The sequence below is a fragment of the Lissotriton vulgaris genome, chromosome 6 (genome assembly GCF_964263255.1).
Source record: "Lissotriton vulgaris chromosome 6, aLisVul1.2, whole genome shotgun sequence".
NCBI classification, from domain to species: domain Eukaryota; kingdom Metazoa; phylum Chordata; class Amphibia; order Caudata; family Salamandridae; genus Lissotriton; species Lissotriton vulgaris.
Genome location: NC_141694.1, coordinates 1260952181 through 1261096359, shown reverse-complemented (window position 1 = coordinate 1261096359; position 144179 = coordinate 1260952181). Strand labels below are relative to the sequence as shown.

The window sequence follows — 144179 nt, the reverse complement described above, 5'->3', positions numbered from 1 at the left end:
CGCTTTGGCCTCTCTGCCGCACACGTTGTGGGCGACATCAGATACGGATGTGGGAGAGATGCGCATTCCACCAATACACATTACTGTTAAGGAGGGGGCCCCTCTACCACGAGTGCCACAGTATAAGATCTCGAAGGAAGGTGAAATTGCACTGACGCATATTGTTCAGGATTTGATTTCTGCAGGGGTGGTGGAGGAGGTCCCTTATAATGTTTGTAACAGCCCTATTCTACCGATTCTTAAGAGAGACTCAGATGGCAAGATCTATCGATTTATTATTGATTTGCGTGAAATAAATAAAATTGTCATTCCCCAATACCCAGTGGTGTCTGATATCACGACTTTGCTTACTTTGGTTCCACCGACAGCCACCACTTTTAGCGTTATTGACCTAAAGAATGCGTTCTTTTCTATCCCTGTTCACCCAGATAGCAGATATCTGTTTGGTTTTACGCTCAATAATAAATCGTATAGATTTTGTCGTGTTCCCCAAGGATATACTGAGAGCCCTAGCATCTACAGCCAGGCTTTGAAACGTCAACTAGATTCCTTTAAATTGCAGTCTGGTGTGGCGCTCATCCAGTACGTGGATGACCTTCTGCTCGCCGCCGACTCCTATGCACAATGTGAACAGAGTACGCTTGCGTTGCTTTCCTTTTTGGCACAAAACAATCACAAGGTTTCCAAGAAAAAGCTTCAATACTGTAGACCCCAGGTGACCTACCTCGGTCATCTGTTGTCTAAGGAGGGGCGGGCATTAACATCTGATCGAATTCAGGCAATTTTAGACACACCAGTCCCCCGCACGCAGAGAGATGTGCGCGCCTTCATAGGGTTGACATCTTTTTGTAGACAATGGATCATGGGTTTTTCACATATCATAAAACCTCTGCTAGCATTATTGTCCAAAACTACACCGATGCCTCTTGAGTGGACAGACGAATGTCAGAAAGCCTTTGAGCAGTTGAGACAGGCCCTTTGTTCTGCACCCGTGCTAGGAACACCAGATTACACGAAACTTTTCACATTGTACGTGCACGAGAATGATGGGTGCGCGTTGTCAGTGTTAGTGCAGTTACACGGGGATAAGCAGAGACCATGTGCATACTTCTCTGCCATTTTGGATCCTGTAGCACGAGGGTTGCCTGGGTGTTTTCGAGCGGTAGCGGCAACGGCAGTAGCCATACGACAGAGTGAGGGCATAGTGTTATCACACAAACTGTTGGTGTTAGTTCCTCACGCAGTAGATGCCCTGTTAAACCAAACAAAGACCCAATACCTCACGAGTGCACGACTTACAGGATATGAGCTGACACTTTTAGCGCCACACATAACATTGAAAAGATGCGCTACTTTGAACCCCGCGACTTTATTGCCCTATCCGGCCGAGGAGGGTCAGGAAGAAAAACATCATGACTGTGTTTTCCTGACTGAGGAACAGACAAAGGGTCGTGTTGACTTACAGGATGTGCCACTTCCTGATGTGGATGGGGAACTGTGGGTTGATGGATCGTGTTTGAGGCTACCAGATGGTACGACTTCCGCAGCATATGCGATCACGACTCTTAAGACGGTGGTTGAAACAGCTAGGATACCACAAAAATCGGCTCAGGCAGCAGAGCTGATAGCTTTAACAAGAGCCTGCGAATTGAGTGCTGGCCTATGTGTGAACATATACACAGACAGCCGGTATGCCTTTGGAGTGGCCCATGACTTCGGACTTCTCTGGAGGGAACGCGGGTTCTTGACGTCACACGGGGAGCACATTATGCACGGAGAGCTAGTGCGTGATCTCCTGAATGCGTTGCTTAGTCCTAAAAAAGTAGCGATAGTGAAGTGTAGTGCCCATAAGAAGATTACGGATAAAGTGGGTCAAGGAAATGCCTTTGCAGACAGCATAGCAAGGCAGACGGCTATGTCCCGAACTAGCTCCCCTATGTACGTGGTACAATCACAGGCTGAGAGATGGAGTGATGCTAGAGCAGAGATACGGGATATTCAAAAATCAGCTACAGAATCTGAGCTTGCGGCTTGGGCAGCAGATGGGGTACTAGATAATGAGGGTTGTTGGAGAAGTAAAGACATGGAGAAGTGGAAACTGCCTGCGGCTTACTTACAGGCGATGGTCCAGATGACACATGGACTGGCCCATGTCGGGGCTCTTGCAATAACTCGGCTTTTAACACGAGTTTGGGAACACCCTGAGATTGCGAATACTGCAAAGAGAGTAGTGCAGACCTGCCTGGTATGTTTGCAACACAATCCTGGGAAGGGGACCTATACTCCGAAAGGAGGGTTCGTTCCACCTTCTGCACCGTTTGAAGTGCTTCAAATGGATTACATCCAACTCGAGCGCTGCAATAACCTGAAGTATGTCCTAGTGGTGGTGTGTGCTTTTAGCAAATGGGTTGAGGCCTACCCCACGAAAGACAATACGGCTTTGACAACAGCTAAGGTGTTGCTTAAGGAATTCTTTCCTCGCTTTGGAGTTTGCAGATTTTTGTGGAGCGATAATGGGCCCCATTTTGTTGGAAAGATTGTGGAATATGTACTGAAGGGGTTAGGGATTCAGCAAAAGTTCCACGCTGTATTCCACCCTCAGTCAGCAGGTTTGGTCGAGCGGTACAATGCCACGTTGAAGCTTAAGCTGGCCAAAATTGTGGCGTCTACATCTTTGAAGTGGCCAGACGCTTTGCCGCTAGCGCTGCTCTCTCTTAGATCAGTACCCCACTCACGAACTGGCCTTACGCCCTATGAGGTGGTGTTTGGCCGCCCTATGAATATCTGGGGGGTGCCCAAGCCGCGATTAATACATGATGTGCCTTGTGTTATGATGAATGATTATTTGGCACGATTAACAAATGATTTGCTCTCTATTCATCAACAGGTTCGAGAAGCGCTCCCTGATAACTCCACTGGAGAAGGCCACGATCTTCGTCCTGGGGACCACGTGATGATCCGCTCGTTTGAGAGAGCAAGCAGTTTGGAGCCCAGGTGGAAAGGCCCCGAGCAGGTCCTCTTGGCGACCCGCACCGCAGTACGAGTAACGAACAGGAAGCGGTGGGTGCATTCGACCCATTGTCGCCGTGTCTCTCCGGACCTGGTGACTCCTGCTGTGCTGACTGACTATAAGGAGATCTTGGAGAAAGAAAAGAGCCCAGCTGTGACGTCGGCCGAAGTGGAGGGAGCCTTCCCGGACCAATCTGCTACCGGAAGAGAGCGCTACAATCTACGCCCGCGATAAGAAGATTTTTGTTCCTTTTTTTTATGACTGGTTGGTTACCGCTCCAGGTTTGTGAAACGGAAACCGGGAATTCCAAGGGGGGGGGATCAGTTCTGCCAGAGTAGCGACACCCGTCTTGGCCCGGAGAAAAAAACAACGGCTACCTCGGAGTTCAGCACCGCATTTTTTCCTTTTTTTTAGGTATATACGCACGTGTATCTGGGACAATTTGTGAACAGTTTGTGAACAATTCGTGCTACTTGAGACTCTGTACAAACTTTCTTGAACTATGGCATCAACGGCATCTCGTGACAAGAAAATATTGGGTGCCTTTCTCTTTGTTCTAACCATTGTGGTGATAGCTGTTATAGCCTGGGTAGTCGAACTTGTGGTGCCTGTACGAGAACATTTGTTGCCGACTACCCCGGCACCGTCTGAACATTTCCATTTTACATTGCCATTCCATGAAGAACGCCATCGCCAAACGTACTTAAATAACAGCTTCATTCAGATTCTTCACCACACGCATAATATGACCAATACCTCTAACTGCTGGGTGTGTGGAATGTTGCCTGGGCACCAGAAGAGAGGGGGCACCCCACTTATTCCACTCCCGTTTTCGCACAATGGGTCATGCAATGCCTGGTACACCCTCCTCTTTACTTTGAGATGGCCAACCAAAGGGGGAGTGCTTTTCCGTTTGAATAAAGTATGTTCCCATGATAAGGATGGGTTTCCCCGGGCTGAGGGTACACGTTTTGAGTGGGAAGAATACAGGCCTGATAATGTATCTGCTCCACGAATATATAGCAATCAGCGAAATGTGAATGTATCCAGTGCTCATGTCATAAATGTCATTGCCACAAAAGCCGATTTATGTATCCGAAACAAGGGCACGATTGCAGTGGGGAAAAGCGAATGTAATATTACTCTCACGTTTGATAGCCCGAATGGCATTTCATTTGTTGCATCTCGAAACACCTACTTCATCTGTGGAACGAAGGGATACCATCAGCTTCCAGTGGGGTGGTTGGGCACATGTTATGTATCGTTTGTGCTACCTCCTGTATTCATTGCCCCTCCGATGTACCACAACGACTACACTCTGTACCACGATTTTGTTTTGAACAGAGTTAAGCGAACTGTTGCTCTAGAGGACATTGATCAAACGGACACTGCATTACAACAGTATGTGGATTTCAATCTGGGACTATTCTCCTTTGTGGGGGCTGCATTGAACAGCCGGAAAATCAGACGGCTGACTCACGTTGTCGAGGCTGTTGCGAATGACACTGCTATTGCCCTGGGGAATATTACCGAAGAACTGCAGATTTCCAGAATTGTCACCCTCCAAAACCGGATGGTGCTGGACGTTGTTTTGGCTGATCGTGGGGGGGCATGTAGAATCATCGGAAGCAGCTGTTGTGTTTATGTCCCTGATAATTCTCCATCTGTGTATGATGCGATTTCCAAGCTGCATAAAATAGCTGCCGAAATACACCCGGACAATGGAACTTGGACACTTTCTGGATGGTTTTGGTCCATGATTGTAACTTGGGGCTGGAAACTGTTGACAATTCTCTGTATACTTGTGGGAGCAATGTTCTTTATATGCTTGTGTATCCAATGTGGCCCTGCCTTATGTTCAATGTGTCTATCAGCTTGCTTACCATCGAGGCGAGCTCTTGCCCATGACAAAATGATGCTACACAAAGAGGTGACACAAATTATGTTAATAGACATCGAGGACGAACATCCAGACTATGTTCATTATGAGGTAGATTCAGCTAAACGCTAAAAGGGTCGTCTGTCATAATTGGCCCGTTCGGATTAGCGATTAGCTGAACCTACACGTTGTCCTCCTTAACTTGGCTATATACGATAAACGCCATTTTGAATGTTGCAGCGGCCATCTTAGACCATGAGCGGCCTCGTGGCCGACGTGCCCTTTAGTCCTTTGTCCGTTCCACTGACCACTCTCATTTGCCCAGCAACAGGCTATTTTTAGTACTGGTCAAGCCACACATGCGCAGTTCTCACTGACCCGTAAACCTTCAGGAATGTGCCGCTAACTGACCAGTGGGTTTGAAACTCTCCAATGAGCTGGCAGTATTCCAAACCATGACCATATATGTCTCTAAAACTGTGTCTTAACTTGTGCCGCCTAAACTTTTATTGCCCCAAAACTGTATATAAACGGGGTCACACCGGTGTTCGGTGTGATACCTCTTGCATTACCGAAGGGTGCTGTTTGAGTGTACCACCACCCCATGGGGTTTTAATAAACTTGTTCTTTGCATTTTACAGTTTCCGTGCCAACAGTTCTTGTGTAAGGGGGTAATCTCTGGAGCGTGTAGGCCTTGGGAACCCCGAAATACTTCACTTTGACTCCCAGTTTTGGTTTGAAATGATTATATAACGAAAGAGTGTTCATGTGTTCCACGACTCCTGAGGTATTCTAAAGATCATGTTCTGGTTTGTCTAAGACATGGATCATTCCATAATGATACATGAGACACTGTAGCTAGCTAGGTAAGGAGATTTCTGACACTGAGATGAGTTTTTGGATCATCCTAACTCACTGAGGTTCTAGATCTCTATGCACAGTTCTGTGGGAGAACGGAAACCCTGCTACATGGCGCCCAACGGATTGGTTGGCCGTATTTCATGACACTCGAGTAGTATATCATTCAAACCTTAACACCTTCATTCCCGTTTCCGGTAAACGGTGGTGTCGGAAAAACCTACCTATTTTTGAAATAGGTCTTTTCAAGCTTGAATTCTTCTGAAAACGGTTTCTTTGAATTACTACCCAGTTGTGCTACAAACTGTTCTTTGTCTCTTTTCACTTCCTGTGCTAACATGGCCGTGGACATAGCGCAGCATAGCCGCGTCGCGGTTCGCGACCACTTGCGGGGTTATAATTTACCTGCGGAAGGCTTGGCTGTGGTTCTAGTGGTGAGTGCGGAACATGCGTACCCGTACGAATTGTTTTATTCCTGGGTAACATTTCCGGCTTTGGACGCTAATTCGGGTGTCTTCCATTCATACACTGCCACGGATGTACCGGCGGCTTATGCTCCGTACAGGGCACTGGAAGTACCTATCGACGCTTGGCAGCACGGAGTTTGGTTTGGTGGCGCCCTACCCCATTCTTTAACGGCTCCGAGGTTAGGTCCTTTGTCCATTCCGGGCACAAATTGGCCCGCTTTGGGTGGATTTACTCCTCATCCTAATCGCGCCACTTGTAACGTGGGTGACCTGCGGCGTCTTCATGAGGTCGCGGTTGGAGTGATTAGAGCGCTTGTTCATTACATTGGTCGTAATATTCATGGCGCAGCCCCCGCAGGTGCGCAGCTTCGGGCAGATCAGGCTGGTTTGAAAATCAGTCCTGTCTTGGTGAATTCCGTTATGGGCAGAAAGCCAGAGAATAAGGATGATTTTCCTTACTGGCTTGCCGAGAAATTCGACCAGCTGGAGGCTGTGTTTCCTAATACGACTCCGGGTGAAAAACACCGGATTCTTACGCTTAGTTTACCGAAAGATTTAGCCCCTGAACTTGCTGACTGTGAAACATGGGGTAAGACTTTTGCAGCGGTTTACTCGAGGTGCTATGGCACCCCGTCTGTGTCAAATCTTTCTGAGGTCCTTAAACGTGTTCAGGATGATCACGGACCGGAGTCGGCGGTTGAATTGGGTATGCGCCTGAGCGGCTCGTTTGAGACGGTTTGCGGTCTTATCCTTGCAAATGTCAAGGGGGATGCAGTGAACTTTCAGGTGGCCAATGCTCTGGCGTTAATTCCCGAGGCCGAGAAACCCCGTCAGCTGGCAAGAATTATTGTGGCGGCTTATAAAATGGTTGGCCGCACTTCTAAGGGTTTAAAAGCTTTTTCTGAAAAAGAGAGGAAGCAACCCCAGGGACAGTCTTCGGAAACGGGTGGACAACCCAAGTCCAAAAAACAAAATTGGCCTAAAAAGCAGAAGCAGGGTAAGCAACAACAACAGCAGACACAGGTTTCTGGTCCTGCACCTTCGCAGCCTGCGCAGTCAGATCGAGTTTATGATTTGCGCGATCGCGCGATGATTAAAACGCCAGAGAGATATCAGGCTTCTGACCAACGCTCTCCTCGTTCCTTTCAGGACTCATCGGCTCCGTCAACCGGTGGTGGAGGGGGCGGCAGGGGCAGGGGTGGCCAGCAAGGACGTGGCCAGCCCCGCACGCGAAGTGAAGGGGATCAGCGGGACGACTCTACGCCAAAGAGACCGCAGTTTGCCAAGAAGAAAGTCGCAGCCTTAACGGCGCATCGATATGCCCCAGATAGTGAGAACGCGGCTTCGGAATCTGACGTGGGCTCTGACCTTGCTGGACAGCGCGGCGGAGATTACCATAGTGAGAGAGGCCCTCCGTCCACTGTTGAAGGTGACAGCGACTGAGACTTTTATTGTGATTGAAACAGCAGATACGCATGTTGCTCCCCCTGAAAGACTTTTTGAAATTGTCCTGTTAATTGAAGGTGACATGCAGCGAACTGTAAAAGGGGTATTTTGGGAAAATCTTTCGGATACGTATGACATTTTGCTTTCGGAGGCTGACTGGCCCCCACCTTTTGTTCTCGCAGCTCCGCGAGGGGAGGAGGTAATCCTCCCCAGTTTCGCGCACACTGTACCGAGAGTGGAAGCGCTGCATTTTGCAGAAGAGTGGGCTCTGGCGCTTGCGCCGGCTGTGTACCGAAATCAGTGTGGCTGGGATAAATTGTCCCCTAGCCATGAGATTCCTTTACGGTCACAGCCGCAGCCACAACCCCAGTATCCCATACGGCGTGAAGCTAAAGCTTCGGTCGCGGCTATCCTTGAACAATTGGAATATCAAGGTGTAATTGAAACGTGTGTGTCACCAATGAATAATCCCCTTTTTACTGTTAACAAGCCGTACGGCTCGTATCGTCTAGTTTTGGATTACCGGCATTTGAACTCGCATTGCCGTAACTGTGCAGTACAGAATACTCACGGCTCTGCTCTAGTAAATAGTCTTGAGCGTAAACGGTTCAAAACCACGCTTGACATTTCCAATGGTTTTTATGCACATAGATTAGATGGTCTAAGTTCCCAATGGACCAGTTTTACGTGCGGCGGCGTACAAAAAATGTTTAAACGACTCCCAATGGGATATAAAAATAGTCCTGGAGTGTTTTCCGCCCGCATAGTCTCTCTTTTGGAGAGTTTCGATACAGTTGCATGTTCGTATGTGGATGACATTTATCTCACAGACGACGAGCTTTGGGTGCATCTGTGTCGAGTAAACAGCATAATTTGTAACTTTGCAGACATGGGTTACAAGTTTAACTTTGCAAAATCACACATTGCGGAGTACACAGTGTTGTTTCTAGGTTATGAACTTAACCATGAAGGAAAGGGATTGGCTCCTCACTTCCTGGAGAAGTGCGCGCAGTTGCGCTCTCCGACAACGCTGAAAAAATTACAGTCTTTACTGGGTTTTTTAAATTTCGGGAGGACATACATTCCGGAATATGCCCAGCGTATCAAGCCTTTATATGCCTTGGTACAACCATCTTTTTCCAAATCATGCTGGCTGCCTGAGCATTCAGCCATACTGCAGTCTTTGCAGGCTGATTTGCTCACTTCTGACTACTTACAGACCCGTGATAACCGGACCAACCTGGTGATAAGAATTATCCCTGGGACGGTGGGTTTCACGTACCTTACTTTTAATGAGGGGGATACTGTACCTATTGCTTACAAGTCACACTTGTACACTTCGGCTGAACTGCGTTTTTCCACTGTGGAGAAAGTGTTAACGGCTGTGCAGATGGCAATTCTTAAAGAACGTGCCCTGTCGCAGGGAAAGCGCATGTTGGTTGTTACCCCGTGTCCTGCCTTGGAGGCGGTCACGAAAGCCAGTGTACCGAATTCTAAAGCTTTGCACCCTCGGTGGATTCAGTGGGCTACATCCTTGACATCTCAGGATGTCACGTTTATTTTTGACGCCGCTTTACGGTCGCAGGAGTATTTACAGTATGAATTTGTTCATCCTGCTCCTTTAGCAATGCGGCCGTTGGAGGATTTCCATTGTATCATTTACACGGATGGTTCGGCGCAGGTTGCGCATGGCTCTAAACATGCCTACGTTTCCGCTTGCGCCATTGTGGTCGGTGCCATGGTGAACGATGAGTTCAAGTCCAGTGTCGTGCACACGCAGACGCTTGGGGACTGCACCGCACAATTAGCTGAGCTGCGTGCTCTGATGCTTGCATTGGAGTACGCTGATCCTTGTGTGACGACTTTAATCGTAAGTGATTCTTACTACTGTGTCCAGTCTTACAATGAGAACTTGTTCTTTTGGATTCAGAATGATTTTCATGATTCCAGGGGTAGCACAATAAAACATAAAATGATCTGGGTCCGAGTGGCAGAACTTAAAGAGAAACTGCCGCTCGTGTTTGTGATTCATACTCTCGGCCACCAGCGCATGGGGGTCCACGCTGTTGGCAACTCGCTTGCTGATGAAGCAGCGAAGTCAGCGGTATCAAAATACTTAGTTGCAGCAGTCACGAGGTCCAAAAGCAAAATAGATGATGACATCTTGGCAGCTGTGGCTGCCACGGAGAAGGGAGGTAAATATCCTGCGGGGTTCCCTTCGAAGTACACATACCACTTAAGTCCCGATAAGGTTCCTTATGTGAAAATTCCTGAAGTTGGAGAGCATTTAGTTCCCAACTCGGATCGCAGAGCGTCTCTGATTACAGCGGCTCATGAAGGTGTGGCGTCTGCGCATGCGGGCGTCTCAGCCACTGTATCTCAGCTACAACAGAGGTTCTGGTGGCGGGGACTGTACAAACAGACGCGCGATTATGTCCTTATGTGTGACATTTGTCAGCAGATTAAGCCTTCTACTGCTGCGCGTCCGCCTCAGACACAGTTGTACATCTCCAATAAACCACTTGGTTGTGTTTATTTGGATCACTGCGGTCCTTTTTCTTCTGATACTGCGTATAAATACATCTTAGTAGCAGTTGACTCATGCACACGCTTTGTATGGGTATGGCCGCATCGAAGCGCTGATTCGCGAACTGTCATTAAGGATTTGCGTGTCTTTGTGGGAATCTTTGCTTGTGGTGCTTTCCATTCGGACCAGGGTCCGGCTTTCGCCTCTAAGGCGTATAAGGATGCTATGGTTTCGTTGGGAGTACAGGTGAAGTTTTCAAGTCCCTACAGGCCTGAGGGCAATTCTGTGGTAGAAAGAATGAACCGCGACTTAAAGCAATCTTTGACAGCCCGTGTTATAGGCACTGGTAGAAACTGGCTGACCCACCTCTATGGCGTGCAGCGTGCGCTTAATAATCTCCCTAGAAGGTCTCTGGGTGGGCGGACCCCATACGAAATGCTCTTTGGTATCAAGATGTACGTCCCTGACCTTGATGGAGCAGACTGCCAGGCCCAGGCCGCGGCCTTTGACGTAGATGAACATTGCAATGTTTTACAGGATCTACAAAAGACCAGAGACAGTCTTGCAAAGGAACACTTGCCCTCCACGTCGGATGATGCGTTGCAGATCCCGGTAGTTGGCTGGCTACCCCAGGTTGGAGAACTGGTTCGAGAGAAGATCGATAACAAGAAAGAGTTTGGTCCCTCGTATCGTGCACCAGTTCGAGTCCTTGGAGTGAAGGGCACAAGAACAGTCATTTTACCACCACTTCCAGGTTGTAAAGAAAACAGATTTATTTCTATTGACAATGTCAAGACACACAGGGTGGCCGATTCTTCATAGCATGACACCGGCTGTATCCTGTCCTTCCATGGTGAGGCACTCTGTGCTGGCTATTACATCTGGTGCAGATCAGGAGGTGTCCCTCGAGATGCCTGCCATATCCAGTCCTTTATTAAATACTATTCCTGTTACTAACATTGATGAGGTGACATATGCAGATCCTGCTGATTTATCTATGTCCGATTTACATGCTCGTTTGGCTAACCAGTCCAGATTCTCTTTTGACTCTGATTCGGAACTTTCAAAGAAACCATCGACTATTGCAAAATATGCCACGTTGTTTAGAAAACATTTTTTAATTCCACCTTGGACATACATTTGGCTGATACTATTTTCATTTTATCTTTTTATGTCAATTGGTTTTGTGTTTTATTTTTTCCGCCTGATCGATGGCCATTATGTGAAAGAAAGAACAGGAATTCGGTACCTTAATGGAACATTGGCCCCTCTTTCCTCCTCACATTCAGCACACAGACTAAGGAGAGACTTACATTCAGTAGAGATTACTGCTTGGCCTGTCCTTGATGGGATTGTGTGGGATGCGGTTAGGTTTCAGATACATGGCCCCACAGAAGTTATTAATGTTCCTAATGTGCTTAGAATAAACATGGGAGATGTGATTAAGCAAAATATTTGTTCTGATGATTGGGATCTTCAAGCCGTAGAAGCATTGTTCTCTGATTTGAAATATTATGCGGCCTTTGATGATGAGGATTTGTACTTAGATTCTGTCAATTATGGTGATTTGTTTTGTTATCAACATTATGGAAATCATTTCTTACACAAGACAAGTTCCAGGAGGGTTCCTGTGAATTACACTCAGTGGGAATATTGCCCTACTCCTTTACAGGGGAGCTCAAGTACATTTCTGGGAAAATACTCTTACTTTACAGATTTTAATCAATCAAATCCTGAGTCGTTTTATTTTAAAGTGAACCAGAAATTCATGCCCAAAGTTAGACTTACTGATACAAAATTGCTATATTCAAAGTCCTTTCTAGAAAGGCTATCTGTGGATGGCTATGAGTTATGGAAGGATGCTATTGACCTTAAATCGGTTTGGGGTACCAAAGATTGGCAGGTACAAGGCACTGAGGCTTTGCATCGTGCATGTCTCATCCCGAATCACATGTTGTTTTTAAATTCTACTATTTCCCAAACAACATGTTTTGGATTGGCTACATCTAAAAAGTTAAATACCCCTACTATCCCTGATTTGGAAGAATATTCAGGTTGGAGTAATTTCACTACATTATCCATCAGTGGGATACAAGCACTTTTGCAGAATTCCTCCTTTAATATTTCCAGTTTTGATCCAGATGGGTGGCTTTTGTGGCAAAGAAGCTCTGATTCTTGCCAACGTCGTTTTTTGGGTTTGTCTGAAGGTTTTACACACATCAGGCCAGATCCCAGGTTTGAAACAGATCACACTGTTACAACATATTCAGTAGGCAAATTGTGTCAGAACTGGTTACAACATTCCACTTTAGCTGCAGTTAAACTGCATCTGTCCCAGTTGAATGAGAATATAGAGCTAAATGATTTTATAAAAGGCCCGACTAGGGGTAGGTCTAAACGCTTTATTTATGCTGTTTACAATGAAATTTGGAAATTTTCACAGGTTGAAGCAGCTAAACGCCTGAGGGCTATTGATCAAGCAAATTTGGAAAAAGTGCTTGCAGTGGTCGATAACAGTATTAACATGCTTTCTTCCAGAATTTACACATTGGATAATATTGTTTCTTCTGTTGTTGATATTGTACATGATGAAGTGTCCACATTATACCATGGTCAAAATCAATTGCGTTCTGTAATGCAGTTTGCCTGGACTCTACAGACAATTAAGGCTGGACGAGTTCCCTGGACCTCATTGAACGTTTCATCCCTTTTCGCCCCTTTTAATCTTACTGAAAAACAGCGCATGCTTTCAATGCGTGATGCTTCATTTTCTATGTTACATATTGAGAAGCTAGAATCCTTGCCTTTTTCTGTTGCTGAAACCACTACTGCCACATGGCTTATTCATGGTTTAATTACATTACCATTTCCTTTATATAAATTTACTAACTGTATGCGGTATATTGCTATAGGACGATATGAACCACTGGGCAATGCATTCCTACATGAGGCATGGTCATTACCATACACATACAGATGTCTGAAGGATGGGAAAGAAGTGAATCTTAATGGTGAGGAATGCACACAGTCACCTGACCATTCATTAATATGCAGACACATTCAGTTACACGGTTCTTGTAATCAGGACCGCCCAAATTTAGCATGTGTTTTAAAAGGCACGCCAGTTCCAGCAGTGGTTCCCACATTCACATTATTAGCTAATGGTAGTTATTTGCTTTTAAACAACGAATTATGTTGTGGTTTATTAATTGGTGTGGCTTATGTGGTAACTGTATCAGAGCGTGTGGTGTGCTGCAAGAATGTTCTATACCCACCCACGCATGGGTCTTTAGATGTCTCCATCTGGCCACGGATTCCAACCTTGGAAGCAAAATTCAATGGTTTAAGCAGAATAAGGGCCCTTTTGTCTCAAAAACAAGTGACCCTGAGTTCGGCCCGGGAAACTTATGTCCTTCACATAGCCAACACCCGCACAGAGGTGCAGGCGCTTTTAAATACTGATTTGCCGTTTCATTTCTGCGAGCTGGTACACCAGATTTTTAATGCTTCTTCAACGACTGGGCTTGCACATTTTTTCAAGTTAGTAAGCAGTGGCCTCGTGACTACGTTTGAAAAAGTTTTTGGTATCATTCCCACGTTTTTCCACACTATTTTTTCGAGTTTGTTTGGTGGACTACCTGTGTTGCTGGCTGTAGCCGCAGGCATTCTGTTGGTGTTTTTCTTCATAAAACATGGATGCCCATCCTGCGCAAGACGCCATTCAACGCCTCCTGACACTGTGCCGTAATCGGATGCTCGATTACTATGGAACATTGCCGCTTGCAGCATTAAGCACGGCCTATAGATTGTCATTTCGGTTCACCGACTTCACGTGTGTCCAACCTGTGTTTCACTGCCTGAGCTGCGAGTTCGATTGGGCCATTGATTTGTGCCTATGCTTGAGGACTGCTCCTGACGTCGATTTTGATCAACTAATGCGTCCCGTGGTGGCTCATGAGCTGATCTGTTCTGGCGAAAGAGTTATGGCCTTGGCAGCGATAAATGGAGTTTTGGGCCAATGGGAGATCTCTGCAGCGGCGGATGCCTTTCTGACACACAGCGATCTGGTGAACCCACCGAGTTGTCCTCTGGCGTTACAGGAGGATCCGATGCTGGAGGAGCACGTATGTTCTTTCCCATTGCTGAATTGGATTGCTGAACTATTTTCGGATGATGGCAGTGATTTCATACTGGAGGCTGTTGCAACTTTCTTTGCATATACTTTCCAATCATGACATGCCTGGGAGGAGTGCTTTGTTGTGAAATATGACTTTCCCCTCGCTGAATTGGAGGGATGGACTGTGTTCAGCTGATGGAGAGTTCAATCACGTGATGTCGCTGAGGATAACGTCAATGTGGCACATGACTTTGGATATCGGATAAGTGCCTTGTTTTTTCTCTTACAGACATTTGGATTGATGCGACCTGGTCCTACATTTCATATTTTTGAGACCTGGCGAATAACTTTTGGTTCGAAAGTTTTGTTTTTATTTTTAGACTTGAGGCCACTGTAGGCATTCATACATATTCATTCATACATATTTTTAGCTTATTTTAGCTCAAGATTATTGAACTTTGCTTTCAATTTTTGTATCTGATTTAGTATTGCCTTTTCCCTTATGTTTGACGGTGCTCGGACCAATGGGGGGGTGTCATATGGATACTTCGGTACATATACTGCGTTAAGTTAGCATGAGTGCATTACATGTTTAAACAGCCTTTTTTCCTTCGGCTTCAGTTTTGCACACGACACATACTTGTTGTTGTCGCCTTCACCCTAGAAGCGGTGAGGTGGTTTAGTTGAGAATAATATGTTATTTCTATGCTATCAGCTTTGCCTGGTACACTTGGTACAACTGTCTGCACACTGAGAGCTGCACACTCTAAAATTAACCTAACACAAGGTTGCTGGGAGGCTTGATCCTCGCACCACATTAGACATAACACAAATAATGTTGATGCCAACATTTTGGGCTCTACGCGGGTTTAAGATAGAGTTACACGGAATGAACGTAGACACTTGGTGCTGCGCATGAAGAGAGCTGGTAGCTGTTGATGTGATCTGCTCCTACTGACATTGAGAGGTATGGGGCCGCCCTGCTAAAGCCCGAATGAGACCTTCTTAGATATAAAATAATATGCTAGATAGGGTGCGCGAAATATAGGTGATATAGAATTCTATAGAAATTGCATTATAACATGCTAGCACCTTTTGCTTACTATGGATTAGTGACTATGCTGCTGACTCTGATTTTTATAATCTGCATTTTGGTATTATACAAGATACTGCGTTTGAGAACTTTGCATTGAATAATAAATATTTCAAACTTGCACTTGTGTTCTTTGACTCCCAGTTTTGGTTTGAAATGATTATATAACGAAAGAGTGTTCATGTGTTCCACGACTCCTGAGGTATTCTAAAGATCATGTTCTGGTTTGTCTAAGACATGGATCATTCCATAATGATACATGAGACACTGTAGCTAGCTAGGTAAGGAGATTTCTGACACTGAGATGAGTTTTTGGATCATCCTAACTCACTGAGGTTCTAGATCTCTATGCACAGTTCTGTGGGAGAACGGAAACCCTGCTACACAGTGAGCTAAAAAACGGTGATGGATCAAGCCCTGATCTTTGGACTGGGTAAGAGTGGTCTGCTTAATTCAGACACTGTTCATCACCACCCCCTTTTCTGAATCATTTTGTCCACCATAAGCGTGGCAGGGTATACTCAGATGTGAGTCCCTTGCTTATTGCACCATCAGGATTCAAGCAAGCCGGGCCGACGACGGCTGAAATGCCAGAAACCGGTCCCCGGTAGCTTGTTTCCTTCCCAGTATAAGAATTGGCTTGGTAGTTTGGTTTGCCCTGTTCCCATCATGCACTGGGACAGGAACAGAGTAATTTGCATGTAGCCAGGTTCTGAGTAAGTGTGAGCGGGAAATCCGTTACGCTCGCAGATTTTGCGGATTTTGGGGAAATCCGCAATCCGCGAATTTTGCGGATTTCCCGCAAAAAAAAAATCCGCTAGCGTAACGGGTTCAAAAGTTGAACCCCCACTCATGCAACTATTTTACAATGGCGCCAGCAAGCTGCCAGCGCCGTTGTAAAATAGTTACAAAGTTAGCTTGCACAGGAACCACTAGATAAAACGAAGCAGGTGCTGCTTTATTTTATCTAAGTGCTTCCTGTGCAAGCTAACTTTGTAACTATTTTACAACGGCGCTGACAGCTTGCTGGCGCCATTGTAAAATAGTTACAGCTCACAGCTCACTCAAGGGACCCCTGCGCCCTTCGGGACGATTGCATAGTAACACACACATGGACGCTCGAACTAGTTGATGCTCAAATTCAGTGACTCATTCATTAGCCCAAAAACAATCGTGAGCGTCGTCGAGGCTGGACAGGTGTGCCTTCTTCCCAAATCTACCGTGGAAAATCAGCTGTGATGCTGGATAGGCTTTGCATCCTTGACTTTCACGAGCGCAATACCCGTGCTGTTCCTGTGACCAGGAGCTTCTTTCTCTTCATCTGCTGAACTGATCTTTCTCTGACCTTTTATTCACACAAGACGAGGCACATACCCTACTGGGCACATTGTGTTCGCACGGGTTTCTGCAAGTTCGCACGCGTTTTGTACAATTTCGCAATTTGCGAAATTGTACAAAACCCTCGCGAGCTTGCAGAAATCCGTGCGAACATAAAAAAAAATCCGCAAATTCGCGGGAATTCGCGGATTTTGCGGATTGCGAGTTCGCAAATCCGCAAAATTCGCGAATGCGAGATTCGCAAAATTCGCCCATGCTTAGTTCTGAGCTGGGATGGTGCAGTGAGCTAAAAAACGGTGATGGATCAAGCCCTGATCTTTGGACTGGATAAGAGTGGTCTGCTTAAATCAGACACTCTGTTAATCACCACCCCCTTTTCTGAATCATGATGCACCCCAGGTCATAAGGACAGAGAGCTCCACCTGTCTCCAGCAGGGAGTTCCAGAGAGGGGATGTGAAGTGCTTCCAAGCATGGAGCAGTCCCCAGGAGCTAAAATATAGGCACAGGCAGGCCAGCACGCAGGGACCCTTTGCAGAGGGCACTTCTTCAGCTACCTAGCAGGCAGCAGATAGATCCCAGCGGTGGTTCCTCCTGGCAGTCAAGCAGCCTGCCGCCACAAGTTCCAACTTAAGTAAGCACATCAGACACGGGGTCACAGCCCCAGTATTTATAGTACACAGTCTTTGTTCTGCCCTGGTAAAGGACTCTGGACCCAGTCCAAACCAGTTCTGGGGGGCATTTCTCAAGTGCACAAAACTCCCTATTGTCAGTGTAGGCTCTGGCCCCAGACACACCACAGGGGGGCGGAGCCAGCATTGTAGAAGGCAGGCACAGCCCTATTCAGGTCCAGGTGCCACTCCTCCCATTACTCCAAATGCAGATCAGGCCTATTCAGCCTAGTGCTGACTCACACAGGCCCACTGGAGCCCGTGCACCTCCCCAGCCCCTGTCATCCAAAGCAATACATGCAATATACAACAGGCAGGCACAAAGACATATAGCACACAGAAAGGCCCACTTCTAAAAGTGGCATTTCTAAAATAGTGATAATGAATCTGGGAACACCACTATGCAGCATTTATCGCCACTATTCCGAACATACCAAACTTTATCATGCTACCCCTCCCATGTCAGGAATTACCACTGAAGCACATATCAGGGAATACCCAATGCCTTCCGATAAGAGTGCAGCCTCACAGCAGTGAGAAACCAAATAGTCTGTTTGTCACTACCAGAACATGCCACACAGTTAAGGCATCTGCCTGACCTTTTACCTACACCACACTCTGCCCATTGGGCTAGCTAGACCTACCTCAGAGGTGACTGATATGTAGTAAAAGGGAGTCACGGATGTGGCAACCACTTTATGTGCCATGTCAAAGTGGCAGTAAACTACACGTGCAGGCCCTGCAATGGCAGAGGTCTGAGACAGGTTTCAAAGGCTACTCTGATGGGTGGTGCAAGCAAGGCTGCAAGCCCACAAGTAGCATTTAATTTACTGGTCCTGAGTATATAATATACCAATTTACAAGGGACTGATAGGTAAATGAAATACGCAAAACAGGTGTAGACCAATCTTACCAGGTTTACCATAGAGAACACATTCACTTTAACACTGAACATCAGTGATAACGTGCCCAGAGTCCTAAAACCACCAACAACAGGTCAGATATAAATACAGGAAGAAGGCAAAAAGTTATGCGATGATCCTGCAAAAAGTTCCAAGTCTAACAACGCTGCTCTTGTGCTGCGCAGGGGACTGCAGCTGACCCTGATGTCATTGGCCTCAAATAAGGACAGCACTTACTACTGAGTTACCTGTAGCCCACATCCCTAGTCCACACTGCTGGGGAACAGGCAATGCACAGCACAGGAGTCTCCCCATCCATACAATTGGACTAGTCACTAGCCAATCCCTGGGATCTCCACAGAGATAGTCACAGCCAGCTGCATTCTATTACAGTAATAAACACTCTTAAGGTACTCGCCCCCCACCAAACCCTAATAGCACCAAGGCCAAATGGGATATCATTGAACAAACCAATGAGTTACACTTTCATACATACTGTTGGACATGGGCCTTTCTGCAGGGTCATCCCCAAACACTTTGCCTTCACCCTCCTGCTTTCTAAACCCTTTTTTGCTGGCTTTTGGAACACTTTACAACTGCGAACCACTGCTAAAGTGCTTGCACTCTCTCCTTAAAACACTGCACAATTGGCTTACACACAATTGCCATATTTAATTTACTTGTAAAGTGGCACTATGTGTGCCAACGGCCTGTAAATCAAATGCTACTAGTGGCCCTGCAGCACTGATTGTGCCACCCACTTGAGTGTCCCTTTAAACCTGTCTTAGGCCTGCTATTGGAGTCTGTGTGTGCAGTTTTAAATTGCCATTTCAACCTGGCAAAATAAACCTATTTCCAGGCCCAAAACATTTTTTTAAATAAATAAAGGTCACCACTAAGATAGCTCTGGACAACCCAAAGAGGAGGGTGCAATGTATTTAAAAAATGGGACAAGTACTTTTAAGTAATACATATCCTGATAGTGAAAAACTCTTAAATTTGTTTTGTATTATTGCAAGGCCTACTTCTCCCATAAGATAGTATTGGAGTTACCTACATTTCCACATGGGAATTGGTAAACTATTCATGTTTGGTGTCTTTGGAATTTGAATGAAAAATCCTCTCTTATGGTAAAGTCAGGCTTTAAATTACAATTTTGAAAATTCCTCTTTTAGAAAGTTGGTCTTTCCCTGCCCTGGCCATTTAGTGCCTGCAGCCTGTCTCTAAGTCATGTGACTGGGTGTAGCTGACAGTTGGGGTTTGTGTATTCCTCCCAGACAGCCACACACAATAGAAAGTTTAGGTGTGCTTGAATGAGTCATCACTGGCAGGATGGTAGGGCGGAGCTGGGCACAGCCATACTTTCACTTGAATAGCTTGTGCCCTGCTTTCACACAAAGGACTACAAACTCCCTATAGTTAGTCTAGAGCCAGGGCAGGGGAGGTAGGGAACTTATGTACTTCAAAGGGAAACCTCTAGAAGCTTCTCCCACTTCAAAGGAGGCATCTGGAATAAATATTGGACCTCAGACATCAGCTTTTCTGTACATTTGTGAACCTGTGGAGACTCTACCAGGAATAATGACTGCTGTGCTGCTGAAAGGACTGCTGCCCTGCTGGATCACTGCCTTGCTGGACTGCTGCCTTGCTGCCCTCCTACCTGGGTTAGAAGGATTGGGACCTGCACCTGAACCCAGGACTGCCAGTGTGACTCCAAGGGCTAGTCTGCCCTTACCACCATAGTAAGAGATACCAATGACCATCCATCAATGCATACCTTCAATACCCTGTCACATAAAGATTTCCTCAACATTTTACTTGCAGCCAGACCATCAGGATCATCATCAGGCCCAGCACCGCCAAGTATCTTTATAGATACCCTTTGCTCAACCTGTGCAGGAGATGTAGCCAGATGTCTACTCAAAAAGTCCCTGGAAAAAAGACTAATTTCCACCTGAGCTCAAAACCTCCCACAGCAGACCCTTCCTTAAAAAGAAAAAACCTCGACCCAGCTGATCCAGCAAACTAGTGGCCCATATCAAAAGGACCATTCTTAGGAAAAATGTTTGAGAGAGCAGTGTTTACTCATCTTTCTAATTTTACCGAATATAGGGACTTACTGTCAGATCAATAGTCTGGATTCAGTCCCGAGAGAGGCACAGAGTCAGCCATCATATCCATCTGTGATGATGTAAAACTCACAGTGGACAAAAACAGAGTAACTGCCTCATTACTTCTTGATTTATTAATTGCATTTAACACTGTCTGAAACAAAATGCTACTGAAAACACTTCACAATATCAAAATCTGTGACAATGCTTTTAAATTAATTGCTTCTTCTCAGAGGCTTACAAAGTGTAGTCTATCTACTTTAATATCACCTTCACACACACAACATTGTGACGTTCCTCAGGGCGCCAGCATATCCCCTCTAATATTCAACATCTACCTAACCCCCTTACCAAATCTGATTAAATCATGCAACCTCACCTGTTACAACTATGCAGATGGACAGAGACCCTGATGTCATTGGCCTCAAATAAGGACAGCACTTACTACTGAGTTACCTGTAGCCCACATCCCTAGTCCACACTGCTGGGGAACAGGCAATGCACAGCACAGGAGTCTCCCCATCCATACAATTGGACTAGTCACTAGCCAATCCCTGGGATCTCCACAGAGATAGTCACAGCCAGCTGCATTCTATTACAGTAATAAACACTCTTAAGGTACTCGCCCCCCACCAAACCCTAATAGCACCAAGGCCAAATGGGATATCATTGAACAAACCAATGAGTTACACTTTCATACATACTGTTGGACATGGGCCTTTCTGCAGGGTCATCCCCAAACACTTTGCCTTCACCCTCCTGCTTTCTAAACCCTTTTTTGCTGGCTTTTGGAACTCTGTGCACTTTACAACTGCGAACCACTGCTAAAGTGCTTGCACTCTCTCCTTAAAACACTGCACAATTGGCTTACACACAATTGCCATATTTAATTTACTTGTAAAGTGGCACTATGTGTGCCAACGGCCTGTAAATCAAATGCTACTAGTGGCCCTGCAGCACTGATTGTGCCACCCACTTGAGTGTCCCTTTAAACCTGTCTTAGGCCTGCTATTGGAGTCTGTGTGTGCAGTTTTAAATTGCCATTTCAACCTGGCAAAATAAACCTATTTCCAGGCCCAAAAGATTTTTTTAAATAAATAAAGGTCACCACTAAGATAGCGCTGGACAACCCAAAGAGGAGGGTGCAATGTATTTAAAAAGTAGGACAAGTACTTTTAAGTAATACATATCCTGATAGTGAAAAACTCTTAAATTTGTTTTGTGTTATTGCAAGGCCTACTTCTCCCATACGATAGTATTGGAGTTACCTACATTTCCACATGGGAATTGGTAAACTATTCATGTTTGGTGTCTTTGGAATTTGAATGAAAAATCCTCTCTTATGGAAAAGTCAGGCTTTAAATTACAATTTTGAAAATTCCTCTTTTAGAAAGTTGGTCTTTCCCTGCCCTGGCCATTTAGTGCCTGCAGCCTGTCTCTAAGTCATGTCACTGGGTGTAGCTGACAGTTGGGGTTTGTGTATTCCTCCCAGACAGCCACACACAATAGAAAGTTTAGGTGTGCTTGAATGAGTCATCACTGGCAGGATGGTAGGGCAGAGCTGGGCACAGCCATACTTTCACTTGAATAGCTTGTGCCCTGCTTTCACACAAAGGGCTACAAACTCCCTATAGTTAGTCTAGAGCCAGGGCAGGGGAGGTAGGGAACTTATGCACTTCAAAGGGAAACCTCTAGAAGCTTCTCCAACTTCAAAGGAGGCATCTGGTATAAATATTGGACCTCAGACATCAACTTTTCTGTACATTTGTGAACCTGTGGAGACTCTACCAGGAATAATGACTGCTGTGCTGCTGAAAGGACTGCTGCCCTGCTGAATCACTGCCTTGCTGGACTGCTGCCTTGCTGCCCTCCTACCTGGGTTAGAAGGATTGGGGCCTGCACCTGAACCCAGGACTGCCAGTGTGACTCCAAGGGCTAGTTTGCCCTTACCACCACAGTAAGAGATACCAATGACCATCCATCAATGCATTCCTTCAATACCCTGTCACATAAAGATTTCCTCAACATTTGACTTGCAGCCAGACCATCAGGGTCATCATCAGACCCAGCACCGCCAAGTATCTTTATAGATACACTTTGCTCAACCTGTGCAGGAGATGTAGCCAGATGCCTACTCCAAAAGTCCCTGGAAAAAAGGCTAATTTCCACCTGAGCTCAAAACCTCCCAAAGCAGACCCTTCCTTAAAATGAAAAACCTCGACCCAGCTGATCCAGCAAACTAGTGGCCCATATCAAACGGACCATTCTTAGGAAAAATGTTTGAGAGAGCAGTGTTTACTCATCTTTCTAATTTTACCGAATATAGGGACTTACTGTCAGATCAATAGTCCGGATTCAGTCCAGAAAGAGGCACAGATTCAGCCATCATATCCATCTGCGATGATGTAAAACTCACAGTGGACAAAAACAGAGTAACTGCCTCATTACTTCTTGATTTATTACTTGCATTTAACACTGTCTGCCACAAAATGCTACTGAAAACACTTCACAATATCAAAATATGTGACAATGCTTTTAAAGTGATTGCTTCTTCTCAGAGGCTTACAAAGTGTAGTCTATCTACTTTAATATCACCTTCACACACACAACATTGTGACGCTCCTCAGGGCTCCAGCATATCCCCTCTATTATTCAACATCTACTTAACCCCCTTACCAAATCTGATTAAATCATGCAACCTCACCTGTTACAACTATGCAGATGGCACTCAAGGTATTTTTCAAATGGATAGCCCCGAAATCCTACAAGTCAAAACTCAATGGCTGCCTTCATGCCATAACCATAAACACATGGATGATGAATAACGATCTAAAGCTAAATACCGCAAAGACTGGGATTATGACATGCGGACAATGGCAAAACAACAAGCCTACGATCAACTGGCCTATGGAATCCGAAGCTCTTCCGACAACATCAAGAGAACTTAGAAACCTAGGAGTGGCCATGCATTCAGACTTATTCTTGATACCTCATGCTAACAAGAGAACCTTCAACACAATGAAAACACTACATCGCAACTTCCCATACCTTCCCTGCCAACATAAACTGCAAGCCATTACACTAATCATCTCCAAGATTGATTATGCCAACAACCTACACCTTGGTACACCCGCATACTTGATACACAAAATACAACTCATCTCAAATGCTGTCACAAGGCTTCTTCTCCGCTTTCACCCAAGATAACACAAGGCCCCTGTCCAGCAATCGCTCTACTGGCTACCTATAGCTAGAAGGGCAATTTTCAAGGCAATCTGTATTGTTCAGAGAGTACCCAAGGAAAAGGACCGATATATCTACAAGTTAAATTCAAGCAATACAAACCAAACAGAACACTGTGCTCCATTCTTGCACCACTTATCACCATACCACCTTAACATAAGAAATCTGTAAGCGGCACTGCTTCCTCAGTACAAGCCACCAAGCTCTGGTACTCACTACCAGCCAGCATTAGAAGCACCCACGAGCCTATACATTTCGAAAATAGTTGAAAACTTGGCTATTTACTTGGTAACTTCCCACTAGCATCCAGGCAACAAAGTCACACTCACAAGCCTACAAATTGCAAAGAACGTAACCATTAAACTGCTTTGGTTATGCAGATAAGCAAAAAAAGACTGACCTACAGTTCGCCATGGAATTATAAAGTTATGCACTTTCTAATGTAGCTGTTATGGCCCACAATAATACTCAATCCATATTATGCGGCAGTCAGCAACAAATTGTAACATATACATTTTAAGTCTGCATAATGCATAATACATACAGCACGGCCAAGTACCACTCTTCAGGGGTTAGACAAATGCATTTTAGTGCTATGTCATGATGAATGCGTTAAAATGCTTTAGTCATGCATTGAGGTGCTTTTTACGATGGGCTGCATTTAGGCAGTAAGAGCGCTGTGCTGCTCAGACGAGAGCTGCATGTTCCCAACACTGAACTCCTCTTTCCTTATTTACTTATTATAAATAAATAAGAGAGAGGAGTTCAATGTTGGGAGCAGGGTTATTCACTGCCTGGTTATCAACTCTCTGTTAGGAGCCACACCACATCACAGGCCAGGGAATTAATTATCAGCAGGCAGTTCAAAGAATCAGAGTTTTCCACCCGGCTTGGAGGGAGTGGACCACGTGGTCAATTTCTTTCAGTACAGTGAGTGGTAATGAACATAAACCGGACTCGTCTACAGAAAATGTCTTCATATGGATCCGCAGGCAGTGACTTGCCTGCTGTCTTCCGGCAAGGCGCCCGCCCCACTGTCATCATACAGTGTCTAATTGGGCCCCGGCAGCCCACAGAGCAGAGAATATAGTGACAGGAATTGGATTTAGGAATATCCGTTTAGCCTTTTACATTACATTTAAAGTAATTATATTGGTTAGAAAGATTTCTGATCTAAGTGTTGTCATGTTGCTCGATATCCTAGTGCAGTGAGGAAGCACTTGCATTAATCAGCCAGCTGTCGCAAGAGGTTTGGCACACTGAATGGGGACACAAGGACGCCCTCTCCCCTTAAATAATCCCGACAATGAAAAATTGAGACTGGGGCTGTTCACTCAACAGACCAAGAGCATAATATGCCGTAACTATCAAGAGTCAAACCCAGGATAAAAAAAAGTCTCTCGGACAGTCTCATAAATGAAGTTGTTGAGGAGTATATTGTAAATAAGATAGTCCTCAGAGACCGGATGATGAGTAGATATATTCATAAGATTTATTGATAAGATAATAACATCAATATCCATAGGAAGATGGTAAGTCCATATGATGCCCCACCAGGAGCAGCCTCTGTCCTACTCAGCCTGCACACTCCAACTGACACTCCACAGCTCACCAAGCACCCAAGATTCCATGACATCATCATTCATCCAACATTCTAGACATCTACAGGCACACCAACACTCAAACTGGCTGAGCAGTAGAGAAGAGAACCATAGAGAAGGGAAATGCAGCAGTAGATTATAACACATCCCCCTCCCTAAGGAAACCAAACACAATGAAGGATAATAAAAGATGCATGAAAATACACTGAGCAAATGAATCAAGTACATATAACATAAATGAAAATGCACGACAATCCAAAATGCCAATGAAATCACACACCTTGAATCACAATAAAAGAGTTCCCGGAAAGCATTAAACTTAGACAGTATAATAGGGTAAAACCAAAAAACCAAAAAAAGACTCATAACCAGGTAAAACCTAAAATTGCTTCAACTCAAACATTTAATAAGTAAGAAGCAGAGAAAACTCACAAGAAAGTGTCATCTGCAACACAATCATATCCAGGATAGCACTTAAAGAAAGTACAGGAAAAACCATTTACCCACAAACCAAACAGTGAGTGTACACGCAGAGAAACTACAAGTGAATGTGCTTACTCTATGCAGACCAAACCACAATAATAATTCAGGAAAACCATTCACCCACAAACCAGACAGTGAGTGTGCACGCAGAGAAACTACATGTGAAGGTGTTTACTCTACGCAGACCAAACCACAATTCTCAACCAGGAAAACCATTCACCCACAAACCAAATAGTGAGTGTACACGCAGAGAAACTTCATGTGAAGGTGTTTACTCTACGCAGACCAACATAAAACATTCACTCACCCAATCCAAAAGTGAAGTTAAACGACAAACTAATGTCAACCAGGATAAAACACTAACCACAATAACCAATCAGGAAAACCATTCACCCACAAACCAGACAGTGAGTGTACACGCAGAGAAACTACATGTGAAGGTGTTTACTCTACGCAGACCAAACCACAATACTCAACCAGGAAAACCATTCACCCACAAACCAAATAGTGAGTGTACACGCAGAGAAACTTCATGTGAAGGTGTTTACTCTACGCAGACCAACATAAAACATTCATTCACCCAATCCAAAAGTGAAGTTAAACGACAAACTAATGTCAACCAGGATAAAACACTAAATGTGAATCAAAACACAAAAAATGTGAATCCATAACCACAAATAAGTGGTTGATAAACCAAAGGAAACAGGCAAACTAGGGATAAGTACTATACCCCAAAACTCAAAGCAACCCGTAACGGAAAACCACACCAGCCTTAATATGATGGCAAAAACAACAAAGACCATACACACAACCTCCTCTCATTCCATATAAATTCACAAAAAACAAACAGAAAGAACCTGTGACAAGTGCAACATGCCCCCATACAATACTGCAACACACCGTTGTAAATAGGTAAAAACAACAGTAACACAACAAATTAAAACAATAAACGTAGTCACCGTTGTCTATGATCGGTGAGCGATTTCTCACCCGAAATCTTTGTTGCCTCTCACCCGAAGTTCATGTGGTACAGACCAGATCCAGTGTTTCCAAATGCACGCAAATGCACCACCAGTACCACAGTCCCAGTCATGACGGCAACGTTCCAATTAACATCCAGCGTTTGAGTGACTTCCGATGACCTTGTTAAGCGAGGGTGTCCTCTAAGCATGGGCGGAAAATCCGTTCCGCTCGCGGATTTTGCGGATTTTCGGTAAATCCGCAATCCGCGAGATTCGCGAATTTCCCACAAAATCCGCAAATCCGCGAGCAGCGGATTTTATGGCTTGCTCGCACTGTTCGCGTGAGTTCGCGGCTTCCCAGTTCCACTTCGCGCCCCGCGAATAAGCGCTAAATTGCAGAAATACGATCTTAGCAAAACTGAAACTACTTACCAGGTTCAAAAGTTCAAGCTCATCATTAGTAGCCATTTCCTGTAGTGCTTCCTGTGGGGCCCCTCCAGAGTTCAGTTGCCTACTTGCAACTATTATGTGACCCTGCTCTGACCCTCAGAATAGTTACACAAAGGTCCTGAATTACAGCTAAGGCAGACAAGCAGGAGCCAGGCTGGAAGTTCAAATCCAGTGACACATTAATCAGCCCCTAATTCATTATTGTCAGTTGGGGCAGGGCAGGTGTTGTAACTAATTTTGCAACAATGAAAGCACTTAGCAAGTGCAAAAGATCACTAATCAGGAAGCACTAAGGAAGCAGGTGCCAGCTAAAAAAATATTCTGTGACACATTAATCAGCCCCAAATTAATTCAGGTCACTTGAGGCAGGGAAGGTGTGCTTTGCTTTGCCACAATATTGTACACTGGACAACCAGAGGGTGCTGTGATGAAACAGAGGGTGGCATGGGTGGGCCAGAGGGTGGCATGAGTAGTCAGAGAGTGGCAGTGGTGACAGAGAGTGGTAGTGATGAAGAAGAGTGTCCCAAACAGGCTGGACACGTAGAAACAACAAGTTCGCAAAACTTGCGACCCGACAGGTAAGTTCGCGTTTGCGAAATTGTACAAAACCCTCGCGAACTGGCAGAAACCCGCGCGAACACAAAAAAAAAATTTGCGAGAATTCACGGATTTTGCGGATTGCGAGTTCGCAAATCCGCAAAATTCGCGAACGCGAGATTCGCAAAATTCGCCCATGCTTAATGTCCTCACCCAAAATCTCCCAGCATAAAGTCTTCAACACATCCCTTTCCATAAATAAAGTCAGCTCTGGTGAGCGATCTCTCACCCGTATTCCCATCGACATCTCCACTTAATAGTGACAAGAGCAAAAATATAGTGCAGATCGAAGGCCTAAAATGCTCAAAAACCGAATTGTCACAAAAATAAACTTTGAGATGGACAAACGAGTTCCACTTATTACCAGGCGTTTGTCGGTGATCAACTAACCACCCTCCGTTGTGACAAAACTTTCCAATCGGCATGCCAGTGAAACAAACGAGAGACTGGCACGTAAAGCGTTGCCGTGGTAACTGAGCCGAAAACAACATGGCCGCCACGTCAAGCGTAGCCACGTAAACAGCGTGAGAGTCAAGCTCAGCATAACCATAGACGTCACAAGGGTCACAGGAGACCTTCACTAACACCACGATGAATTCCAAAAACGTCATCAATCGGACGCTAGCAAGGGAACTGGAAGGAGCTCTGCTGACCAACCGTCACAACCGTCACAAGCGCAGCATACGGTGAGCTGAGGAACATCGGAAGCATTATTAAATGTAAAATTTCATAGCCAAAACACGCGCTCTCCGGCAGATAAGAGCTGTGCTCTTCAGTAGTGTCTCCTAGCAATAACAGCAAAGTCCCTCTCTGTGCCCCCGACCTTGCTTCCACACCTGCAGCCAGTCCGCTTCACACGTTACAACGCGAAGTGAAAATTCACAAGCTGCCACCTCTGGTCACAGGTCAAAACTCCATTCTCGCAGACAGTCCGCTTCATTCGTGAACACCACAAAGTGAAAACTCACCAAATGCCGCCTCAGGTACCAGGTCAAATTCAACGGCAGCAGGACAGCACACCAAAAAAAAAAAAGAAAACGGCAGTAGGACAGTCAGCATATGATAGCCAAAAAAAAAAATCGAAAAATGCAGATAACAAGCAAGGTTGATAAATCCAAATCCTTTGTTCACAGGAAAGTCAACAAACTTTAAACGCTCTGGACTGCAGGCTGTCCTGTTGACTAAGAACACTGGTGGGGCTTACCAGAGCGTAGCTTTTTTTGTAACCTTCTTTCTTTAAAGTTCTGTTCATTAGTTCCTGTAGTTAATCAAGTCCTTAGTTCCAGAGTAATCCAGGGTAATCCAGGGTAACGCAGGGTAATCTTTCACCAACACGTAGTTCCTTTAACCTCGTCGCCAGTATTGTAAATAAGATAGTCCTCAGAGACCGGATGATGAGTAGATATATTCATAAGATTTATTGATAAGATAATAACATCAATATCCATAGGAAGATGGTAAGTCCATATGATGCCCCACCAGGAGCAGCCTCTGTCCTGCTCAGCCTGCACACTCCAACTGACACTCCACAGCTCACCAAGCACCCAACATTCCATGACATCATCATTCATCCAACATTCTAGACATCTACAGGCACACCAACACTCAAACTGGCTGAGCAGTAGAGAAGAGAACCATAGAGAAGGGAAATGCAGCAGTAGATTATAACAGAGTACAAACAGGGTTGGATTGGGATTAGAAATCGGCCCGGGCATGATAAAAAAAGTGCCCACATTTGTATATTGCCTTTCCTCAAAACACTGCTTCGGCAAACTTTTATAGACACCTGAAAACAAGTAAGGCCACTTCTGATCCCCCCTGCCCCTGCTCAGTATGCAAACATTAATTGGCCCGCCCAGCGAGAGAAAGGGAGTGACACCTCTGCCTGTTGATAAAAGGGAGGTAATGGACGCACATCTGCCTCCAGAAAGGACAAGCAGGGCCCCACTGGACTGTTGGCGACATCTGAACACACCAGACAGCCCAAATCGCCCCCACAGGCTGCCAAAAAAGCACCCCATAGTTGGAAATTTGATACCGGCCCCTCGGCCGTTGACAGAGTGCCCGCCTTACCAATCCGACCCTGAGGGATGTGCACGGGTGTTAAGGTATTGCAAGCCTTATTCTGACTTCAGAAGAGAAGGCTGTACAGGAGCACACCATAGAGACACTCAAACACTTTCGATTTTGATGGTAAACTTCTGTTTTTTGTTCAAGCTAAAATTAATCTATCTTTACCTTTTTCCCCCTCTTAACAATTAAACAATTCAAATGTGGGTTAATGGTGTTTGGCAATATCCAGCTCCATGTTCGGGTGCTCTACACAAAAGCCAGTCTTAACTATCTGGTGAAATTAGAAACTACTGAGGTCAGAAGGCATGAATGGGCTGGAGCACCCAATGCAGCCTAGGTCTCACACCAAAACAGAAACATTGGAAAAATATTCTATACCTATTTAGTTTTTCTTTCATTTTAAGGGACTACATTCAAAGTAACCACACACTTAAATGAAAAATAATAACTCATACAAGTTATAGAAATTGATGGGAAATAAATTATTTTATATCAGCATTATGAAAAGCAATCACTGCAGTGATTTTATGGGAAACATGAGAGAAACAGAATTAAATCCTCGTTGGCACAGTGGGGAATAGTGACTCCTGTTCTATAGTTCTATGATGTCACAGCCTATAACTGAAGGCATTGCATTGTCAACATGCATATTGCTTTAAAATTCTATTACACACAGTGTAAAATATGCTGCCGCAAAACATACAGATAATCTGGTTCATTATAAAGCAAATGTTGACCTATTTTATGGGTTTTGCAGCAGTTTTTAAGTTATTATTTGTATTGCCTATCATTGCTCAGAAGGGTGTAAATTATGATATGTATTTTTTTCCATGCACTTTATTACTTAGTTTTATTTGCAAGAAAGTGTCACACTAAGTGTCACACATTGACTGTTGAATGCCAGTCATAAGTGCACTGAAACCATCGAAATATCACACATTACCAATCTAAAAACTTGGCAGCTATGTACATATCCATAAATGCCAACATTGTAGCACAGCAAAGTAGGAGATGTTGAAAAAAAAATCAGGAGATCGTATTTTTGGGATAAACACATTTTTATTGATTTCACACAGAGCACCAGTGAAATATCAGGAGTCAAGGATGACAATTAGATGTATACAATAATCAGGAAAGCCCAAATGTCCTGAGCATACAGAATCAAAAAGACATAACTGCACATCCTCAGCGAAGTTAAACCATGCCCCCCAACCACTTCCCCCAGACCCTACGGAACTTCTTGGGGCAGCCACGCGCTGCGTACATTGCCTTCTCCTGCGCTGCATACCAATCATCTCCCACCCGCCATTTCCCAATGTTGGGGGGGGTCAGTGCACTTCCAAGCAGACGCTATGTCTCTCTTGGCCACCACCATTGCCGTAGTATAGAATATCCTTTCATTTCTGGACCCATCCAGCCCATCTGTGATAACCAGAACTACGTGTTTCGGGTCATGCGGGACCTCCCACCCCAATACCTCAGTGAGTTCCTCCTCTATGTCGCCCCAGAATCGAGCCAAGCGCGGGCATTGCAACACCATATGAAAGAAGTTGGCCTGTTCATGGCCAACCTGCGCAGGAGGATGTCGGTTGGAGCCCCGCGCTATGCAGGTGTGCTGGTGTCAGATAAGTGGCATGTAGGAAGTAGAACTATACCATGCGCAGTCTGGCGGAGGTAGAGACTGTCCCGGGGGCCATAAGTGCATTGAGCCAATCCTACTCTTCCAAGGATCCCACCCATCCCTTCCACTGTGTCCTTAGTCGCTAAAGTGATGTTGGGGTATTGTTAATGATTGTCCGATAAATGCGTGATTTGCCCCCCCTTCCCCAGATCCCCCAACATAATTTGCGCCTCGGGAGGGCTGTGATCCGGGAGTCTTGTCCCGGTTGTAAGGTGTGTTTGAAGTGCATGACGCAGCTGTAGACATCGAAAAAACTGTGAGTGATGTCGGGAGTACCGAGCCTGGAGGTCACGAAAGGAGCGCATGTGATCTCCCGCCCAAACGTCACCCAGTGGAGAGATGCCAGGGGAGGGCCCAAAAGCCCTGCAGCCTGTTGACCTTCCTGAGTCAGGTACCGTGCCACAAGGGGGTGCACCGGGTCAATGTGTGGGTCCACATGGTATGACGCAAAGCAGCCCGCCAAGCCAGGAACACTGAACTCGTCATCTCCGGCATATGGGACGGGGCTGGGGCCCCATACATCATCGACTGATTATTGAACAAGCCCAACTCACTGATTTCCAGCCTATACGCCGGATCAGACCATCCCCGGTAAGCCAATCGTGCAAGGGAAGCAGATGCGTGGCTAAATAGTAGAGGTAAAGGTGGGTCAACCCTAAGCACCGTCAAAGGAAGGGATCCGACAGACGCCCAAGGCCAATCGGGACCTACCACTCCCCCAAAGGAATTTAGATGCTAAGCTGTCAAGCTCCCGGAACCAAGCCCATGGGAAGTTAAGTGGAGTGTTTTGAAGCATAAAGAGGAACCTGGGAAGAATCATAATTTTGAAGAGGGAGACTCTTCCCATGGGATTCAATGACAGGGACTGTCACTTAGACAGGTTCTCCCGAGCCTGTTTCACCAGGGGGGTGACGTTAAGAGCCCAGCTGAGTTCTGGGAGTATAGGAGATCGTATTTTACCCATTTACTTCTAATAAAGCAGAGGCAATTTTAGGCGCCTGATTTGGGTCTGTTAGCATGTACGCATATTTGGTATGAAGGTTGTCCAGCACCAGCATTGTGCAGCCAAAACGTCATACATCACCAAATGAACAGACATGGAATAATTGAAGAGATCTGTCACTCATTACAGGCCAATTTTGGAAGACTTTTTATAGTTCATTCACTGCAGGTCATGCAATCTGACTGTTTCTTTTACATCTTACATAAACACTCAGATATCTGAAGGTTTTAAAATGCCCAGCCCTACAGATCTCTCCACTTCTCTATCCCTCCAACCATGCCATCTCAGGACCACAACTATACACAAAATCTCAGATTATACATCCCAGTGCAGTAACCTACTAAGCAGACTATATCATATGAAATATCATAGGGAGACTGTAATGGCCGGATTTTCCGCTTAGATGGGATCAGCCCCTAGGGGCCCCTCTAACCCAGCCAGAACGTAATCACCTCCCTCCTTAGAACGTGTTTACAATGGGTATGATATATGTATGTACATTTCGTACCTAAGGATGGGGAAATAGCAATAAACATGCATAGGTTTTCTACCATATTCTATTCACATCAGCTAGTCTCGCGGCCACCCAGACCCAGACTAATCTACCCTAGGGCAGATATGACACACAATCCGGCATGTCTACACACATGGGTCTGCAGCCCCAGTGCTCTCATTTACACACGGTCCGCAATCCGGCAGACCTCCACGCTGGTATCCCCCCCAGCGCTCTCACTTACACACGGCCCGCAATCCGGCAGACCTCCACGCTGGTATCCTCCCCAGCGCTCTCATTAACGCCGTATATCAACTACGACCACTTTCCTATGGACACCTATGGGATAACTTCTCATTTATCTACTTGGGATAAAACTATGATAATGAAAGTTAGTACGGTTTTCTGATTATAATATGTACCTTCTGCTCCTGGCATCAAAGGTCCCCTCGCTTCCTATTTGTTTGGTCACTCCTTACCTGATCGGGATTTCACATCCGTTCAAGCAAACAATGCTCAACTAGAAACATAAGTTACCATGATTGAACAAGAATACAAGGGACATGTCAGTTCACTAAGAACTGGGGTTACTTTATTTCAACAATATAGACACATACACAGATCTGTATTATAATGGACACATCCACATGTAACTGACAAAGACTATAGATAGAACACACCGCTGCAAGGAAAAGGATTAGCAATACAATAGCCTAGGGAATAAAGACAAGATTAAGATGTAAGTGTAAAGTAAACTAATATGACAGGACCGATATCACCTGATTAGTGTGAAGTCTTGTTCTAGCTGTCATCTGGGTTCCTCTCTCGTCTGTGCCTTGGCTCATCTCAGACTCTCTCTCTCTCCTGCACTCTTGGATACACCTCTGCGCTGATCACTGTGCACTGGACTCCTCTCCCCCACGAACTGTCTCCACCTTCCAGCTTCAGTCTAATGGTTTCTGCCGCTCTGATACTCGTTCATTCCACTAGCTTGTTCCTTCTGGATACGATCTCTGTGCCAATGTCCAATTAACTCCAGCTGCTCCCACAGGTTAATCCACGATATAACTTCAGTCTCTTCTAAAAGGCATTACTTCAGACTCCAGCTACTCACACCTCCTCCTGATAAGTAACTGCTTCTGACTGCTTCCTTCAGTTCCAGCTCACTGACTGTCTGTTTGTCTTCTCTCTGCTCCAAGCATTTTCTGTCTCTTCTCCTCTTGCAATTCCACTCCTCCAACTCTACCAACACTCTCTGCTCCTCCAATTCAACTCAGCTCTCTCTAGCTTGAACCCTCTCTCTCTCCTACTCCAACAGCTCCTCACTCTTCTACCACTCCAGCTCGACTCCCTCTCTCTTCCACCACTCCAGTTCGACTCCCTGACTCCGCCTCTGCACTTCACTAATATAGAATGCTGTTTCCTCATGGAAAGTTCCAGCCATCAGCCTGCTGCCCATCAGATCCCTGCACCACTCCGCGCCAAGGACACACACCCAGCCGGCCGGCCTTTTGTTGTGTCTTCCACACAGAGAATAATACAGCCTACCGATAAGGGCTGGCCCAGACCGGTTCTCTCCAAGTGAACAACAGCTTTAACTATAAACATTGCCTTTACTCTGCAAGCCTCTCAGCTCCATCAAGATGGAGTCTCTCTAGTTCTGAGCCTTATAGGCCTGAGAAGGATGAAATACCCCTTAGCTCTGTCAGAATACCTACATAAACCATACCAATGTGTAATATAAAGTCAGGACCACAGGATCCAACCTCTACTATAAGCAAAAATAACAGGCCAAAGCCAATAGGCAATAGATGGCCTCTTCTAGGTCTGGAAGAAAGGGCTTAAAAGGGTCAACACAAGCTAAGAATACCTATCCTAGATGTGAGCAAGATTAAAGTCTATATCACTGCTAAATAGAGCCAAAAACCCTGCCAAGACATTCCACCCTTAGACTTTATTTTGCGAACATCTATAAACAACAACATCCATATAAACAAACATCAACACAATCTATCAACAAATCAAAAACCAAAAAAAAAACTCTCTAAAATGAATGACAACTTAAAGAAATTCCACCTGAAACTTAATGTAGGGAATACAAATGGAACAACCAACTGAAAACAAATCAAAGCACCCTTGACTCGAATGCTGAAACATATCTAAGATTGAATCTGATAACAACAGAAACTAACCAAAGCATCCTCAAACTAAATGTGCCTCAACTTCTAGTGATAACTGGTGAAGTCTAGTGATGTAGGGACTTATGTGTTGAATGAAAACAGCAAGGGGCCTAAATGGGGCCTAAATGGGGCCTACCTACTTCGGACAACTTAAGAACTAAATGTGTTTCAACTTCTAATGAAAAAACAACAAAGGGCCTAAATGAGGCCTACCTACTATGGTCAACTTAAGCTAATGATAACTCATGAAATCTATTGGTGTAGGGGCTTGTTTGTGGAATAAAAATAACAATGGGCCTAAATGAGGCCTACTGACATTGGTCAACTTAAGGAAAAATTTGGTGAAATCTGAGAAGTAACATGACAAACGGTTCTCAAGGTCTGGGCAAACATTAATAATAAATGTAGGACATAATCATACTAAAAGACACACCTCCCAGGACAACTTAAAGTCTAGGGTAACTACCCTTGGATCAATCAAAGTGAAAGTGTAATAACAGGAAAATAAAGACAACCCCATTCCTACAAAATAGCTGGTGTAGCACTATGCATATAAAATGTATCTAAACGTGGTGCATACATAAAAGCACAAAACAGTTAGCACCTAGTTTTCATCACACTGTGGAACACATGTGTGCACCACCATTTTTTTTTTCTCCGTTCCTCCATACTGTTTTGCAGAAAACAGGAAAACTATAATAGGTGACTGCATCCTAAAAAGCAAAGATAGTACTACATAAACATCAAAACCATGAAAACATTTCTTTTTTTTTTGTTTAAAAGTGGGGCCTGTTCGTAGTGATTGCAAAGAAAAACATGGGAATAATGCAGGCCAAGGAATTACATAACAAAATCCTTTTGCGGGAAATCGTATCATGATGGGTTCATTCAAAATAATTTAAAAAAAATTGTGCTATTGCCTTTGTCAAAAATGTATATGGGGTCTGAACCTGACCGCTGAGGTGGCCAAACATAGATTATAGTTAACCCCTTCCATGCTCATGACGAGCTCAGCCAATTGCAAGTTGTAAGTCCAATGTCCTAATATCGGGGTTCAAGGCAGTCAATTTTGAGACATCAGTGTAGGTCACCACCCTGCATCTTCATCTGTATCCGGTACCAAGGAAGCACTTCTTCCGCCGTTCATCCACCACCAATCCGGTCTGGTCTGGTCTGGTTCCATCTTCCAAAAATAACAAACTAACATAAAAACATGAAAGTAAAAAACTAAAATAATAAAGGGAGTGGGAGGGGGGGTGGGCCGACGCACGCACCAAACACCACAACCCAGCAACCTATTAGAACGAGAAAACCAGTATCATTAATCTAGCAAGATAAAATTTTCCATTTAAAAAGCACCCCAAGTGCTTTTCATTGTTGAAAAGAAAATATCCTAATTAATTAAAAACATTATTCTGAAGTCAAGAAATAATTAAAACCATATACTTTGAAATTTGTTTGAGCAAAATCTAATTTTTTAATACACAGCTGGAAGGGCTGGGGCCTAATAATACCCTAATCCTCTGTGAGACAGCCCCTCCCTTCAGAAAGATGTTCGTGCTCAGAGTTTTGAATCTGCTCCAAAAAAATACGCAGAAGCCAGGCTACAGTGTGAAGTAATTTGAATCACTGCCAAGTGCTGATCTCATTGCAGGAGCAGGGCGCTGCCAAGCACTCGGTTCAAGCCTCTCTTTCTCTAATCAGGGAAGCCTACCCAGGCCTACTGTATCTAACTAACTCCAAGGGCCAAGAGTCTGCCAACTACTCTGCATGTACAAGGATCCCTTATCTGGAGGCAATGAAGCTGTGTGCGCCGACAGCAAGTAAGAGCGAGTTGACCCCCCCCCCCTTACATAAACATTTCTTGCGCGGAACAAAATTGGATGTTGGCCAATGATAACAAGACAGCTTCTAGAGGGAAAAAGCCCTCCCCTTACAAAACAGCTGTTCTCTGAGCCAGGCAAAATCAAGGTCAAACACATTCCCTGGAAGCCAAAACAATTCTGTTCCCAGGCCAGATTCTCTAACTAACGAAAGCAAATTCAAATGTGGTAAAAAGCAAATTAATCTGTCTACTTAAAAGCTCCACTTTCTAAAAAGACTTTTGTCTAACTAATTCAGCTAGAAGGCAAGACATTTGAAACATGGGCATCTATTTAGCATGCAGATCAACACACAAAAAGGGGCAATTTGCTTCTGCACACAAGCCCATGCATTTTGCATTTGAAAAACGAATTGTCATGGACTGTTGGGTTTAATATTTCTCTGCACACATATATATATATATATATATCAGGCAGCATGTTTAATGAACACTGCTTTTACCGTGCAAGGTATTACCTTTCTATCAACAGCTTGTCAAAGTACATAGGCGAGCCTTGTAACTAAATGCAAATTAAACTAATGTAAGGGACACATAGCAATGCATTAAGATGGTAGTGTGTTATAGTTATCATTTTTAGTCAAAATAGAACAATATATTCTGTTCCACCCTAACTATACACACTAGCATCCAAAAAATAAAAAAAACGAAACCACACTGTCAGCTACTGAAAGGGAAATAATATTAAAACAACATAAAATGCAGACACATTTCATCATTGCTTTTGTTTTCAACCAGGGGCAACATATAATTTTGCATTGCAGCATAATTTAGCGTGCAAGCCTTTCAATTCAACCTAGTAAAAGGGCCAAATTCATATATTATCAAACAGCCATTTATTTTCCAACTGAGTGGGTTAACTTACATATGCTGGTCTGCTGCATATTAAAACATCTACATTTGAAAAAAGGTTCAGCTTGCATTTGGGAAAATAATAATGAGAACACATTTGTTTTAAAAGCACACGGTTGCCTTTCACTAATGAAAAGCACATGTTACCATGCACTGTCGGGCAAGATTGATTATTCTCAACCTGTGATCATTGCAAAACACCGGCCAGCACATTCCTTTCTAGATGGAAAACCCTCAAAGAAATAATTAATGAAAACAGCCTGTAGCGTATACTCTAACTGGGCCATCTTTTTAATATTTCACTCATTTTAAACATGCATTCAAAAATAATTCTCCACACGTCTGTGGATGCATATTAAGAAGCACATTTAAAAGAACACAGCTCTCACCGTGCAAACCCTTATCTCAATCCGACTGGTTGATTTATAACTTACCGACCTCTAAGGGCCAGACACATGAAATCATCAGTTCCAAGGCAAACCCACACAAATTCGTAGACGCATTTCAAAAAGAATGTTAAATGAACAGAGCCCTACGCTCAGCACAAGATGTTACCTTTCCGTCAAGAAGCTGTCAAAGCACGTAGGCAGACCCAGGAACCAATAAAAGTCAAATCAAACCATCAATCATCAAAACACTCACTGACTTTTACAGTCAGCTCAAAAGAACCATGCATGTTAAACAGCATGTTAAAATAAATACTGCCATCTCAATTCAAGATATTAACCCTTTGGCAGCTCAAGCACAATCATTCCCCAATGTCCGCGGATACATGGGAAAGTCATGAACTCATCTCTCCACGTTTACAGATAACACGTACGCACATCTACAAAACAATTTCTCCAAGCATTTGAAACAGAACCAGCTCTCTCCTACCTAACGCAACAATAACATGCTCTATCCAAGCCATAACCACATGGCGCTATTCACAAGCCATATTTACAAGGGGCTATATACAAAGAACACCACAAGTCATATTACATTGAACACATTTCACATTGCACAGCATAAGCAGACGCAGCAAGCAATTTAATGGACAATTTAAAAGCATTTTTTACACACATTTATACAATTGGACCATCACAAAGATGTTACTGGCACCCTCATGCAATGTCATCCTTCAACCCTGACAGTTCAAACACCAAAACGAAAACCATTCCTTCCACCCTGAATAAGCCAAATGCCATGATGTACTGCAATCTCCTCAATCAATCAATCAATCAATCAGTGACACTTATATAGCGCGCTACATACCCGTAGGGTCTCAAGGCGCTGGGGGGGGGGAGGGGGGGCCGCTACTGCTTGAACAGCCAGGTCTTCAGCTTCTTCCTGAAGGAGAGGTGGTCTTGGGTCAGGCGCAGGTCGGTCGGGAGGGAGTTCCAGGTCTTGGCGGCCAGGTAGGAGAAGGACCTTCCTCCTGTAGTCGCTCTTCGGATGCGGGGGACGGTGGCGAGGGCGTGGTTGGCTGATCGGAGGTGGCGTTTGGGAGCGTAGAAGTTGATCCGGCTGTTGAGGTAGCTCGGGCCTTGGTCGTGTAGGGTTTTGTGTGCGTGGGTGAGGAGGCGGAAGGTGATTCTTTTGTTGACGGGGAGCCAGTGAAGGTCTCTCAGATGTCCGGTGATGTGGCTGGTTCGTGGGATGTCGAGGATGAGTCTGGCTGAGGCGTTCTGGATCCGCTGGAGTCTCTTCTGGAGCTTGGCGGTGGTACCGGCGTAGAGGGCGTTGCCGTAGTCCAGTCAGCTGGTGACGAGGGCCTGGGTGACGGTCTTCCTGGTCTCGGTGGGGATCCACCGGAAGATCTTCCTTAGCATGCGTAGGATGTTGAAGCACGCCGAGGAGACGTTGTTGACTTGCCTGGTCATGGAGAGGGAGGAGTCCAGGTTGAAGCCCAGGTTGCGTGCATGATCTGTCGGTTTGGGTGCGGTGCCCAGGGCGGGAGGCCACCAGGAGTCGTCTCAGGCGGAGGGTGAAGAGCCCAGGATGAGGACCTCCGTCTTGTCAGAGTTCAGTTTCAGGCGGCTGGTCGTCATCCACTCGGCTACCTCTTTCATCCCTTCGTGCAGTTTGGCTCTGGCGGAGGCGGGGTCGTTGGTCAGGGAGAGGATCAGCTGGGTGTCGTCGGCGTAGGAGATTATGCTGAGGTTGTGTTTGCGTACGATGGCCGCGAGGGGGCTCATGTAGACGTTGAAGAGGGTGGGGCTCAGAGATGATCCTTGAGGGACGCCGCAGATGACTTCGGAGGCCTCTGACTTGTACGGTGGTAGGCGGACTCTCTGTGTTCTTCCGTCGAGGAAGGAGATGATCCATTCCAGCGCCTTGTCCTGGATTCCGATGTTGCTGAGGCGCTGTACTAGGGTGCGGTGGCAGACCGTGTCGAATGCCGCGGAGAGGTCTAGGAGGATGAGGGCGCTGTTTCTCCATTGTCCATCAGGGCTCGGATGTCATCGGTGGCGGCGATGAGGGCGGTCTCGGTGCTGTGATTGGCTCGGAAGCCGGACTGTGAGGGGTCGAGGGATCCGTTCGTCTCGAGGAAGGCGGCCATCTGCTTAATGACGGTCTTCTCGATGACTTTGGCTGGAAACGGGAGGAGCGAGATGGGGCGGTAGTTCTTGAGTTCGGTGGGGTCTGCTGTTGGTTTCTTGAGTAGAGCGCTGAGTTCGTCGTGTTTCCAGCTCTCAGGGAAGGTGGCGGTGTCGAAGGATGTGTTGATGATGTCTCGCAGGTGGGGTGCGATGACAGCGTCGGCCTTGTTGAAGACGTGGTGAGGGCAGGGGTCGGTCGGTGATCCGGAGTGGATGGAGTTCATCGTGCGGATGGTGTCTTCGGTGCTGATCGGGGTCCAGGCGTGGAGGGTGGTGGTGGGGGGTGGTTGTTCGGTCATGGTGTGCATTGGTTGGTTGTTGAAGCTGTTGTGTATGTCCGCGATCTTGTTGTGGAAGTATGAAGTGAGGGAGTTGCAGAGGTCTTGCGATGGGGTGATGCCGTTGTTTCCTGCGCTGGGGTTGGAAAGCCCTTTCACGATGTTGAAGAGTTCCTTGCAGTTGTGTGCGTTGTTGTCCAACACTGCAACTGTTCAAGCCCATAGGTCACACAGGCTACATAAACTGCAAGACTACGCCAGATGGAACTGGCGATCAGGGCACTCCCTCACAACACATGGGAAACTATTCAAGCACATGGCCAGGTCACACAGGATTCGTAAACAGCCGACTACGCCAGATGTAATGGCCGGATTTTCCGCTTAGATGGGATCAGCCCCTAGGGGCCCCTCTAACCCAGCCAGAACGTAATCACCTCCCTCCTTAGAACGTGTTTACAATGGGTATGATATATGTATGTACATTTCGTACCTAAGGATGGGGAAATAGCAATAAACATGCATAGGTTTTCTACCATATTCTATTCACATCAGCTAGTCTCGCGGCCACCCAGACCCAGACTAATCTACCCTAGGGCAGATATGACACACAATCCGGCGTGTCTACACACATGGGTCTGCAGCCCCAGTGCTCTCATTTACACACGGTCCGCAATCCGGCAGACCTCCACGCTGGTAGTGGAGAAGCGTGGCTCAGTGGTTAGAGGCGGCAGACCCGGAAGCTGAGATCGGCCGTGGACCAGGGTTCGATTCCCCGCCTCGGCGGGTCTCGGGCTCAAAAATTCCACGGAGTCGACAATTCTCGCTCCGGTGCCTACTCGACTCACGGGATCACACTCTGCGACTCTGGGCAATAGCTTGCTTAATCTCCACTACGCCCCTCGCTGCGGGATGCCTGGCTTTCACCTTGTGGATACCCGGCCGGGGTACCTCACAGGGGAATACCAGGACGGGTTCCCTAAGCAAGCGCCTTGAGACCCCTGGGTTAAAGTGCGCTATATAAATCGAAACACATATACATTTACATTTACACACACATATCCCCCCCAGCGCTCTCACTTACACAAGGACCGCAATCCGGCAGACCTCCACGCTGGTATCCTCCCCAGCGCTCTCATGAACGCCGTATATCAACGACGACCACTTTCCTATGGACACTTATGGGATAACTTCTCATTTATCTACTTGGGATAAAACTATGATAATGAAAGTTAGTACGGTTTTCTGATTATAATATGTACCTTCTGCTCCTGGCATCAAAGGTCCCCTCGCTTCCTATTTGTTTGGTCACTCCTTACCTGATCGGGATTTCACATCCGTTCAAGCAAACAATGCTCAACTAGAAACATAAGTTACCATGATTGAACAAGAATACAAGGCACATGTCAGTTCACTAAGAACTGGGGTTACTTTATTTCAACAATATAGACACATACACAGATCTGTATTATAATGGACACATCCACATGTAACTGACAAAGACTATAGATAGAACACACCGCTGCAAGGAAAAGGATTAGCAATACAATAGCCTAGGGAATAAAGACAAGATTAAGATGTAAGTGTAAAGTAAACTAATATGACAGGACCGATATCACCTGATTAGTGTGAAGTCTTGTTCTAGCTGTCATCTGGGTTCCTCTCTCGTCTGTGCCTTGGCTCATCTCAGACTCTCTCTCTCTCCTGCACTCTTGGATACACCTCTGCGCTGATCACTGTGCACTGGACTCCTCTCCCCCACGAACTGTCTCCACCTTCCAGCTTCAGTCTAATGGTTTCTGCCGCTCTGATACTCGTTCATTCCACTAGCTTGTTCCTTCTGGATACGATCTCTGTGCCAATGTCCAATTAACTCCAGCTGCTCCCACAGGTTAATCCACAATATAACTTCAGTCTCTTCTAAAAGGCATTACTTCAGACTCCAGCTATTCACACCTCCTCCTGACAAGTAACTGCTTCTGACTGCTTCCTTCAGTTCCAGCTCACTGACTGTCTGTTTGTCTTCTATCTGTTCCAATCATTTTCTGTCTCTTCTCCTCTTGCAATTCCACTCCTCCAACTCTACCAACACTCTCTGCTCCTCCAATTCAACTCAGCTCTCTCTAGCTTGAACCCTCTCTCTCTCCTACTCCAACAGCTCCTCACTCTTCTACCACTCCAGCTCAACTCCCTCTCTCTTCCACCACTCCAGTTTGACTCCCTGACTCCGCCTCTGCACTTCACTAATATAGAATGCTGTTTCCTCATGGAAAGTTCCAGCCATCAGCCTGCCGCCCATCAGATCCCTGCACCACTCCGCGCCAAGGACACACACCCAGCCGGCCGGCCTTTTGTTGTGTCTTCCACACAGAGAATAATACAGCCTACCGATAAGGGCTGGCCCAGACCGGTTCTCTCCAAGTGAACAACAGCTTTAACTATAAACATTACCTTTACTCTGCAAGCCTCTCAGCTCCATCAAGATGGAGTCTCTCTAGTTCTGAGCCTTATAGGCCTGATAAGGATGAAATACCCCTTAGCTCTGTCAGAATACCTACATAAACCATACCAATGTGTAATATAAAGTCAGGACCACAGGATCCAACCTCTACTATAAGCAAAAATAACAGGCCAGAGCCAATAGGCAATAGATGGCCTCTTCTAGGTCTGGAAGAAAGGGCTTAAAAGGGCCAACACAAGCTAAGAATACCTATCCTAGATGTGAGCAAGATTAAAATCTATATCACTGCTAAATAGAGCCGAAAACCCCTGCCAAGACAGAGACCTGCAGAGCTATTCAGAGCTAACAGCATATTGAAAATGATAAAAAAAGCACGTCTGTCTCTTACTCTTCATCATCCAACACACAGCTATGCACTCTGTCCCATAGCACAATAAGCGTACCTCCATATTTTCCAATATTTTAGAGCAAGAAAGTGGGAGATTTTAAGATAAAATTGGGGGGAATATATTTTACACATTGACTTATATTAAAGCAGATGCAATATTAGGTAGGAGACAGCTGAAATAAAGCCATTGTCGCTTAAAAAATCGGGAGTCATCTGTCTGAATCTGGTCTATTGGCAAGTATGCACCTCAGTGGTTATCATTTTTGCATGGAAACACTTGCCAAATAGATTCAAAACAAAAACAACATCCTTCCAACCACATACCCTACATGGTGTAGCATAGCACTCATGTAGGCAAGCACTTTAGCGTCCCCCCATAGGATTAGTAAGTGCTATATAAACATACATGCCAATAGACTCAATTCAGACGGGAGACCCCTTAAATTGCATCTTCTTCAATAATAGTCAATGGGAGGAATACATTCTACCAATTAATTTTTTTATATCGCTCACTTTCCTCTTCTAAAATGTTGTCATGTGTGTGTAAATGCTGCAATACAATTAAAGCGAGACCTATTGGCTTTGCCAATGCCTCTTAGGTCAAGCCTATCAGGGTGCATGCGCTGTCTGCGAGGCATACTGTATCTCCTCTAGGGGCACTGATCTTGACCCTTGCACGCCCCTCACTTTTCATTGGTTCCTTTAAGTGCTTGTCCAAATCCAGCTGTTTTGTGTGGCAAATGTTTCACATTAGTTCCTCTAGTCATGGTTTGGTTCACGCCAATAGGGACTTCCCCTAATCATGTGTCTCATCTCTCCAAGGGGCATTTAGGTTACTGTGGCGGGCTATTTTCTTACTTTGTCTTACAGCAGGATTTTGGTTTGTGGATTTTCAGGGGTAGGAAAAACAACTGTGCTTAAGCCCACATGATTTTCGCCATGCCATCCTCTCCGCTGTCGCCCGCACAACTTCTGCTCCTATCACAGCTGCTTTCAGTGTAGCGCAGCAGCGGCTCCCTGCTCCCATTCATCATCTCCTACATACCTCAGATGGGTACATGTTGGCCGCCATGCCTGCAGGGCTCCAGGAGCATGAGGGGTTGTGGGACTGTGTCATAGCATAGCAGAGCCCAGCACAACATGAAGCTTTGTGTGACTAATGCCTGGCTTTTTATTGATGTGGACATGTTGACTGTGATGACACTTCATAATGCACCACTGGTATTACTCTGCAGGAAGGGGCAGTACTGGAAGTGGGTGCCCGTGAAAGGGTTTAAAGTAAGAACTCCCCTGCTGGGGTCCTGTGCCTCTTTGCTTTTATTATGATGGGCCTTCCAGAAACAGACTGTAGACTGTGCTGTATCCAGATGCTAAAGTAACTCCAGGTCCCAGTTGGCTGAAAGGTTCACTGCTGGCTGGGTGTTGTACTGGAGGAGGGAGATGTGCGTACATAGACATTGAAATAGGATTTGTGGAAATCACAGATAATTATCTTAGCATGAGCTGAAGCCATTTTAGTTGTGGCATCCATTTTGTTAAGCCATGTGATTATGCCGTCTTCACTGTTGCCTGCCTTTCTATTCTGCTTGAGTCATCAGCTTTAGTTAACTCCTTCTATTCTAAGCCAGAGCAATGTATGAGCTCAGAAAGGCCTGTAGCTGCTAGAATGTACCTGTCTTAGAATGTAACTGTCAGGCTGTTTCATCTGACATAAGCATTTTATCTCCCCTCCCACTCTGCTGACAAAGTGGTGTCCATGTTAGTCAGTATCTATTCCTGTGTAGGCCTGTAACTTCTATTTGAGCCTCCATGCTTACTGCGCAACAAAGTGTGTATAAAAGGCCCTTGGTTTCTGTATTCCAGGTACTACCTCATTCAGTGCTCGAGGGTGTTGTATTGATGTAGTCCCACTCATGAGTGATTAATAAACTTGTTATTTGATATTCCAGCTTCCGTGACAATCTCTATTTTGTTGGTTTAAGGACCAGTAGACAGATAAGGGTGAACCCCTGCACCAGTGAGCCCCTAAAAAGCCTAATTTCCACAGACTGTGACTAACATATAGACATGAGAAAAGGACACCATTTCACTGGGCTCTGTGTCAACACTGACATAACACTGTTGTGCTGCTAGCTAATCTTCGGCACTGGACACGGTCTTTCCAGAGGAAGCCAGCTTAGGCTTAGTCATCACTCTAGTTATATATTTGAAGTATGCGGTCATTATGAAGACGAGTTGTCATAGATATGCGAAATATACTTCGAGTTGTAGATTGCCGGTAATCTATGCGACTGCGAGTTTAGCCGCTTATGTCCTTAATTATGTAACAGTCAATGTAGGAACATGAATGGTGCTAGGATTAACACGAGAAAGAAGTCAATAAACATCATTGCTACATATTTTCAGTACTTCAGTAATGCATTTTCTCTGACTGTGTTAACACGGCTCTCACAAGCAGTGAAATCTTTCACAAAAAAATTAGATTTGAAGATGGCTTCTTTGCTCAGCAAACAACCTTTCTCCACTCAGGCAAATGTCCACTTTCCTTCGGTGAAATTGACAGAGTGCTTCCAGGTCTGTCTGATCTGTACAACATGTAGCCGATTAGTATTAGAAGACTAACATCACAACATCTTTTCAACAAACAGTTTAAGGTATGACAGTCTTAAAAATGCATCTAGGTTGTTTTTCAATAAGGTTAAATATTTGTTAATGATAAGAGGTAATAAATTCCTGTGGAGGAGGGAGGAGGAAGCTGGGTCGGTCAACACACTTACCCTAAGGTAGAGACGGGGTGTCTCCCAATTTGGGAAGTGTGGCCCTCACACACCCGGTTGGGTGTCATGCTCCATCATAGGGCTTGCTCCTCGTCAGGTCGGCGCTACAAAGCCTGATGGGCACCCTATGAGGGGCTCTTTGTCGGAGATCTTTTTCCCAAGCCTTTAGGTGTGGTGCGGGTGTGGGGTCTCGTGGTGCAGATGTAGACAAGGTGTGTGGAGGGATAAAATAAGGCACGGTGGTGCTCCAAAATGAATTTAATCTGCAAGCCCACTGGTCCCAATTAAAAACATCAATGGTGTCTGCTGATATAATGGTCAGAGGTGGCTACAAATTGGTTAATATTTATTAAGCATAGCTTTCCAGTGAGACTCACCATGAAAGTGTGACCTTTATTTGTTATGCTAAAAGAAAACAGTTTGTTTGTGGCAGTTACAAACCGCAAAGTAATTTATAGATTCTTAATACTTGCTTCTGCAGACCAATCGCCCCAAGGCTTGTGTGGTTTTTTTAAGCCTTGATTTTTCAGCCAACAGGCCTAAGTGCCGGGCTTGTATACCTGTACCTGTATTTATACTTTTAAAAACCTCCCTGCATGCTTAGTGATGACTCTTTAGAGTAAAATTAATTTATTTTTTCCAGAGGCAAACACAGCAGGGGCTTTATTTGCGTAGCAGACATTAATTTTATACGTTTATTGTTATGGACATCGATCAGAATAAATCGTATTCCATAATTTTGAAATATTTATTATTTATTAGTCTTATAAAGCGCACTATCCCCTTGCAAGCATCCTGGCGCTGGAAGCTCAAAAGAAGGACAGGACAAAAGTCAGACGGAGCAGGACAGTCGATTACATTACTTGGGAAAAAGCCAAGTTTTAACCTTTTTCCTAAAGGGTAGAAGCTCCTCAGTTTGCCTAATCTCGCACGGGAGCAGATTCCATAATTTGGCAGCAGCCACCTCAAAAGATCTACCCCCTGATCTACCCCTCTTAAACCTAGGCACTCTCACCAGCCTAGCCGTTGAAGAGCGCAGCCGCCTGGCTGGGGTATACCAGGCAAATTGAGCTTGCAGGGGTAGAGGACCTATTCCATGAAGTGCTTTAAAAACTAGGCATAGGGCCTTAAATTGTACCCTCTGTCTCACCGGAAGCCAATGAAGTTTCGCCAGGGCTACCGGCGCATGCGCTCTCCTAGGAAGCCCCAGGACCAGCCTAGCAGCCGCTGATTGCATTCTTTGAAGCCTGTCCAAAAAAAAGCTAGGGGACTCCAATAGTAGGGCATTACAGTAATCTATCCTGCTAAGGATAGTACACCTGACCACTTGGGCGCGCGCCAGAAGTGGAAGTAATGGCATGATCTTCCGCAAAGACCGCAGTATAGCAAAACAACAGGAGGTCGTTTTTTAACATGAATCTCCATGCTTAACTTCTGATCAAGAATAACCCCTAAGTTGCGGACTGATTCCACTGGCCGCACTGTGGTCATTGTCTCAGGGGGCCAAAAATTCTCTGGTAAAGGACGGGAGATCTTATTCCCATTGCTGAAAAGCACCTCCGTCTTCCCAGCATTAAATTGAAGAGAGTTGTTCTACAGCCAGCTTAACGTATCCCGCAGACTGGAGGTCTTATGGTACCTCGCGCATTTAATTAACACGCTCCTGTCGGATCGTAGAGCTCTTGGAAGGGGCTGTTGCACCCGATCCTCAGCTTGCTTCGTCAGTGCGCTGCTCTGCCCTTACTGATCCGGAGCGTGTTAATTAAATGCGCGAGGTACCATAAGACCTCCAGTCCGAAGAAACAGGTTAATACCTTTTTCGTTCACGTTTGAACACTTATTTTTTGTTAAACCTCACGTTTCCCAATCACTGGTCCTGATGAATGCCCGTAAGTCCTATACCCAGGCAGACCAAGGCAGAAACATGTCGACCTTTTTTTAGATACCCTCACAATCTCCCCCCTTCAAGTTTTTTATTACTCTGAGTGCATCCATTACTCGTAACTCTGTCCAAGGTGATGCACTCCTATAGAGTTTACTAGACCTACAACCAAGTAAAATAAAGCAGCAGAACTTAGGTTGATGTGTCTTTTTAACATAACTTTTTTATCACTGGCTCACTACTGTGTCAACCATGGGTAAAAACCTCCTGGTGGAGGCTGCATAAATCGAAATCAGACCCAATGATTATGCACTGACGTGATCTAAAAGCGGAGAATCAACATATACCGCTTCAGATACCACCATACCCATCACGTGCATGAGGGCCTTTTTTCATCTGGGACATCCTCATTTCCTGTATACCCAATGGTTGAGCAGGACAAGTGATCCATTCCCCTTTGATGATTTCATGTCCTGCAAGAATGACCGAAAACCACAACAGAGCATTACCTCTCACCCCGCATCACTTAAACCGCCCAGTAAAATCTCATGGTTAACCGTATCAAAGGCGGCAGACATGTCAAGCAGAATCAGAACCGCTGCCTTTCCCCTGTCTGCACGCCTTTGAAGCTCGTCCACGGCGGTGACCAATGCCGTTTCAGTCCCATGAGCTGGCCGGAAGCCAAATTGATCCCCTCTAATAAGTGATGCTGTTCCAGGTGTTTTGAGAGAGTAGAACTGACCATACGTTCAACAATTTTGGCTGGGAAAGGCAGCAAGGAGATTGGTCTATAATTTTTGGAACAGTCAGGGTCTAAGGAAGGCTTGTTCAACAGGGGAGATATCACAGCCTGCTTCCACTGGGATGGAACAATACCAGTGGCAAGAGATTGATTACAGATTAGGCGAAGAGTCGGAAATAATTCCTCCTCGTACTCCTTCCAAATCTTGTGTGGCACGGGGTCCAAAGGAGATCCAGAAGAAATCCCCCGTGCCAGCCCACTAAAGGCTTCTCTCGTCAGAAGTGGAAGCTCTAGTAAAGGTTCACCCAACTGCCAAACTGGATCGTTAGTCTTATCAACCGGAGACCCGTGTCCGGTGGCCAAGAGTCCACCGCTCTCAGGGGAGTCCTCCAAATCCTCAATGATTAACTCAATTTTCTCCTTGAAGAATTTGGCAAGACTCTCACAGAGCTCCTGAGACGGGACAATAGAGCTCTTGGTACACTCAGGACTTGTGAGACTGTTTAGTATGTTAAAAATACTCCTAGAGCTGTTGGTAGCATTACAAATCAAGGACGAAAAGTAGTCAGCCTTAGATTTCCTGATCAGACTCTTATATTCCGAGATTTTATTCTTCCACTGCAGCCTATTAGATTCCTCATAATCACGCCTCCAACTTCTCTCTGCTTGTTTACAACCCCGCTTCAGATTTTACAACGTGTCATTAAACAGGGGTCAGAGATTTTCCTCTTACACCTACGAAGTTTAAGGGGGGGCATAAAGCTCCAGTGACACCATAATTTTTGCGCAGAGTGACACATAGTTCTCCTCCACTTGCTTATACAGAGCGAAATATACAACATGCTAGTCAGACTACCTGCTCTACAAGTGCATATTGGCAAAAACAGGCAAGTGTGTAGCAAATTATGCCGGGGGCACAGCAAAGAGTTACAATTCAGTAATTTCTACACACATCTTCTAGCAGTTAGGCACGTTTGTTCCAAATACTAATCAGAACAATAATTACACGTAATTGTATGTTTCTTTGCATTGGAAGGACTGAATTTAGTGATCCAACTGGGGATGTTCTTCTCGAACTTTGTGTTCTGCTGTTGCATTCTTTGCAGACTCTAATACAGTCGATTTCTTTCTTACGTTTCTTAGTACCTAGAATGATGTGCTGCATAGCCAAAACCTTAAGGTGCCAAAGGCAGACATGCCAACCCTCCCGATTCAGGCGTGAGACTACCGATTTGAAGGCTAGTCTCCCGCCTCCCGATTCCTGCAAGCAAAAACCCGATTCCTCGGGTTTTTAGCTGACAGGGTTTGGCATTGTGTAAGGTGCTAATTCTTCCAGCAATATTCAGAGCGGCGATGCAGGGGCTCTAGAAGGGGTGAAAAACCAACGAAGCGTCATTAACAAGGCAATGGTCTTTTAAAGACCTGTGAAGTACTGGGACGGCTGTGTGTGTGCGGGAAGCTGTTACAGCCCGGGCTGCCACACAGGAGGGGGAGGAGGAGTGCATGCACTGCCAGCAACCTGTCGGGCTAGTGCACAACACTTGCATCACCCTCTCTCTGCCTGCCATTGCGCTCCGTGCATCTGAAAGTTTAAAAAAACACGTGCATTTACGTTTCAATGTCCGATCCTGCAGCAGCCACCTCCAAAGCCATACATGCCGTTAACCCGATTCAATGCCCCATCTCCCGATTTTTTTTTTAATTCTCCCACTTTGCTCTTCTGAAATGTTGGCATGTATGCAAAAGCGCGACTGATCGCATTGCAAATGCTTGTTCTAGAAGGCAGAGTCTGGCCAGGCCAGGCAGGCAAGGCGATGCTTAAATTACAGGTTCAGTACCGTAACCCTCCAGTTATCGTGTATCTCTTTTTGGCAGCCATCTTGGAAGGGTAGACCTACCAATTCAGAGAAAGTCCCTAACAAAAATATCAACCTAGAGGCATTGGAAGCAGCGTGCCTTTCTAACTTGTAAATACCTATTTATTTTTAACAAAACCAAGTAAAATTATTAAGAAATTCGAAATAAATTTGTAGCTTTGACTAACGAGAATTTACAAGTATTCTACAATTCACACCGGCTTACTTTGTTTAAAATGTTTACTTGCAGTAAGTCTAATGTTCTTCCAGCAACGGCTTTGATAAATCATTTAGCACAACAATAGTGTTTTTGAATAGAAAACGTAGAGCGACTAATGTTTACAAGGAGGCGCAGTCTCAAACGGCTGCCATCTTTAAACGGGTTTGCCGTTATTGGCTGCTGTGGAATCTCCGTCTCGGGGAAATCACTGGTTTAAGAGTTCGTTACGTCATTGTGCAGCGACGGCGTAGTGTTTTACTACTGTCTGGCTTCCTTACACGTGCGTAGATCTCCAGCAACTACCGAGACGGAAGCTAGACTGTCACCATGCCCTCGGCACTGGACCGTGTAGTGTAAGTACTGTGGACATTTAAAAATGACCCCTGACCCATTTATTGAGGTGGTCTGGTGTGGGAAAAACTCAGTTGCTCCCGTTCCGGCGTTTTACATTCCTTGTATTTTGGAGGTCTGGATCTTCAGTGGGCAATAACATGAGCCATGTTCTCCGGAAGCAGCACTGCCTTTAATTTGCCATGTTTTTCGGAGAAACCTAGAGCATTTAATGTATCCGATTTTGATATGTATACCTGAAGCCCCCTGGTGTATTTTTTGTATTCTGGAGCTTGTTCTTTGTTCTTAAATACAGTACTACAATTCCCAAATGAAATAAAAAACCAGAAGAATTGCTGAGTTACTTAGGTCTGAGGTGGACCATTTTTGGGTAATGGTTAATACTGCTTATTTCAGAATGACCACGTTTTTCACGAATATTTTTCTGTTCATCGGTTCAGTATTATGTCCTCGTTATTCTAAAAGCCCCGTGACTTATGTTGCTGCGAAGTGGCGGCCTCTTTGCAAAGGTTGATTGGTCACCTTTCTTCCCACTGCTGCATTTGTATGTTACAAGTGTACTAATAAGACAAACTCTTTGCAGAGACTGTTAGTAAGTGCGAAATTGCCAAAATAATGAAGTTTAAAAAAAATACTGCATTAGGCTGCAGCCTTTTTTTATTACAGCATTATTTTGTCCTCCGTCGATGCATAATTCCAGTGGCCACAAAGCAAGCGGCACATGTTAAAAGTGCTTGTGCATGAAGCAGGGATGTATGTTGTTATCACGCATACTTTTACCACGCATACCATTAGCACGCAATTTTTTACAACGCAGGATCCCTTACAACGCATACCTTTACATTACCTCTACGTCCCTCGTCCTCGACCCAGTCATAACACATGAGGTATTCCACCCGACAGGAAACAAAACAGGAAACGCTTTTTAGACTCCACCCACCCTCCTGTCAGGTGCTATATTACACCTCACCACCAGAAGCTAATCCTGTTTTGTTTCCTGTCGGTCGGAATGCTGATGGGTTACGCTGGGGTGAGTGCTGGGCACTTACCTGCATCAGGAGTCCTGTGGTGTCTTCCTTGGCGGGGCCTTGGGGGAGCTCATGGACCGACGTGGGACCTTTGTAAAGCCGGGCTGCTGGGCTTCCTGTGCTTTCCTCCATACGGGGACCCTGGGTTGCGGGGCTTCTCGGGTCCCCGTGGATTTCCTGTCTTCGCCTCCGCTTTCTGGTTCTGGGGCTGGTCGCTGCTGGGAGGGGCAGTCGGCTGCCCGCGCGTCCCTCACTTGCCGGTGATTGAGGGCGGGACGCGCTTTCTTCCGCTTCGTTTCTGCCGGCCCCTGATTGGCGGGTGCCGGGTAGGCGGTGCTTTCTGCTTGCCGGAGACCGGGAGCATCGGCCGGGTGAGGAGCCCGTGTGGGGAAGCGGGACGCTTCCGGTTGTCTCGTCATTTGCCCCGTCTGGCATGGTCGGGAGCCCGGGTGGACTCCGGGTTCCCTGACGCTCACCTGGGTGCTGGGATGGCGCGTCCTGATGACGTCATCGGATCGTTTTCAGCAGGCGGGTCGTTTCTGCATTTCCTCTTTGGCCATTGATTGGAGGCTGATTTCTGCCCCTGCGTTTGGATTTCGAAGTGGCTGCAGCTGCGGGGGTGAGTGTTTTGATGCCTATAAAATGTCCTGGAGTTCAGTTTGGGCTGTGACGCCTTGGTGTTGCTGAGTTTTGCGTTTGGCTGTTTTCCTGCGTTTGCTGTCATTACTGGTCATGGGGAAACACCACAGGAAGAGGAAACATGTCTCTCCTGTTCGGTACTCTTCCCCCTCCTCTTCCTCCTCCGACAGTGGGGATTCTGCGCCTGCTGGTCGGTGTGCTGGTCAGAGGGGCTCTGGACGCCTGAAGCGCCTGCTGTTGGAGACTCTGTCCAGTCTCAAGGCTTCCAAGAAGGGTGCAGGGGGTCGCTCTGGGGAGGCTGCCCCCCTGTATTCGGATATTTCTTCCGCTGCTTCCTCTGATGAGTCTACTTTGGGTGCGTTGGATCTGCAGGGCAAGTACATCTCGAGGGAGTTGATGCCTGATCTGCTTTGCCATGTGCGGGAGAATATGGGGTTCCCGGTGGAGCCTGTGCCCAGTACCTCCCAGGATACTGTGTTGCCGCAGTTTCGGAAGCCTGCGTCCTCTTCTATGCCTGTGCACCCGTTTGTCATGGATGTCCTCCTTAAGGAATGGAAGGACCCGGACCATATTTCTGTGCCCAGATTCATGTCTAAACTGTATCCTTTGCAGGATTTGGAGGTTGCCCTGCCTGATTCGGTGCAGGTGGATTCTGTGGTTGCTTCCCTGGTTGGTCGTCCCTCCATGGCTGATGATAATATCCTACAGGATGGAGTTGATAAGAAGATTGACTCTGCTCTTAAAAAGTCCTATGCTGGCTCTCACCTGGCTCTGCGGTCGGGAGTCTATGGGGCTTATGTGGCGCAGTCCTTGCTGGCTGACTTCAAGACTTTGTTTTCTGCTATGCAGGAGGGGGTCAGTTGTCCTGATTTGCTGGAGTCGATGGAACGTCAATCTGAGTTCCTTTCGGACATCGCTTTTGACTCTGTCAGGGCTTCAGCGTTGTCTTGTGGTTCCTCGGTGGCTGCCCGTCGGAACTTGCTGCTGAGAGGATGGAAAACTGATGCTGCGCAGCGTTCTATGGCTTTGAGGTTGCCATTCTCTGGTACTCAGCTTTTTGGGGACGCCCTGGAGACCAAGCTGCATAAAGTCTTCAAGGAGAGGAAGCATTCCTTGTCGTTCCGTCAGCCTGCTTCTCAGAAGGGGGTCGTCCTTCTCGAATGCCAGGTCCTTTCGCCAGCCTTCCAGGTTCCAGCAGTCCTCGTTTAAGGGCCAGCGGGGGGCTCGCAGGTCCTTTCCTCGGAGGTTCCAGAAGAAGCCCCAGCCGGAGGGGGGGTCGGGGGCTGCTCGCTCCTGACTATTCCGTTCCAGTGCCCGCTCTCGCTGGGGGTCAGTCCGCGGTTGGTGGGAGACTGCGGCTGTTCCTCCAGGCTTGGCTGGTGACGACATCGGACCAGTGGGTGCTGGATGTTCTTTCGCGGGGCTACCGGATGGAGTTCCTGTCCCCTCCTACTCCCTCGGGGTTGGTGGTGACCCCTTTACCTGCAGACCCTGCTCGCCGGAGGGCGTTGCTGGAGGGGTTTGGGTCACTGTTCGACAAGAGGGCGATTGTCCCGGTTCCGTCCCTTGAGCGGGGACTGGGGAATTATTCAATTGTCTTTGTGGTTCCGAAGATCACGGGAGGGTTCCGTGTTGTCATCAATCTTCGGGTCTTGAACTTGTTTGTTCAGAAGATACCTTTCAAAATGGAGACGCTGCAGAAGGTGATTCCCCTGATCCAGGAGGGTTGGGTGTTCACGTCGCTGGATCTCCAGGATGCCTACCTGCATGTCCCGATGGCGTTGGAGGATCAGAAGTTCCTTCGCTTCTGCCTGGATGGTCGTCATTGGCAGTTCTGCGTCCTTCCTTTCGGTCTCCGGTCCGCCCCCAGGGTGTTCACCAAGGTGGCTGCTCCCTTGGTGGCCCATCTCCATCTCCTGGGGGTGTCCGTGTTTCCTTACTTGGACGATTGGCTGCTCCAGGCTCCATCTTCGGAGGTCATGTCTGTCCACCTTTCATTGACCATGCGTACGCTCGAGGACCATGGCTTCCTGGTCAATCTGCCGAAAAGTCACCTGGACCCGTCTACTCGGCGGACCTTCATTGGGGCTGTGTTCAACTCTGTGATGGGCAAGGTTTTTCTCCCGGAGTCCCGGCTTCTGCGTCTACAGTCCTTGCTGAGGACGTTGCTTTCCAGGAGGTCTGCTCCTCTCCTGCAGTGGTTGGTGGTCCAGGGTCACATGTCTGCCACTGTGTTCACGGTGCCCTGGGCCAGGGTCCATCTTCGGCCTCTGCTGTGGCATGTTCAGCGTTGGGTGCCCTTTCCTGTCCTGGACTTCTCGATTCCTGTTCCGGTGACCCCAGGGTTGGTGTCTGCTCTCCAATGGTGGCTGGATCCTTCCAATCTGTCGAGGGGCATGTGGTTCCATCCTCCGCCCCCTTTGATTTTGACGACGGATGCCAGCGCCTCCGGTTGGGGGCCGACTCTGGGTCCTTGGGCGATCCAGGCACGTTGGCTTCCTTCGGAGTCACACCGGTCTTCGAATTGGAGGGAACTGTCGGCGGTGGAGAGGGCCCTTCGCCTTTTCAAGTACCGTCTTCTGGGATGCAACGTGTTGGTGAGGTCGGACAACACGGTGACTGTGGCCTACATCAACCACCAGGGCAGTACCCGCTGCCTTTCCCTGAACTTGGTGGCCTGTGCCATTGCGAGTTGGGCCGAGTGTCATCTGGTGGCCCTGTCTGCTCAACACATCAAGGGTGTGGACAACGTGGTGGCAGACTCCTTGAGTCGGAGGTTCCCGTCCTCTATCACCCTGTGCCTGTCACCTCGGATTTTCCGGTCGCTGTGCCTGAGGTTCGGGACTCCGGTGCTGGATCTCTTTGCCTCGCTGAAGGACGCCTTGCTTCCCCTGTTCTGTTCCAGGACTCCGGAGGTGGGGGCTTGGGGAGTGGATGCCTTGACTGTCCTCTGGCCTCCTTGGTTACTCTATGCCTTCCCCCCCTTTCCTCTGATCCCTGCTTTCTTGCTGAAGGTTCAGCGGGTGGGGGCTCAGGTGGTGGCTGTTCTGCCTTATTGGCCTCGCCGCTCTTGGTTCCCGCTTCTGCTGCAGCTGGCGGTGGGCCCTCCCTGGATCCTGCCCCGCTACCCGTCTCCTCTGAATTGCCAGTCGTCCTCGCTGTTGGTGCCTCTCACATTGGCGGTCTGGAGGTTGAACGGCTGTCTCTTGGGGTCCGGGGTTTGCTCTATCACCTCATCACTGTGATGCAGGCTTCCCGTAGGAAGTCCACGCTTTCCTCATATTCTATTGTTAAACAAAACAAGAGCCAAAACTGGAATGTCAATTTTGAAGACTAGTAAATTTAAGGCGCAAGCTGCTTTGATTGAAGCAAAAACAACCTATATTCCTTTAACCACAAACAAGTTTATTCTATATTGTTAATCATACTTTTTTTCTTTTTGAGCACACTATTCATCGTGCATGGAAAATACAAAATACAAAATACAATAGGTATTATATACAAAATATACAAACAAATAGATATACAGTTTCAGACACACTTGGCCATACATTCATACACCATGCATTCAAAACAACCGTAAATAGAGAAACAATGCGTCCGAGCATCGGTCAATCAGTTCAATGGAGAATATTTCCTTTCATGTTTTAACAATCTGTTATAGTTGTGATTGTCACAGTCTATCTTATTAAACCAAATAAATCCAACAACTGTTCCAACGTAAAATTGGTGACCAGATGCGGGACAGAAAGCTGGTCGACGCGTTTCGAACCCCTTTCAGTTAAGTGGGGGTTCTCCTCAGGACCGGAATGGTTCTGAAAAAAATGTCTGAAATTTATAAGCCCAATACTTGAGCGAGTCCACGCCAGCTTTTGGTTTGCTCTCCAGCAAAACCGCGCACACAGACTACAAGTCCCAGCAACCCCGGTTGTTTTGAATGCATGGTGTATGAATGTATGGCCAAGTGTGTCTGAAACTGTATATCTATTTGTTTGTATATTTTGTATATAATACCTATTGTATTTTGTATTTTGTATTTTCCATGCACGACGAATAGTGTGCTCAAAAAGAAAAAAAGTATGATTAACAATATAGAATAAACTTGTTTGTGGTTAAAGGAATATAGGTTGTTTTTGCTTCAATCAAAGCAGCTTGTGCCTTAAATTTACTAGTCTTCAAAATTGACATTCCAGTTTTGGCTCTTGTTTTGTTTAACAGTATTAGTTGGACTCAGCCATCCTGAGTAATGAGTCATGGCCCTTCTTGATTCTCTTCCTCATATTCTAAGCACTGGGTTTCCTTCTCTTCTTGGTGTGCTTCCATGGGCCTGTCCCCTGCCTCTTGTGCAGTTTCCTCTATTCTTCAGTTTTTCTGGATGGGTTTCACAAACACTTTGCTTTGTCCACTTTGAAAGGTCAGTGGGCTGCTATCCGGGCGTTTCGGGATCCTGATTCTCTTTTGCCTTCGGATGGCTTGTTGGTTTCCCGTTTGTTTCGAAGCTTTTCTCTTTCTGCACCTGTGGTACGTTCCCCGGTTCCTCCCTGGGATCTTTCTTTGGTTTTGGGTGCCTTACAGTCGCCCCCATTTGAGCCTCTGGAGTCTGTGGAGTTGAAGTTCCTGTCCTTCAAGGTGGCCTTTTTGGTCGCTATTACGTCTGCTCGGAGGTTGGGCGAGCTTACGGCGTTACGCTGTTCTCCCCCCTTCTTGAGGTTTCTGGACGACGCGGTGGTTCTTACTTTGGACCCCGGGTTTGTACCTAAGATTCGTTCCAGGTTCCATTCCTCCCAGGAATTGATTCTTCCTTCTCTCTGTCCTTCTCCCTCCTCGCCCTCTGACGTCTTGCTCCATTCTTTGGATGTCAGACGGGCTTTGTCTGTTTATGTTGCTCGTTCTGCTGAATTTCGGTCCTCCGACTCCCTCTTTGTTACCTTTGGTCTGGCTGGTAGGGGTAAAGCTGCCTCTCGACTTACTTTGGGTCGTTGGATCAAGGAGGTGATTTCCTTGGCTTACCAGGGCTCTGGTTTGCCTTGCCCTTCTGGTGTTCAGGCTAGATCTACCAGGGGTGTCTCTGCTTCTTGGGCGGCTTTCCATGGGGTCCCCCTTGATGAGGTTTGTAGGGCGGGGACCTGGGCGTCCGAGTCCACTTTTGTGCGACATTATCGCCTGAATTGTGCTCTTTCGGGCCGCCTGAATTTTGGCTCCGGGGTGCTGCGTGCAGTGGGGGTTCCCCCTACTGTTTGATTTGGTTTCTTAATAAACTTTGTCTTGCTGCACGCCTTTGTGTCTGTTCTTCTTTCTGGTTGTGGTGTGCCAAAGGCCTTTTGGGGTTGCTTTGGTATGCCTCATGTGTTATGACTGGGTCGAGGACGAGGGACGTAGAGGTAATGCCTGGATTACTTGAGGTAATCCCCATTACTCTTAGTCCTACTCGTCCTCGACCCAGTCATACAACCCGCCCGCCCTCCCTTGCTGGGCCTTTGGTGCTTGGTACATCAGGATTAGCTTCTGGTGGTGAGGTGTAATATAGCACCTGACAGGAGGGTGGGTGGAGTCTAAAAAGCGTTTCCTGTTTTGTTTCCTGTCGGGTGGAATACCTCATGTGTTTTGACTGGGTCGAGGACGAGTAGGACTAAGAGTAATGGGGATTACCTCAAGTAATCCAGGCAACGCATGACATTACATCGCAGATACTATTACAACGCATACCATTACAACGTAAGTATAGGTAAGTATATAATTTTTTTAAATTATGTATTAATAATTTTTTTAATTAAATTATTTTAATTAAATATTATTAAAGAATTTGTTAATATATATGTTAAAAATACCCCTGTACCCCATAACCCAAAACCAACCCTGAACCCTAAAAATACCCCTGTACCCCAAAACCAGCCCTGAACCCTAAAAATACCCCTGCACCCCAAAACCCAGCCCTGAACCCTAAAAATACTCCTGTACCCCAAAACCAGCCCATTACCCTAAAAATACCCCTGTACACCCGAACCCAGCCCTGAACCCTAAAAATACCCCTGTACACCCAAACCCAGCCCGGAACCCTAAAAATACCCCTGCACCCCAAAACCCAAACCCAGCCCTGAACCCTAAAAATACCCCTGTACCCCAAAACCCAAACCCAGCCCTGAACCCTAAAAATACTCCTGTACCCCATAACCCAATACCCCATATAAATGTTTTTAAAATAAGATAAACTTACGTTGTAATGGTATGCGTTGTAATAGTATCTGCGTTGTAGTGTAATGCGTTGTAAATACATGCGTTGTAAATACACTTGCGTTGTAATAGTTTGGTTGTAACAGTATTTCGTGGTAAAAGATGCGTGGTAACGGTTGTATACCATGAAGCAGAGAGACTGTGAAGTTTGTGAACTTATTTTTGGTGTGCGTGCAAATCCTGCATTGTTGATACCTAGTGAGTTACTGCTGAAACGAGGCCAATGGAGGTACCAATGGGTGAGGTGGACTGGCCTTAAGGGTCCTGTGACCTCAGTGACGGAGTCACTGTTGCTCTAGGGTTTGCTGCTTCATAGGCTTTCCTGCAGGACTTGGGGTGAACTTCAGTATGGATTGCGGTGGACAGGCCTTCAAGGTTAACCCACACTTGCTACCACTAGGGTCCTCCTGCTGGTGCTAAGGCACCAGGGCTTCTAAGACCTAGCGGGGCCTTCTAAGGTCTAGCATGGGAATGTGTTCCCTCAGGAGAGTGGACTGGTCATGAAGGCTGAACCTGGTTCCCCAGATCCAAATTTGGCAGCTCTGGCCATAGTGCCACATCCTAACTCCAACTGAATGTTACTGCCCCACCGAGATAAACTCGCACTACCTTCGGATCAGCTACCACCCGACTGTGCCCCGCTATAAACCCCTGAATGCGACTCAATTCAAATTATGCACTAGACGAGTAATATGCTGCTTGGGGAAAAAAGTAACATCCTGGAAAAAGCAAATGCTCATAGGGAATGCAAGATTAAATAAAGTATGTGAAATGTAAGCAGGAACAACAAACAACATGTTCACTGTAACGTTTTTACACTAATTATTCAGAAAGTAATTAGTGCTTTTGCCTGAACAGTTAAGGACATGGCTACAGGGACCAGAAGGGATCTCTTTCAATGTCTATTGCTTATATCCTTACAAAATATAAGCAATATGGTTTAAAAAGACCACACCTGTGAACACAGAGGCAAGGTACACATTTTGTTTTCGAATCCACCCATCAACCAGGTATAGCAATGTCTCCAGGAATGGTGCACTTCCCCACCCGCAGATAACAATGTTGTTAAAATAAAGACAAGAAACAAAGTAGCACTTCACTGGCAAACTTTGTAAAGTGGTGCTAATGTTAGGGTGGGACTTAAACCAATCTGGCCACTTTGTGACCACTCTCTTGCTTTATTTAGTTATTTATTTTAAATATTTTGAATCTTTTGTTTATCTCCATCTCGAGGCTGCACTTTGGAATAGAAAAATGTCAGAAAAAGAGACGTTTCCAGCAATTTTATTTTCTGTTTTTGGAACTATTTCACAGGGTAACAAATTAACAAAAGGAGAGGAAAAAGAGGGTGAGAACAGTTTCTTGAAGTTCTGGTTTTCAGCAAGTGAGCAGGATCGAAACAGAAAGAGAAGAGGTTAAAGAGAAGGGGATAAAATGGACATGGTCCTGTTCTTTTCTGGGCAAAAAGGAAAAGACAGAGTCCTTTTCTGGCCACCACACCAGTCACTGAATGGCCACAAATGCTGAGTCTTATCTTTAGTTATTTCTGCCGTTCTGGGACGCATTTTTAAAATAAGAGATGGGGAACTGATTTTATTAAATTAAAGAAGTAGGGGCACGCCTGGTGCTGCTGATCCTGCCCACATTCACCACTGATTCAGACATTGACTTGACTTGACTTCCTACATGTGTCAGTTCCTTTAGTTGGATCCTTTCAGACTCCTAGGTATTACTTGGACCTCCCTTTGCAATAAAAAAGACCCAGTGGCTTCACGACTAATAAAGCATTTATCCACCAAATTCTGTACATGTCAACAGTATTGCATGGTACATTAGGGCCACACCGGGACATATTGTTTGGAGTCAAGGACAACAAGTTTTCATGTGTATTTGGTCCTTGGGACAAGTCTGCCCACCCCCCCTACAGCACAAACCCTTTGGATACCAGTTTACAGTACCACATTATGGATCAGGCAAAGACATTGCCTGCAGTTAAGGTAATATTTGTGTCCATTTGTTAACAGCTGTTTAAACTTGGATTATTCTTTGCTTTCAAAATAAAATGTAAAAAAAAATGCAAAAGCATTTAGCTAAACTGCTGTAACATTTTAGGTACTGTTTGCAGCCATCGCACGCCAACACAACCTGAACATCATCTCCTACGCCGATGACACCCAGCTGATCCTCTCCCTGACCAACGACCCCGCCACCACCAGAGCCAACCTACACGAAGGGATGAAAGACGTGGCCGAGTGGATGACGACCAGCCGCCTGAAACTGAACACAGACAAGACGGAAGTCCTCATCCTGGGCTCCTCACCCTCCTCCTGGGACGACTCCTGGTGGCCCCCCGCCCTGGGCAACGCACCCAAACCGACTGACCACGCACGCAACCTGGGCTTCATCCTGGACTCCTCCCTATCCATGACCAGACAAGTCAACGCCGTCTCCTCGTCCTGTTTCAACATCCTGCGCATGCTACGTAAGATCTTCCAGTGGATCCCCACCGAGACCAGGAAGACGGTCACCCAGGCCCTCGTCACCTGCCGACTGGACTACGGCAACGCCCTCTACGCCGGAACCACCGCCAAGCTCCAGAAGAGACTCCAGCGGATCCAGAACGCCTCGGCGAGACTCATCCTCGACGTCCCCAGACGAAGCCACATCTCCAGATACCTGAGAGACCTGCACTGGCTCCCGATCAACAAAAGAATCACCTTCCGGCTCCTCACCCACGCACACAAAGCCCTACACAACCAAGGCCCGACCTACCTCAACAGCTGCCTCAACTTCTACGCTCTCAAACGCCACCTCCGCTCGACCAGTCACGCCCTCGCCGCCGTCCCCCGCATCCGCAGAGCGACAACAGGAGGAAGGTCCTTCTCCCACCTGGCCGCCAAGACTTGGAACTCCCTCCCTCCCGACCTACGCCTGACCCAAGACCACTTCTCCTTCAGGAAGAAGCTCAAGACCTGGCAGTTCGAGCAGTAGCGGACCCCCCCCCCCCCCCCCCCCCCCCCCAAGCGCCTTGAGACCCTCCGGGTAAGTAGTGCGCAATATAAATGCCTATGATTGATTGATTGATTGATTCCTGGAGTAACATGTAGTAAAATGTGTTGATGTATGCTAGTATTTCCCCAAAATATTCAGAATGGAAAATCAGTGTAACCAGTTTTAATAGGATTATGGGAAGCATAAAAATAAACAAGCAGTGGTAAAGCCAATAGGTCTGAAATTGTTGGTCAGCCTTTTGGTTTTGTCAATGCATGACTTGTTTTGGCATGTTTTTTGTAAAACCATATTGGTGTGGGAGCTGCCGGGCCCTCCTCATTATACCTAAAATTGGCAAAAGCAAAAATTGTTTTGATCTCAAAAGGGCACATTGCCACAGGAATTATTGGCACTGAACAAAACGACTGTGTCGATTATGCTCCTTGTGAAAGAACAAAATGCTGTCACTCACAGTGAAGCTAGCCGACAGGCAGAATTTTAATAAACACATGTCATGGTTTATCGCCAGACCTAATTAAGGGCCCAATTATTAAATAAAGTCTCAAAAGTGCACTCATGTCCTTGCATTAAGTGCAGATATTTGACTTTCGTGAATTTACAAGACTTTACAGAAGTAGGCCAAGAAATGGTACTTCTAGAAAATATTTATGAACTGCATTTTAGCATGAGCAAATATGCAGGTATAGATTTGCTCATGCAAAAATCTGAGTGTTTGCAAGTTCACTTTCCCTCCAACCACTTTTTTCCCAACCCTGGAAGAAGTTTTATATCTGCCATTGTCAGGAGTAAATTTCCAACCTTTCTTAGTATAGGAAAAGATTAGAGAAGAGTTGGTGAATACCCTTAAACATTCAAGTTAGTAGGTTTGCACAGACTCAAAAGGGCAATCCAACCCTGGTCCTGATGCTCACCTTCAGCGCCAGCATGTAGATCTGCGGAAACGTCGCAACATAAGGGAATTGCTAGTGTTCAAACCCTACTATGGAAGGAGCCCTGGCATAATCAGAGAGGCTATTTTAGAGCTCTTATATAATTGCTGCCATAATGTGTCACCGCATTACATGGCACAAAAGGCACAAGTGGATTTTGTTACAGGACAAGTAGATATTTTATTAAATTCCACACCCCTGTAGCCTATTAGCAGGTTTGGGTGGAGTTCATTACAAATGTATGAGATTAGATCAATGGTAGTTCCTGAGCAGTAACAGGACAATGCATACATTCATCATTTAGAGTTACTTTGGTAGGCTGGGGTTAAGAGAAATTACAGTAATATCTGTCTGGCAGCCTCAGCCTAATCTGCTACAAAGTTCCGTCTTTATATGTATTTTTTGAGCGTCAAGAATGCTTGGAGTCTTTACTGGGTTTTTAGTTTATTGTTATTTTGTTCTTTACATCACTTGTCTTGAGTACAGAGGGTGAGTGCCAGATTAAAAGCGAACCGCAATAGAGAAAACTAAAATTGTGGTGAGAAAGTACATGTTAAGAAGCAGTAGTAAATACCACAGCAATTATAACCTTGTTGCTTCAAGGTTTTGTATGAAATGAAGTGGAAAAGAGAATAAACAATAGGGAGGATTATGAAATGCAAAGAAAGTGGAACAGCAAAGGTTATAAATTGTTTGCAGAGCTATAATAGGTTTTCCTGCTTTGCTTGATCGTGGGAGTGCTAGTTCTATAATGAAGGTGCTGCTGTGGTTCACCTTGTTGTGGCTACCTAGCTGTAACATTTATTTTTGCTTCTGAGGTTTTCCATGGCAGCAGAGAAAGAGTGAAGATGGGGAAGTCTTTCCTATTGGAGGACTTCGAATCTTATTGGATGAGTTGGAACTTGATTTTTGCCTCGAGAGACAGTCTTTATGGGGCTCTTAGCACTGGGGTTATGTGGCCAAATTTCTTGAAGCAGGAAGTCAGTTTGGTGAGGTCAACTGTCAATAAAGCCAGATCATATTTAGATTATTTAATTGTAAGTTAATTTAGAAGACCTGAATTGCTCGGACTACTTGTCTAAAATCTGATAATTTTAGAAGTGATTTAAGTCTTTTAAGTGAGAACGATGTAGCTCTCACAAACTTCAGTCAATTTTGTGCCTTGATTGAGACCTTGAGGGATCGACATGTGACCAGTGCTCTAATGAAGCAGTTCACTCCCAGCATAACAAGGTGTTAGTGATTGTCAAGAATTAGAGGTGGGCGAACCACTGAAAGCTCAGACCAGGTTCGAGCCTGAACCCTGTCTCTGACAGCGCTCGAGGTTCTGTTGGAATCTCAAACCCATTACAAGCCTAGATTTCATGTGGCTTCTGCCGCTCACTATTGCTCTTTACCTGTGTGTAGGAAGCTGGCTCTTTATATGGTATACTGGCAATGTTCTTTACTGCACTTCAAACGGCTGCCGGGACTTTAACAGATATTCTGCCTGGTGCCGCGCTCACTCCCCACTGATAATTCCGAGTGTCCTACCTGAGTCCAAATGTCAGTAGTTCGCTTCGGAGCCCCAGAGTAGAACGCAGTGACTTCCAAACACTCTTTATATGGTATACTGAAAAGAGGTATACCGTGCAAAGAGTCCAGGTATTCCCTTTTGAGTGGACAGGGGCTTGCTCTAGCAACGCCAAGGGGGTCTTCTAGGGTGTAGTGTGGTCGAGCAGCCATAGGCTTATCAGAGAGGAGTGTTGGACATCTGCAAAATACAGACACATTCAATAAATGATGCTCACTACTCAATAAGGAGAGCCACACCAATTTATAAAAATAACACACATATATATATCTTGAGAATCGTCACACAGCGCCCGCTGTGAAATCCTTCAAATGACAAAGAGCTGACCCTTTAATAGCTGGTGCAGTGATTTTATTATAATTTCATGAATGCCAGCGCGCCCGCCATGACGCGTTTTGCCTCGGGTAGAAGCTTGATCACATGACATACTGCTCACCCGGGAGATAGACTTTTAAAGTGACAGTGCATAGCCATTGGCAGTAAACATAGACAAAATACTGAGCAAAATACGCAAATAAATACATATTATATCTTATTTCAATAGCAGCATTTCAGGGCACAATGTGTATATACTTTTTTTTTATAAATATATACAATTAAGAGTAATGTGAAGAAGAGTAAATAAATAAAAGTCATAGTGACTATTATCCAATTAAAACTCAATTTCTCTTAACACATTAATTAATATAGGGTCAAAATAGTTAATTTGTTTATATGACCTATCAGCTCTTTCAAATTGTTATGAGTACACTATCCTAGTGCTGCCGCACAGTTGTCTAATCTATGATGTATCAATACAACAATTTATAGCTGCAAAAAAATCACTGTCCTAGTTCTTTTATAGTTCCATTCAGGCCAAGTGGCCCTATTCCTGATTCTAGTCTCCCAAAGGGTTAAAGGTGTCAAGCGCAAAGTGCAAGAAAAAGAAGTGCAATAAACAAAATTTATATAAATAAAGAGACAAACAGATTATAAAAACAATTGTTTCATGAGTAACTTCACCAAGCATAACTTCTATCTGTATCTTGAAATCCTAGATCCTATTGCTGAAAACAGGCTTACTCGGACAGGCACCTATTAATTTAATGAATCCTATGTACAAGTATTTAAATCCTCTCTATCGTTCAATCCATTTGGATTTTTCGTGTTAAGCTCCAATATATATCTTGTCTCTAGCAGACGGAGTTTGGCCTCGCGGTCTCCTCCTCTCCAGAAGCTATCACTGTGTCAATGACATAATATTGGAGCTGTGAGGGATTCCCTGAGTGTGTTGATTCAAAGTGCCTGGCAACTGGGTAAGCCTGGTCGTGTTCCACGATCGCCTGTATGTGTTGGAGTATCTTTTTGTGGGCGGACAGTCGGGTGCTACCAACATATCTCAACCCACACGGACACTCCAACACATAAACTGCGTAATCTGTCCTGTACGTTAATCTTTTGTTTATTGGAACTGGTTCCTGTCTGAAAGGACTGTTGTAGTGCGTCCTATTGCTGCCATACCTACAAGCCTTGCACTGGGGGCAGATCTTAAAGCCCGTGCTCAAGGATAACCAAGTGGTGGAAAGTTTTGGTTCTAAAGTATTCCTAACAAGAGCTTTTGCCATAGAAGGTTATTTACGGAAGGTAAGCAGAGGTCTGTTGGCTACCTTATGTCCAATAATTGCATCACTTTTAATCAGGTTCCAATTCCTGTACAGGATCTTTCTTAATTCACCATGTTGGCGATTATAGGTTAATATAATACGCAATGGTGTATTATCAATCTGACCCTGGACTGCCTCAATCTTTTCCTTAGGAAGCATTGCCTCATGTCTGGTGATAGAAAGCGTACGGTTAATAGCTTTTACGAGGCATTCATTAGAATATCCTCTTGCCAGAAAGCGTTTTCTGCTCTCCTACTGCGCGACTGCACATTCTGCATCTGTACTACAGATTCTTCTGATCCGAAGAATCTCCCCATAGGGGATGCTCCGGATCAGATGTGCCGGATGGTGACTGGCAGCGTGCAGAACCGTGTTGCCGGCAGTGGGCTTCCTATATAATCTGGTTGCTAGGATATCATTCTCCACATAAACCTCCACATCTAGGAAACAAAGTGATCTGGAACTGATATTGCATGTAAACTTCAAATTAATCCTGTTATTATTCAGTTCTTCAACAAATCCCTAACTTGGGTGACCCTCCAGATGAAAAATAAGTCATCTATGAATCGTAAATAGAGGATGATTTTGTCGGTGGCAATCTCCAAGTGTTGGCCATAAAGGACCCGCTCCTCCCACAGCCACATGTGTTAACACGCGTAGCTGGGGGAGAAGCAGACCCCCATAGCCTCACCTCTGACCTGTTGGTAAATAGCATTGTTGAAAAAGAAAAAATTCTGTTCCAAACACATCTGTGTCATGTTCAATAACATCCTATTGTGGCTTGCCAGATTCACAGGAAGTTTGTCAAGGTAATATTCCATGGCTTGCAGTCCATCACAGTGTCTTATAGAAGTGCACAACGATGAGATCCTGAGTCATTAGCCATAAATCAGGTCCCCAAGGTAACCCTTCCACTTTGCGTAGAAAATCAAAGGAATCCTTCACATACGATCTCAAAGATTTCACTGCATCCTGGAGAAAGTAGTCAATGTATTTGGACACATTTTCAATCGAACTTTCAATAGCCGAGATAATTGGCCGACCTGGTGGTCTGTCGGCTCCCTTATGAATTTTGGGGATTAAGTAAAAAGACTGAACCACCGGATGTTCTTTTTTCAAATATCGGAATTCATCTTCCGATAGGAGTTAAGTGCTTCTCCAGGCTTGTAATTTCGAGTGTTGGTCTGCCCATGCCGTCTTTAAATTTTGAATGTCGCTTCTTCGTTAACAAGAAGGGTCCCCCAGTTGGGCTTCTGCCTCCTTTTGGTACATTTGTCGGGGCCACAAGACAACGTTCCCGCCCTTATCAGCCTGTTTCACTATTATATCGTGATTCGATGATAATTTGCTGATGAGTTGATTATAACATCTATTCTGTTTGCTGATGTAAAATCTTTTTTTGTTTGTGGCGGTATATAGTTTCTTTAAGTCCTGCACCACTATTTCCTGATAGGTGTCTAAATTATCATGCACCATCACCGGTTGAAACGTAGACTTTAGCTTGAAGGTGGTATTGCACTGGCTCGTAGGTTACATGATAGCATAATCCCTTGGTTGTCTAGATGTTGACTGCTCGTTTTTGTAGTGCCCAAATCTCCTCACAAGTATTCTTGTCCTCACTGTCCGCCATTTGGGGACTGTGTATTTCTGCAGACTGATTTTTCTTTTTAGGTTGAGGCAGGAAAAACTTGCTTAATTTCAGTTTACAGGTGAACCTGTAGATGTCCATTCTAGTATCTGCATAGTTCATGTTGCAGGGTGGACAATATGATAATCCCAAGTTCAGGACAGCCGTCTCCCGCGCAGCCAGTTTGAAGTCTGTCAAATTTATCACTGTTCTTGATTCTGTTGGTTCGCCTTTTTCTTTTGGAACCTGTTCCAATGACCTCCTTTCCCCTGCTTGCCTCCACTTGTTTTTGCGGGCATGGCATTTTCTCCGCTCACTGCGTTGGTGTTTGCCCTTTGTTTTTTGTGCCAGTAGGTACTCTTGGCCTCAATGTTTCCCGCCGATCCTGGCACAGACAGTTGACTTCTTGTCCCAGGGATAGTTTTGTAAACCCCAAATTCGGGTTTCTTACTGGGTCTCTTTCAGCAGCCGAGCTAAAATCCGAGGCTGAGACAGATGTAACCGTTGCTTCACTGGTTGTGCGTAGGGCTGTTCTATTTCCTTTTGCCCTGACTTTCACAGCCTCGTACCGACGCGCAAATGTAAACACTTGCCCGTTTTGGTAGTCAATGCGATCTCTTTCGAATTTGAAGGCTTTTCTTTTTTTAATGACCTCTTCCTCCTTATTGAGTCTGACCATCATATCATTTCTCATTTTCGTTAGTTGATCTGTTTTTTCAAGTTTGGCCAATTCATGCTCTAAAGAATCTATTTCCCCATGCAATTTAATACGGTCACTTTCTGCGTATTTGACCAATATATACAATAATTTTCTGGAGGACTCCAAATTAGTCTCCGCCCACTCTGTCAGCATTGCAGGGTCAGGGTTCTCATAACTCGGGGCTATGGTGATGCGTAGCCCCCTGGGTACACTTCCAACTTGTAGGTATCGTGAAAGGGACCGGTGCTCCCACCAATTTGACTGTTCCGAGCTCATTAATCGCTCTAATTTCCTGAACAAGTCCCTCGTGGTGGGGCACCCGGTATTATGACTTGCTGGTGTTGTACTCGTCGATCCCCCAGCCGGGGAATCGAGAAACATGCAATCTGCTGCCTCCGCTCGACTGCGCAGTACGTCAGCGGACATGATTTTATGCGCTTCGAATGTATGGCAATGTTCTTTACTGCACTTTAAACGGCTGCCGGGACTTTAACAGATATTCTGCCCGGTGCCGTGCTCACTCCCCACTGATAATTCCGAGTGTCCTAGAACGCAGTGACTTCCAAACACTCTTTATATGGTATACTGAAAAGAGGTATACCGTGCAAAGAGTCCAGGTATTCCCTTTTGAGTGGACAGGGGCTTGCTCTAGCAACCCCAAGGGGGTCTTCTAGGGTGTAGTGTGGTTGAGCAGCCATAGGCTTATCAGAGAGGAGTGTTGGACATCTGCAAAATACAGACACATTCAATAAATGATGCTCACTACTCGATAAGGAGAGCCACACCAATTTATAAAAATAATATATTATATCCATATCCACCAGAATCAACATGATCAGGTAAGTACGTTTCGAAATAGAGATTTGTTTAAGTTATAAAAAAGTGTTATCTTATGGGAGGAAAAACAAATATGGCATGCAGGTATAGTACAGGGACTTGCAAGACCAAGATCCTGGACTTAAGGTGAGTATGGGGCAAGTTCCAAGTCGGCACCAGCATGTCCCCTGCAGCGGCATTAGGGTGGCTGGGTGTAGTGGTGCAATACAGTGTCTGGTGCTCAGAAGTTAGTCTATAGGGATCAGTCTTCGTGAAAGAGGCTGAAGGTTTGGATTGGGAGTCTACTTTGGCTGAACCAACAGGGGAGCTCAGGCCTCCTGATTCTCCATGGGTGACGGGTGCAGGGGTGTCTTTAGAGGTTGGCTTTTTATATCTGGGAGCGATCGAGGGGACCTGCTAACAGAGGCTGCAGGCAGCATCGAAATCCCTAGCAGGAAAACCAAGCTGGGTTTTGAGTCCGGAGGGTCAGGGGACCATGTTGGCACCGTTGGCACACTTCAGCTCGGGCTAGGTGGCTCGGGTGCAGTGGTGCTTTCCAGCATCAGGTTTTCGTGGCCTTGGATCCTCACAGTTCTTTCTTGGTACCTACAAGGTGCAGGGGAGCAGCTCCTGGTTCGTGGGTAAAGTACTGGCAGTTCTCCCTGGCTTTGGAGAGACAGCAGTTGCAGAACAAGTCATCTTTTGGCGCAATTGTCGGTCAGCAGACAGGTCGGTAGGGTTGGTGCCAAGTCAGGGGCTGGATCGTCTGTTCTTGCTTCTTGCGACTCTTGACACCTGCCTTCTTTCAGATCGACACAATCCGAGTTCCTCGTGCCAAGAGCTCCCCTTAATACTAGATTTAGGGGCATTAGGGGGATGTAGGGTAGTAGCCAATGGGCTACTTACCCCTGCAATTACTATGCCCCCTATATGACCACTTCATCTGGGAAGTGGGCATAACCCTGTCCCAGAGTTCCTCAGTTTGCCATCACCTTGAAAAGTAATATCCACTTCAGATATCCCACCTTAGGGGTGGTACTAGCCTGAGGGTGGGCATGCCTATCTGACTACTAATTTTCCCACCTTGCCCAGGTGCCAAACAGACCCTGGTTGAGGGGGGGTCAGCATCCTTTTATGTGAGGGAAGCCAGATTTGCATACCAAAGGCAGCAGGCTATTTGAGGCTCCCTGTGGTTGGAATGTTAATTCACTGGTCATCCTGTGGGAGGGGGTGTAAACGCCTTCTGCCCGAGAAGGGTTTGTTTTTAACCTCCTGAGAGCAAAGGCCCTCACCCTTTGGGGTAACAAACTAATCTCTGGCAGCAGGCTGGCTAAGACTAGTCGGCAAGCACACTAGAAGTAGGTAGGTTTTCAGGAGGCACCTCTAAGGGGCGCTCTCTGGGTGCATGTATTAATAAATCCAACACGAACCAGTGTGGGCTTATTAATACTAGATATTTGATACCAAACATCTGTTTTCAGTGAAGCCACTGTGTAGCTAAAAAACTATTTCGTTTGATTTAATAGACTATATTGTCACTCTTTCTATACAAATCTGGACCACCTACAGGGTAAACATGACAATTCTTGCCTCTTAGTTCACTAATGACACTGTTACTAGGGTGGGGATGGAGGGGGGGTGGTGGTGCAGGAAAGGTTTAATGAGTACTACTCAGTGCAGTGCTGTAATGTGACATATAAAGGAAAGGTCAACGCTTCAATATGTTAAAGAAATATATATATATATATATTTTTTTTTTTACATTTTGATGGAAAGTTATGTTTTATGTGATATTTGTATGATTTACACAGCAAAACATTGTCGGGGCTTTGTTCGCGCACAGGTTCTAAGAGCAAAACAAGACCCTTGGCATGGCTCAGACTCAACTCTCCCTGTTAATCACCCACCTCTGTTACGAATAAGATGAACTATCCTGAGATTGTCATTAAAGCCCATGCAGGTTTGCAGAATGTTTAATCCATTCATCGGTTAAGGTGTCAAAAAACATGGCAGAGATAAGGAAGGGTAATGTGACAGCACTTGCCCCTGGACAGTATTTGGTGGCTGTCTGAGAATGATATAAAGGGTACTAGAGAAAAAATATATTTTGCTGATGGTATGCAGAGTTTAGCAAAAAAACTCGATTAGCGCAATGGCAGTACAGTTTGCTGACTTAGATGCTACTATGGATCGATTTAAAAAAAAATAAAAAATAAATAGCAGCCTGCTTGTAGGTAGAAATGCACTCATAGGAATAAATGTTTAATTTGAAATCAACAAAAGTTATCAAAATAATATAAACACACCTCAATAACTGGGTTTGTGCGTACCACTGCTGCTGATTTTGCCCTTTCGTACCTTCGTAAATACCCACTGGTTCTACTAATCAGCCTGGTCATGCTCATTTTATCATGTGATAAAAGGTGGAAGTCTGAGAAAGGTAACCGGGATTGTAACATGCAATTAGTGCTCACAGTTTGGGGAGTTACCCACTCCGATGTTTTACCTAGGTTGGAACCTGTGGCAGAAAGCCTTAAAGACATTTCTAGCCCCTTCCATGCTCCATGACGAGCTCAGCTAGTCATGCAGTACACTGGTCGTGTGCTTATGACGAGCTGAGCTCGTCGTGAACAATGGGAAAACTCAAAGCTCAGCACCCAGCGGGAATTGCCTTAGCAGTCAAGGTGCTAACATGCGCACAGACCCACATGTATTTTACTGGGATTGGAGCCTGGAGCTTTGACTTCAAACAGATCTCTGCAGTTGGCATATCACGTCGTGATCTACCACACAGTTTTTTTTAACGAGGAACCATTTCAGATAAAATGTGAAAACCATGGCCGTTCCTTGGAAGACATAGCTCCCATAATGAGTGTTCTGGAAGCACAGGGTGCCCGTAACTCATTGACCCTTTTCACCATATAGCAGAAACAAAACAAAAAGTTTGTTGTGGAACATTCCAAGTGCCAGTGTCTGCTTTCCACAGAAAAGTTTGTTGCACTGTTAGTGTCACTGTAGAAATCCAAACACTGTGGACTACTATTTTCAATTGAATCTAATGGGGATGAACAACCAACGTGCTAAAATACACTGGCTTTCCACGCCCTTCTTTAACAAAAGTGCATCGTTGAAGACACCAGTGTAGTTAACGCTAACTCATCAATCTCCCCGTCCGAGTTCCTCGGACACCCCTTCCAGTTCCAGCGTACCATTGTAACACTCAACCAAACCCGCTGACTGTGGATGGTTTGCCACATGGAATTTCTGTTTGATTCCGAGACCAGAACATACTTTCTGCATTATCTGGCCTACGAATTCACTTCCATTGTCACTCCAGACAATGCGCGGCAAACCAAACCTAGGGAAAAATTCCTTCATTAGTACTTTAGCAGTTGACAAAGCAGTGTTATCTTTCACGGGGTACGATTCAGAAAAGGGGGGTGGTGATGAACAGAGTGTCTGAATTAAGCAGACCACTCTTACCCAGTCCAAAGATCAGGGCTTGATCCATCACCGTTATTTATCTCACTGCACCATCCCAGCTCAGAACCTGGCTATATGCAAATCAGTCTGTCCCTGGCCCAGTGCATCATGGGAACAGGGCAGACTAAACTACCAAGCCAATTCTTCACCAGAAAGGAGACAAGCTACCGGGGACCGGTTTCTGGCATTTCAGCCGTCTTCGGCCCGGCTTGCTTGAATCCTGATGGTGCAGTGAGAAAGGGACTCATGTCTGAGTGTACCCTGCCACACCTATAGTGGCCAAAAACGATTCAGAATTGCTTAATTCAGACACTCTGTTCATCACCACCCCCTTTTCTGAATCATCTTTCAAGGGGTAGGCCTCTATCCAGCGGGAAAATGCACATACCACCACCAGAACATACTTGAGGTTGTTGCAGCGTTCCATATGAATGTAATCGATCTGCAACACCTCAAAGGGATATGACGGGGGAGCAAAATGGCCTGCTAGAGTTGGGGTTCCTTTTCCTGGGTTATGCATTAAACAAACAATGCAATGTTTAACCACATTTTCTGCACATTTCGGAATTCCTCCATTCTGCCATACCGGAGCCAAGAGCTTACATATGTTTTTTGCACTAATGTGAGCTGGGCCATGAGCCATAGTCACGACCGGCAACACATAAGCGTCCGGTAACAACCATCGCTGATGTTCCGACAACTCTGTCCAACAACCCGTTGGATCTAACATTCTTGTCCTTTCTTTCCACATACTCAATTCTTTCTCAGTAGCTTCTCCCTGAATCGTTTTCACACATTCAATCGTATCTTCACACATTCCAATTTCCCTCACCCAATTTGCAGGGCCTGCCACATACATTCGACTAGTGGTGTTTCTAGCTGTAGTTTTCGCTATCTCGTCTGCAAACGCATTTCCACGACCCACATCATCTGTGATTTTCTTATGTGCGCTGCACTTTATGATCGCTATCTGTGCTGGCAAAGTAAGTGACTCAAGAAGATTAGTTACCAACTGACCATGCTGAATCTTTGTCCCATGAGAGGTAAAAAATCCTCTCTTCCTCCATAACTTTCCTAAACTATGCGCAACACCGAACGCATACTGACTATCTGTATACACATTCACTCTCTTTCCCTTCGACAGTACACATGCTCTAGTCAAAGCTATCAATTCAGCTGCTTGGGCTGAATTATGTCTAATACGTGCCGTCTCAACAATAGTGCATAAGGTGGTAACAGCATAGGCAAGAGAGAAAAATTGGGAATCCATTGTCTACAGTAGGAAGTGATACCCAAAAAGGCACGTACTTCTCTCTGTGTGGTGGGTACAGACATCTGTGAAATAGCATGAATACGTTCTGGGGTCAATCGCCTTCCCTCCTTCGACAAGAGATGACCTGAATAGGTCACTTCTTGTCGGACATACTGTAACTTGGAGGGTGATACTTTATGATTCAGGACAGCCAGATGATGCAACAACGCAACAGTCACACTCCTAAACACATCTTCCGTATCAGCAGCCACCAGCAAATCATCCACATACTGAACAAGCGTAGCACCTGGAGGCAAAGGAAAAGTATCAAGTTGACATTTAAGAGCTTTACTGCTCTAAAAAAAAAAAGAGCTTTACTGTAAATAGAGGGACTTTAACAATAGCCTTGAGGAGCTCTCTTAAAGCGAAAACTTCGGCCACCTAAAGAAAAACCAAAAATATCCCTACTCTCCTCAGCAATGGGGATGCTAAAGAAAGCATTCTTAAGATCGATCACTGAGAACCAAGCTGCCGAAGCAGGAATCATCGTCAATAAGGCTGTAATGTCCGGAACAACAGGAAACTGTGGTACCACTATTTTGTTGACTTCCCTTAAATCAATAATAAATCTATAGACAGGAGGCTGTGAAGGATCTGTCCTTTTAAGGATCGGAAGAACGGGGCTATTACAAACATTGCCTCTAGTCTCTTCGACCACGCCTTTCTGAATGAAGTCATCAACAATGGCCAATAATGCTCTCTCTCCATCACTAGAAATACGATATTGAGGAATGCGTGGCATTCGAACATTATCTTTAACTGTGACGACGTACGGTGGGATCGCAAGACGACCCACATCGTTCGGACCCGTGGCCCAAAGACTTTCTGGGAGAGAACGTAACTCAGGTGGAAATTTGCCCCGAGATAAATACATAGGGGACATTAATCTTTTTCCCAACGTGAGATGCACACCAGAAGGGGAACAATACAATGCTGCATGCAACCTTTTTAACAAATCTAAACCCAATAGGTTCTCAGTACAACCAGTTGTCAATATCAGTGAAGCTTCCAAATTATAAGGACTAATCGAAACAGGCAGGGGGCAAGAAACCGTATTACAAACTGGAGCACCAGAAAATCCCACAGAAGTATTTATTAAGCCAGACAAAGGGGCCCCAGGGAGTTTAGAATGAATAATCGAACTTCTCATCGCACCAGTATCCAAAAGAAACGGTTCTGAGACACCCATTGTATTAACAGTGACATATGGCCCATCTTGATCTACTGGAATCGACACAACTCCCTCACTTCGTCCTTGGCTGTCCTATTCAGTCTGAAAATTGTCCTCCCTTTCTTCAACGTAATAATTATCATTGTAATACTGCGTAGACGGAATTGCCTGTAATTCGAAGTAGATGGGACACGAGAACGCTGCTCCTGAGCGGGCGCACCTCGTCCTCTTCCCCAAGATCCCGTTTGAAAATTACCACGACCTCGAGAGGCAGACATCCCATTATTACGCTGTAATAAGACTGGACAACTACTTTTGAAATGTCCCTCCTCCCTAGAATATGCACATTGATTAGGACCTAATAAAGGTCTCGGCGCAAAATACCTATGTTTTTGCCAAAGTCTCTGAAACTGTGGAGTCTGCTGAAACTGAGTGTTTTGCTGATGCATATTCGAACGAGGCGGATACGCCTGCTGTAAAAGAACTTTAGTTTTCAAATCCTTATTTTTCTTCTCTTGTTTCTCCTTCTCCTCCTTATCCCTATTCTCATAATAATGTGCAGTAGCCAATATTTTGGCAGGAGAAGAGACAGGCCATGCACTTTCAGAACTCTTCAATTTATTCGATAATTCGGAGAGCAAATTATATACAATCTTGTCCACAAACAATCGCTGGCCACCCTCTACACTCAAATCCTGACCGCTATGGTCTATAAACGTTTCTTGGAAACGAGTGAAAAAGTCTGAGACACTTTCATCTTTCTTTTGTTTACACGCCGCCATGCCGGCTTCATTGTCTTCATTAACTCTATTATTTTACCTGGAAGAGCCGTAATCAAATCCACCACCCACCTGATTCGCATCCGCAGCTCTAATAGCAGCCCAATCCCCACCTAATTCAGCCAAATGATCTTCCCTACGAATCCGTGCCCATATACCTTGCGGAACAACATTCCCAAATAACATATCAATGTCGGCCAAATTCATAATACAAGCATCAACTGTTTGGGACAATTCTTTGTAATATCCTGCAGGATTTTTACGGGGGTCGAGAAGAGTTTGCTTAAGCGCCAATACTTCAGACCTCTTCCAGGGTTCGTGAACCCATATACGCTGGAAATGAGCAGGGACAGCAGGTGGACCAATCACCGTGTCTCTCCATACAGGAGGGACTTCATGCATCGGATAATTCTTGCTACCCTTTTTATTGACGGAATCAACCTCGAGAAAAGGACAGGGATAGAAACATTGTTCGAAATGCAATGAGTCTAGTTACCGCCTCCTAAACTCGGTGTCCTACAATAAACCCTTTGTCAAAATCACCTTGTAATTTCAGAAGGTCCGAAGGGACTGTATCCAACTCCATATCTTCCCAACCTTTGATAAGAGTTTGACACATGATGTTGAAAACATATCTCTGCGTGGGCTCCCCCCATTGATGAAAACAACTCATAATATCATCAGTACTATATTCTGGTCCATGCTCATTCCATTTGCGAGCGAGAGAACCCAGAGCTGCTTTCTCGTCCGCAAAAGGAAGCTGACAGCGAGATTGTCGTCTAGAAAAAGCTGGAGACATTTTCATGGACCTAACAAAAGGAGAAAAGAAATTTGTAACAGCATCTGCTATCCTCCTCTGTGAAACAGGAGAATCCCTCGAAAGAATAGGGGGTATTACAGATATAGAAGGCAATGGAGACTGAGACGTAGCATGTTGAAGAATAGGAGCAGGAGAAGGCGGGGGCTGAAGTACAAGCTGCGAAGGCAGAGCAGAAGTAGACGAGGAAGCATTAAGGGGCTGACCTGGTTGCTGGACAATTGGTAATTGAGCAACCACTTGTTGAGCAACAGGAGGGGGTAACGGAGGTGCAGTCGCATTCTGAACATAAAGCGGAGGTGAATTCAATAAACAAGTCATTAGGGAATCTTCTTCTACTTCCTTACTCTTATCTGAAGAGGAAGTAGGCAACATCGGATAGCATCTATCTATCGCCATACGATGTTGTCTCTCTGATATCTCCTTCGCATCATCTACTTCATTATCTTTAAACTGCTGGGCAGCCTGAAAGACTGACATGTCTTGTGCTTTTTTATCCTTTTTCGCTTGTTTACTTTCTTTCTGTTTGGCTTCTTTACGCCAGAGATGAAAGGAGTCAAACATAGACGGCCGGGCTTTTCTTCTGAAAAGAATTGTTTCCAAATTATCTAATATAGCGGGATCGAAGCTACCATTCTGGGGCCAACTCAAAAATCCACTATTTTTCGTATATCGGACCCATGTCTTGTTAAAGGTAATGGGACCAATACCATGTTTCGAATAGAGCTCATAAGTCTGAGTTCCAACCGTAGGAATCTGACATGACTCCTCCAACTGGGAATCCCTTGTACAACCCAAACAACAAAATCTTTTGAACTTACTCAGCCCAGGCATCGTCACTTCTCTAGACTGATCACAATCAACAAGGGGTATAGATCAGTGAAACAGTACAATCGTACTTACCCCTTGGCTTCATCTATTGCAATAACTGAACAGAGACTAAGAATAAAAACAAAACAAAGGTCTGTGGGAGCGACTCACCAAATACTTAACTAAAAATCGTTCTGCGCCAGCGAAGGTCCGTCTATCGTCTCGCTCTACCAAAACTTCAGAAGGGTCCAAGGCAGGGCGACAGTCAGGGCAGCAGTCGTCACCAGCTGTCGGAGAGGAGTAGCCGCGCCGTCAAAGACCTTCGGTCCATTTCCGACATGCAGGGGTCGATTACGTGGTGCGCTTCCTCCGGAGTTTTTTTGCGGGGCTCCTCACGACCCTCTGGCTCAACCGCTACCGCTGAAGTTGCCCCACGTTGAGCGCCAGTTGGAGAACCGCAGCCTTAGGGCCCGGTGGCGCAGGGTACGCCTAAATCCCCGTGATTCACCTGCCTTGTCAAAACAGAGACACAGACTCTTCGTCTGGCGTAGAAGATGGTATTTATTAGCTGCAGCTAGTACAGTGGTCTTAGAAGTCGTCAGTACAACGAGGTTCAAAAGAGACTGCCACTTAACTCCGTGGCGCACAGGTTTATATATCATACAGCACAATGCAAAAATGCAATCACACACGAGCATGAGCTATAAGCAAATGTTATAGACAATGTTAAAAAGCCAAAACAACTCAAGTTCCCGGTTCTGTTTGTCACTCGACCCTTTAAGTAAATCCCAAGTGAATCCACACAATTCAGTTTACTAGCAGAGAAAACACAGCTGTGTGTCACAGAAGGACAGTCGAGAAACAGGAGAATGCATGAGATGTGTAGCGAAGGACAGCAGATAAGATAACTTAAGGGAAACAATGGTGTGAAATGACATATAGTCCGGACGGGGGTTAATCAGCTCAGACAGGAATTAGTGTACTCGGTCAGACCCTGACACTCGTTAGCAAACATAGGCGAGGAAGCCACCTGACACGCAAAGGCAGAAACGACAAAAAGATCGCGTTCGCCGAGCTGGCTGAGTGAGGGCAACACAAAATGGCGGCGATCTCAAAATGGAGGCTGAGCACGAACGAATTTGTAATTTACAAAACCTCACACTTCCATCCACATTAGGACCTTTTGCCTGCCAGCACTGCAGCTTCGCCTGCAAAATAAGAGCACCCTCACGTGTGGTATCCTCTGCCACACCAACCACCTACAGAATATCAACTGGCTCCTGCTCAACGCACTTCTCTTTGCAAACACACCACCGAGATCTGGGACGCCATCACCTCCCTCATCGCTGACGTCTTCCTCACCAAGACCTGGCTCTATCCCGCATCAATGCCCGACTTTGCCTCCGCAACACTAAACCACTACAAGATAACACACCGAGAGACTGCATCAACAACTATGGAGGTAGAATCGCAATCATCCACAAGGAAACCATCCGCTGCACCATCAGTGCTGACCATGCCACCTGGATCATGGAACATCTCAATTTCCCACTTCACACCAACCTCAAAACCACCATCAGTGTCACCCTCTCCTACAGCCCTCCAAGCCTGACCCCAGCTTCTGCAATGTCCTTCCTGATTTCATCGTCCCGCTAGCAACTGATTCCAAGCACTACATGTTCCTTGGAGACCCCCCCCCCCCCCCCCCCCCCCAACTTCACCTTGACTACCCGGACAACACTATCCCCACCAATCTCCTCGAAAGCCTGCATACCCTCTGCCTCACTCATCTAGTCACCAACCCCGTGCACATTGCAGGGCACATACTTGACCCCATCTTCACGGCCAGTGACAGTTGAGTACAGCAACGTCACTGAACTCACCAGGACACACTATCCATTGTCACCATCACTATCTCAGGTCCCCTCTGGCACCACTACCAGACCCCCCAGCAGCCCTCAACATAGGTGGAGCAAAGTTTCAGAGAGCCAATGGACAATGGGCTCAACTCTAATCACCAGCGTACCGCAACCAACTAGAACAGGCTGTCAAGAACTCCTCCCCCTGGATCACCAAATGCACAGACAGTCGCCCCCGTCAAGTCTGCAAAACCAAAGAGACCATCCAAACAGGCCAGCTGGTACACCATGGAACTAAGAGCTACAAAACGCAACGGCAAGCAACTCGAAACAAGATAGCGCAAAACCAAGTACACTTCAGACTGGGCCTTGTTCAAGACTTCACTCAACCAATACCACCAACTCCTGAAGAGAACTAAAAGGAAGTCACTTGCCACCCGCATTGAGGGTAACTCTAACCGCAATAAAGAGCTATTCAACGTTGTCACAAAGTTCTCCAGCCCCTCAGCCTCCGATAACCTCATCACCCCCTCCCAGAAACTCTGTGACACCCTGGCAGATGTCTTCCACTACAGGCTCTCGGTCATCTTCAAAAACTTTGAGCCCCAACCCATCGACATCCTAAGCCTTGTCGCTCCTACAGATATAAACCAGACCATCTGATACCACATAGGACCTACTCGCCACTCTAAATACCACAGACACCATGAACTCTGTCCACTCTGGAGCACATACAGACCCCTATCCCCACCACATTTTCAACTTGGGGAAACCAGGTGATCAGGAAAGCCCACACCACCATCCTAGACGCATCCATCGCCACAGCCTCCTTCCCTGATGAATGGTAATATGCTAAAGTCAAACATTGTTTCAAGAAACCGTCTGCTGACCCTAGCAAAAACAAGAATTTCCAGCCCAGCTCTCTGCTCCCCATTTCCGCCAAGGTCCACGATTCAAGCCATCAACTCCCAACTCATGGAACAACTGTAGAACAGCAGCATCCGGGACAGCCCCCAGTCTGGATTCAGCACCAACCACAGCACCAAAACCGCCCTCGCTGCCACCAACGATGACAGAGCTCTCCTTGACTGATAAGAAACAGCGGCCCTGATCCTCCTGGACATCTCAGCAGCTATTGACTCCGTATCTCACCACACCCTTATCAAGTGGCTTCACCACATCGGAATTCAAGGAGTCTCCCTCAGATGAATTGCCGCCTCCATCACCCGAAGAATCCGCCTTCCTCCCTTCACCTCCAAACATAAGGGCTTCATCTGCAGTGTCCCTCAAGGCTCTTCCTTCTGCCCCATCCTGTTCAACACCTACAGGACCTCCCTGGCCAACATTGTCAAAACACATGGACGGCACAAAATTTCCTATGCCAACGACATCCAGCTCTTCAGCTCACACTCGGAATAGCCTGTCACGATGAGGGAGAGCTTCCACAGGTGCATGACTAGCATATCCGGCTGGATAAAAGACAACTGCCTGAAACATAACCCTGACGAAATGTAAGTTCTGATCTTCGGAAACTGCACTTACTCCTGGAACAACTCCTGGTGGCCCTCTGAACTAGGACCCTCTCCCATGCCAATAGATCATGCCCGCAACCTCTGCTTCATCCTTTACAGCAAGCTCGCCATGAAAAACCAGATCAACCCTGTCTCCTCTACACGCTTCCTCATCCTACGCATGCTCTGCAAGATCTTCAAATGGATCCCAGTCAACCGTCACCCAAGTCCAAATCACCAGCAGACTGGACTACTACAAAGCATTCAATGCAGGAATCGTGCCAAATCTGCTAAAGAGACTACAGATCATACAGAATTCTCCAGCCAGACTCTTCCTTCCCAAGTGGACCAACATCACCATCCATCTTGAGAAAACTCCACTGGTTCCCCATCCGGAAGAGATGTCACTTCAAGATGCTGATCCACACGTACAAGGCCCTGCACAACCAAGGACCAGCATACATCAACTCCTGCCTGAACTTCCACCAACCCACCAGACACCTTCGCTCCTCCTCCCTTCCCCTAGCTCACACCACTCGGATACACCATAGCTACAGCAGAGTTTATTTCTTCTACCTGGTGGCCAGATCCTGGAACAACCTCCCTCTTCACCTCCTGTCCTCCCTCTCTGCTAGGGTGCAGGAAAGGACTCTAGACCTGGCTGTTTGACTTAGCATCCACAGAAGACTCTCAGCCTGTGTTGTAAAGCCTTGCTTTACAATGCCGATTGATTGACTTTATGATTAAAATGGGGATTTGCAATGCTGACTGCTCTACAAAGAACTCGATACACCAGTGGTTGACTCTACAGAATGCAGATGCACAACTTCAAAACAGAATTTTCCCATTTATTTTATAGATTTTATTCCAGAATATGATGTTTAATATGGAATTTGTAAGTAATTAACTCCATTTGTATGTATGTTTGATCAGTTGGAGGTAATACTCTTGTTTTTGCTTACCCTGACAATCTCCTACGGTTTGTTAAACATTTGATTGAAATGGAAAATGGTTCTTTCTCCAGTCTTCTCATAAGCACTTGATTTCGTTATTCATTCCATTTTACAAACCCTATAAACATGGAGGACTTTAGCCACCTTGATACCACTTCTCTGTAACATGGAAACTTTGTACCTTTACCATCCCAGCCAGAGTTTAGTAGTGGGGGCAAGAAGTATTTATGGGGGACTTTAAGTTTCTGCTAATGGGACTTTTTTTCTTTTTTTTACTTAGGAAACCTAAAACCAAAAGGGCCAAAAGATTCCTGGAGAAGAGGGAGCCCAAACTAGTAGAAAACATCAAGAATGCCATGCTCATCAAAGGGGGAAATGCAAACTCAACAGTGACTCAAGCTCTGAAAGACATTGTAAGTATGTCAGGTGATTAGAATAACCTATACAGCTAGCACTTCAATCTGATAAGCTGTTTGATTTTTTTTAATTTGACTAAGGCAAAAGCTGGTGTAGATAATGAGTGTGCATTTGAAAGAGTTTTTAGTCAAATGAATCTTTTGAATCTTAAGAAAGGTAATGACGTTGGTATCCAAGATAGCAGCAAATGAAAATGTACTATATATTCATGGAACTCCTTCGTCGTTTCCCTGCTGCAGAGACCTTACAGCAATTCCATTGAACTAAATGTTAGCTAGACCTAGCCTATAACATCTAGCAGTACAAAACAAAGAAATGTAAAATAAAAACATAACTCGCAAATATTTCTGGCTTGCTTTAAGCATGTGGTGAAAACCTCTCAGTCAAGATTATCTTTTATCACAAAGATTGATCAGCAAATGCTAGTATTTTCTTGTGTGCTTTAAAATAAATGTGGCTCAGGTGCCATCTCTTTTCAAAACCTGCTTATTTATACAGTGTTGTATAGCTCATGTCTTGGCTGAACAAGCAAGTTAGTAGGACAATAGAGCTGAGATAAAGAATGACAAGATAAAATTGAGGATTAAATTGTTCCAGATTCAATTTGTTAGTTTGCCTATCATCTCGTCAATCCACACAGACGGGTGAGGAGTTAAATTTTACACTGAGATGTTAGTGTGCATGATGGCAAATCTAGTGATTGGAGGAGAAGGTGCTCAGCGAGATATCACAAGGCAAGAACAGTATTTACATAAACCATTTCACCTTACACCCGTGTTCACCATCTACCTCAAGTAAGGCCACAGGGTTGACTTCAGGGCTATATTAAAAATGTTGCATGTTGGCATAGAATGTGCATTGAGATCAGATGATTTTTGCCATGGCTTCTGTCTGCGGCTGGAGAAAGTTCACGCCTTAACAATGTTGTGACCATGGATATGATGGACTTGGAATAGTTATCAAGCAATCTTCTGTAAAGGCTTGGGCTGTTGAATGAAATTGCTGAGGCAAACATTGGCATCGGAAATAGCCTGATCTGATCATAAATGATGTGTGAAAGAGGATTAGGATAGTTGGTCGGATGTCACCTTTTGAGGCAGTAGTTGTATTGTTATAACATTGATATCTAGTATTAGAAGGTAAGGACAGCTGTAGGGGGATCTGGTCTAACTGACTGTCAATGAAGGTGTTATTCCAAAACCATCATGCTTCAATGATTATGTAGGTGTGTCAGCAAATGAGTGCATATCACACAAAAGTAACGAAAAATTCTAAGACTAAACAGTTTACTTGAAACAGGAGTTGAATGTGTTTGTGCGGAAAATGATGCTTCAAGTTTGGAACGTGCCTGAACAGCCTATTGTTAGAGAGGCACGTATAAATAAGGTTTCTGTGCAGTGTGTAAGTATCAGATATGTACAGTTCTACTGATGGATGCATTAAGAGGCACTTTGTTAGGATGCAACTACAGATTTTCTTGGTAATTACTGCGGGGTCACCACCACACTTAGATTGGTTTGCCCTCACGATAGCAAACCAATTGAGGATAAAATAATATAGCATAGGGGCAACCAGAGCTTGGAAGGAACAGAACATCAATGCCATGTGCTAAACGAATTGGGAGAGCGGAAGCATTGGCTGTAGCAAAACTACTGATTATCTGCATGTTAGAAATACAAGGTGTCATATTGCTGGTAAACTTGGAGAGGATCTCAAATTATTTGAATTGATGAATTGTTACCACCCTTTTGTAACCAACACCTAATTTTTTGTTTTGCAGTACGCATTGAAAAAACCCAATGCTGTTCTTTATAAAAAGTAAGTAATTCTTCCTAATTTTAGTGCTGTGTGTACTGCATGTGGGAGCTGTAGTACATTAGTAAAATATGTGAAAGGAATCCTTGAGCGTTGGAGCTGAAGGCTTTTGTTTATAGGGTTCTCCTTCTCTCTCAGTTCTGCTAGTCCCTCACTGCTCTAGCCTCCATGAGAGCCCCTCCACAACACCCTTCCCACCGAAATGCCTTTCTCTTGGTGTCCCACCTCCCCTTTGTGTGTTCACCTCTACTTACTATAGTAAGAAGAGCTGACTAAGGCGGCCACTGTGTCCAGTGCTTCATATTTTGTTCAATATACACCACATACAAAGACTCATGTACATACAGAAATGTTGATTTCTTTTGTAGTCTCACTTTTAGTTATCTTCTTACAGCAATGCATCTTCACTTTGAGTTTCTTATCCTCACTAAGACTTTCAATAGATAGAATTTGGTCCTTCCAGCCCTGTTGTTAATCACATGAAACCCTTGCTACCGTGGACAGTTTGCATTTATAGAGCTCAGCTTTTCATGTTGATTCCAGTTGGAAACCCTGTAAATCTATGTAATTGTCTCCTTCTAAATTTGTATAGTGAGATCATCCAAGGAAAACATTTAAAGGCATTGTATTATGCACATGACTGTGATCCCTCCTGGGTGAGTCTTAATATTTTTATAGCTCTTCTCTAGGGCGGAGGCAGATACTTTGGCCCTGAATTTACAAACTGGCACTACACTGAGCAGACTTTGCTTTTATTGAAATATTTCCTTTTCTGGCTGGGACAGCTGGATATCAAGTTAGGTATGAGTGGCAGCAAAGTGTAAGTGTTTCTTAGGTTAACTTCCAAGTGTGGAAATCTATTTGTTTGGGAAATGTTGACTTTTTACATATTTGAGCAATACTTTAATTGTGAAGGCACGCTGGCTCATTCCTTTCGGCAATATTATTTCTCCACAGTCTTTGACATTGGTTTTTATATCAAGGGGAAGTTCATTCTGCTTAGGCCTATTCCTTAAGGGGCTGCAGATAACATTTTTGTGTTCCCAGTTTCATATGTTCCCAACTGAACTTTTAAAGGGTATAAAAGGAATGTTCTCATCATAGGAACCAGAAATCTAATGAATCAAGCCTGTAAGGGATGTCATCAGACTAATCCACTTATGTCTGGTGTGAGTTCAGTCCAGTTCACTTGAGTGGACTCTCATGATTTTGTGTACTTGTGGCCCGAAGCTCAGTGAATGCCAGGTGTAAAAAGTCAGTTTTCTTTTTCTGAGTTTGGGCTTTGTGGAATCTTATTTTTTCTGTTGAACTATCTCTGTGGGTATTTATCCACTGGTAATCGCAGCCTGAGTGAATTAGGTAGGGTCGATGAAGAAAAGATAACATGGCTTTTCTTGGTGGCTCTGAAAAGCCCCTGAAGTTAATCCGTCATTCTGAGGCTTAAACACGTGCAGTTTCAAGCTCATCCATCGTATAACTTGAAATGGTTTCTATATCGTGCGCGGTAACGGTAATCATTGCTTATTCTGAGGTCAATTAAATTAACCTTGGGGGTTTTAATCTGATTGAATATGGTTTTATGATCTTATTTACTGTTGATGCTCCATTTGTTTTTAATTAACTGAACAATAAAGTTTTTATTGATTTGCTGCTAATGCCTTTTAACCTCCAAAATGATTTTGTAAAATGCAGTCTTGGTATTTCCTTGTTTGCCTAACACATTGCAGTTGTGGAGCTTGTCTGGTACCAGATAACTGTCCCTTCCCTGTACCTCACGAAGGCACGGTTCTCCGTACCGGTTGAAGGGCTTAAAGCTAAACATTACTGAGCTTCGTTACTGGGGAGCTTACCTGTAGTTAAGCTTGGGTTATTGCAGGATAGGACTGAAGTTCTCTATCTTTTCTTTGTTAATAATTAGATATGGGTCAGGCATTTGCACATCTTATATGTTATCAATTGAAGCATGTAGCAATTCAGAATGATTAGTTCTCAAATGAGTGCTGTCTAACTTTATTTCACTGGTTCTAACTACTTTCATCGCCTTAATGGCTGACCCCGTTCTGGGAGGGATTGTCGTTTATTTTGCATCGTAAGCCTTTAGTGCTAATGGGCTAATAAGCAGTTTTCAACTATGCCATTAAATAACGCTAAATAGGTGATGTGGGAGACGATGTTTGTCATTTGTGTTGCACCAGAGCTACTTTGTATTGTAGAGATTGTGTTTTTTTTAAAACGTATTCTACTTTTTGTTTTGAAACCCAAGATCCTCTTATTTTCCTAAGTATATGGAAATGCTATATTTTACCCGGACAGCTTACTTGTGACTGCCCTAACTGTGACTGTTTGGCCTCAATGTTTTTTTTAATGTTAGGCCGTCTTTGTTGTTCTTCAGGTAACATGTGAATCCTAATTAACGCTGGTCATACTGATGCATTGCTGACCAAGAGTGTGTGCACTTTTAGCACCACATTCATTTCTCTACGTATGATCGACAAACCAGTCATGTGAGTGCCAGCACTGGGTTTTTGTCCAAATTCTGCATCAAACGTCTACTTCTTAAGATGTTGAACCATGATGAAAATTAGCTTTAGCACGCTCCATGGAGTGTCATGAATCGGTGCCGTTTGAATGGGCGTTTCTAAAAGTTTTACTTTTTTCTGTTATTTTAGTCTAAGTGGGACTGGAATATCTCGGCACACATTATTCACTGAAGTGGCATCTGCACTCCTTTCTCTATAGCCTGCAACCTCTCTTCATCTTAACCGCCCTTATCCTCGCTATGCCTATAGAGAAAATGAACATGTACAAAGAGAAACCAGTGGGCATGTGGCCTGAAGGGCACAGACACTGTGCTTGTTCCTGGACTTTCAAAGATGTTTTTCTTTGTTTTCAGGAAGTGTGATTAAGCCCCCCTTCAGGCATTGCGACCCGGGTTTGCAGAGGGTATGTCGCCCTCTTACAATGTGACCCGCAAAAAGCATTGGGAATGTCCATTGTCCCCTCTCCTATTCGCTCTTGCGATAGAGCCACTGGCAATCAGTCTGCGAGAGGGATTGGAACATTAGTGGTTACTGCTGTAGGGCTGCACTCACAGTGTATCCCTATACGTGGATGACTTCCTTCTCTATATTGGGGAAGTAACAATGGACCTCTCTCTGCTCTGGGCCACATTGGACGAGTTCGGAAAGGCAGTGGGACTGAACGTAAACTGGGAAAAGTTGACTATCTACCCGGATGCTCGGCACCAGGAAATACGAGCCGGGGTGGTCAGTTGGCGTGGAACAGGGAAGCCCGAGATACCTAGGCATCAGGCTGTATTACACCCTGAGTAATCTCCTGGAGGGCAACCACTACAGAGCCCTAAGAAGTATCAAAACCCAGGTTGACTTCTGGCGCCCACTACCCCTAGCCCCCATTGGGAAAGTAGCCCTGTCAAAGATGATGGTGGTACCTCACCTCCTCTATTACTTAGTAAACGTCCCAGTGATTAACCCCCCCCCCCGCAATCCTTTTTCCGGGAGTTAAACTCCCTGCTGGTATCACATTTGGGGGTTGGCAACTCTAAAACTCCCACTCGACCAGGGCGGTCTGGGAGGCCCATCCTTCGAAGCCATTGTAATTGCTCTGCGAGGAAATAGGCTATCGCGTTGGACAGAGGGCGCCAAATGGAAGAGATGGACACGCAGGCGGGACCCCTGACGATCCTCGTGGTTTATAGACTTTTATTCCAGGGCACTAAACCGAATCCGGCGCATCCCATCCTGGTGAAAATAGCAAAGTCCTGTATGCTCAGACTCAACTGCCTCTCCCTCGTCATGCCAATGTACTCCCCACTATTGCCACTAGGAGGGCTCCCCAAGGGGCAATACCATTACACCTCTCGAGACATGCAGGTCTGGACAAAATATACACTCACAGAAGTGGAGTCACTATTTACGGAGCGCCAACTGGCCACCTTTGAGAGTCTGAACTGGGGTGGCAGAGTGGGCTAAAGAACGGTGATGGATTAAACCCAGATCTTTTGACTGGGTGTGAGTGTTTGATTGATTCAGATGCTCCGTCCATCACCACCCCCTTTTGTACCACATTTCCGACTGTAGGAAAACATGGAATCTGACAGATGGAGAACCATAGACACATCCCACTCTACATGCGATATTAAACATGGGCACAGGGCCTAATGACATGGATTTACAAATCCATCATAACGCTCATATCCATGCCGCTAACGCGACTCAGAGAGAAAGAATTCAGTCATGCACTTCATGACAAGGAATGTCTGACAGCCCTAGAGCACCTTAAGAAAGTATTGCGCAATCTGCACTTCAGAAATATTCAGTTTAACATACTACACCGTGCATCTCACCCCGACGCAGCTTCAGAGTTTTTAGCCTGCAGAGCAATTCGAATTCCCCCGCTGCTGCTAGCCCAGCGCTACATTTGTGCGTATGCTCTAGGCATGCCCCGAACTGCATCCCTACTGGTCCGAAATACACACCACGTTACAGACAATCACTGGCCTGACAAACCTCAATTTATGGAAGGTTTGTGCCCTGGGAATATTTAACCGCCAAAAAAAGCAAAAAATAGAAACACGATTCTCAGTGTTTGCCCTTCTTCTAGCGAAGCGCTGCATCACAATGCACTGGCGTTCTCCCATGGGGTCCCCCAATAGAAGCATGGGGGGGGGGCGACCATAAAATGGAGCGCAGCAGAAGAAGAATCGATCAGGCTAGAAGAGGTAAAGGGAATCCACTGCATCCCTATTTCCAAGGAATGGGCAGCCCTCTTCACAAGTTCAAGCAGACGCGCAAGACACCACAGTATCCCCGTCAGCCACTCAGATATCGCAACGCCCCTTAACCCCCACACCAAACGTACAAATGTCCTGGAGGAACCAACCCCCTCTCACCCTCACGCAGCCCACATGCGCTGTGTTGAGGAAGCGACCACTGGTGAACCACAGAAGGCCACTTGAAGGTACAACCCTGCACCCCTTCCCTGATTCCACCACCCCAAGTTACTCCCCGAGTTGATGTGCTAAAAACGGCACTTACACACTACCCACAACTGCGGCGAAGTTACTCTGACGAGATCCTAACAACCAAGCGCATCACTACAGACCAAGCACACTCAACCACACACAATCCATATATGACAGACAATAAACGTGCCCAAACACTCAATAGACCCACTTGTTCACCATACTGGCAATTTAATGTAACTGATTGATGAAAAACTGCAAATGTTGTTGATTATGCTCTTATACTCTGTATCAGAAAACATTAATAAAAAGGTTTACAAAAAAAGTCCTTCAGGCATTACCGTGCTAACGGACTGTACAACTAGGCATACAGTCAAGAAGAGAAATAACTTGCATTCTTCTTCTTTTATATAAAATATATGTTTATATAAATGTGTGTATACATATATATTTTTTTTAATGTGTTTTTATTTGTACCACGAAACCATGAGAATACAATTGTATTGTTTCTTCCACCTATTCTGAATAGTTATGGAACTACATCATGAATAAGATCTGAGTATTGTGGTAGTTCATTTAAATATGTGAGTTTGAAAGACCTCAGATTATTAACATGGAGCACTGATCTATAACTGACTTGTTCCCTCGTCAATGTTTGTCCTCTTTCTGCTTTTGAACTTTTCTTCCAAAAATAAGGTTGTTCCACAGAACTATCTGTTTCACTCCTACTCCCACTTCATATGTCGTATCAGTCTGGAGATTTCTAAGTGCCACCAATTATATACTACCACATTTGTAATGTAAATTGAATTTTGAGCTTTCATATTGCAGGAACAAGGCAATTAAATTAGTAACTTCACCTAATCTTAATCCTAAACCGACTAAAATATTATTCAATTAAATGTTAAATTGGTAGGAATAGGTATTGTCCCTGAACTAACCCATACATTAAAGTAGAACTTCTTAAATTATAATTTAAAAATATATCATTCACCTTAACTACACCTTAAAGGTAATTCTAGCATAAATTTAATGAATTAAAATCGATTAAAGTCGATTGACCCAACCACAAGACTAACACTAACATTTTGTTGAATAAAAATGGAGCTTACCTAATACTTTCGGTAATAGTCTTAACTCTTACTTTAAATTAAATGAGTAACCCAAATCTAACCATATGCTACCCATAACTTTAAGTGAATTTAAAATATATTACAAAATATCTGCCACAATTATAATCTGAACACTCTCAAATATATGTAAGTTAATGCAATTGTTAGACTTGTTCCAATTCTGACCTTAACTTCTAAATTAAATTGCCTTCAACATAGTAGCTAGTGTTAACCTAGCCTTAATGTTGTTCTTTGCACATACCCTTTTTGATGTGCACCATGCTTGTTCGTGGCAATTCTAATGTAGTGATACCTCCTGTGTAGAGGATAACATTTAAATAGAAGCCTGGCTTCGATTCTGCAAAGATTTGAAAGGCTGCTTGATATTCTACAAATATTTGAATTCGTGTTAGATAGTTCAGATTGGGTGTTTCTACAACGTATGAGTTCTTGAGAGAGATTTTGAGGTATGATATGCAAGGTAGCTGGAGAAATGGTCTGAATGGTTCATCGTGTGGGTTGATGATGAGATTTGCAAGGCATCTCTAACAATATAGTATTCGAAGGATGTAACAAAGTGTATGCTACAGTAGTCTTGTACTTTGTTAGATTTTTAAATTACTCCAGAAGACATTCAGTCATTGGATAGGAATGTGTTATGAAGTTAATGGATTCCTCTGGTGTAATCAAGAAGCAGCTGATTGAATACCTTTGTTTGCGTTATGCCCAAATTCTGTAAGTCAGTCTTTGAGCTGAATGGATTTATACGTTACAGACTTTATCCATCAGATCCATCTCTGTGTTAATCTTAAGCTTCAAATAGAGCTTATTTCTGGATATGATGAACGCCTGCTTAGTAGTGGCTAGGGTTAGAAATGTCAAGACCCTCTTCGGGTATCTCAATGGTTGGAGGAAGTGTGTGAAATACACGTTTGAGCGATAAAGGGGAGGACAAGTGGCTTAAATCTAGGGGAAATCTAAAAAAATGTTTGCAGCACTCTGTTTGCGACACAATTTTAGCTCAGGAGCACAGTAACAACGCTAACAACCAGAGCATGAGCAGCTACTCTTCGCTGCACCTGGTTTCTTTTGAGATCTATCTTGTCTTTTTTCACTGTGAAATTTGTCCTCACGGAAATATAGTGCTAAATTATGGTTTTGCATGATTTTGCATACTTTTTGCATACTTTAAAGTATTTAAGTGAAAACAAGTTATAGAACATTTTGCACGGCAAGATAGTGTTTATATAGTGGTACATGTGGCTGATGGAGGTGTTTGAATCGATTTAAACTTCAAAGGTGTTTATTGAATAAAGCAAGCTTAGTGCGTTGTTTTCTTCCTTTTATGAGATGCCTCATTCGTTTAAATATTTCTAATTACATTTTTTCATCACCTATAATCAGTTATCATGATGGTGATGCACTTCTCATATGCACTGCCGTTGATAGATTTGTGTTTGACACTTTCTAAAGTCGTGCATCTCATAAAAGTAAGAAAATTAGTCCAATTAAGTATAATGAGCAACTCTTTGAATTGTTTATTAATATTTTCAGAAGGCGCAATCTTTGTTCTACAAAAGAAAATTAAAAGAACTAAAAAAAATCGAATCTTTTTTTAATCTAAAATTAAATTCTTAGTAGATTACTGCTAAGGAATGTTGATGTCCTTGCCCCATATTCCATGGTAGCTTCCGCCATTTTCTTAAGGTGAAGATAATTTTGTAAAACTAGTCTTTCAACTGATTGTTGTTAATGTCCTTCTTTGTGTTCTTACGGGTGGATATCATGTTACTCTCTCTTTTCCATCAGAAAAAACATCACAAGACCTTTTGAAGATCAAACATCGATGGTAAGTTTTGAGTGTTCTGTCCACAGTAGAATTTTGTTACACCTGGTGTAGTGGGCGACTGAATAGTCGGGAATGTTTTAAAAACTATTTTTGGAAATAATCTAGCATTATCAGCTCGAAGGTCTGCTGTGTCAAGCAGAGAGTTGAACATATGTCTGGATTGAAACTGGGAGTTTAACTGTGTCTGGATTTGGAGGTGGGAGTCTCAGCAGTGTCTGGAGTGGTGCTGAGAATCTCAGCATTGCCTTATTTGGATTTGGAACCGCAGAAGTATCTTATTTGGAGTTGGGAATCTCCACATGGTTTGATTAGAAGCTGAAAGCCTCTGCATTGTGTTGATTGCAGCTAAGAGCCTTGCACGCACTGGTTAACAGCTGGGATTCTCAGCACTGTCTAGTTTGGAGCTTGAGAGCCTGGCAATGTCTTATTTGGAGACTGGAATCTCAGCATCTGATTTGAATCTGGGATCCTCTTCAGTGTGTGGATTGCCCCAGCAAGCCTTGCATGCACTGGTCTACAGCTGGGATTCTCAGCACTGTCTAGTTTGGAGCTTGGGAGCCTGGCAATGTATGGGTTAGAGTTGAAGTTTCATGTTTGGAGTTCGTAGCTCAGCAATTGGGGGCTTGAATTTTAAGGCCTGATTACGATGGCGGTAAGACCGCAACTGTCAGGCTATGGTGGCAGTCCCACGGCCATCAGTGGCGGTCCCACCACCATCGGCCCATGCAGCACCGCCCACGCATTAGGATGGCAGGCGGATGGTGGGAGGGCAGAGAAACTGCCTGCCATGTATCCGACGGGCTCAAGGAGATCGTCGAACGGACTTCAGTCCTTACAACATTGGCGGTGCCTACTTCGGCACTGCTGTAGGGATTATAATGTCTCTCTCTGCCGGCCATTTCATGACTGGTAACCCACCATGAAAAGGCTGGCGGAAAGTAACTTTGGGGTGCTCTATTGGGCCCCCCTGACCTCACGCCTTGGCCCTGGGGTGCTCCCCTAAAGATCCCTGCACAAAGTGGCAGGCACGTGCCTGCCACATAGTGCAGGGATGTTTACAATCATGCCTCTTAGCTTTTAAGGCTTGTGCTGCAGCCCTTTTTCGGGCCGCAGCACAAGCCTCCATGCTACGAGGCATGTTTTCAACCGCAATCTGCCCGGTGGACTGCCGACTCCCTGTCGGCCATCCCTGTTCCTGACAGGCAATCCTTATCGTGCCCTTACTCTCAGTGGTGTGTGGGTTAATGAGGGAGCCCAGTGGATTGAGGGGTAGAGCCAGGAGCTGGGCAAGATCGGGTTTACAGCAGGCCATCAGCTAGGAAAATGTGTGATGCTTGGTTTCGAGCTGTAGATCAGCTAGGAGCCGACAAGGTCTGGTTTACATCCAGAGGCCCCATATTGTTTGGGTTATGACCTGGAGATTGCCTGGAACGAACATGTCCTCTGCTCTACTTTCAGTGCTCCAGCTCTTCTCCTGTGTGTAATTGTGCCCTGCAGACCTGTACTAAGTCTTACCGTTAGATTATGAGCCCAAGAGTTTATTCAACAGGCGCAGCGGTATTGAGTTAAGATCATTCCATGATCTTGTTTATCATCTGTTTTTTCCGTAATACTCTAAAAGATGTAAACTATATAAGATCGCATGGTTTTATCTAGAAGCTGTAACCAGAATGACCTCGATTTGGTGTATCAAATAATAGTCTAGTTTCGAAAGATGACCCTTGGAGAGCTACTGAGAGCTCATCAGTGTCGGTCAGCATGAAGTATTTACAACAAGGGGTGGTGAGGGACAGAGTCTCTGAATTAAGCAGAAAGCTCTCACCCAGTCAAGAGATCAGGGCTAGATCCAACACCGTTTTTTAGCTCACTGCACCATCCCAGTTTCAGAACCTGGCTGTATGCAAATTAGTCTGTTCCTGTCCCAGTGCATGATGGGAACAGGGCAAACCAAACTACAAAAGCCAATTCTTACACTGGGAAGGAAACAAGCTCCCGGGGACCGGTTTCTGGCATTACAGCCGTCTTCGGCCTGGTTTGCTTGAATCCTGATGGTGCAATGAGCAAGGGTCTCACATCTGAGAATACCCTTCCACGCTTAGGGTGGACAAAAGTATTTACAACAAGGGGTGGTGAGGGACAGAGTCTCTGAATTAAGCAGAAAGCTCTCACCCAGTCAAGAGATCAGGGCTAGATCCAACACCGTTTTTTAGCTCACTGCACCATCCCAGTTTCAGAACCTGGCTGTATGCAAATTAGTCTGTTCCTGTCCCAGTGCATGATGGGAACAGGGCAAACCAAACTACAAAAGCCAATTCTTACACTGGGAAGGAAACAAGCTCCCGGGGACCGGTTTCTGGCATTACAGCCGTCTTCGGCCCGGTTTGCTTGAATCCTGATGGTGCAATGAGCAAGGGTCTCACATCTGAGAATACCCTTCCACGCTTAGGGTGGACAAAAATATTTACAACAAGGGGTGGTGAGGGACAGAGTCTCTGAATTAAGCAGAAAGCTCTCACCCAGTCAAGAGATCAGGGCTAGATCCAACACCGTTTTTTAGCTCACTGCACCATCCCAGTTTCAGAACCTGGCTGTATGCAAATTAGTCTGTTCCTGTCCCAGTGCATGATGGGAACAGGGCAAACCAAACTACAAAAGCCAATTCTTACACTGGGAAGGAAACAAGCTCCCGGGGACCGGTTTCTGGCATTACAGCCGTCTTCGGCCCGGTTTGCTTGAATCCTGATGGTGCAATGAGCAAGGGTCTCACATCTGAGAATACCCTTCCACGCTTAGGGTGGACAAAAATATTTACAACAAGGGGTGCTTAATTCAGACACTCTGTTAATCACCACCCCCTTTTCTGGGTCAGCATGAAGTAGACAGGCAAAAAACCTCCATTTCTAATCCTTCAGGATTGTGGCCAGGTTGAATTTTAATCTTTTGTCAGACATGCTATTTGGGTTGTTGAGGCCCTTCTTGAATTTTATATGCGTCAGCTCCATAATAGCTCGTTGTTGCCAGGTGTGGATGTAATTGGTAAATATGACTTTTGGACATGTTATTTACAGGGGCTGAGTTCTTGTGCATCAATTGTGTACTTTCACCCATGTGGAAGACCAGGGGATGCAAGGCTTATTAAATATACGAACTATTCACCGGGAAGAATGTGGCTCTAGTCTGTATTAAAAAAAAGTTCTACCTTTTTTTCCTTACTGTAGGAGTTCTTTTCCAAGAAATCGGATTGTTCCTTGTTTTTGTTCGGTTCGCACAACAAAAAACGGCCAAACAACTTCATTTTTGGTAAGCCGTGTTTGTAACAAGAACTATGAATTAATTACTTGCCTGTATTTGGTTGTGTTAAGTAAGATAAGTGCGTTCTTTCCTTCAACAGGCCGCATGTTTGACTACCACATCCTGGACATGATTGAACTTGGTGTTGAGAAGTTTGTAGCTTTAAGCGAAATTAAGGTAAAACTTTGAATAGTCGTTCATATTTCCCCAAATTATGGTGTTGTAGCGACACCCTTGGCTACTTGTTAACTTGAGTAGGTTGATATTGTTGCGCCCACTTTTTTTGCATTTTAACATCATCAGCATTTGCTGTCCGTTGAGACAAAAATGTGATTAAAGCATGCCATAACTCAAATATTTGTCCAGGGCAGTTGGGTCTAAAGTGACGCAAAGTAGATTAAAGGATAATGGATGCCACAAAAGCAGATTGACGTTTTTCATTTCAGTTGGTCTTTGATCACTAAAAAAAATTTCACTTCCAAATCTTGCTTACCATTTGCACCGATACAAGGAAGAGGGAAATATAAAGGTCTATTATTTAAATAGAAAATTGAAAAATAATGTTGGTTGAGAATGCACACGTGTACCAAAAATTAAACAATTTTTCTTGATATGTGTGCTGTATTGTAATATATGCCTGCGGAGCATATTAACATGAAACTAAAGTAGTGGCCCAGATTGGCGACTAGGGCTACAACACGCACTGACATGTAGCAATATGTACTTTCAACACAAAATTTGTATGAATTCTCTTCAATTTAATTGTAAATAATACACATCAAAACATCACAACTTTACATGTTGATGTTTTACATGAAAGACAATCTGAAACAAGGTTAATAATAAACAAAATTACACACAGCAAACTTTTTTATGCGACGTATCGCAGTACCCAATGCATTTCGTGACACTGGGTCCCTTCATCAGGGGTATTCTGTGAAAGAAAAAGGAAACATTTCAAAAGCTCCACGTAGGGGTCGGTGGAGTTTATATTTGGGCTGGACAATGAAAAGATTAGCTGATATATCATGCACCCTTCACCAAAGTGATGTGAAAAAATGTAAATTAAAAGTGAAGAAGAAGTGAAGAAGAAGTAAAGACACTTACTGTCTTCCCGCAAAAAAGTCATGCCAAAATCTAAGAAGACCATCACAGGAGGAAAAAACATTGGAGAATAATAAATAATAATGTCCCGGTGGACTGGTTTCTGTGACTTACTCTATAAGCAAATCTGGGAATTACAAGTACCGGCTAGTCTATGCTAACAGAACTTCCGTAGAAGACCGCTGGTTTAAATGTAGGTAAGGAGAGCACCTGTAGATATAAACAACACCTTTTAATGAACTACCCTGTTGCCTCAATGCAGTCCACAATATCCCCAAAAGAAAAGCCTCTGCTCACCTCCAATGTGGGATGAAGTCCCATACTCCGATTCCAACAAAAAATGCGTTTCAAAGTAACTGAAATACAAGAAATGATCGCAAGACTCATAAAGCAATAAGCGTTACCTATCTGAGCAAATCAAGTTGTACTGACCTCCGAGACACTAAAGACGCGCTGACGCTACTGGAGATTTGCGCAAAGAGATAGCCTCTTATTGCCCGTGCTGCTGTATCAACCTGAGGAATATAAACAATCAACACAAGCCATGAAGGTACTCTACCAGGATAACAATTTCTAATCCCATGCGCAAATACAGGATGTAACCGATGCTCACCGTGCGATAAAGTCAATGGGATCGCAATGTAAAACGCTTCCAAGAGTATGATGTACGTTTGTGTTGAAAGTACATATTGTTTACCTGTCAGTTCGTGTTGTAGCCCAAGTCTTTTACTTTGAAGAAAATTGGACACACTTTATTGAAAGTAAAAGCTGAAACTTGCTATGATTGCCTTGAAGTATGTGATTTGACCTCTAAAGCCTTCCTTAAGTAACGAGTGGTTACAATGTCAAAATGAATGCCTTAAAATGTAAGTAGCCTTACCCACCACTTTAAAAAAAACTGTTTTGATAAAAAGGTAGGCAGGTGGCAATTGACTCAATTTCTTCATAACCTTTGCCTTTTTCTTCCACATGTACAATTAGTCCGTCATAAAGCTGTAAATTGTTGAATGAAACTTCATTAACTCTCACAAAAACAAATTTAACTGGTGCCACTACACGTCCTGGGCCCGTTTTTCAAAACTTGTGATTAAAAAATGGAAAAAAGTTAACAATTGTTTTCATTTTTTTTTTTTAAAAGGCAGGGCTGCAAAAATGTTTTGTGTATGTACTGGACACGAACCGGATGGTGGATAATGGGAACCATTAAATCTTCATCAGCTACCTATACCCTTCAGTTTGCCTGCAGTTCTTTGACAGTTCATTGGTCATTATGCTATATCAGGATTGTAACTTATGAACTGCAGGAAACAAAAGGATCTCTGTGACAAAAGCATTAACCCACTGAGCTATCCATATAAATTATGGTTCTGTGATCTGCATGGTACACGTTCTTTGCAGAAAGCACTTTACTCTCTGTGTTGCTTTATGACGAGTCCGAACTGCCACTAGCTAAAACCCTGATCTCTTTTTAGCGGGATTTTTTTTATTGTTGCCTGAAAACTAGCTAGGCTGGCTGAAGAAGGGTGACATACCCTGAAACCGGTCCAGGGAGGACCTGGCTTGGCCGTTCGGTCTGGACTGTTCCCATGGGGCACAGGGTCAAGACTGATTTGCATATGGCTGGGTTCAAACTGGGGTGGCATAGTGGGCAAAAGAACAATGGATTTAACCAAGATCTTTTGACTGGGGGAGAATGTTTGCATTCTATCCATCATTTGTTTGCTGTAACACTGAAAACTATTGGACACACAAAGGACTCCGCAGCAGGTGTTTTTAAACCCATAAGTAATTTATATTATTTCCAAACACAGCACCCTGGGTCAGCACCATGTGCAACTGCACCATTTGCACTGCCACAGAGCCAGCCCTGTCTATCATAATGACGGGACTGTAGGCTGCTTTTTAAACATTTCAGAAAGCATTGTCCAGCGCCACAGTAAATGTTTCCTTACAAATCTGAAAGTGTCCATTCTCATGTCCGCATAGTTGAAATTGCAGGGGGGACAGTATATATATATATACATACCTGGAGGAGTGTGTGGAAATACGAAATAATATATATATATATATATATATATATATATATATATATATATATATATATATATATACACACACACACACTCCTTTCACACAAAGAAAAGCCCTCTCGGGGGCGAGTTCAAGCATTTATTTTACGGACTCACGGCAACCAGACGCGTTTCGGCGGACACCTTTTTCGATGGTAACATGGCGTGCCTGAAACAGCCCTCTTTTATGCCAATCATAACAAACTGAATAGTAGACACTGAGAACGGTATTGCGAACAACGATGGCAGACATATTTGAATGTGCACATATGTTTTTTGTTAAAACAAGCAATCGGTGCATAAATATACCGCATTTTTGGTGTGTAACACACTGGCATATTACCTCTTAATCCAATCCATCCCACAAATGGGCTCACATTACTTAATAGTAATGTTTTCAATAATATTGGATATCAAAATATACATACATCTATCTCCATCATGCCCTGAATGGGTCTACACCATTGATTGTATCAAACCATCATCTCAGTTTACCCATCATCCGTAACATTTCTTATATTCACACCCAGACCCTTAAACATCTTAATTCATTAACGATACATTCAAAGAACTGCATTTCAAGTGGATACATTTAATTACTTTCTTTGGAAACTCCTATTCTCCCAAGTGTACAGTTAATTCTTCATGAGAATTGAGGCCCCCCGGTACGTACCTTAGTCTGAAGGTCGATGATGAACCTTGATTCAAACCTCCTCAGGCTACTGACTGTATCTCCCCCCCTAGGGTTAAATGGTACATGATCAAGTGCAAAGAATCTTAAGAGCGATCTATCACTTTTGTGTTCAGTTTTAAAGTGGTGAGCCACCGGATATGTCATGTCTGCATTTTGGATTGCCCTAGCGTGTTCTAAGACCCGCATCTTGGTTTGGTGGATGATAATTCCAACGTACCTCAACCCACAAGGGCAAACAAGTAAATAAACTGTATATGGGGTACTGCAGGTAACACACTTATTGATGACTCTTGGTTTCTTTACCCCTGGCACCTGATATGTGAGTACTCTTTTGCTCCCCACACACGCTTTGCACTTCCCACATGGGAAAAAGCCTTTCAGTTCCTTATTAAACACCTTGGGTGTCCCCTTTCTCATGTAGCTACTCGTGAGAGAATATCGGAGAGCCCTCGCTTTCCGAAACGTCAACAGTGGCCGATTAGGAATGTCCATTCCAATAATCGGATCTTTCTTGAAGGTTCCAATGCTTGCGAAAAACATTTCGCAATTTGTCTGCATCTTGAGAGAAAGTAGTTATCATACGGAAACCTCCATCGTGTTTCCCCCTTCCCCACCTTTTTGTCTAGGAGTTGATTCCTAGATATCAAATTGACCCTTCTCAATGCACCGTCCATCACTTGCTCACCATATCCTCTCACTTTAAACCTTTCCATACATTCCCCTGCATATTTCTGAAAATCTACCTCCCGACTGTTGTTCCTCTTAATAGGCAATAGCTCCCCTTACGGCATACTATTAATACGTTTGGGGGGATGCCCACTCCGGGCATGTAATATAGAACTACCCGCAAAGGGTTTCCGATATAGTTTAGTGCAGATTTTGTTTGTCCGGGCTTCCGGATATTTGTTTATAATACTGGTCCTGGTACAGAAAAATGTTGTTGTATAGGAAAAACTCCAAAAATTTGCTCTGTGCTTGCAAACAATTAGGAAAAATATCCTTCTCAATTGGAAATGGCCAAGCATGAAGATACACTGGGCGTTCCACAGAACACAGGGAATTCCACAAAAGCAAAAACACTAACAAGGTACTGTTATACCCTATTCACAGAAGGGGGCTCTGCGTGCAGAAAGGTAAACATTTACTGTGGCGCTGGACAATGCTTTATGAAATGTTTAAGGAGCATACAGTCCCGTCATTATGATAAACAGGGCTGGCTCTGGGGCAGTGCAAATGGTGCAGTCACACATGGTGGTGACCCAGGGTGCTGTGTTTGTAAATAATATAAATTACTTACGGGTTTAAAAACACCCTGCAGGTGCACGAAAACGCGTCGGGGACATTTAAATAATTGGAGAGTTTGGCACGGTTTCATGAAACAAAAGCTCTGATGAACTATTCTGCTGTTGAGTGCTTCCTAAAGCTCTGGTATATAGGTATAGATATAGATATATAGATATATATATCGAATACTCCGCAGGTGAGCAGTGGCAAATTTCTCGCCTCCTTTCTCAGCAAAGTGCAAGTTATTTTATTTTCTGCAGTTTTGCCGCCATAATGTTTTGGCTCCCCAGAGCCTTGATCACATGACAACGTGAACCAATAAAGAGACATCTTATAAAGTGCAAGTGCAAATTTTAAATCAGACCACATGACTTTGTTGTGAATAGACATAGAAGACCGGTAGCACAATACTGATTGTATATGTTTTTAGAAAAAATATGTATATCAATCATTTATAACAATGTCAATTCCAGGAGTTACATAGATTTGTGCAAAGAGCGCAAAAATGTGCAAATACGCTGTAATACAATTTTATATCGTAAACATCATTTGTGACACAAAATATGCTTCAATCAATGGATAAATGCCATTTTTATGTTACATTCTCTCCCACTGTCCATAGAATAGTGCAATCAGTCTAGGTAAAAGGATACATCCAAAAGTGCAGTACAGTGTACAAGTTTATGCCAAGGGCAAGGTAATGTGTAAATACGCAATGGTTCAATCTCTTTTCTGTAAACATCATATTGGTTGCAAAGTGCATTCAGTTAAAGTATCAGGATACATCCACGTTTATGATGGGATATAAGAGTTCATACCAATATCTCATTACTGTGCTAATGCGCAATAGTGCAATCATATGCTATAAGCATCATACTGTTTGTCAGGTACAGCTAAATTGCAGGATAAATGCCTTCACTCAATTGTGGCCATCCTCAACAAGTCGATGTTAAAATGCAATATATTGCTACAGACACATAGATCCATCAATATTGTGAAGTGAACACTAACGTTTTTAGCACCCATATCATTGCCACTAATAATGCTTGTATCACATCCTGGCGCCATTAGCAACGTCTTATGTTGTGCTCTATATATCTGTTCCTGGACATTATTGTCCTATTTATGTGTAACTCGCTAGTGATATCCTGGGATGTTACATTTTCTAAAAAAAGATGGGGTTAAATCCCTATGACTTACAAATACTGTCACCTTCTAGATCTTCCTACTTTGTGTCATCATTCTTTATCTACTGAGGTCTGATTTGCAAAGTGAGGTGTGAAAACCACCTTAAATGTGCCCAAACCCTAGTGATTAAAAACTCATCACATTACATTTTCTTACATCAAGGGGATTTTCTCTTCTAAAGGATATATTGTCAACTGAGCCCACTTGCATATATCCTAGCAACAAGTCGAATGACCTCACTATTTACACTCATGTTTCATTTCAATTGATCATCTACTGAAGTCAGAAACTTGATAAGCCCAGCAAGCATAGAGCTGTAATTAGATCATAGGCATTGCTCATTTCTATTTTGTTACCATGTTCACCTATTGATCTTCTTTTTCCAAGGATCCTACCTTTTGTAGGAAATTTAGTAGGTCGTTACTTGACACAACACGGCTAGTACTTAATATTGTTATGTACAGTTCAGATTAAATACTAAAACAATAAGTTAATATCATAAAGGTAAAGCCAGCCCGCAATCCAACTAAGATAAAAATCGTTGTTGTACCACTATTCGTCACTCCCTAACTAAAATTTTAAGGTAAACATGTGTACAGGTCATCTGTAACGTTCAGCCCCCCAGGGTGCTTTGTATCTAATTGCAATATATACCTTGTTTCGAGTTAGCAGAGCTTTGACTCCCTGTCCCCACCTCTCCTGCTTGCGCGGACTGCATCTATTACATAAAATTTCAGGCCCCTGTTGTCACTTTGGTGTAGTTCTCAAAAATGCCTATCCACAGGATAAGTATTCTACTGATTGGCTATCGCTCTTAGATGCTGAAGTATGCATTTATGTACCGTGTGTTTTGTACTGCCCACGTATTTAAGCAGACAAGGACATTGGAGTACATGAATTGCAAATTCCGTTTTGCAAGTTAGCACCTTAGATATGTGGTGTTCGATGTTACTGAACCCGTCTTTAAATGTTTTCTTGTTAATGCCATGAGTTGCAAGTTTTGCATCTAAAGAAACCACTATTAGTTTGTAACCATGATGTTTTTTCAATGATTTCTGGACTGGTATTAACCAGGCGGTCTTTCATAGACACGGCCCTACTGAATGTAAGAGAGGCTGTCTGGGGTAAGGTGAGACCAATCACGGGATCACTTAGGACAGTTGACCAATTAAGATATATGATTTTGTACAATTCCTTGTATTGCCTGCTGTACCCAGTTATGATTCTGAATGGACTGATTTGTATAGGTAATGTGTCAGGACATCTGGGGCTGGTGGATGCCTCAACATGTACAGTAGGTTTGTATATGTCCAGTAAGTCCTGCCTCCTGTGTCTCATTGATTTAATTAAGGCACTATCAGTTGGACGCTCCGTATATCCTCCGTATATCCATTTTAAAACTTGTGATTAGTTTTTATAGTGTATTTGTGTGATTTTATACCCTGTGCACTGACAAAAACTCTTGGCATTACCTGTTGGAGCTTAGCGGTTGACAGCTTGTTGCTTCGCTCACAGATCGCGTCCTGCCGCCATTCCCTGGTCGAGGGTCCCGCCAGACACGCCCACCGCGGCTGGCCACGCCCCCCCTCCCAGTTTTGTATAAATTGAGCGCCAAAGCGCCAGCGCTACATTATATCTTGTGAATACTCCTGAGGCGGAAGCCGGGAGCAGCTAATTTTAAAACTTGTGATTAGTTTTTATAGTGTATTTGTGTGATTTTATATCCTGTGCACTGACAAAAACTCTTGGCATTACCTGTTGGAGCTTAGCGGTTGACAGCTTGTTGCTTCGCTCACAGATCGCGTCCTGCCGCCATTCCCTGGTCGAGGGACCCGCCAGACACGCCCACCGCGGCTGGCCACGCCCCCCTCTTACGCACTGACCGCGACCATAAATCATGAGTTCCTGCAGGAAGCGCAGCGGACGAGCGCAGCGGGCGCGACGATTGCGCGCATAAGGCGCGCTCGTCCGCGCCTCGGCTCGACTGAAGCGGTCCCCGATGCTCCTGCCCTCCTGTCCACCACCAGCCTTCCGTATCTGACGCGTGAGTCTCTACTCCGTCTCAGAGATTTCGCTCATGAAGGCCAACTCTCCTTCACAGATACTGCCTTTCCTCTGCATGATTTCGCCTGCAAGGGTCTACTGACGGGTGGCCTGTTGAACGTCAGGTCACTGCCTAAACACGCCAACGAAATCTCTCAGCTCATTGAGAATCACCACCTTGACGTACTATTCCTGACTGAGACCTGGACCCATTCCGATTGTAATATAGAACTGGACTGGGCGTGTCCACAAGATTTTAAAATCTTGCATCTCCCTAGACCCAAGGGTCGGGGTGGTGGAGTCTGCATAATATATAGAGCCTCCTGGTCCATAAAAACACTTGACATGGACCCAGTGGCTGGTACGGAAATACTTGGTCTCTCAATCAATTGTCTCTCCGTAATAACTTTTACGGCTGTGATATGTTACCGCCCGCCGGGAGCTTTTAATTCCACACAGCAGCAGTCGCTCCTTACTACTCTTACCAATATGGCCACCTCCCACAACAAGTTGATTGTTCTGGGTGACTTTAACCTATGGCCTAATGGCAGTCTGGACTCTGCTCTAAACAATCTTTTACTTTCCTGCGAAGGTATGGGACTCTCCCAACTGGTCAGTAAACCCACACACTCTGCTGGACACCAGCTTGATCTAATTTTCTCCTCTCCCCAGTTGGTTTTCCTGAGCGACATTCTGCCTATGTGCTGGACCGACCATGCGCTTATCAAATTTCACATAGCCGGCGGCAGAGCCAGCAGACCGTCACTCAGCACCGCCTCTGACCCTCTGTATAGAGATTGGAAAGCCTTAGATAAACTAAGACTGGCCGGCCCCGTATTCGAGGTGGAAGACAGCTTCTCCACCGCTCAGTCGGTGGAGGACAATTACATGTCCTTCTGCACTAGGATCACCAACACTTCAGAGCGCCTCGTCCCTCAGAAAAAGTGCAAACCAAAGAGAAGAGCACCCGCCCCTTGGTTCGACGACTCATTGAGAGCCCTTAAACTTGCCTGCAGACAATCAGAGAGAAAGTGGAGGCAAGGATATTCCGACACCAACAAAACTCTCTGGAAAGACAACCTTCGGGCGTACAAAACTGCCATTGTCCAAAAAAAGGCTAACTACTACTGTTCTACTATTACCAACGCCACCAATAGTTCGAAAAGTATTTTTCAGATACTTAAAAATTTAACTCACCCAGACTGTGCCACGTCGACGCAGCCTCCCACCCAAGCCCTCTGTGATAATCTTGCAACATTTTTCATTAATAAAATCAACATTATCATTCAAAACCTGAAGACCCCCCCCCCCCCCCCCTCACTGGGAGACCCCAATATCCAGGGAGCCAGCACCAGCTCTCACGACTTGTCGCCTCGAGTCTCCAGCTCTACGGCTAGACTGCGAGAATTCCCCCCGATCTCTGAACCCGAGTTTGAAAGCCTGGCGCTCGGAATCACCTCGGGTTCCCCGCTCGACCCCCTGCCTCCAAAAATTTGGAAAAGCTCTGGAACAGAGCTTTTTGGCACCTTGCGCCAAATATGTAACCAGTCTCTGCACTGTGGCTACGTCCCAACCCCGTGGAAACAGGCGCTTATCACTCCGCTCCTAAAAAAACCCTCCCTGAGTCCAGATTGTCTCTCTAACTATCGACCCATCTCCCTACTGTCATTCCCTGTGAAAGTCGCTGAACGATGGGTTAGCTCCTGCCTCTCCACTCATCTTGAGCAGAACAACTTTTTAGACTATCTCCAGTTCGGTTTCCGCCCTGCCCACGGCACCGAAACTGCGGTCTTGACAGCCATGGAGGATCTTCGCATGCGTGCAGACAGGGGCCAGCCAGTAGCACTAATACTGCTGGACTTGTCTGCCGCATTCGATACGGTCAACCACAGGACGCTGCTGCTGAGACTCGGGGAAGCTGGTGTGGATGGCACAGCTTTGCTTTGGTTTCACTCTTACCTGCGGGACAGGAGACAGGCTGTCTCTCTCCCCCCCATTCCAATCTGCTTTCTCACCTGTGCCACAGGGAGTTCCGCAGGGATCTTCCATCAGTCCCATCCTTTTTAATGTGTACCTTAAACCGCTGATCACATTAATTAAGTCATTTAGGTTAAAAACGATTAATTACGCGGATGACACCCAGCTCATTCTCTCCTGGGAAGGAGAAGATTCCATCCCTCTGACCTCCTTCCATGACTGCCTAAGAGAGACAGCTGGGTGGCTCCACAGAAACTCTCTCCAATTCAACTCCTCCAAAACAGAGGTTCTGTTTTGCGCTGGCACCAATATACCTCGCCAGTTCCCGAATGACTTCTGGCCTCCAGAGACAAGGGACAAACCTCAGCCAGTCTCCTCGGTCCGCAACCTGGGAGTCATGCTCAATAACAAGCTGAGTATGGAAACCCAGGTGGCAAAAACAGTGGGGATTTGCACGGCTCTGCTACGCTCCCTGCGAAAAATTATGCCACTTCTCCCTGCACAAGCCCGGGCGTTGGTAGTCAGGTGTACGATTCTCAGTCGCCTCGATTATTGTAACGCCCTGCTCCTTGAGTCTCCAGTCACTTTGCTGGACCGGCTGCAACAAATTCAATCAGCTGCTGCCAAGCTGGCTCTTGGCTGGACGAGAAGGTCTTCGGCCACAGCGGCACTGGCCGAGCTGCACTGGCTACCCCTAAAGCAGTGTGTGGCTTTCAAGTCCCTCTGCATTGTATTCAAGGCTCTGCATGGACTCGGGCCCAGGCCCCTGCAAGCCCTGTTTCTGTGGTACGCTCCTACCAGAGATTTGCGATCATCCTCGGCTTGTCTGGTAAAGGTGCCCAGATACAACAAAGCCAGAACCGGGGGTAGATCCTTTAGGGTCGCAGCGGCTAAATTATGGAACAGTCTGCCCATTGACATACGCCAGATCCCTCAACTTCTTCCATTTAGGAAGCGCATCAAGACCTGGCTATTCCCTTAGACTCCCCCGCCTATATATACTTTCGGTCTCTTCTTCAGTAGAGTATTCTCCAGCGCCAGGAAGCCTGCAAGGTATCAGCTGCGCTATACAAATAATTAAAATAAAATAAATAATTTCAAGGAATCTGCATTTACTGGCTTTCTGGGCTGCTTCCAAATCTTGTGTGTTACTGCATACCCTCCTAATGCGAAGCATCTCGCCATAAGGAATACTGGCTATTAGGTGTTCAGGGTGAGCACTGCCCGCATGTAATATAGTATTTCCCGCAGTGCTCTTTCGGAACGGCCTCGTTTCTATCTTGTTATCCTTGATGAACACTTCGATATCTAGGAATGTAACAGATGTCTGACTCATGGTCACAGTAAATGCAAGGTTGTACTCATAATCATTGATTGCCTCAATAAAGTCCTTACCTGTTCATTGTTCCCACTCCAAATTACAAATAAATCGTCGATATAACTGTGGTGTTTCCCAAATAAAGTAAACAGGAAATCAAATGTAGTTCAGGAGTCCAGTTTAATCTCCTCATCCACAACAGCTTCAGGTCGTAACTGACCTGGAATATTCAATACATTCCTATTCTAAGAACAGTGGGGAAGTTCCTATTCTAAGCAGAGTTCTGGAGAAAAAGACTAGAAACCAATGGGAGGGAAGATGTAAGATAAAACAGAACAACATAACACATCTCCCTTCTTTACAATAAATAAAAAAGCTGAAGGTTAAACATGGTAAGAAGAAAAAACACATTGACAAATAAGAAGAACTGTGAGTATTGGTCACACATAGTCTTTCATGTACATAGGAGCACTGCGTAACCTTTGACTCCTCACACGAGCATTAGGTGAGAAGCTGGCACAGGAGTGAGAAGGACTATTCATGGCAAAAAGATTAGAGTTAGTATCACAGTCAGACTGGGTAATGTTTCTCGATTTGACAACCACAACTCTACTTTTGTTCCAAATTCTCCCATCTTGTGTTTTGATAGCATTACCAAACACTTTAATGACGGGCCTGACATTGGTGTACTTGGACCAAGACCTTCTCCCTACAGGTGCCTTTATTTTCACAAGGTCACCAACCTTCACTTCATGAAACTTAACACATTTAACTTTGTCGAAATATGCTTTCCTACAAATTTGTTTTTCTACTTCTCTCTCCCTCCAAGTACCAACACGGTTGTCCACAAACCCCTTCTTCAGATTCATCCAACCTGGACACCACATAGTGTTCGGAACTCTACCCCTGAATAGCTCAAAAGGAGATTTCCCAGTAGTTGAGTGAGGGGAACAACGATAAGCGTCAATTCTTTCCCTTAATGCATCCTTCCAATTTAAGCCACTAGCTCTTGCGAGCTGAATACATTCTTTCAATGTGCGGTTGACCCTCTCAACGGCACCATTTGTTTCTGGATGGTACAATGATGTTCGTTTGTGTAATATCCCACATTTCTTTAGATAATCTTCAAACAAGCTAGAACAGAACTGTGGACCGTTATCTGACAATATGCTATTAGGAAAACTCTCTCTCAAAAATATATCAGACAAAAATTTTATGACTGAAGTTGACGTAATCTCACTAACTGCGCGTACTTCTATCCACCGTGAGTATAAATCAATTAATACTATCAAATAAGGTGTGTCAGAAACTCCAGTGAGAGGCCCTAAAATATCAATAGCTAGTTCATCCCAAGGATGATTAGGTAAATCCCTACATACCATGGGCATTTGTCTGACTTTTAGAATCTTGTCGCTTGCACAGCATTCAACACAGTCTCTAACCATTCGTTCTATTTCTAAGTCCATTCCTGGCCACCAGAACTGAGTACGAATCATCTCTTTGGTTTTTACTATTCCCAAGTGCCCAGAGTGTGCATGCAACAACAACTTTTTCCTTAAAGAGCAAGGGGGTATGAGCCTCAGACCACGAGTCAGCATGTCATCAGAAATGGACAGCTCCTGAGAAACTAAGGACCAGGGTTTATCCAGACGCTTATTATCTTTCAATAGAGACATTACTCTAACTCCTCATCCTTCGACAATTCCTCTTTCCACTCATCTTTACCTACTACACCCTCTGTAACTTCACAAACATTGAGATATTCTTCTTCATCAATAAACTCATCATCACTACCTGTATCACCATCATTTACCAACCTAGAAAAACAATCAGCAGCCTTGTTTGACACACCAGGTAAATATTGCACTTCAAAGTCAAATTCTTGTAAGGATATTATCCACCTCCTAATCCGGGAAGAGATAGAATCCAACCCTTTTTTGCAAAAAACTTCTTTCAACGGCTTATGGTCAGATTTGACAACAAATTTGGTCCCCCAAACCAAATTTTTGAATTTCTTTAAAGCCCAATAAATGGCTAATGATTCCTTTTCAATTACGGAATAGTTTAATTCCGGACCACGAAGACACCTGGAAGCACATGCAATTAAGGAATCATGGTCGTGTTTACTTTGTACCAAAACTGCCCCTAAACCTTTGTCACTTGCATCTGTGAATATGAATGTAGGTAAACCAGGAACAAATGCTTGCAAGCATGGAGCTTTTTTTAATTCTTCTTTTATGCTCTCAAACTCCTTTTTGCATTCATCAGACCAGACAAATGTGACACTTTTCCCAGTGAGTCTCCTCATGTTCTTTGTTTTATCAGCAAAGTGTATAATAAATTTACCATAAAACTCTACCATCCCGAGGAAGGATAACAACTCATCTCTATTAACAGGCTCTGCCATATTATTGATGGAAGCAACTAAATCAGATTTAGGGAAAACACCTTCACTCCTAATACAATGACCCAGGTAGTTGACCTCTTCCAAGCCAAATTTACATTTTTCTTTTTTGAGTGACAGGCCAGAGTCAGATAATCTTTTCAACACATCACACACCCGTTCATTGTGTTCTTGTAAGTCTGACCCATATATTAGAAGATCATCTTGGTAACATTTTACCCCACGAAGACCTTTAAGTATGTGTGTCATGATTCTCTGAAATACAGAGGCAGCTGATATTAATCCAAAAGGCATTCTTTTGAACCTAAAGGTACCCATCGGTGTTATAAATGCAGTTAAATCTTGACAAGAGGTATCCAACTCAACCTGGTGGTAGGCAGATGCCAGATCCAAGGTGGTAAAGTATCTTGCTCCCTCTAACGTGCCTACTATCTCATCTATATTGGGTAATGGAAATCTGTCTACCACCACCTCTTTGTTTAATGCTCTTAGATCAATACACAAACGAATCTCCCCAGTTGGCTTCTTAGCTACTACAATAGGAGCCAACCATTCCGTAGCCTCCACTGGTTCTATTATGTTATTCGCAATTAGCTTCTCAATCTCCTCTTGAACCTTCACTTGCTCTGCAAGTGGAATCCTTCTAACCTTTAATACTATTGGAATGGCATTCTTCTTTAGCTTGATACAATGCTTGTAGCCAATTAAACAGCCTAACTTATCCTTAAATACAGAAGGAAACTTTTCTGCAAACATGTCGGACAAGTTTTCAACCTCAAGAATTCTCACCTGAGGAGTGGCATTCGGATCCAGTGTAACCCCAAGATCACGTTGGTCTCTCCAACTAATTAGAGCATCACCAAAATTTGTTACATAAATTTTCCCTGGAATGATTCTGCAACCTAATTCCATAGTGGCCATAAAATACCCTAGAATCTTAATTGGTTTACTACCATAACCTAGAGGTAAAATATCACTCTTGAACAACTTTACATTTTCCCCAAAGGTTTTGTGCAGTAGCTTTTCATCAATCATGGTGATTTGAGAACAAGAATCAAATTTAAATTCAATCATGGCATCATCCACTTTAACTAAATGTGTGGGATGTTCTAATACCCCACCACTAACCTGAAACGTAACCGTTTTCACCTGTGGTTGTGCCCATTTCTTGTACGTATTATCCCTTTTGTTACCTTTTGTCCTACAACATTTTGAAAAGTGACCTCTTCTCCCACACTCATTGCAAATCGATTTCAAAGCTGGACAATTTGGTGAGTTAGCTAAATGACCGGGGTTGCCACACCTGAAACAAGAAAATTTGTTAGACATATTAAAACTCGGATTAAATCTATTCATCACATTGTCATTCTTCCCACTGTCTTCTTTTCCCTCTTTCTGAACTTGACAAACAACTTCCTCTACTTTGGATTCAGCTTTCTTCTCAGGTTCTACCATCTTCTCTTTTTCTCCTTTCAGTTCATCTACACATTTGGTCATGTGTTCGACTTGTTTTGCTATTACAAGTACTTCCTCTAAGGGTGGTTCATCCTTTAGCCATAACTCCTTTCGAATGCTGTCATGAGCACACTTTAAGACAAACTGATCTCTTATTCTTTCTTCTAATGTTTGTCCAAATTTACACGAAGAAGCCAATTTTCTTAGAGCGGATACGTAGTCTTCTACAGATTCATCTCTCTTCTGACCTCTCAAGCCAAAATGGTATCTCTCCATTATTGTGCTCAACCTTGGAAGATAGTGACGATCTAATTGTTCTATGGCTATTTCGTACTCATTTAAGCTTCTCTGTTCTGCTGCTGTGAGCTCCGGCAAGTGTTCCAATACGTCCTGCCCTTCTCCTCCTAGACAGTGTAAAAGTAAAGAATGTTTCCTCTCTGCACTTAGGTTTGTGCCACAAACCCTCGCATAATTCGCAAAAATCTTCTTCCATTTCTGCCATTTCACATTTGGTTCACCTGGACTTATCAAAAAGAATGCTGGTTGGGTGACATTCTGCATTTTTTCTTTACTCTTCTTATCCTTTGTTGTGTTTTTTTAAATTCTCCTTTTTTTTATATTTTAATTTAAAGAATTGTCATTGTTAATGATAAGGTTCTGTTAAATTCCTTTCTCTTTGTCTCACTTTTTTTTTACTAAAGAAATTGCCTTTCTTTTAGTAATAATAGAATAAGCATTGTGAGATCATCTTTCTTTTTTCTTTGTGAACAAAGCCACGTTCTAATCTTTTCACGAGAACGTTCTTTCTCTCTTCGTTCTTTTTAACTATGAATGAGAACAATCAGTGTTCTTTCTTTCCTTTTCAGAATGCGCGTTTGCATCAGTGCGCAGTGAGGCTTGAAACGCAGCGCGACTTCCTTAACACGTTGCGTATTGCGTCATTGAAACGCATGGAGCCTTCCTGTAACACGCGCTGTGAACCCGATCGCGCTAAAGCACGCGAGCAGCGCGAGCGCATCTAACGGCTTCACTTTTAAACAACGCGCGTTGTTTATTTACTTTTCTTTTACGTCCCCTTTTTTTTTTTTAATTAACCTCCCGCCATACTCCTCACCGCATCAAGGAGTTTTCTTTCTTCTTTTCGACTCTTCGTTTCTGCCGCTGGAAAGACTTCGCTTCCTTTCTATGGAATACAGCCGCAGGGGAGGTAGATCGAGATGAGGACAGCTGCGTGTTGAGGCTTTCAGAGGTAGGACGATCGTCGCCAATATTAATGTGGTGTTTCCCAAATAAAGTAAACAGGAAATCAAATGTAGTTCAGGAGTCCAGTTTAATCGCCTCATCCACAACAGCTTCAGGTCGTAACTGACCTGGAATATTCAATACATTCCTATTCTAAGAACAGTGGGGAAGTTCCTATTCTAAGCAGAGTTCTGGAGAAAAAGACTAGAAACCAATGGGAGGGAAGATGTAAGATAAAACAGAACAACATAACAATAACGAAACCATGCTACCACGTAAGTATCAAAGGCCACCTTATGTTTGACTTTGAGGACCAGTTCTTCCCAAACGCCCATGTGGAGACGGGCAAAACTTGGAGAAAAACTGGCCCCCATTGACACGCTGTGCAACTGACGATACATCAAGTTATTATACATAAAGATGTTATTCTTTAGACAATATTCAAGCATTTGTAATAGCATTGTACTGTGCTCAGTGAACTGCTTCACTCTTTCGTCTAAATAATAACCTACAGCGGATAGTCCATCAGAATGTACAATGCTCGTATAGAGCGCAGACACATCAAGGGCCATCATCCAATATCCATCTAACCACTTGATTTGCTGAATCTTCAATAGAAAGTCCCCTGTATAAAGGACTCAAGCGATTTTACATGGCTTTAGAGAAACTAGTCAATGAAGACTGATGTTTTTTCCAATAGACCCCCCCTTGGCCGAGACGATAGGTCTGCCATGCGCGATATATATATATCTCGCGGGTAGCCCCCCTCCCCCTTCAGTTAAAAAGTGTATTTCTGGCTCAAATACTAAAAACACGGAAATTCACGAGTTATGGTTATAAATAACAAAAGCATAATTCATGCCTTCCATCGCATCTCTTTCTTGATAGCTGTTTTTTATGCCTTTTTCTAATTGGTGTTTTGAGCATGACGGGCGCTGCAAGTTATGGCTTGTGTTGATAACCATGACTGGTTTATATCAATGGTTTTTTACATTTGAGCTGGAACCATAACTCAGGAAACATCAGCTTTACTAAAAGGTTAAATTTCATTTGAATTATAGACGAGGGTTAGTTAAGCTTTGAATTATGCCTCCACTCGTAATTCCCTTGTGTGCCTAGTTTTCTCCCTTATATTGCCCTTTTTGGGTGGGTTGGACGGGGGACTGAGCCCCACATGATGTAATGGCTGCTGCAAGCAACATTCTCTGATGTGGCAGCAGCCAATAATACTCGGATCCGCAATAGCATCCTTCTTGCCCCAGATCCAAAAAGGACAGAGGGAGAAAAGTCTCTAACGTCCAGTCAGTTTATTTATGTATGGATTTATTTAAATTCCTGGACTAGCAAATTATTTGCGAGCCATAAACGCCATATATATATATATATATATATATATATATATAAAAGTTACCCCTTCAAAGCTTGCTCTGCAAGGGTTTAAAATGCTAATATTTTAAAAAGTACAGGACAGAAATACAACAAATCAAGAAAACCACGCTATCTGAATAAAGTTCTTTAATACCACCTTTGGTGTAAATCAGTTCAGCAATCGGGCTGTAGGAGTGAGGAAAAAGTTCTGATTTTATTTTAAATGTACTGTTTCCTCTGTGTGATCCCTATGTTCTCTAGGACTAGTCACAAGCCTGCCACCAAATGAACAGCATCATGTTGCGTCAAGAGTAGTTAAGGCACTCAAGGCTTTGTGTGATGCCCATGCAGGTAGTGGTTGCACCGAAAGTGGACAAGAGCCTTCTAAGAAAAAGTATTTAGTTATGAATTAAGCATTATGTGAATTCCATCAGCAAGTTGAAGTAACTTTTGAAAGATTTATTCGTGAGCAGGGATTGTTAGTACATTAGATGGTGTGTTTCGCCGGAACTTCCTTCATTAGCTACTTAAGGTTGTTTTTTTCATGTACAATGTTTTGTGACCAGACCACGGGTACATAAGTAGGGATCTAGTGAAGCTGTGTTTAGGGGAGGAAATTTGCCAGCATCAAAATCTTGTCCTGAAATTTTCTAGCACTGTTAGGAATTTGGAGATCAGAAGAATGCAAATGTAAAGCTTTGCAGCAGCTGCGACAGGAGAGTCAAAGCAGCTGCATGGCTGTCATAAAATGCATGCAAAGGAAGCAGCAGCTTCAGTGTATAAGAATTACCTTTCCCAGAATGGTTTGGGAACAAAATGGTGCAAGGTCATCAATCAGTTTTTGCTTCAATACTTTTTATTTTCTTCCAGAACAGTAAATGTCCAGAAGGTACAAAGCCCATGCTGGTATTTGCTGGAGACACGTTTGAAGTAACAGAAGACTACAGAAGGTTAAAAAGCCTTCTTATTGGTAAGCCACCAGTTAGCTGACGTTTGTGCACAGAAGACAGCAATTTCAGCCATCAGTACAAGATGTGATTTACTATTTTTCCGAGTTTTGTGGCAACTTGGAATTCATTTCAATTTTACTCTTTCCTAATGGTTGTGCACTTGAGGGTGAAAGATTTGATAGTTGTCCGTTCTGATGGCCTTTTGCACCTATTGTAGCTTGTAAGTGAACACCTGCCACCTAAGGATTTTAACATTGTGTTTTCTGAGTATTCTAACCCATAGTTCTAACCCGTTATTCATGGTCGTAGCTTTGGAGTGTTGAACTTTGTTGGACCTTCATAGGAACTTGTGAGATCAATGTTACATAATTTTCTTTTCAGATTTCTTCAGAGGTCCAACAGTTCCAAATATTCGATTGGCTGGCTTGGAGCATGTACTACATTTCACAGCAATGGATGGCAAGATTTTTATGCGTAGCTACAAGTAAATATCATTTTGTAATATTAATTCTCAGTTCTCCAGATTTAATAAATACATTTAGGATGCCATAATTGTTGAAGCTCTATTTTTCTGCTGGGTTTTTGTTTATATTTATTCAAGGAGTTGATCACATTCCTTTATCACCATTGATTCTCAATGTACATCTTTGCCAAGTATGATAAGCCTTCTTACCCAGCATACCACTGATTCAGTTTAATCACTTTTCCACATTTCTTTCACACCCTTCTCACCACATCCGGCTCCTCTAGGGGTTTAATACACCTCAATATCTCCACTATGACATCCCTGAGCTCCTCCCTCTTAGACAGGGGGTTGTAGCCTGCGCTACGGCTAGGTTTGTAGTGCGAGGAGATCCCCCTATAATAAAGCATGGCACCTTTAGATGGGTGAGGGTATTCATCCTAAGAAAGGGACACTTCAATACCCCATCAATCAATCTTTAGCCCAAGAGGCCCATAGTGTGTTTTTAAGTTGAGTGTGTTGTCTTCCGCAGCTTTGTGTTATCATTTGCCACCTACTATGTTAACAAAGCAACCACTTTTTCTGAAAGTTGCAATGATTCGTAGTATGTTTTTGCAATAACCATTGTCAACCCAATTTTCAATGTTTTGTGCATGATCGCAAAGTGAAATTTACGACTCTGGTTGAAATGGACATGCAAGACACTAGTTTACTTTTGTAAATAGTCATTGTTGGTGTGTATATAATTTCTTTGCTACATTTCTCCCAGAGTGCTGTTGAAGAAATCTGGCTGTAAGACTCCGCGGATTGAACTTGAAGAAATTGGACCCTCCTTTGATTTTACTGTGCGGAGGACACATTTGGCTTCAGATGATCTTTATAAACTGGCTATGAAGCGCCCGAAAGCTCTTAAGGTATAGATTGCAAGCACTGTGCCGCTCTGTTCTCAGACTTTTGTAGTGACAATGGAGGTTAAGAAGGTTACACTGAATGTACAACTTTTAGCTTTGTAAATTGTTGTAAAAAGGATTTTGAACCCGGGTGTTAGCAGGGGAAGTGGTAAGAGTTGGTGACTTCCCAGAGGCTGCCTGGATTCAACCAGTAAAGTCTTAAGGTCTAGTTCACTAAGGTAAACTTGAACCTGAAGTCTCTGTTTATACCTGAAGTCCATGGGCCCAATTCACAAAAGTAAACTTACAAGTTTACCTTTGTGAATTGGGCGCTAAATGTGACCGTTGACTTATGGGGATGGTAACTTGGGATGTTTTTGTTGAAGTGCGATTAGGAGGGAAGTGGTTGTCTTAATGTACCCAGCAGACTTTTCTGCCTAGTTTATTGATGTTTTGACCGGGTAGTTGGTGTAGCACACAGATGTGTTGTTTGGCTTCTTTTTAGGTCTCGCTATTCGATGCGCAGCGCATCGAGCTTGCAAGACTATGGGGGCTTAAACAGTCTTTAACTAACTTGCAAGGAATCGTGGCGATTCCTTGCAGTGCCCGTGACTTTTAAGCGCGTGCACATCAGTTCCCTCAGCCGCACTCCAGGCCCCTGCTGCTTTCACACCCCCTCCCCGCTCCACCCCCTCCCCTGCCCGCCGTGTCGCATTTCTCCTCCCCCCTCCCCTTCTCTGCCTTCCCTCCGTCTTGTCTCTTCACTTCGCCGTGCCTCCCCATCTCTCCTCCCCCCTCCTCCTCCTACTCTCCTCCCCCCTCCTCCTCCTACTCTCCCCCCCACTCTCTCTCTCCCAGCACAACCTTGTTTTAAGATAGCCTCCTCTGGGTCTCGTTTAAACTTGTTTTTGTTTCGTTTGCACCCCGTGCCAATTCTTTAAAAAGGCAACCTCTACTGTTAGTTATCCATCATTCGCAATTGGACATTTTTAGTTGGTTCCATGGCTCCTCACATTTACTCTGTTAAGTCATGCACCACGAAGAACTTGTTTGATGGAAATGCCTTGTGTGCAGCTTATGTTTTTGTAATCGAATCCGGAACCAAATAACTCGTGGCTTCTCCAGAGTTTCCAGTTGAAGTTGGCGTGGAGTAGAGGAAAAGCACATTATCCACGAGTATGTATGTTTGTCTGCTGTGTGTGTGACTGGAGTGAACCCTTTTTGCCTGCCCGTCAACGTCGGGTTATGAGGAGGAGTTTCTGGCGAGGGGCGTGTGCGATATGGAAAGCTCGAACAACACCTCATGATTGGGTGACCGCGCCCCGAATTTGCTCGGATAATGCAAGTTTTTTTTCCACCATCTGGGCTGTCGAATTTTTTAACATTTAGCAAAAGTTACGTTTTCAGAGAGTGTCTAAGGGACATAGAGGGAGCCACATTCTGATGTTTCAGTGCGCAATAGCGTTGTAATCCCAATGCAGAACGCAATTTAGTTAACATAGATGGTACTGTGTATAAACGTAACATTTCATTTCCTTTAGTGCCACAGTGTCTGTGCTTTCTATATTTATGAATTCTGGCAGTTAAGCCATTCTTCGATCCTAGGTCATACCAATTGTAGTCCTACGTTTGTTTTTGGAATGTCTCAGGGTTTGTGTCACCCTGTCTCAAGGCCACGAGGGTTTTTGCCTGTGGGTATTGGGCAGTTAGGAACAATACTTGCTGGCTCGGAGCACTACTTCTCTTGGTACCTCGAATGTGCCCGTCCTGGGCAGTTGAACAAATTATTCCTGGAAAGTAGTGGGCATGCTGCTAGAATTGATCCTTAGCCAGGAACGTGCTCGCAATGGGAAGCGCGAAGGGATCCTTCTAGCTTGATTTTGCCCCCCTCATGCTGCACAATGAAATCCATTAACTTCAAAAGAACTGGCCCTTTATCCAACGCGTGTTACAGTGTCTACAGCGTGCCGCTTCACCGAGCAAACAGTCAGTACAATTAGTGAAAGGTCACACCTAGCATCTGTCGAGGGTTCACGCCGGGCGCCATAATTCTTTAGAAAGCTTACTTTTAATTTGCGGGTCTTGCTTTATCTCCCCCAGCTCCGCCCCCTCACTTCTTGGTTGCACAGCCGCTAGGCCGTGCCTCCCCTACTCTCATCCCCCCTCCTCCTCCTACTCTCCTCCCCCTACTCTCCTCCCCACTCTCTCTCTCCCAGCACAACCTTGCCGCAACTTTAAGTATGTGACACAGCATAAACAACCAGAAAGGGTGCAGACGCTTTGCCCAGCAGATGAGATGTTAACTACAGAAAGTGAGAAGTCATCAGTTTTAAAATGTCAACACACCAAGAGCCTCCACCATCACCACCACATCCACCACCACATCCACCACCACACCCACCACATCCACCACCACATCCAACACATCCACCACCACTACATCCACCACCCCATCCACCACCGCATCCACCACCACCACCGCATACACCATCACCACATCCACCACCACCACATCCACCACCCCATCCACCACCACCACCGCATACACCATCACCACATCCACCACCACCACATCCACCACCACCACATCCACCACACCCACCACCACTACATCCATCACCCCATCCACCACCACCACCACCGCATCCACCACCACCACATCCACCACCACATCCACCACCACCACATCCACCATCACCACCACATCCACCACCACCACCACATCCACCACCACCACCACCACATCCACCGCCACATCCACTGCCACATCCACCGCCACATCCACCGCCACATCCACCGCCACATCCACCGCCACATCCACCGCCACATCCACCGCCACATCCACCACCACATCCACCACCACATCCACCACCACATACACATCCACCGCATGCACCACCACCACATCCACCGCATCCACCACCACCACATCCACATCCACCACCACACCCACCACCACCACCACCACACCCACCACCACCACCACACCCACCACCACCACCACACCCACCACCAACACCACACCCACCACCAACACCACACCCACCACCACATCCACCACCTCCACCACCACCACCGCATCCACCACCCCATTCACCACCACCACCGCATCCACCAACACCACATACACCACCACATACACCACCACATACACCACCACATACACCACCAACACCACACCCACCACCAACACCACACCCACCACCACATCCACCACCTCCACCACCACCACCGCATCCACCACCCCATTCACCACCACCACCGCATCCACCAACACCACATACACCACCACATACACCACCACATACACCACCACACCCACCACCAACACCACACCCACCACCAACACCACACCCACCACCACATCCACCACCTCCACCACCACCACCGCATCCACCACCCCATTCACCACCACCACCGCATCCACCAACACCACATACACCACCACATACACCACCACATACACCACCACATACACCACCACATACACCACCACATACACCACCACATACACCACCACATACACCACCACATCCACCACCACATACACCACCACATCCACCACCACCACATCCACCACTGCATCCACCACCCCATTCACCACCACCACCGCATCCACCAACACCACATACACCACATCCAACACCACCACATACACCACCACCGCATCCACCACACCCACCACCGCCACATCCACCACACATCCACCAACACATCCACCAACACTTCCACCACCACCGCATCCACCACCACCACATCCACCACCGCATCCACCACCACCACATCCACCACCGCATCCACCACCACTGCATCCACCAACACCACATCCATGACCACCACCACATCCACCACCGCATCCACCACCACATCCACCAACACATCCACCACCACCAAATCCCCCAGATCCACCACCACCACATCTATATTGGTGTGTGTGTGTGTGTGTGTGTGGGGCTCTGTGTGTGTGTAGGTGCAAATGCAATGTTCTTGGATTTTCGTCACAATAAAATACACTGAACATAATCTTCACAAAAGTTATTTACAAACTTTTAAGGTGTTGCCATTATCAATTACAATAACTTTTATTTAAGTATTAATGATTTCCAAAAATAAAAGCCATTGTTATTTGTAATATCAATACATCTAAGTCACGTAAATACAACACACATTGCATTACAAATGCTATAGGTGTCACATTTGCGAAAGTTAAAACTATTGACATTGTAACTGACAAAGCTATTAATTTGCCTATTTTCAAAACCAACACATAAATAAAAAAGTTTCATTTACAATAACAATCGCTCAAACTTTCCTAATGCGAGACCTATTGCATTTCCAATGCTTGTTTAAAGTAGATGCTTTGCTATGGGAATAGGTGTAGGGTCCAGAATGTTAAGCTAGGAGTGTCATGTATTGCTTCTAAATTTATTGATAGATCTGTTTTAATTACCAGAAAGACCTCTCAAATGGCCAAGCCCTTTATTACTTTCCAGGATTGTTATTCATATTTTAAAGCGAATCTTTCCCCAGTGCACGTTATTGAGTAATTGGTGGTGTGAGCGAAAGCCCAACGCTGTTGAATTGATTCTTTTGAAAATAACTGCAGTTCTAATTTGAGTCCTTCCTTGTAATTAGTTATGATCAGCTGCTAGGAGTGGAACTCTCCAATTGAACACAAACCTTTATGCAACCTCTTGTTTAAAAAGTACACACCAAAACCTTTTGGGGAATTGTGCACAGAAAAAAATAGTTTTTGTTTTCTAAAATCTATGCGAGGGCCTGAATATCCATTCCGAACATTAGTCTAATGAAAGATACATTATTTGTGTCTTGGGTTTGAAAAAGTAGATTGTAATCATTCTACAATATGTTTCAGGGTACCAATCTTAGGCACAGTTCATTAAGGCAACCACAATGGCCAGTGTTTTCGGAACACCTTTAACTGACTTCATAAAATAAATGAAAAACTGGAGAGGCGCAGAATGAGAAACCTGTGTGTTTTTAAGACAGTTGAATTCTAAAGTGTAGGCTGTCCAAACTCCATGCGTTGAATTGCTTCTACACACACTGTGAGGATCTCCTAACACTCGCCTCACTCATTTGCATTTGTTGTTTTACTTTACAAAATTCGGTCCTTCCAAAAGAGCAGCTGCGGCCAGTGGTGTGAAGAATCCTTGTCACTGTTGGGGTAACAACCTTTCCTCCTTATAGTCCCGGGGTCAGAAACGTTGAAGTCTTCCGGACTTTCCTCTGTCCTTGGAGCACCAGTTTAGGAAGGTGTTTTTCTGTTTCAGATCTATAATGTTTTTCCCATTTGATAAAGGCGGTAATGGACCCTTTTGTCTCAAAATTGTCTACCTTTGCCCTTCTGTTCAGTAACTGTCCAATCTGCAGCAAAGTCCAAAATGCAGCGGCCTGTCACCTCTTCTACTCCTCTCTGACACCTGGTGAAGGTCACATAAAATACCAGTCATTGTGATCCTCTCATCAACCGCACTGTGCCTATGGTTCCTTGGAACAAATTTCTGTAAAACATTCTAGGCCAATTGCTTGGTTAGATCCTTTATCTTTTCACTGGACGTGTAGTCATTTAGGATGACTAGTTAGGAAACAGCCGCTTTGGTCCAAGCATCTGTACTTAAGAACACCCTCTCCATCATCACCTGCATAGAACAAAAATGCCTTTGCTCTGACAGTCCTCAGACCCTATCTTTCCCCCGGAATATGCCATTCTCAGGTAGAGTGAATGGCCTTATCTTCTGTGCACTCTGATCCCGCCGGTAGGCCGAGTGTACACTTCACCTTCGAAAATACGTCATCTTTGGTAAGCCCTTTGTGCTGCATGTGAACTTTTGTTTTGCGAAATTTCATGAAAAACACACCTCGAATACAAATGTCATTCAAGACACTGACAAAGTGCTGGGTTGAGGAAAAAAAGTAGCCTGCATAATTTTATGCTCCAACCAGATTCCTCCAGTTGTGATAGTTTTGCATGGCCTTCTCTAAGATGCTAGGCAGAAGGTGTTAGTAATGGCTGCCATCCCTTTGTAAGTCTTGTCCACAGACCGCTGTAATTCTTTGTTGGGGACCTCAGGTTAACAGTACACCTTCACATACATGGAGAACAAAGGTGTGGACTGTAGGTCAGCGCCCTTCAGCCATTGTCTGCTGGCATTTCTTTTTTTAGTTGTCATTGGCTGGGTGGGCTGTCCTTGAAGCCAGGGCATTTTGTGGACTGTTACATGGTGCTCTCTGATAATCTCTGCATTGCACTGCCACCCTCCATCCTCACTGTCTTTGTTCAGTCTCCACAGTGCAAAATGGAACACCACTCTCCTCCTCTCCCAACCTCCCATGATTGACATGGATTGGGAAAAAACAACCCATTCCAAAATATCTGCAGTGCAATCACGCACATATACAGCGGCCATCCTGTAATGTCGTTTTTATGTTTGTTAGAAACTCCAATGCAAGATAGCTGCATTTATTTTGATGGTTATTTTGTAAGTGTGTCAAAAAACCTCCATTACAAGATGGTCGGATATGCATGTGCTCACTTATATGGCAGCAGCTGTGGGCAGAAAAAAAACCGTTGGCAAACCCAATAGGCTGGCACCCAATAGCAAAGGCAGGACCCATTGGCTTTGCCATAGCTTGTTTATGTATATTTTGTGGGCAGTCAAAACTGGTATTGCCTTAATGGGATAGCCTGTGCTTGAATGCACCCCAAATTTGCTTTAGACTCCGTGACAGATGGCTTACTGTATGATCATGGGTATCAGTTGGATATACAAGGAATGAAACCCTCTTTTTCCAACGCTCCAGATAACTAAATTGTGAAGTGAAGCTTATCCAGCTGGTTTAAAGTTCTTTTTTTTATATCTAGATTAAACATTTTAAAACAAATTTAATAATCGTGAGAAGATGGTGTCAAATATATCTTGAGCTTCACACTCTGTAATCAATAGATGTCTACGTTATGTTCCGTCATCCAAAGCAACCTATGCTAAATCTTTACGATTCTTTACTGTAACATCAACTATTCAAATTCAAACTATTTAAAGGACAAACCAGTGCCCTACCTCTCAATTTTGCTCTTCATATCACCACCATGAGCCCCAGGATCGTGCAATCGGTATAGCATTAGGAACCATGACTGGCTTCCGGGTAACCAAGTGTGTTTTTTTAACTAAATGCGCCAATTGTTTATTGAAAATTATAAATATTTAAAAAATCTGCAGAACAGTGTCATTTCTCACTCTTTTTAAACTACTGCTTTTTCCACAAAGACTCTTGGCTAGGGCTGAATTGTTACATCTGTAACAAACTGCAGACCATCACACACATTCTGCCATAATTTTTGCCACTCAATTGACCAACATTTTCAACAACATTTATCAAGAGGGATACTTCCCCAAGGAATGGGAACACGCTTCCATCCTACCCCTCCTGAAAAAGACCAATTTGGATGCCGGGGATCCCAATAATTTCAGACCTATTTATAGGCTACTGCTTCCCGCAAATCTCACTGTAAGCAACATGAATTCTCAATTAAACCCATTTCTACAGGATTCACTGGCCCTGGACCAAACTCAACATGGATTCAGAGAGGCGCATAGTATAGAAACAGCTCTTTTGAAATCTACGGAAGAAATCAGAACCATTTTAGACTGTGGAGGGAAAGCCGTACTGATCATGCTAGACCTATCTGCGGCTTTCGACACGGTCCATCATACCTTGCTGATGGACCGGTTGGACAAGCTAGGGATAAAAGACAAAGCCTGGAAACGTCTTAAGTCGTTCCTCAACAATAGAACACAAACAGTATCTTTGGATGGTTTTGAAGCTAACTCCTTCTCCCTGCCTTGTGGTGTGCCGCAGGGGTCATCATTGAGCCCTACTCTGTTCAATGTATATGTGTCATCGCTAGCCCCCTGATACGGAGTTTTGGGTTTGACCTAACATCATACGCTGATGACACCCAAATAGTGGTAACACTACTCCTCGGGAATCTTTATGAAACAGCAACTAAGATCAAGGAATGTATTAAAGCAGTAGGAGACTGGAAGTTGCAGAACTGTTTAAAGCTGAACTCCGGGAAAACGGAGGCAGTTCTTTTCGGAAATGATCCTACCTTCTGGACACCTAGTTGCTGGCCAGAGGAGATGGGCTCTTTACCTATACCTATAAAAAAGGTTAAGAATATGGGAATCTGGATCGATAACAAAATGAGTTTCAGAGACCAAATCAACCAGGTTGCCTCTACCACCATACATCCTTAAATCATGCAAAAAAATCATGCCCATGTTACCCAAGGATGCACTATAAACCATAGTTTCTGCACTCATAATGTGTAGACTAGACTATTGCAACAGTCTATACCTTGCGGTCCATAAAGGATCAATGAACAAGCTGCAGATGCTACAAAATACGGCGGCTAGAATTCTAACAGCCACACCTAAATACAAATATATTTCGGCCAAAATAAAACCACTCCATTGGATAACAATTGGCAATCGTACCAAATTCAAGTCATTATGCCTTGTTTTCAAAGCACTGCATGGCATCAGGCCAGATTTTCTACAACAGCGCCTCATCTGGTATAAGCCTTAAAGAGCCTTACGGTCTGCTGACCAAAAACTTAATGGCATCCCTCGAGTCAAAAAAGCAAACTGGGGCGGAAGAAGTTTCACGATCAATGCGGCCAAATTATGGAACTCCTTAACATTGTATATCAGAAGCTTCCCTACCCTTCTTCCTTTTAGAAAGGCAGTAAAAACATGGCGGTTTTCATGGTAACATTTTCTTAATAGGCTCAATCCACAGCAGGTCTTCTCTACAGCGCCAGGACACCCACGGGTACCAGTTTGCGCTTTACAAATACATATAAACATCAACATAATTTTGATTGCATGATAACGCACTTCTGTTTTTACACTTAAAATGTACATGTTCTTATTTGTTTTCAGCGCAGCTTTTTTCAGGTCTAGGTTCTGTTAGTGCAGTTGTCAAGGTGGCCTATTGCTAACAGTATAAGTAGAGTAGAGGTTTTGTCATTTGACCCTTCGATTATCTTTGATCAACCCCTTTCCGCTGTTTGCTTGAGCCTTTAACGTCTTGGTTCAGCCGAGTGGTGTATTCATCTCTCACTGTGTATCCTGCAACCTCCACTGAAAGTGAATTGCATGATGTACTACTCTACAGCCCTCTATGCCCGTTCGCTCTTCCCTCTGTATGTCTCGAAGTAATGTGCTGAAGTCCCGGTGTTAGCACATTAAGCCCAGACCCAATGCGTGTTCTAAAAGATTTTGCTGGTGTCTCTTGCGGGAGGTGCAAGCTAGCAGTTTAATTTAAATTTAGATTAATGTAGTTTCTTGCGAACATTGCTCAATATGAAAAAATAAATTTGTCCGAAAGTTGTAAACGTTGCACAATTTTCATTAGTGGAAGTCTCCTGGCTGGGATAGTGCCAGTCAAGTAATGTAAAGTTGTAGGCATGCTACTGAAAGGTGCTGTGTATTTCTGAAAGGGAATTTGATGGCAAATGGTAAAATGTGGAAAGAATGCTCCTCAGTGTCACTAGCAGTTGGCAGTAACGTATTTTAGCAGTCATGCTTCATTTATACTTTTCCTTCATTACATTCCTCCATTCTCTATGCTGGTACTTGTTTCAAGCACTTCAAAATGTTCTTTAACAAAACCGCTATACACATCTGCATGTTTTATGTGCAACACTGAGGCGTGTAGCCTATGCCAACTCTTCAGACAAAGTAATATCTCGATTCAACTTATACATTTTCCTTTTCTTGCTGCAGATCAAGAAGAAGAAAAATATATCTCGTGACACATTCGGAACAACCTATGGTCGAATCCATATGCAGAAACAGGACCTGGATAAATTGCAGACAAGAAAAGTAAAAGGCCTTAAGAAAAGACGTGGCGAAAAGACATCCGCAGAAGAAGCGACGAGTCCAAAGAAAGCCAAAAAGGCTGAGCAAAGTAGTTAAGTTGGCACAATGAGATGGACTTCTGATGCTCTATGCCTGAAAACTATGCCTTGAGCAGCTTGGACAGTTTGCCGTTTTACGAGCTGCATATTTTTATAAACTGAAATTACACCATCCCTCTTCTAATGTTGCTTTAAAGCTTACAGCTTTAAAGGAAGACAGTCACTCAACACATCGTTTCTTTTGGCTTTGTATTCTACTGATTGGGAAGCCATTACAAAGACTGCTTTCTGGTAAACGTGAAGAAGGGCCATACATAAATCAGTATGTAGATAGTGCTTTTAAAAAAATTAAAATGCACACCAACTACTAAACCATAGTTAAAATTTCCTGAACTCATGTAACACTCAGACCCCCGTGAAATAGTCTGCAGCACATGTATATATGTGTAAAGCAGTGTCTATGTATACACCTTGAGAGATTTGTCGCCTCAAACAAACACAGGTCGTAAATCTTTTAAAATGTTGTAAAAAGAGGTCTGGGACTTTGTTTATTGTGCACTCATCACATTTTCTGTCGTTCTCCAGATTGCTTGTGTGTACTGAAGCTACATCGTATATAGTCGATCTACAGCGCACTATTGTCAAACAGTAGTCCAAATGATTTTTCCTTTTCAGCAATCTAAGCTCATTTCAGGAACAGGCTTCGCTTGTGTTGCCTCTGGCAAAATATTTTATTTCAGTATTTGAGAGACCGTTACAGAGATGACTACAGGTTTTGAGTTTCTTGTGACCATGCTTTTCTTTCTTTTTGAATGTATATCATTAATGCTTCGGAAATATAAATATTGGTCAACACCAGACTGGTTTTTACATATGTACTAGGATGCCTTAACTGGAATATATGGGATAGATAAGAGTGATGCTAAGCATGTTTTAATGATAAATTCAAAAGATGACACTGCAAAATAATACCATGACTGTCTACTAAATCATAGCTGGACATTTTTAATGAACATGGAGCAGCACCTACATTGATTTATCTTGCAAATGATGATCTAATTCAAGGGTGGAATGTTCAATGAGAGCCAGCCTCATGGCTGCTTTACTTTCAACGCAATGGTTATGATCTTGACTATTAAATCATTAAGTTATTATCATTAGCGACTATTTGTGTTAAAAGTGTAATTAATTCTCATGAGGAGGCTGGCTTGGTTTGTCACTATTCTATCCTGAAGCCCAGAAGAAGGGCTGTTTTCTGCCCCAAACATGTTTTATGGGTGGGGAGGTGGTTTGATTTTGTGATGAATTTTCAAACTTGTTGCTACAGTAAATTGGGAGCAATTGGAAATTATTCTAAGGATGAGAATAAAGGATTTTAACCTTAATTGGAAACGCACAAATTTGCCCGCACAGTGGGATATGGAAGCATTGATGTCAATTATGACATTGGAATGCCAAACACTCCTTTATAGACAGTGGTGTTGTTATAGTGCCAATAGTGACTAGTATATACCTTCTGCTCAGACATTCCAATGCTTATCTCTGTTTTCCTCAGTGTGACTTGGAACATCCTACACTTAGTGGGTGCAGTGTTTGAATAACGTTAGAAACCTTGCCTTGGGCTACCTTGGTTTTTTAAGGCCATCTTTTATGGTATTGGACCACTTTTGTGGCTGAGTCTTATAACTCTGGTAGAGGACCTTTGACAACCATAATACCCCCTGGCATATAATGTTATGCTGTTCTGTGGTTAACCTGTTTGAAGTGGCTTAATGTACCCCCCTTGATTCGCTAGCACCAAATAATGGTTTGATTACCTCATTCATGAACTGGGAGGACCCGTCTACAGGGTGGTGCTGCTTTTTAAACATTTGAATGCATATCAACTGAAGTATTCCAAAGTAAGTCGATAAAAATATCAACATTTGATATTTAAACAAATTACTTCAAAGATGTCTTATACATCCAAAGTCTACTTCCAATACTTCAGTATATACGTTGTAACACAATTTATACAATAAAACATGCCTCTTACTTTTACTTTAAAACATTGTTGTTGATGTAAATCTTGTTAAAAAATTATATGCCATGCGTGTGGATTCATTTTTGTTTTAAAAAAAAATGATTGGATGTATGCTGTTTGTTTTCTTTTTAAACTTTGTTTTTTGGCAGATTTAAAAAAGATTTTCAGAAGTGGAGGTGATTGACAGAGCAGTGCTGGGTTACGCTGTTTAGGTAGTCATCGGTTTATGATGTCGATGTCAGAGAAGTGAATGTTTCTAATGAAAAAATACAATCAAAAATCATTCCCAGCAGAAGCAGTGACATTTTAGAGCCAAGATGTATTTTGTATGAAAGGAAAACAAAAAAAATTGTGGACCGCAGATTAATGAAGGTAGTACTATCACACGTTGATCTGGAGATGTAGTCTTTTTTAATGTCTGTACTCTTCTTTCAGCTCATTCTTCTTCCCCCCGTACATTTTTGGAGATAAATTTCTGAAACTAAACTCAGTGCTTGAATATTATGAGTTGTATTCTGCCTATACTTCTTCGTATGCGTGCACAAAAGCATAGATGGATGGAATGGAAATGTCAGATGAGAATGTCAAGTGTGGAAGGTGATTTGGGAGCTTGCAACATTGTTGGTGAGGTGCTTACTGTATGCCATGGATTTTCCTTTGTATAAATTGTGGTGTTCATCTGGAATACATTTCTTTGTTACAGCTCCTATGTGACCATGACTTGTATCTTCATTGTTATTTTGCTTTAGTCCCACACACACCACCATTATTATGGCATTACAGCACATTATGTATTCGGGCATCTATCCTAAATGACTCATCAGGACGTGAAGGTGGAACTTGCAACGATATATTTATTGTTGTAAGTATTGTCTGCATTAGCAAGCTTTGACAACGTTTATAGGTCTTCCGATTGGAAACTATCTGCTTTGCTGTTCATAATCATCAAAATTTTAAAAAGTTGCATGTCTGTTGCATCATTCTATTGATGCTTTGTTAGAAATGGGGATCTCTAGCTGGCAATGGCTTGCACATTTGTCCAAGTAGGGACCCTTTTTCTTAGTCAGGGTAAGGGAGTTACACTCCTAAAATAGCCCCTGCTCACCCCCTAGGTAGCTTGGTACGAGCAGTCAGGCTCATCTTAGAGGCAGTGTGTAAAGCATTTGCACATAACAAACAGTAACACAGTGAAAACATGACAAAAGGACACCACACCAGTTAAGAAAAGTATCCAATATTTTTATATATCCAAAACAACAAAAATCCAACATACAGTACTTAAAAATATGCACTCTGCAAGAATAACTTTAAAAATGCAGTTCCTTGGATTCGGTAGATGAGTCCAGTTCTACTGCGATACTGAAAATAACAGAATCCAAAAGTTCCTGCTGACTGTGTCAGAGTGGGTTAGCAGTAGGGTCCACAGACTTGTAAACAGTACCTTTTTCATTGTGGCTGAATGTGGCAACCGGCGCAGTTGCGATGTATAGCAGTGTGCCGTACGGTACCCTCAGGTCGTGGTGCAGGCAGTGGTTCGGTGACGGTTGTCCAGCGACGTCGGTGAAACCAGGGCTGTGGTGCGAAGTGTGGCGGTTCTTGATGCAGTGCTGACAGATCGCGGTGCAGGCGACAGAGCGGGTCGAAGAGCTGCGACGGCGTCCATGAGACCAGAGCAGCAAGGCGGTGCGGAGTGCCGTGCCCACATGTCACAGTGCAAGCAGCGGCTTGGTGGTGGTGGCTGCCATCGTCGGTGAGACCAGGGTTGCAGTGTAAGTTTTGGCTGTGCCCTCTGCGGTGCCTTCAGGACACGAAGCCACAACGGAGTTGGTAAGGGAGTCTGTTGTTTTTCCTCCACTGCAGCAACTCAAACCCACGGTTCCAGAGACTGTGCCCAGAGGTGAGTGAAGTCTTTGCTGTCTGAGTCTTCGTGAACAGGAGACCATCTCGGTTACAAGCCCTTGGAGATACTCCGAAATAAGTTAGTGAAAATTCAGTCCAGTCCTGTCCTTTCGCTGCCCAAGGCTGAAGCAGCAACTGCAGGCCGACCGACCAAAGCGACAACACCACAAAGGGGCGGTACTCCTCCTGGCAGCTCTTCTTCTTGGCAGGTTCCTTGATTCCAGCGAACCTAAAGTTCTGGGGTCCGGGCCCCAATATTTATCCTCAAAATTCTATTCTTGTGACAGAGTGTCTGTGCTCAGCAAAAACCAATTCTGTCCTCTCTGGCCCAGCTTCCTGGCATAAGGTGGAAACTGCCAAGGCAGACCAGACCCATTCAGGGGCCGGAAATCTCCTCCCACTACTCTAAATGCAGCCCAGGTCTCTTCAGCCCAGCCCTGACTCATCTAGTAATGGCAGGACACACCTCACCCCCCCCCCCCCCCCCCCTTTGGCTGTCTGAAGAGGATGCACATACCTATCCCCTGATACTCTAAAGACAGACAGTCAATCCACAAACAGCAGAGGCACACAGGATGGCTAAGCAAGAGAATACCTACTTTCTAAAAGCAATATTCTCAAACACAGAACATAAAAATCATCTTTACTAAAAGATGCATTTTTACATCCTGAGTCCAGGCATACTAAACTCTAGTTCCCTATCTTTTCCCAATGGTAAATTATACTTATAAGATGTTACAAGCAAACTTCCCTTCTATCCTAAGGGGCATATAGCCTTTCCATAGTGAAAAACGAAATACACTGTATTTCACTACCAGAACATGTCTCACACAACATTATATGTCCTGCCTTTATCTTACACAGCACCCTGCCCACAGGGGTACCTTGGGCCTACCCTAGGGGTGAATTATAGATAAGAAAATGGAATATTAGGACCTGACAAATGGGTGCACTTGCCAGGTCGACATGGCAGTTACAAACTGCACGCAAACACTTCAGTGGCAGGTCTGAGAACCCTTTACAAGGCTGCTTGTGTGGGCGGCACAACCAGTGCTGCAGGCCCATTAGCAGCATTTGATTTACAACCCCTAGCACCCTCAGTGCACATTACTAGGGACTTACTAGTAAATCAAATATAGCAATCATGGAAACCCCAATCCATAACACAATTTACGATAGGAGCACTTGCACTTTCACTGAACAGCAGTGAGAAAGTGCGCAGAGACACTAAACCAGCAAAAACAGTAAAAAACGGAAGGTCAGAAAGCCAGGGGAAACGTGCCAAAAGATGCTAGGTCTAACATGTTTTCATGCGGGCGCTAGCAGACTGATTCGGATGCCATTTGCTTTGATATTTTACTGAACGATACAAGGTGGGGGATGGCACTTGGGTTGGTAAATAAAGAAAATGAAGATGTTTTGTTTTGTTTAAAAAGGGTGCAATGCAAATTTATTCATTTATTTATTTATTTATTTATTTTTAAGATTTGTAAAGCTCAGCGTATGCCCGTAGGCGTCTTGGCGCTATGACTCAACTAATGCCTCAAGGAGAACAGTATCAAATTTTAAAAGGTGATGAGGTGAGGAGAAGAACTACTGGTCAAACAGCCAGGTCTTCAACAATTTCCTGAATTGAAACAGTGTGGGAGTAGATCTAATCACCAATGGAAGAGCGTTCCAAAGTCTGGCTGGGGTGTTGGTGAAACATCTATCTCCCCAGGTGACAGTCTTGGTTCCTGGCACCACTAGTTGGTGTAAATGTATGGATCTTAATTGTCGGGTAGGGCGATAGAGAATGAGCTTCTGTTTAAGAAACTCCGGCCCTAGCTGATGGAGGGCTTTAAAGGTAAGACACAGAGTTTTGAATCTAATCCGGATTTTGACCGTCAACCAGTGATAATTCCTGATTACTTGCTTAATCGGTTTGAATTTGGGGGTCCCAGATAGCAATCTTGCTGCCGCATTCTGGACCAGTTGTAGCTTGGTGACCACCCGAGCTTGAGCATTTGCAAATAAACCGTTACAGTAATCAAGAGATGACAGTACCAGTGAACTCACCACAGTTTTCCCAGCACTTTCTGGAAGAAATGGAATTATTTTTCTTAGAAGTTTAAGTTTGTAAAATGCTGAGGACGCTGTTTGATTGGCATGATTAACAAAATTAAATTTCTCATCAAAGATGACACCCAGATTCCTGACCTTCTGAACTGGAGTCGGTAAAGCTCCGAGCAATGGGGGCCACCAGATTGATGACCACATAGGTGACAATTTACCGAAAATAATCACCTCAGTCTTCTCGGGGTTAAGCCTTAAACAATTACAGGCCATCCACTCCTTAATTGCCAGCATGCCTTCTTGAAACCGAACCGCCACCCTTTCTCCATCATTATTGAAGTCTAGCACCAACTGGGTATCATCGGCATATGTGGTAAGGCTCATCTGGTAGGTCTTGATAACCCTAGCTAAGTCCGACACTTAGATGTTAAAAAGTGTTGGACTTAGGGATGAGCCTTGAGGAACCCCACAGGGTAAAGCCAGATCGGCCGATTTAAATGGTCCCAGTGTTACGGCCTGGGTTCTGCCAGACAGAAAGGAGGCAAGCAAGGATCCAGCCCTAGAGTGGATGCCCAACTCTCCGACACGGTCAATCAAGATGGAGTGATTGACCGTGTCGAAGGCTGCAGACAGATCCAGCAGAACCAGTACCGCCGTACCTCCCTGGTCTCTGATAGTTCTGATGTCATCCGCGGCTTTGATAAGCGCGGTCTCGGTGCCATGCATTTTCCGAAAGCCAAACTGAGTCATCAAGCAAAGCATTTTGTTCAATGTATTCTGAGAGTTGATCATTCATTACTTTCTCGGCCACCTTGGCTAAAAAAGGCAAGCTGGCAATGGGCCTGTAATCGAACAAATGGAACAAAAAGGACTGTGGAGGTTGGGGTGTAATGGAGTACCAGGAAGAGAACACCACAGAAGCATATCGTGAGAGAGCAACACTTAGTATATGGAGTATATGAAGAGAGCACATCTACCAGAGGGGAAACATCCTGAACGACGACTCCAGAACAACGAGTTCCGGAGTCACGCAAGCCTAACAACGACTTGCCTGAACGACGACTCCGCTTTAACCACGCATTTGGGTGGTTAAGGCTGATTCAGTCTAGTGTTTTTGTAGGTCTGAAATGTGCCTCCTGCATTCTTCAAAAATGTAATTCTGCCCTTCTGGCCTAAATCCTACCTCCAGGCTGACATGCAACTAATAAAACCACCACATTTGGGTCCATAGGTCAATGCACCAATTATCACCTATTATTACACAAGCAAGGCGACAGCAGCTAAACCCCAGGCGGGAGGGAACCTTCTCAAGCAGCAACTCTCATGAGGTGCTATGAATACTTACCTCCGTTTCGTTTACATCTAGGTGAGTCGTTCCCTCAACAACCCCTATGTTCTATCTTCAAAAGTAAACCATCTTATGTACTCAATCTCCGATACACATGCATTGTAAAAGTGACAACAGGCGCACAACGCCCATTGGGCTCAAAGGAATTCATATAGGCGCTCATTTTGTGATCAAGATGCATGAAAAAGAAAATGAACACTAGATGGCAGGCTTGCATTCAGATTGATCGAACATTACCATCATAACATAAACAATAACGCTCCAAACCGTTGAAGCTCCGGATAAGTACTTAGACACCAGGAAGTAGGGGAGGTGATGCTGTGGTAGGTCGACCTAGTGACCGGGCGATACACTGGCACACAAAGGCAATGTAGCATCACGATTACAGTACGTGCAAGCATGGCATGTGTGTGGGTGATTATGTTTATTTTTAGAGTGTGAGGAATTGGCATTGAAGGGGTAGGGGGATCGAGGTACTAGTTGAAAAGAACTTTTTAACACGCATTCCTTTACCAGGAAAAATCGTGGTAAATGAATGCGTGGAAAAAGAAATCGTGGTTTAGACGGGGTAGTGGTTAAGACCTCATTGTTTGGGAAGTCGTGGTTGAGGAACTCGTTCAAACATACAACCCTACCTGAGAGAGCACACTAAACTGAAGAGGGTAGAGAAGTGCACACGGGAGACAGCTGGATAAACACATGCACTCATGGAGTTCTTAAGCACAAAGATACGAGCGAGAGCAGTGCAGGGTTATAATAGCAGACAGACTAGCGAGAGCAACATAGAGTGGCAAGCAGCACATGAGGGAAACGCATGGCATGTTTCAGCAAGAAGAAACCAGCAGTTACCTAAAAGTAAGCTGTAGAAAACCAGGAAAGAGATTATGCTCCACGGAATGAACAAACTCAAGATTGATAAGGCAAGCCATAAAATGAAAAGCAAGCAAATGAGTGACAGTCACCCAATGGGTGGGATAAAAGCCCATTGAAACGTCTTGGTAAGCTAACAATAAGTCTTTTGCAACAAGAAAGCTTGTGCCCCTTAATAGTCTCACCTAAATAAAGTTATTACACATGTCTCAAATTTCCCTTTTTCAAGACTCCTTTCCTGTTCTGAGGCCACCTCTTTTCTCCAGAGTTCTCTTACCATAGTAGCTGGGATTCTCTTGTCTCCAGGGATCCTCATTTGCAATCTCTAGGAGTGCTCATCTTCAGGAAACTGTTTGCAGGCTGTTGAATCTTTAATGTATCTTCTATCCACAGTACTTTATTCTGAGTAATATACCAGACATCTTCTATTCCAAACTCTTGAAGGAGAAAAGAATCAGCAGTCAGCCTTGGAAATTACTTCTTGTATCGAGTGATTGAATTGTGAAAAGAAAAAATAAATGAAAGTATAGATCTGTGAGGTGTGGACCGCCCTGGAGGAGGTATGCACATTGGAAAGTGGATGTTGAGGGGGTGAATCAGAGACATGAATAAAAAGCGAAATATTTTGTAATAGGTATGCAGTCCTTTTACTTGCTGGGAATTTCCTGATCAATATTAACCATATATTCCTCAGCTTGTGAATATTCCCCTGGTGTCAAACTTGATCTGGAGGTTTAAAAGCCATACTCCTGTATGATGGTAGGTGGTGGCGTTCGATCCGCACTGACGTTCTGCTCCGTAAATAACCAGAAAGGATATGGATATGGATATATATATATATATATATATCTCGATACCTTCAATCCTCTCTGCAGCGCCCAGCCGGAACACCACCAAAGGATGAACAACAGACTCCAAATATCATGGAAAATGCAGGTCTTTTATTATTCAAATTGTCAGACGCGTTTCGAATACCTTTGTATTCTTTCTCAATTTACAAACACGTAGTCCACTTTTAGTTTTTATACAGTTTTTTATCAAAATGTGATGCTTTCACCCCCTCCATGTGATATATTGAAATGAAGTAAATACTTAACAGGTATGCATGCTGGGACTTGTAGTTTGAATGACCTTATTCAATAGATTGTACTGAGTTTGCACAACATTACAGCATAAATGCAATATAATGTAAAATGTAAAATAGCGCGATGCACATATGATACCAATTTCATTAACTTAATTGAAATGCATGTTTTGGTTACCGTTTTCACCATATATTTCCCAATGGATATAAATAAATAAATATATGCATTGATAAAATATGTAGTACAAAAATATATTTAAATATACATCTATTATCCTTCAATTAGCAAAAAAATAATATATATATACATATACACCAATGTAAAGTTTAAGCCCTCGGTGGAAGAAGCCACAGGATTGAAAAATTTGAATCCATTTTTTTGGGAGCAGCTGCAAACAGGAGACGCAGGGAAGACAGCCACCTTCAGTTCATGTTCAGCCAGACCGGTTTCGGGAGTCTATCCCTTCTTCAATGGCTTCTGCTCAACAATGCTGGTGCAGTATGCACTCGTGAATTATAGCGCCTGCCTCCAGGGCGTGGTCAAATACACTAGCTTTCTGGGTCTTGTAGTGCATACACTTTTGCCTCGTGTGAGTTCAACATTTTGGCAGTCAGTGAATAGATGATTGAAACCCAAGTGGGCAGGTGAGAATTCTGCTCTGGGTGTCCGCTTGTAAGTAGTCAACTGCTCCAGGAATTCAATCCCCCATAGAATGATCGCGCCGTTGAGCGCAATCACGGGTCCACAGCAAGTGGCAGGCTTTCCTTCCGCGGCTGCGCTCCAGCCGCTAATATACCAATGTAAAGTTTAAGCCCTCGGTGGAAGAAGCCACAGGATTTAAAAATTTGAATCCATTTTTTTGGGAGCAGCTGCAAACAGGAGACGCAGGGAAGACGGCCACCTTCAGTTCATGTTCAGCCAGACCTGTTTCGGGAGTCTATCCGTTCTTCAATGGCTTCTGCTCAACAATGCTGGTGCAGTATGCACTTGGGAATTATAGCGCCTGCCTCCAGGGCGTGGTCAAATACACTAGCTTTCTGAGTCTTGTAGTGCATACACTTTTGCCTCGTTGTAGGGGCCGTGTTTTTGGCTCTATTTTCTGAGTGATGGTGACTTTAAGCTTGCTACCATCCTGCATCTCTATTCTTAGCTTGTTTTGGTCCTTTTCAGGCCTTTTTCCAGACCTAGAAGCATAAACTAGAGGATAGCTGCTTTATATGATGATAGATCCCTTATTCTTGACTCTAATCCATCTATTGCCTATTGGCTTTGACATAATTATGTGTCCTTTCATCATCCTACCTATAGTAGAGGGTGGATCCTGTAGTCCTGACTTTATATTATGGTTTGTGTATGTACTCTGACAGAGCTAAGTGTCTATTTCATCCTTTTCGGGCCTACAAGGCCCAGAACTAGAGAGACTCCATTTTGCTTTCTGTCCCTGCAGACTGAGATGCTTGCAGGGTAAAGGTGATGTTTTAGTTAGGAGGTGTTGTTCGCTCTTTGCAAACTGGAGAGAACCGGCCGGAGCTGAATCTTATCAGGAAATGTCCCTGGGCTCAGGTCTCTAGACGAAACAAGCAGTTGATCATTGTGGGGGGCGTCTGGAGCAGGGAGCCTGGTGCATGGATTCAGTGAGAGGAGGCTGATGACTGGAACTTTCCATGAGGAGAGAGCATTCCATATTAGTGAAGTGCAGAAGAGGCGGAGCAGTCAGTTGGTTCTTGGAGAGAGAGAAGTCAGTTGGTCTTTGGAACTGTTCAGTTCAGTTGGTTTTCTGGAATGGAGAGAGAACGCAGATGATTGCTGGAGCTGGAGAGAGAGCAGTCAGATGAATCTTGGAATGAAGTTGGAACTGTCAGCTGGAGCTGCCAGTTTATCAGGATGCATTAAAGCAGTTACCAGTCAGATGGAGGAGTTGAAGCTGCCAGCTGGAGCAGTTGAGCCAGTGGAGTGAAGCTGTGGTGACGGAGGGAGAGAGAGAGCCCTGATTCCACCAGAGAGAGAGAGAAACATTCCTTTCTAATAGGGTGAGGTATTCTAAACTAGTTTGCTTTACACTTAAACATTAATCTTGTCTTTTATTTCCTAGGCTAGATTCCCTACTGTAGTACTAATCCTTTTTCTTTCAGCGGTGTGCAGTATAATCCATTCCCTTTTTAGCTATTTACAGTCCCTGTCAGTTACATGTGGATGTGTTATAGTTATAAAGCTTTCCATTATAATAAAGAGACCCCGCAGATCTGTGTATGTGTCTATTCCCCTCTTACTTTTCAGGCTATGTGTGATATTGTAGTGTTATATTATTGATGTTATTAGTGAATAAAGGAACCCAGTTCTTAATGAACAGCTGTGCAGATGTTGTTCTTATAATAAGGTTAACCTTTCTTCTAGTCAGATGTTATGTGAACGGATGCGACTCCCGTACAGGTAAATGGTAACTAAACAATGAGGGGGTGAGGAGAGCTTGTATTTGATAATACCTTTTGCACAGTGTAATTTGGCCATTCTTGTGTACCACATAACATATAACAATTACATCCCCAGTAGGTATTAGATGTATGAGAGAAACTTCCCAACAGAGAGAGAGAGAGAGCTGAAGGTATTCATAGGACAGAGATTGCCACTAGAGAGAGAGAGTGGCATTAGTGAGAGCACTGAGTGTCAGTGTGTAATGAGATCGCCGCTAGGGAAAGTGGCGTTAGTGAGAGCATTGATTGTGGTCAATGTGTATACCCACAGGATTGTGGCTTGAGTGAGCACTGAGTGTGGTCAGTGTGTAATGAGATCGCCGCTAGGGAAAGTGGCGTTAGTGAGAGCATTGATTGTGGTCAATGTGTATACCCACAGGATTGTGGATTGTGTATGTGTGAAATAGTGAGAACACAGTGTGTATACCCACAGGATTGTGGCTAGTGAGAGCACTGATTGTGGTCAGTGTGTAATGGTAAGTCATTAGAACTTCCCCCTTCACTATGAGTAGGAAGGTAGCATAGTCTGGGTCTGAGTTGCCGCGAGACTATAAGGTATGAGTGTGGTGTAGGGCATGGACGTCCTTAGTAATCAGTGAGCATTCCTAGTAATCCCTATAGATTTAGTGGTGTTTCTGATGATATGAGCTTGTATATTGCTAATTCCCCATCCTTAGGTAGGAACAGAGATACCTGTTGTAAATAGGTCCTAAGGAGGGAGGTGGTTGCGTTTCGGCTGGGTTGGTGGTGTCTTGGTGAGCTGATTCTATCTGGTCCGAAAATCCGGTCGTTACACTCGTGTGAGTTCAACATTGTGGCAGTCAGTGAATAGATGATTAAAACCTAAGTGGGCAGGTGAGCATGCTCCTCTGGGTGTCCGCTTGTGACCACCCTGACCTCCTCAGAAGTGGACGCTCCCCACGCTCCCTGACCTCCCAGACTTACTGGTTACTGCTATCTGCTGCTTGGTATCATAGCGCTTTACTGCTGCCTGCTGCCTGATACATCATAGCCTACACTGCTGTCTGCTGCTTAACTTCATAGCGCTATACTGCTCACTGCACTTTGGCTTAATTTTGATTGTGCTTAGATCGCTTTGCCTGCTGCTTGATCTGTGCCACATTGCTGCCTGATATCATAGCGCTATACTGCGATTGTGCCTGCTTGATATCATAGCGCTATACTGAGATTGTGTCTCAATCTCGTCGTGTTAAGATTTTGGTTGTGCTGCTGCCAATTTGTTGTTGAGCCAGTCCCTCCCCCCCGCTACCGCCTCCCAGCTGAGCGACCCTCGCTCCGCCCCCTCCATCATCCAAAGGTATGCCCGTCTACGCCCTTCCGCGCCTGGAACGCGCCCAGCGCCAGACCCCCTGGCCCCCGCAAACCCATCTCCTCCCGCATCACATACGACGCCGCAGCCCTCTATGCCCTTAATCCCGGCCGCCCACCAGACTGCCACCAAGCCGCCCCTGGACACCCATGGTCCATTCACCTGCCACTCCTGCAAGTTCGACTCCATCAAGAAACCCATCTTACCCCCAGAACACAAACAGAGCCCCAACCCCAACCATCTGAAGTGCATACTGCTCAACACCCGCTCGGTCCACTGTCACGCCATCGAACTATGGAACCTACTCGACACCACAGCGCCGGACATCGCCTTTCTCACAGAAACCTGGATGAACAACTCCTCTGCTCCCGACATCACCATTGCCATCCCGGACGGATACAAGATCACCCGTAAAGACCGCGCCAAGCAAACAGGAGGAGGCACCGCCATCGTCCATAAGAACATCATCCGTATTTCTACCAGCACCGACGATAACTTCGCTGCTGCCGAACACCTTCACTTCCAGATCCACACCGACCCCAAGACCACTCTCAGAGGCACCCTCATCTACCGACCACCAGGATCCCGAGCACAATTCTGCGAAGACATCACTGATTTCATCACCCCTCACGCCCTCCCCTCCGAGGACTACATTCTACTAGGAGACATCAACTTTCACCTAGAGAAGACTAATGACAGTAACACCACCACCCTGCTGGACAACCTCGCCAACCTCGAACTCAAACAACTTGTCAACACCCCCACCCACTATGCAGGGCACACGCTCGATCCAATCTTCACCTCCAGCAAGCATATCTCCTTCGACCACACCACAGCTCTCCAGTGGACAGACCACTGCTGCGTTCACTTCAGCTACAAAAAGACTACGACCCACAACCTCCCACAACCGATTCCACGCAGAAACTGGAACAAAATTACCACCGACCAACTCTTTACATCACTACACCAAAACCCCCCTGCTAAATCATCTGACCCAAACCTTGCAGCAACCAGCCTCACCCAATGGATCACCCACAGCGCTGACGAATTAGCACCCTTGAAAAAACAACAATCCAAACAAATTAACAAAAAAGCCCCTTGGTTTAATGAAGACCTCAAAAAATCCAAGAAGTTCTGCCTCTCCCTCGAGAAAGCCTGGAGAAAAGACCGAACCACCGACAACCAGGCAGCCTTCAAGAACGCTATCAGCAAACACCACCAACTGATTCGATCCACCAAGAAATCTGCACTCAAAGACCGACTCGACAACAACGCCCAAAACAGCAAGGAACTATTCAACATCGTCAAAGAATTCACCAACCCTACCGCCGGCACGAACGGCATCACCCCTTCACAAGACCTCGCTGACTCCTTAGCCTCATTCTTCCACAACAAAATATCAGACATACATAACAGCTTCGCAAACGAAGCCGGAACCCAGTCCACCCCACCCACCTCCGAACTTAAACACCCCTCTAACAACCTTTGCGCCTGGGACCCAATCTCCACTGAAGAGACCATCCGCCTGATGAACTCCATCCACTCAGGATCACCAACTGACCCACGCCCCCACCACATTTTCAACAAAGCAGACTCCATTATCGCACCCCATCTCCGAGATGTCATCAACTGCTCCCTCAACTCCGCTACCTTCCCGGAAAGCTGGAAACACGCCGAACTCAGCGCCCTCCTGAAGAAACCCACAGCTGACCCCACTGAACTCAAGAACTACCGCCCCATCTCGCTCCTCCCTTTCCCTGCCAAAGTCATCGAGAAAGCCGTCAACAGTCAGCTCGCCGCCTTCCTCGAATCCAACAAATCCCTCTACCCCTCACAATCCGGCTTCCGAGCCAAACACAGCACCGAGACCGCCCTCATCGCAGTAACAGACGACATTCGAACACTACTGGACAACGGAGAATCTGTCGCCCTCATCCTACTCGACCTCTCCGCAGCCTTCGACACTGTCTGCCATAACACTCTTATTCAACGCCTAAGCAACGTCGGAATACAAGTAAAAGCACTGGACTGGATCATCTCATTCCTCGCCGGAAGAACCCAAAGAGTCCGCCTCCCCCCTTTTAGATCAGAGGCCACCGAAGTCATCTGCGGCGTTCCACAAGGATCATTGCTCAGCCCCACCCTCTTCAACGTATACATGAGTCCCCCCGCCTCCATCGCACACCAACACAACCTCAACATCATCTCCTACGCAGATGACACCCAGCTGATCCTCTCCCTCACCAATGACCCAAACACTGCCAAAACCAACCTCCACGAAGGGATGAAAGAAGTAGCCGAATGGAAGGACGACAGCCGGCTAAAACTGAACTCGGACAAAACAGAAGTCCTCATCTTAGGCTCATCCCCCTCCGCCTGGGACGACACGTGGTGGCCACCGGCCCTGGGAAATGCACCCGAACCAACGGACCACGCACGCAACCTGGGCTTCATCCTGGACTCCTCCCTCTCAATGACCAGACAAGTCAACGCCGTCTCCTCATCATGCTTCAACATACTACGCATGCTCAAAAAAATCTTCCATTGGATCCCCCCCGAAACAAGAAAAACGGTCACCCACGCACTGGTTACCAGCCGACTGGACTACGGAAACACCCTCTACGCCGGAACAATGACCAAACTACAAAAGAAACTCCAACGCATTCAAAACGCCTCAGCCAGACTCATACTAGACCTCCCCCGCCGAGCTCACATCTCCGGACACCTGAAAGTCCCCCACTGGCTCCCCGTCAACAAGAGAATAACATTTCGCCTCCTTACCCATGCACACAAAGCCCTCTACGACCTAGGGCCCGAATGCCTCAACACGCGTCTGTCCTTTTACAACCCCTCCCGCCTACTGCGATCATCCACTCAAGCCCTCGCCGCAATCCCACACATCCACAAATCAACAATGGGAGGAAGATCCTTCTCCTACCTAGCGGCCAAAACCTGGAACTCTCTCCCCACCCATCTCCGCCTCACTCAGAACCACCTCTCATTCAGAAAACAACTGAAAACTTGGATATTCGACATATAATAGATTATATTTTACCCCCTCCCCCTCCTCCTCAAGCGCCTTGAGACCCCCTGGGTATATGAGGCGCTATACAAATGCCGAACTTGAACTTGAACTTAAGTAGTCAAATGCTCCAGGAATTCAATCCCCCGTAGAATGATCGCGCCGTTGAGCGCAATCACGGGTCCACAGCAAGTGGCAGGCTCTCCTTCCGCGGCTGGGCTCCAGCTGCTAATATACCAACGTAAAGTTTAAGCCCTCGGTGGAAGAAGCCACAGGATTGAAAAATTTGAATCAATTTTTTTTGGAGCAGCTGCAAACAGGAGACGCAGGGAAGACAGCCACCTTCAGTTCATGTTCAGCCAGACCGGTTTCGGGAGTCTATCCCTTCTTCAATGGCTTCTGCTTAACAATGCCGGTGCAGTATGCACTCGTGAATTATAGCGCCTGCCTCCAGGGCGTGGTCAAATACACTAGCTTTCTGGGTCTTGTAGTGCATACACTTTTGCCTCGTGTGAGTTCAACATTGTGGCAGTCAGTGAATAGATGATTAAAACCCAAGTGGGCAGGTGAGAATGCTGCTCTGGGTGTCCGCTTGTAAGTAGTCAACTGCTCCAGGAATTCAATCCCCCGTAGTGCTTTTGGCTGCCATAAGTGTGGCAGGGTATGCTCAGACGTGAGTCCCTTGCTCACTTTGCCACTGGATTCAAGCAAGCCGGGCTGAAGACGGCTGGAATGCCAAAAACCGGTCCTTGGAAGCTTGTTTCCGGTCCAGGGAAGACATGGCTTGGCAGTTCGGGCTGGACTGTTCCCATGAGGCACAGGGTCAGACTGATTTGCATATAGCCATGTCTGAACTGGGGTGGCAGAGTTGGCTAAAGAACGGTGATGGATTAAACCCAGATCTTTTGACTGGGTGTGAGTGTTTGATTGATTTAGATGCTCCGTCCATTACCACCCCCTTTTGTACCGCTTTTGGCCGCCATAAGTGTGGCAGGGTATGCTCAGACGTGAGTCCCTTGCTCACTTTGCCACTGGATTCAAGCAAGCCGGGCTGAAGACGGCTGGAATGCCAAAAACCGGTCCTTGGAAGCTTGTTTCCGGTCCAGGGAAGACATGGCTTGGCAGTTCGGGCTGGACTGTTCCCATGAGGCACAGGGTCAGACTGATTTGCATATAGCCATGTCTGAACTAGGGTGGCAGAGTTGGCTAAAGAACGGTGATGGATTAAACCCAGATCTTTTGACTGGGTGTGAGTGTTTGATTGATTTAGATGCTCCGTCCATCACCACCCCCTTTTTTACCGCTTTTGGCCTCCATAAGTGTGGCAGGGTATGCTCCGACGTGAGTCCCTTGCTCACTTTGCCACTGGATTCAAGCAAGCCGGCCTGAAGACGGCTGGAATGCCAGAAACCGGTCCTCAGAAGCTTGTTTCCGGTCCAGGGAAGACATGGCTTGGCAGTTCAGGCTGGACTGTTCCCATGAGGCACAGGGTCAGACTGATTTGCATATAGCCATGTCTGAACTGGGGTGGCAGAGTGGGCTAAAGAACGGTGATGGATTAAACCCAGATCTTTTGACTGGGTGTGAGTGTTTGATTGATTCAGATGCTCCGTCCATCACCACCCCCTTTTGTACCATCTCCAAAACAGACACCACTTGTCTTTATTTCGAGTTCCTGCTATCAAAGGGTTTATAGAAGGACTTAAAAGAATAATTCCACCTAGAGTTCCACCTCCCCAACCTGGAAACTCAATATTGTCCTTACCAGGCTCATAGGTCCCCCATTTGAACCTCTACACAAATGTGAGTTACAATTTCTCACTTGGAAGGTAGCCTTCCCGGTAGCTATTACATCCCTCAGAAGAG

The 144179-nt window shown here is 44.7% G+C and overlaps 1 protein-coding gene across 1 annotated transcript; it reads left to right on the top strand.

Annotated features, from left to right (window-relative positions):
* The first annotated feature begins 51319 nt into the window (after positions 1-51319).
* On the top strand, positions 51320-127374 carry RPF2 (ribosome production factor 2 homolog). The gene is made up of 10 exons (XM_086927377.1): positions 51320-51453; positions 82625-82757; positions 84542-84579; positions 92482-92521; positions 95740-95821; positions 95913-95989; positions 114829-114928; positions 115290-115392; positions 116141-116285; positions 126077-127374. Exons 1-10 carry the CDS (start codon positions 51428-51430, stop codon positions 126266-126268), a joined length of 936 nt encoding a protein of 311 aa, XP_086783503.1. The 5' UTR covers positions 51320-51427; the 3' UTR covers positions 126269-127374.
* The last annotated feature ends 16805 nt before the right edge of the window (positions 127375-144179 follow it).

Bases quoted from the DNA above. Each gene is read 5' to 3' on its own strand.
- RPF2 (XM_086927377.1), top strand. From the start codon at position 51,428: ATGCCCTCGGCACTGGACCGTGTAGT. The intron at 95,822-95,912 runs GTAAGCCGTGTT...TTCCTTCAACAG, and splicing joins GCCAAACAACTTCATTTTTG to GCCGCATGTTTGACTACCAC. The intron at 95,990-114,828 runs GTAAAACTTTGA...ATTTTCTTCCAG, and splicing joins TAGCTTTAAGCGAAATTAAG to AACAGTAAATGTCCAGAAGG.